The following is a 144179-nucleotide window of genomic DNA, read 5'->3' as shown; positions in this document are numbered from 1 at the left end:
CAAGTTTAATCTGCAAAACTAGACCATGTTGGAACAATGGAATACGGACATACTGCTGTCTGGGACTGTTAAATCTACAAAGTGACACATTAAATAAATCCAATGATTAATAGACACAGAAATTGATTGTGTGTGTTTTGGATTTTTAATGAAGCTTTAAATAGTTTCAGTCATATAGCTACAATGTCTGTAGCGTGACAGATCGTAGTGATGTCTAACAATGGGGCATCATGTCCCACCAGTCATTTAATCCAGACACCAGGCCGACCAGTCCTAACACTAGCCTCTTAATGCTGAGCATCAAGCGAGGCAGCTGCTAGTACCCTTGTTAAAGTCTTTGGTATGACTTGGCAGAGGTTCAAACACACAACATCCCTCATATGAGGTAGATGCTCTAACCACTAAGCCACCAGACTGGTCAGAAATTAACTATATATATATATATATATATATATATATATATATATATATATATATATATATATATATATATATATATATATATATATATATATATATATGAAACTGATAATGGTCCAATTTCAAAGCAGTTTCCCAAACTGGATGCTAAATAAGCTCGACATTAGGGAAAAACAGCTTACATTTACAAAATAAATGCGAAACAAGAAATTTACCCCCATAAATGTTAGAATCATTGGAGGAATTCACAAGAGATACAAAATAAAAGGTTGTGTAACTATTATAAACTATAGGGTTAATGTGTCTATCACAAAGAGAACCAACATGTTTTGACCTAATTCCGAGTTGTCAATAAAGGATGGAAACATGGCATGATCAGAAATCAACACCATCTATATGATCTGCTAAAGAAATTATATCTCATTAACGTTATGCATGGAGATTATAAATTATCAAGAGAATTGTGTAGCAAGACAATGGACACTAACTATAATACTACTACTAAAATTAGTTTTTTAAATCATAAAGTAAACAAAATCTTATTATTTGGTTAAACATAATCACAAAAATTGAATACTGGTGAAAAACGGATGGCTGGCTGTGACAATATCAGATTGTTTATTTAGACCAAACCTCTCAAGACCTTTCATTTTTAATATCCAGTATTGTTCGCTACATGTGCATTCTATGTCAGCACACCCCAGGGTTGATATAGATGGTAGCATCTCAAGGATACTTGACTGAACGTTCAATCGAGTTGTAGTAGTTGCTGACTCGTGTGTTGATTTGTGATAAATACAGCTTTTCTGATTATTCATTGAAAATCAATGATTGTTCCACCATATTGAGTGGCACAGATCTTGTGTATCAGAAGATAGATTGCTTTCATGACCTGACAGATTCCTAACTCCATATGTCATGGTGTAACTAACTCCTGCTGTTGATCCTATGAAAGATTCTTCTAGGGGATATGGATACAGTGGTATATGTCTGAATATGTGGCCTTCTTTAAAATTACCTTTGCACATGAGATGGACCATGTGATTATTTTGTCTGTGTTATGCAAGCAAAGGAACATCTTCAAATGTACCTTTGAACATTTGGATGATTCAATATGGTGCCGATGCTGCTAAATGATCTATTGAAGATTTAGAATGTCAGGGTTGGTTTTCTTGTTTTTATATTTCAGGAGAGCTCCTGGATTGAGCTGTCGAGTTTTGTTATAAGCCAGTTTAATGTAGGCCTTTTATATCCTTTCCTTTTAAACTGCCCCACTGAAACGAATCTCTTTTGAAAAGTACAGTAGCAACACTAAAGCATATGCATTTCATAGGAACACACATACCTAAGAGAGATATTTTATTACATGCTGGGGGGGTCAGCTAGTCAGAAGTAGATATTGGTGAGTTAGTTTAGTTTCTTTGTAATCCCCCAACAGGAGAGTAGAATCCACAACAAAGATACAGAACCTGTTTGATGACCCCAATATCAAATTGACCATAGGATGGAAGTTATTAGTGAATTAAAAACAATATTCTGAAACTGCTGCCTCTTTCAATCGATTCTGAGTTGGTGTTGTCAAAAATCTACATCAGCGTAGAGACCTACTGGTTGCTTTGAGAAGCTTTCGCTCAAGTCTTCCTTTGCTAAAATGCTGCTATTTTAATCTCAATTCAATCCCACTTGTTTGCATGAAATGTTGGTTGTCGAGTATAGAACTGTTAAACTTGAGAAATGTTTGAACGTTTGACCAAATAGAACAATTTAGGGGAAGGATTAGGTTGACTATCACATGCTTCATTGCAGCTCTGTGTTATCTTCCTTGTTGAGATGTTGGTGTGTGAGGACACGCATATATGGTTATAAAAAAAAATATTTGGAAGATTAGTTATTGGTGTCTTGTTGCGATAGTCTGTTGCATTTTGGATATATGAAGGCAACTTTTTCCAAAAAAGCTGAAGGTGAAACTTAATGAATTCAGACATTTTTCAGTGCGATTGGCCTCTCCAATTCTCTTTTATACACATCATACCAGTGAAGGGACTGATCTAGAACTTTTTGAAGAACTATATTACCAAATACTTACACACATCCATAAGCAAAATCAAAGCTGTCAGGTTGCACTGTGTGAAATGGCCCCCAGGGGAGATTGTGATGTGTTAGACATCAATAAGGTCATCCGAAGACTGGCAAATGAATGGAAGTGTGATATTGTTTACAATTACATGAGTTTCCTGGATGAAGATGCAATATTTGTTTGGAAAAAGAGATAATAATCACCTGTCTACCAAAGGGGTGGAAAAACTGGCAAAAAGTAAATGCAGTCATTTGTGTAGTCTGGTCTTACAGTCACATTACAAACTTCATCCGTCCCTATAAATCCACTGTTGGTCAAAATAGCACCAGACAGTATGATCAGCCATATCACACCGTTAATACACTTTGGGATGTGATTACTGTGGTGAGATCAAACATTCACCACAGGAATGCAGGCACAGACAGCCAATACAATGCCATCAGTGTGGTAGCTTTGGACACAAAGCTAAAACTCACAATAGGTTTATATAATAGGAAAAGGGCAATGAGGCCATCTCAACTCCACAGGAAGACTTTTCAGCGGGAGGACCAATCTATCTATGAAGGACTGTCATATACACCAGGCTTCCCTTGTCAAAACAGATTTGATCCTCTTGTTGATGCATGTTCTGAATGTGGAAAATTACCAGCTAAAATTGTACAGATTCAAATATGACTGATAGTTCAGATTTATACAATGATTATAAAAGTAGAAAATGCAGTTGTAGAAAAACTAATTTGTTATACAGTAATGATAGTTGTAATGATGATCACTGTGAACATAATTTTAATACTTTTAATGTCTCCTTGAGTGCCTCTAATAGCATTAATACTAATCTCATGAATTTAGGAGTTTCTAGCAAAGGTTTACACATAGTCATTTAAATATTCAGGGTTTTCGTGGAAAGATTGATCAGGTGAAGTTACTGCTAACATCTCCAAATAATAATATCCATTTATTTGGGCTCTCGGAAACAATGTTAACCGAAAATCAGGGTGTAAATTTCTTGTATATCAATGGCTATGACAAACCTCATCGAAAGGATAGGAAAACAGGTGGCGGTGGGCTTCTTGTGTATGTTAGAACCGATACTATTTGTAAAAGACGGGAGGACCTAGAAACACAGAAAATATAATCCATTTGGCAACAGGTCACTCCAGAAAAAGCTAAGCCCTATTTAGTAGGTTTTGTGTACAGACCCCCATCATTACATACTGATTGGTGTGAATATTTTGAACTTCAAGTAGATAAAATTTCAAAAGAAGATAAATAATTTTACATTCTAGGCGATATAAATAGAGACTTTCTCAGTGATCTAATTTAAAGTGAAGTGAATGAATTGTATTGCTTCATTAGGTATGGAGCAACTAGTAAATGAACCCACCAGAGTAACATCTACCTCTAAAACACTTATAGATGATATTTATGCCAATACAAAGAAATTGTGTTGGAAGTAATGGTTCCAAAGATTGGTATAAGTGACCAATTTGCAATTTTTCTAACACGTAAAGTCAATGGCAAATCAACAAAAAATAATATCCATAAATACATTACTTATAGATATTTTCAAAACTTGGATACTGTTAAATTCCTAGAAGATCTGAATCAGATTCCATGGAATACAGTCCAAATCTTTGAAGATATTGATGATGTTTTAGATACTTGGACAGATCTGTTCATCAGTATAGTGAACAAGCATGCCCCTTTAAAAACACACAAGATAAATAAAGACCACTAGCCAGGCTGGATCTCCACAGAAATTTTAGAAGCAATACAGCAAAGAGACCACCTAAAATAAGTAGGAAATCAAACTGAATATCGAGTGTGGAGGAATAAACTTAATACAATGATACATCTAGCCAAACAAGCGCACTATAAACAAGTGCCTGATGAAAACCAAAATAATCCCAAAACTATTTGGAAAGTGTTTTCAGGGTTTGGTGCAGGCAAATGTAAGAGTAAAACTGAAATTGTATCCCTCAATCATGAGGGCATTTACACTAACAATCCAGCTGACATCTTAAATAGTTTTAACAACCTTTTTGTTCAAATTGCTAAAAAAAAACTTAAAGAACCCAGAACTCCATCTGATCATCTGGAACTCAAAACATGTTTGTGCTAAAAACTACCAAACAATATACAGTTTGAAATTCCTGAAATGAGTCCCGAATTTGTGTTGAAATTTATTTAAAAAATGGATGATTGTAAAGCTACAGGACTTCATATGATTGGACCAAGGCTGCTAAAGGTAGCTGTACCTGCAATTGTAGGAAGTATAGCTTTCATTTACAATGATAAGTATTAGGTCTAATAAATTTCCACTAACATGGAAAACTGCCAAGGTTATACCATTGCATAAAGCAGGAACAAAAGATGATGTAAATAACTACAGACCCATCTCTATCCTTCCTTGTTTCTCAAATTACTAGAAAAACATGTACATGATTCGGTTCTCAACTATTTAAACACTTATGATCTTATTCATGATAATCAGTCTGGCTTTCACCAGAATCACTCCTGTGAAACTGCACTTGTATCTTTGATTGATAAATGGCTGAAAGCATTAGAGCAAGTAGAAATGGTAGGCACTATTATGGTTGATTTTCGTAAAGCTTTTGATCTTGTAGACGATTAAATTTTGCTTGAAAAACTGAAAATCTATTAATGCAGTGAAAACTTCCTAAACTGGTTTACGTCTTACTTAACCAATAGAATGCAAAAAGTATCTTTAAATGGTCAAATTTCCGAAAGTAAAAATATTAATTGTGGAATACCACAAGGCTGTATCCTTGGGTCTCTGTTATTCATACTATTTATCAACGATTTACCTCTTAAGATTGGAACTTCAATTTCTTCCACTGACCTATATGCAGATGATACTACACTGCCTGAGATTGGTAAAACCAAAACAGTACTTGAAAATAAATTACAAGATGCTCTCAACAGACTTCAAGCATGGTGCAAGGAAAACAATATGATCATAAATACAGAAGAAACGAATACCCTACTAGTTACAACACAACAAAAACGAGCAAGGCTATATAGCGACAAACTCCAGGTTCTATTTGACAATGTGAGCCTCAATATGACCTCTCAAGATAGAATTATTGGTGTATTCGTGGATAGCAATCTTACTTGGTCTATTCACATTGAACATATTTCAAAAAAGGTTAACTATCATATTTGGCTACTGAGGAAAATCAAAACATACATTCCTCTTCAGTATAGGGTCATCTTTAATAAAAGTTATATTCAGCCATATCTGGACTACTGTAATGTAATTTGGGGTAATACCTCTAATTCAAACATGACAACACTTTTAAGACTTCAAAAGAGGGTCTGCCATTTAATTCTAGATCAAAGTATAGACAATTTTCAGGATGCATGGAATAATATAAAGGTTTTAACAATGCATGAAATAATATTTCTTAGAAAGGCCAAATTAATGTATAAAGTATCCACAAAAGACATTCCTGTCTATCTAAGCAATATCTTTCACCATAGAGATGCTGATGGCACTCCAAATTTAAGATCCATCAGAAGAACAATTTACATTATACCAAGGCCAAAGAAGGAATTGTTTAAAAAAAGTTTTTACTATACTGGTCCACTGGTATGGAACAACATTCCCAGTGGCATAAGGCAGGTTCCTAGCCTTTCATCTTTTCACAATCAATGTCTTAAATAGATGAAATCTTTAGAAAAGTGAACAGTTCTAGTAAAAGAAAAATACTGCCAGCTTTTCTTTAATTTTACATCATTTTCATAGCTGAATTTTTCAATGCATGATTATATTTTATGTTTTATATATATTTATGTTTTCACTGATGCCTGTGAATGTGTTGCAGGCTTGATACTTTGAATTTTAAAGTTATTTTATTATTTAGTGTCAAGCCAGACTCTTCACATCATGTTGTATATGCTGTATATATTGTACATAAAAGATAGAAGACCTCAAGGTAGATAAGTTCTGTAACTAATTGAGTTACCTTCTCTAAATAAAGTCCATATTATTATTATTATTATTATTAGTAGTAGTAGTAGTAGTAGTAGTAGTAGTAGTAGTAGCAGTATACAATTTAAAAGATACATTCTTCCCAGACTGCCATTCACCCACAAGTAATATTTATGATTATAAGAGTTTACCAATGTCAGAAAACTGCAAGATTAACTACAGGATAAATATTATTAGTACCAAATTCAGTTCAAAAAAAGGAAACACTGAACTGCTTGATTCTAATAAATACATGCCATAGGAGAACTACTGCAGAAGATAAATATGTGCATCAAAGTAAATATATTGTGTACTTAGACCAGGATGCATACTGGATGATCAAAATAGTGCTTCTTTCTGACCAATTAATCCTAATATTCTGTCACGCAAATTGAGACCTGAAATAAAACGGAAAAAAACCTACACAACAAAAGTGTTACTGATGTCCTTCGTCGGTATTCCCGGCTTCTATCACATTCCAGCTAACTGAAATGTAGGCCAATGAAACTTGAAAACATGTTCATTTCCATGATGGGGAATTTGAATTTATTAGGAAAAAAGCTATAAGAGAAAGTGAAGTCTGACTAAAACTCTACAACTTTAATTTGTAGAAAAGCGCCAATATGGGCAGCCAATTATGTGAGATATTCCTGAAAATTTTACTTATCATTCTGATATTAATCAACATCAGAAAGCACTAAACAATGCTATTATATGCGCAGTACAGAGTTAGTGCCCAAAACATAAATATTAGGGTCGAGTTCTTACACTGTAGGATAATGATGGTCTACAAATTCAGTTGGCTGAAATGTACACATTCTTCATTACTAATATATTTTTATTCGTTTCATTAATAAAGTATACTTCTACTCAACCCAATTGCAATATTCCTGGATTCCATCACTTTCCAGCCAACAGAAACGTAGGACAACGAAGCTTGAAAACGTCCATTTTTGCTTGTATTAGAACTTGAATTTATTAGAAAAAAGAGACAAAGTCTGACTAAAACATTATGACTTTAATTTTTTAAAAATGCGTGAGATATTCCTGAAAATTTAAATTTAATTAAGATGTTAGTCGACATCAAATCATGGTTATTCAGGCAGAAAGACCTCGACGCCCAAAACGTTAAGATCAGGGTCGAGTCTTAACATTGTATGATTACGATTCTCCCTCTATGCTATCGACACATACGTGTAGACCAACAAGTAATCATTCTTTTATTTTATTAATCTGACGTTTATGGTAGCGAACTAGAAATGTCAGGAAAATAAAGCAGATATCTCATTGTTGGTCACTCAAACGGGATGATAAGCACGCCATTCATTTCATATCAGTGTCCATATCCTGATTTAATGTTTCCTTAAGATCTTTTAAACGTTTTAAAATCACTTAATGCAACACGGTGTGCTTACAGAAAATGGTACTTTCACAATATGCCTTAAGTTACAGCAGGGGATATAAACAAGGACATCATTGTCATATTTCTGGTTTAATACCTGTTTTTCTTGTTTACTGTATCACAGGAGTCTGAAGTTTTATCAATAATGTTCGGCGAAATCTCTGACAACATGAAATCACTATATCGGTAATATAAATTAACACAAGGAGTGCAGGCGTGACCACAATGAAAAACTACACATCAAATGACAGTGACGTACCAACGCATAACTCTAGGACGACCATCGCATGAATCCAATCCGAATTAATCTTTATTTTCACCATAACGGTAACAAGCCCTTTTTGTTAGAACTCACCAGACGGAAGTAGCCCATTCTACCAGTTTCTACTCTGCAGTAAATATGCGTTAGTTGAATTGATCGGATAACTTGGAACATGTCAAAGTTTCTGGGAAAAGGTACATGACTCACGGTACTAATTCAGTTCCCATAGTAAACCTATGCAAACACCGTCATATTAAAAATTAAATAACTTAAAACTTTTGAGTGTTCATGATCAAACCTATATTTGTCAGTACAGATGAAACCTAGATGTCAGCTTCTTTGTAGAGGAAGGATATGAACTGCGGTATTTTCTTCGACCAGTTTATGTTTGAAACGTGTGTTTTCAATTCCGCACCAAAGAGTCAGGTGCTAATTTTAGTAATGAGTGTTCCAAACTCAAGACTGTTAAAGAACTGAAATTCCATCCGTAAAACAATGTCTCTATTTTTTCACTTACAACTAGGATAAGGTCTCATAAAGATTATTTTTCTTACAACATAACTTACATTATTAACCAATCCTGGTCAGCCAAACTCATAAATCCTCTATTTTAGGTTCACCCATTTGCACGCTGGTTCCCATGTTTACATACCATTAGTACCGTGTGTCCTTAGTCTGACATAAGTTGCCAAGAGACTTAACATTTTTTTTTTTAGGCTTGACAGAAACAACGACTCTTATACACTGCACCAATCACAGCTAGTTTTGGTGTTTATTTCAGAAAATAATGTTACCTACACCTTAAGCTCTGCCCACTTTGAGTTGTACAATTCGAGGTATAAGCAACACCTTCTGCGGTGATTTATAATTATCTTTATTACTGGAAATCACCGTTTATAAATAATGAAATTATCTCAGAAGAACCCGGCAAGGATATTATATGGATAATGGACCTACAGTACAGGTAAATCGGTACCGGCTTAGGAGGAGGAAAAGTCAGTGGATAATTGCCGTGAGTTGATATTTAGAACATAAACATTTTGGAGAAGAGACAGTGTTGGATATTTACTCTCTACATTCTCGATATATATATATATATATATATATATATATATATATATATATATATATATATATATATATATATAGAATATCATCATACGGGTTAGAGTATTGTTAGTCTGTCCCGCACAAAAAAACTTTGCTCTTGGTCGGAAAATCACGTGACCATTCCGGTTAGGGTGTTTATGTAATCTCAGACATAATTGTTTTAATACACATCAGTTTCACGTGTTTGGTGATTCCCTTCAGGCGGAATGCATCACATATGACTGTAAAGGGTGTAGATGTAGAGGATCTCAAGTGGGTAATGATTTAATATTTAATTTATGAAACGAGTTGAATGATGCCCAGCTTTTGTGAGCCTTGGCGAGCAAACATTGGACATAATTCAACTAGTTTCGTCAGATTAATATTAAATCGTTGCTCATTTGAGATTCTTTTCATCACATAGTTTTATTTCAGTGAAAATTAATGGCATAGAAAGAATAACGAATAATTTCCTTCATTTTGACAGACGTTGCACCTTTAATTTGATCGGGGTAAAAAATAGTCCCAACACAAAGTTGATATATAATTAACGCATAAAAGTAAGTTATACTTTGTTTACAAACTAGAAATCAAGGAACACGCGTCCTTCAAAAGAAACATAACATTTTACACGGACAAAACCATTTTTTAAACACAGAATGGCCAACGCGTGTGATGTCACATTGGTGATCCATACCTAGTTAGAGTACAGAAGACGATCTGCTCGATCTGGGTCACGTTCTTCACCTGTAGGTGTCATTTTGGTGAATTTAATTATACACATCTTTAAAACAAGTTAATTCACTTTATTTCACCCGTTTTCACTCAAAATTCCATTGTCGTTTACAAGTGGATGACACGCTTCAGTTAGGTAAATGAATAGAAATAAAAGAATTTCATCAGTGGGTAAGAAAGCAATCATTCCTACTGTATCGGGTCCTGAGACTAATTCTAATGACAAATTTAAACAATGGAGAAGAACATTAACAAAGTTCTTTAATATTTAATATGGACAGGCTTGGTAGAATCATCAATAATTGATATAGCATTTTTCGACACGAATGGTCCACAATAAAATTAGACTAAGGAATTTTAAACCTAAGAAATGTTTTTACATTACCATGCCCTTGACGTTTTTGAACTAATATCATTTGGAATATATCGGATTTATTATTTTGTATATTTTTCAATCTCTATCAATGATAAAAAGGTACACTTTTGTCTGATAATAAGTGCACGTACAAAGAGATAAGAGTTTCTGATCAACCTTATCAGAAGTTTGATTAATAAAAGTGATTTGAATTATTCATATGAGACACAGATGTTTGTTGTGCCAAAGTTTTAATCAGAGGAAGACTTATTGACAAATGAAATTTTCTAAGTCACGGAGTAATCATCATCTGTACGAGCATTATTTTCTAAAGTTTTGACCTTTACCTTATCAAGGTAGTTCGTGATATAAGTATCGACGCACTGTTGAAACACTTCAAGAAATATGAGCTATATGAGCTTATCGTAATCTTGACCAAACTTCTCGGCTGAGCAACAGCAACTGATTTTTCCTTTTCCTTTGCATGTTCGACACGGATCTGTCAAGATTATTTTCAATAGTTACTAAGCCTTTGTCGATAAAAATGTCCAATAATCGACAAGTTAAGATTCAAGTCAGTTTTAAAATGGTGACGCAAAGCGTATTGTTTGTGGTTCACCCAAAATATGGAAAGCAAACTACATTTTCTAGTTTAAAAAAAAAATATGTTGCAATTCCTAAGAAGACGAATTTTGTTATTTCTCCTTTTCTGATTGCCTAGAAATATTCAATTATCTTCTGCATAATTATAGTTCTTGATAAAAAATTTTTTATCATATATTAACAATTTATTTACTGTATCATAGTTCGCTTTTATTTACACCATAATTATATCATTGTCTAACACATTGCTCTGCAATAAGCAAACAAATATCTTATAGTCATCTGAATAAAACATTTTCAAGATTAATATTATCGTCCATTCCACCAAAAATACAAACTTAACGGCCTGAGTTGACAATTTCGCTTAAACGAAACTCGTCACAATTTCTATTATATACACACCGCAAAGATCTGATAACAAGGTATATACGTATTATATAGGATAACGGTTCTTCTGAAAGTGATCTAATACAAAGGAAAGAGTTTTCCATAGAGAAATCGGGCATTTTCCTGGGCAGTAACTGACGCAATACAATATATATATATATATATATATATATATATATATATATATATATATATATATATATATATATATATATATTTATATATGGGTGCGGGTGTGAATGCAGGACTTAACATTTATCCATATTAGTTTGTTGAATGTTCAGCTAATGGACAGTTTTCAGTGGTTAGATAAGTTTTGTTACATTCTTAAGGTATAACGACGGTGTTTGCTGATATTTGAGTTTAAAAGTCTAGATCAATTTACAAAGTCTCACAATGTTCTGCGAGATAACTGTTGACCAGATCATGGTCTTATTATTATTTTAGGTTTCTCTATGGGTCGAGGTAAAGAAAATATTTAAGTATTTACTTTTTAAAGTTCACTCTTTATAATCATTGTTACCTGTTTTCAAGTATCATTTGAGAGGAATCATTTATTTAAATTATGCAATTGAATGCAAAGTGTTCATCGGCTCTTAGATTACAATACTTTTTTGGGATTATTGAGAACTCATCCAAAGACATTGGGGATTGTATCATCGTGATTCATCACGACTCATGGTAAATGAACATATTAAAGACTATGGATACATCGACATATTCCAAAATAAAAATTAATTCGGAAAATTTAATATTTGTTTAGACATGGGATATAACAGCTTGGTTTATCTAGGATTTAATTAACAACACTGAATGTCTTTTAAAGTTTTACTTTGTTTTCCAGGGAAATATATTATTTACTCACATGTACAACACTTGTTGATTTTGCTTGGTTCTATTACTTATAGAACGAAATATAGTGCAATATACAGATTCCAAAAATCATATGATAATTTTATATGTATATGACAATTTTGAATACAAGTATTATATAAGAGGGTACACATATATATTTTTGTGTGGTTGTCTTTATAAAAATCATAACCAGTTATTATACGTAAGGACGCGCTTGTATTCTTGTTCTTGTTCGCTAATCAAAGCTATTGTTTCACGGAGATAAAGGCTTCCGTTAAAGAACTTCTATCTTTTTTAAGTACACCGATTTTAAATGTGACTGCATACAAAACAAATTTAAATGGCATGTTCACACGATACATTGATGTCCATATCATAAAGCCATGCAAAAGTAGTTTATCCCTGTATGTCTGTCTGTCTGTCTCTCTCTCTCTCTGTCTCTGTCTCTGTCTGTCTCTATATGGCTCTGTATGTCTGTCTCTGTCTGTCTGTATGTATGTATGTCTCTTTCTCTCTCTCTCTCTCTCTCTCGTTTAGCTCTAGCATGAGTCATTTGGTAACACATAAGCCTAATTCTCAAAGCAAAAAATTGCATAAGATATACATACATTCAGTCAGTACAATGCAAACAAATATGACGTTAATGTAGTGAATTATGTATGACATATTATATATATATATGTCATATTTTGCACATCTGCTTGCAAGCAATAAATTCAATACAATATTGATAATGGCTTTTATAGACTCAGTGCTGCAATCAAACGATTACACAATTCTAAACAATTATGAGAAAGCAAAATAATATTTTTAGGTATCATACATAAAAGTTTATTTGAAACAGGTCTTGAATGCCCTATCAACGATGCAATATTATCTCCTTCATGTATTCTAATTGAATAGGTTTAATGCAGAACTCTAATTATATAAATATATATATATATATATATACATATATATATATATATATATATATATATATATATATATATATATATATATATATATATATATATATATATATATATATATATATATATATATGTTTGTGTGTGTGTGTATACCAATGATACTTTGTTAATTTTATATATCTATCTATCTACCTACCTATCTATCTGTCTATCTATCTATCTATCTATCTATCTATCTATCTATCTATCTATCTATCTATCTATCTATCTATCTATCTATCCATCCATCCATTGCTTTACCTGCTTCGTTTTTTGTAATAGTAAGTAGGCATACATACAAACATGCATGCATGCATGCATACATACATACATACATACATACATACATACATACATACATGGAGACATACATACATACATACATACATACATACATACATACATACATACATACATGGAGACATACATACATACATGCACACATGCATACATTATTACAATCGAATACTTCAGACAAAAGCCAGACAAGTTTTAGTAATGTCCACCGTATAAATGTCAGTTTGTAGTAGACGATATAATTATTTACGTTGCTTTGATTGGCACAGTGAATTTCGAATTTCGGTGTTTGCTTTGTATTTGCAATTTCATTTGAAAATACGTTCATTGTTTTCTGATAAGTTTTCAATTATTTTTAATAGAAAGAGCAGACTTTGCATTTACTGGATGCAATGCAACGTTTCAGTCGAAATTTGAGAATACTCATTCTACTTCTGATGGAATCTCCGTTCGAATCAAGGACACGAATGGAAATATAATTATTTCAAGCATAAACGACCGGTGTACAAGTAGAGATGCTCTATCAGTGAGATGTGTACTTTTGCAGGAGAATGAACATTTGACTATTATGTTAGCTTTTATCAACATCTCAGCAAAACACAATGGAAATTACACCTTACTTCTCAAACGAAGACTGAACTTTGAAACTGTTAAGAAGAATTTGACTGTGATAGGTGAGTATCAAGAGAACAATATAAATTATGCCAATATATCCACAGACTACTGAAATAAATAGAAGTGAAATATATGCAATGCAGACTAATTTATATATTATGCAAGGCCGCAATACTTTCTGCATCGAATGAAAGTAAATCACTTTGGCCAAATTATTAATCAATATATTAAAAAGACAAGTTGCGATTGATTTGTCAATTAATAATGAATGTTTATTTCATAAAATTCAACTTGTTTCTAAGATAAGGTGCATAAATAAATGCATTGTAATAAAATAACGAATTCAGTAATGATTTTCCGTGTAAATATAATCGGAAAAAAAGATACAAGTAATAAAACAATTATTAAAATGCTATTTATAACTAAACTAAAACCTATGTATAAGTGCAACGCTAACTCCATTACCTTGATGGGTGTATATATATATATATATATATATATATATATATATATATATATATATATATATATATATATATATATATATATGTATGTATATATATGTATGTATATCTATATATCTATCTATCTATCTATCTATCTATCTATATATATATATACATATATATATATATATATATATATATATATATATATATATATATATATATATATATATATATATATATATATATATATATATATATATATATATATATATATATATATATATATATATATATACTATTATTTAAGGTGGGTCGTGGGCAGTTTTGTCGTCCTCAGACGGTTTCGTGGGCAGATAAAAGTTCGTGGGCAGATTTCCATCTGCCCACGAAGCACGTCGTCCTTTTCTGCACTCTTGCCACAAATATCAATAAAATAAATGCATATTTACGCTGCTGAATGTTAAATATTCGATAAATATTCATCTGCAAAATAAATAATTGCCTTTTTACCTATTTATTTCCATTTTTTCATTAATGAATTGAATTGAATAGCACAACTTGAGTTACCTCCCATTATGTACTAGTATATATTGCACCTTAAAAATAGATTGACCCGGAAGTAGTATGTTTCAAATTTACTGCCCATGATGACAGGGGGTCGTTACAAAGAAAATCAAGGGATGGGGTTCTAACCTGTAACAATATAATATGTTAATAGTGTTACAGGTTAGAACCCAAATCTGTTGATTTTCTTTGTAACGAGCCACTATGCCCGTGATTATTATTGTGAGAGATCAAAACTGCCCGGGAACCAGGATGTGGAGTGAATAATCTGCCAATGTCGCCAACAAGCACCATACATATATACTATTTATTTTGATATCTAAGAAGTTTTCAATAATGCTAATTAGTAACATTATAATGAGTGAGCTGTTATGTCTTTCGAAATACCTCTATTCACTATTGCTGGTCTTGAGCCCAAACTAAGAGGATTGTGGCTGTCATTAGAAATACAAGTGATACCATTTATTTAAATCCAGGCTTAGTAAGTTCATAACTTCACTTAAGTTCATATTATATGCTGCTGCATTTTCTTCTCTCAGTCTACCATTAACAACGACAACAAAAGAAAAATGGTGTTTACTCAGAATGTGTTCCTATATTTATCAAAAAATTTGTTTTGGAACAGATATTTTGTTGGAAAAGCTGAAAGAATAAAATTGGGGGAAAATCATGATGGTATAATAATACAATTGTTTACTTATAATAAAAGAATACTAGATTTAGTGTACAACATCCTTGCAATAATTAAATGGCATTGTGAATATGCAGAACCCCAATTCTTTAATGTACATGTACTGTTTAAGGTACAAAACTGTTTTGCATACTTCATAACTTATTTCTCTAATAGTGCAAATAATAGGAGACAGAAGACGTTTAGAAAGAATGAATTTGTCAAAATAAGTTAAATATCAAGATTAGTTTAATGGACGTTTGAAAATTTACTATTAAAGTAAAATTGCCTATTTTTGAGAGAAAAATCCTAATAGTAATACACGTAATTTTATTTAAATTAGCAGTAATGTAGAGGATGCTGATTTATTTATGAATTATACCATAAACGTGTGTTTCATGTTCATTACTCCAAAGTAAAATACCCAAGAACCACCTCAGAAAATCAGTAATGACATATTCACGTAAAACACAAAACACAATTCTAAAAAAGTGATGGAGATGCAGTTATCAGCTGTGAGTCACATAGCTAACACATGTTGAGTAGCAGACTGGATGATTGGTATGGAACGAATTGTATTTGCCTTGTCAGAATAGTTGGTAAAGATTTTAAGAGGACTTCCTGGTTGGAAAAAAGTGAATTGGAGAAATGTATTATTTTTTTCATCGTATGTGTCCTTGTTTCACTTCATTAATAATAATGATATGACTTTTGACAAATCTTTTTGTCCGAGTGACTCAATGCTGATAAGTGTAAAAAAATGTCGAGGCTGCGAAAGATGTGTCCTCTGTAGAAATGGGTGCTTATTAAACTAGGTCAAAATTAGGTAGTGTAAAAATAGGAAGTGGAACAATACACAATATGGAAAACGCTCGCTGTGGAAGACATTGGGCGGACATACAGACACATCAAGATGTATTTAATAAGATTCATACACATATTATATACTGTTGTATAGCTCTCCTTGTATGCTTCAGATTTATACTATAAACATTGAAGTTTGTGATACCGAGACAAACGGCAATGGAAGATGCACGTATCAAGGTTATGAAGATTGTTAAATTCACAAGCGATACAGAGTCAAATATACCAAAACTTTCATATTGCATTTTCTTACATTTCTACTATCACAGATCGATTTAGACTGATGCGAAACCTATCAATTTATATCAAATTTGTCAAAATCGGGCTTTATTTACTATTGTTATGAGTTATTCACCTGTATGGAAAACGATCGTATAGGAAGACATTAGGCGAAATGACAGACAAAGGAAGATATACTTAATAAGATACATACACATACTATTTACAGTTGTACGGCTTTAATTATATGCTTTAGCTATATAGCAATAGCATCGAAATATGTAGTACGATCGCAAAACGGCAATGATAGATTCACGTAGCAAGGATATGCAGATCGGTAAAGTCGCACCCGATATTCAGTAAAAAGAACAAAACCTTCTATTTTGCATTTTCACACATGTCTATTGGCACAGATCGATTTAGTATGATTAGAAACATATCAATTAAAATCAAATTTGTCATCTGATATCAAATGTGTCAAAACCGTTGTTTTTGCGATTGTTATGACTTATTCGCCCATATGAAAAACTTTCGTATAGGTCGGATCTAGGCGCACGGACAGACAAATAAAGACGTGCTTATTAAGATATATACACACATTTTATAATATTGTATAGTTTTAATTCTATACTTCAGATCTCTAATATTAGCATCGAAGTATGTGCTACAATCACAAAACGGGAAGGGTGTATTAAAGTAGCAAGCATATGAAGATCGGTAAAGTCGCACCCGATATTCCGTAAAAAGTGGAACTTTTTTATTTTGTATTTTCACACACGTCTATTGGCACAAATCGATTTAGGCAGATGAGAACCTATATATTAATATGAAATTTGTCAAAAGCTGTGTTTGTTTACTATTGGTATAAATTATTCACCTATATGGAAACCGTTCGGATAGGAAGGCATCGGGTGCACAAACAGACATATGAAACCGTACTTAACAAGATACATACACATATTATTTAATGTTGTACATCTTAAATTATATGCTTCAAATCTATGGTATTAGCATCCAAGTATGTGCTACTATCGCAAAACGGGAAGGGTAGATGCACATATCAAGGATATGAAGATCGGTAAAGTCGCAAGCAATAATGAGTCATAAATACCAACTTTTTTATTATTAATTTTCTCGACTTTTTTTGGCACAGATCGATTTAAACTGATGAGAAACCTATACATTGATATTATATATGTCGAAATATATGGTTGTTTAAGATTGGTACAACTAATTTACCTATATGGAAAATCTTTGTGTTGGAAGGTATTTGGCGCACGGAAAGACAAATGAAGACGTACTTAATAATATATGTAAACATGTTATATGCTGTTGTTTAGCTTTAATTTTATGCTTGAAATCAGTAGTATTAGCATCGAAGTATGTTGTAACCCCCCTCCCCTTAGTACGCTACTGCAAGCAGACTTTGTTAAATGCTAAGAGACACTAATTGCTCGAAAATTATAATTTAAAAAATATTTATGTATTTATGGACTCGTATATTATAACCTTATAATGTGCCTTCATTTTCCATCAGGTAGGTCTCCAGGTCGAGTTGTCATGAAAAACAGGAACCAGTATCGTACATTCTTTACTAAGTGACTTCTCCGATGGTGCAATGTGTCTATAGAGCGTCCGCCTCGGATGCGAGGGGTCGCGTATTCAAACCCCGGCCGAATCATACTAAAGACATAAAAATGGTACTAGCAGCTGCCTCTTTTGGTGCCGATCATTAAGAGGTTAGTGTTCGGATTAGTCGGCCTGGTGTCAGGATAGTGTGACTGGGTGGGACAAGTTTGTCTTATGTCCGCTAAAATGCAAAAGCCTACTGAACCAAGTCGAACAGGTTACGTATTATACAACTTATTTTCGAGGTTTCAGCGCCCCCCCCCCCCTTAAATGCGTACATATATTATCAGTATACCTCCATGCTCAAACCTATGCATTTGGGTTACCCCCCCCCTCTATGCGTACATACTAAATGGACGGCCCCTAACCATTCATGAGATGGTATTGATTCAAATTTACGAGTGCGATTGTGATGTACGCATTTCCCTACACAAACACGGGATGGTATTATTCAACCGTACATGTCCACAAAACTATATATATTTATAGATATATGTATACAACCATGGTACAACAATTAGGTATCTAATTACATAATGACAGTGTAGTGGTTAGCAAATTTGAGAAATATACTTTTTTATTCAGACACCATGCCAAAAGGAAAGAACTAACTTACAGTTTACGCTGAACTAAATTAAATTTACTATTTTTGTTTCCAGCATGGTCGGAATATGTTTACATGTTTCATATTAGGAAACAATTTGCATTATGGCTAAGTATATCTAAGAAGGAAATAAGATGTTCTTACAAACTCTTATTTTGTTGGTGTATTGGTTACCTCTCAACATATGAACCATTCTTTGCCATCTCACGATTATAATCCGTATGTACTTAAGCGTTGTCTCTTTTGTAGTGTTAATTTTTAAATGTATACTTTGCTTGTAAAATGATCCCACTTTATATAAATGTACAAACACCGCAATCGTGATGTGCTTACAGGAATACATTCTTCTGAGTTCTACTGAAGTCAGTTATTCAGTATAATTTGTAAAACGATATGGACTGATTGATAAAAGTGACTGTTTTCTTTACTTTGGTTTGTCGCAATATTTTTCTAACACAGTACTAATATACACTGGTCACACATGACGCCCCAAAGAAGCAGTTGTAGTTAATTCTTTTTTACCTGTAGTAATGGGATTTTTACAATATATGGCTGTGGCAGATGTACGTCGATTATCAGACAATGGTCGGCTTTTGCACTATTCGCTTATTTCCCTACTTCGAGTGCGGACTGATTGACCGTTAAGCAAAATCTCAATTAATCTCTGCGATTTATGTGCAACGTACGATATTGTCCCCAGTGTTTATTTAATTCCATCATCGTTTAACAAAACTTCTTTTCTTATCCTCTCTAAATCAACTTTTGTTGACCAAAGACAATACATTTTATAAGCAAGGCAGAACGCAAAATCACATTACCCATCCACGAGTACAATGAAAATATGTAAACAAAAATAGTTAATAAAATTCCAAGGTATGTATAATATTGTAATATATTTTGGAGTATGCGCATTTGTTTACCGCTCTCCATTTTAAGGATTCCTTATATACTTGCTTGAATATGGGAAGTCGGTGCTGGGATTATAGTCTTTAGACCAAAATAATTAGCCAATTACTAGGGGCAAACGTTACGGAGTGAAGTGTAAGTGAGTTTCAAGATGACATGGTTTACTTTTGGTGAATTCAGGTCAGAGCCGCATGAGTATCCCTGTCACTCAGTAGTCCCTATTCAAATCTAATTGCGTGAATTGATCGTGTGACTCCAGGTGCAGTATTTATGACTGGAGATTGGTAAATTATACAATGGAATCAAAAGAAAAGGACTGTTCCGCCGTCGGCGGGCGCCATTTATTGTTGCTGTGGTGGTAAATATGTTACAAAGTTACAGGCGAAATGAAGCTAAAAATCATGATTTAAAAGGCCTAAGGTGGCGTAGTAAAAACGGTTCCCTGTATTAGGTTGTTGAGTTGTATAGTTTCACGGCGTGAAATACTGGCGGTAAGTTACGGAAAGTTAACGAAGAGAAGCTTTGCAGTTGTGACATTGACATACAATTGGGAAGTTGGGATTTGTGGTCATGTATTAATTAGAGTAACATTACTGATAGATTGGACGCGTTGGACTTTCCAGTTTGCAGAAGTAGTTGTACAGGATTCCTTTGAATCGGGGAAACCTATGACTCGTAGCGGGATTCGCGCAAGGGCTTGACATCGCTCGGTCAAGAAACCCATTTGGTTGATACAATATTTCTTGCGTGAGCATAATGCAAATGTGTATATTGGCTTGCACTGTTTGCAGCTATGATGTACGATGTTAAGATCTCAGTCGGTCAGGATATTCTTTAACAACGGTATCTTTTATCCTAACACGTCTTTCAATACGGTACCATTTACCCCTTGCAATAAAGTATATCAGTTGGAGGCTGAGGATGAACTAATCGATACTGAATTTCTCTAAGTACTGTTTGGTCAATGTTCGGATCTCATTATCTTGTTATTGCAAAAAATATATATTGGTTATAATCAATTACACCTTTAGTTTTATGATTATTTAGACATTCTATATAAATCCAGCATGGTATCAGTTAATATTTCGACGATATTGTTATATGTGACCAGTACATTTGAACATGTATGATTATAAACAGTAAAATTAGGCATTTAAACTGTAGGAAAAAAAATTCTACTGAAAAATGTTTCATCAGCATAAAAAACTAAGGCTTGTCAAATCCGAGACTAGCAATATTTTATAGTACCTATATTTGCTCTTTTCAGGCCAAGTTCTCACGTAATGGCTTGTTTTAGTAGATTGCTTGCTTTTGTGTGGGTTTTTTTTTGGTGCTCCCACACAAAATGCGCATGCGCGGAATTTATTTTCCGTTGCCATGACGTATAAAAGTTACCGGCCATGCACCAACATTTTTCTTTATACATCAGATTTGCATAACATGATTAAAAGTAGTTATACTTGAACAAAAAGAACCAAAAAAAACCTATAAAGTGTACAGAAAAAATAATTTAATTTCTCGAAATAAAAGTATACATCACTGTTACTTAGATACGATTTTCCACCTATAGAGGACGCCAGCAGGAAATGACGTACATTTATCCCCACAAGACGAAGTACTGGGAGGGGGGGCCGGCACCAGACAGACCCCCCACCCCACTTTTCCAAAAAATTATAGTGTTTTATGTGTATTTATCCCCCCCCCCCCATGTGTTGTATGTTTTATATTATGCAAAAGAATTTAGGTCAAAAAAATTTAATTCTCCTTTTTAACGGGATATTTCTTTTAAAACCTAGTTTTATCTATAGGGTTGTTTTTCCGAATAGGTTTCCATCTTTCCATCACCTGACTTGAAATCCCTTCCCTATACTCTTGGTTGACCTTGGCTAGAGGTCGCCTATATCCCGTGTGTGCTATATATATATATGCTATAGTTTGTGTATGCTATATTTTGCTTCCATGTTGGGATAGCCTTTATTTTTTCCCAGATCTCCCCAGTAATCTTAGGACCTTATAATCGGATCAAGAAAAGGTTTATTTTTATTTATTTAATATATTTTTGAATTTTGGCTAAGTAACGGTGTATTATAATTTAATTAAGAAATAAAAAACTTAATGTGTTCTGTGTGCAAATATATTGTGTCATTATTCACATATTGGATTTGTAAATTGAAATCCGCTGTACTCGAGTTGGAGTCCATACACTTTTTTATTTGCTTGTATTTCTCCCACCTAGAGTTAGGCCGTCTCAAATTATTTATTGGATTTCTGCCAAAATCTCTAAAACACACACACACACACACATACACACACACAGTGGGGATTTACCGTGCAGTGCGAGAGCTGCACATTTTGAGCAAATAGAATTAGAAGAGAGACTTATTAGATCCTTTGTTTTCGTGTATGTATGTAAAGTTTCCTATATGAGGTGTTTTTCCCGACTCTTTCATAGCCCCATGACGTCATTATCTCGTTCTTTTCCCATATAGTTTCTCTGTCCCGATAATTAGGATTTGTGATAGTTTACGTAATATAATTAAAGTCTATTTAATTATTTAATTTTAATTGTAATGGATAATAAAAAGAAACTGAAGCTGTTTAGGAAAATTTATAAGAATCTAAAAGGGTGGCGGCTACAGCAGATTCCAATCCGGGGTGGGGGTATGAGGGCAAGGGTTCACTTTGTGATGGTCCCCTTTAAGGGGAGATTATCCATTGCCCCATCTCCCTCCCCTTCTTTTCACCCTTTGCAGCCCCGTCCCTCCCATTCACAAATCTTCCTAGAAGTTCTTTTTTCTAATTAATTTGAAAGGATTACAAAAAAATTTGCCTATTCATTTTTTGTATGTTTATGACTTGGTCACACGCCATCATGGTTTTAGTTATGTTATCTGTTATTTTTCCTATTAAAGTTTTGTTAAAGTTGCCGTCTTGATATAAAACTTGGTTTCTTCTGTATTTTTATTTCTTGGATATCTCCATAATTAATTGTATCCTGTCTTGTTTCCTAAACTCGCACTGTGCCATCGCATGATATTTTGTGAAGTTCGCACATTTGCACATGAGATAATTTACATGTATGCATATGTCGTGTAGATATTTGAATATCAAGCTTTGTATTTTTGGAGAGCCGATGTTGGTCCAGTACCTCTAAGGTCTGTCCCAATTAACCGAGATATTTCCTCCTCTACTTTATTTTTAATTTTAGAGGTTAAATTTTCCCTTATCCAATTATATGTTTCCTTAGTTTCAATTCCCCAAAGTTCCTCATTTTCCCTATATTTACATAAAAGTTCCTTTATACTTCTAAAGGTCCTTGTTGTTTCTAGTCTTTTTACCAGTTTATTATTTTTGTAGATGTCACTTATGTTTTTCATGCTAAAACCAAACCAGTAAATGTATAAAGCTTCCTAAGGGGTTTTGGGTTGGATATTTACTTCTTTTACATTATAAATTAAATACTAGAGAGGAGGCCTAACTCGAATCGGGAGAAACACAAATAAATAAAGAAAGAAAGTGCGGACCCTGACTCGAATACAGCCTACCTCATTTTGAAAATAGACTTTAATGTGAGAAACACCACACCATAGTCAATCACATAAAACAAAAGGTTTTATTTTAATTTCAAATTGTAGTATACCGTTCATCTCGCCGGAATTCTAAATTGCAAATTAATTCAAAAGCAACTAAATTTATACCAGGACAAACAAATAAATTTGAAAAGTCCATAGAAAAATATATATTAAGACAACAGAGACAAATTTGACATAGTATTGCTGTCCCTACACACAGACTATATAGCATACACACACCATAGCATTGATACACATAGCATACACGGAACATAGAAAATTCTTGACAAAGATCACTAAAAATCAAGGATATGAAATCTGAAAATGGGAATAAGACCCATGTTTCAGACTACTACCCTTTAGAAAACACTAGGACTAATTATAAACTAAAAGTTTGATCAAAATTCCTTTTTTAAACTTTAAACAAGCACACACATCTTGGGGTATACAAGAGTACATGAAAACACTTTATTTTTTGTGTGGTGGGGGTCATCTGTCTGGTGCCCCCCCCCCCCCATGATACTTTCGTAACTCATACCTGTGAAAGATTATCATTTGCACTCACATTGTATGTTCTTTAAAATAATGATTTTTTTTTTATTTGCGAGATATCGTCGTATAGTTAACCTGGATACAATATAATCTTGGTCCGTTTGCACCTTGAAACTTATCATGCGTGAATGGCAGGCGCCTTCAAGCAATCTGGTGATATTTTCGTCTCTTTTGCGATATTTTTTTTATCTGACATTAGCGATACACACACAGTAAGGATGCATACGCATGCCGGCATCCGCTACATTTACGGAGTTCGTTGATATATTTTGTTCTGTAAATTTCGCATGATGAAAAAAGAAGGAATACATTATAACAATGCAAGGTTAGTTTCTTTTATTTTATTTTCAATCAAGTGTTTGTTTATTGTACCGTGCCGGGGCGGGGTGGGATGGGGGGGGGGGGGCACAAATTCAACACAAAATTAGTTCCTTTCTTATCTGCAGGGAATAATGGAGCAAATATGATTGACGATATTGACTGGTAATAACAAGCTTTCAATTTACGCGCGCACACACGAAGACAACTTGAAAAATAGAAACAAACAATAAAATTAACTGGTAACTTCGCACTTGCTCAAGGCTTTGTAGTTACAATGGGGGGGGGTCTGTGCTATTATCTGGTTAGGCATGACTATTTCGCAGAAATACAAACAAATCTTTTGAGATGAGCATAAAATACAATTATTTCTTTTCCTCCATACATTTACGATGCTCTCAAAGGACCCACATATTTAGGTAAAAGTATGACCGTTACCAGGCGTTACCGAGTTGAAAATATGCCGAGTAAACTTACGAATTACGCCACGTACAATGTATAAACAACACTTGGCAACTTTTAATGATAAAAGATGGTGTTTTTATTTATTTACTTATTTATTTAGTTATCAGAACTCTTTCAGAATAACAATGTAACTGCCGATTATACAGCTCGCCTCTAAGAAGATTTTCGTAGTTTCCAACTGCCATGCATAAAATAAGTTTATGCCAAAGTGATCGTGACCTACAAAATGTTGGCCATTGTCACAGGGCATAAAATTCATAAAACAATAAAGAACATTCCTTTTTGTTCTACCAAAGCAGCGAAACCATAATGAGTTGATAAAACACAAGGATATTTGTTGTTATTTTGCAAACCATTGCTAATAAAATCAGCTTCAGAAACTATTATTATTGTCCGCCCTAGAGGAAAGATTTTACAAGGTGGAAATCACTGACTGTCAGTATCCCTGGAATGACAACCAGTATGACAACTATAACTAGTTTGTGCATCAGTAAATAATCTTGAGTAGCCACTGCACCTGAAATGCGTGCAGTCCATTCATCGAATACCTCCTATTCATTCATTGTATAATACACATTTTACTTACTAAGAATACCCTATCACAGTATAAATGTTTAGTCATAAATCGGGAAAGTTTACAACTGTATATGCATATTTATTTCTATTTTAACCGTACTGTCATAAAGGTACTTCTGTGGAGGCTAGTGTGTATATGTCATGATGAAAGCTTATGTCATTAATAGTTTTCTTTCTTTGCTCTTTACAAAAAATCAAAATAATAAGACTTTCGTTATCTTTTGTCAGATTTCATATTTTCTTGAGAATTTTTTTAAAAATGTATCTGGAAAGTAAACATAAAAAATACGATAATTTAAAAAATGAAATTTGGGTCTCCATCTAAAGAATTTATATATTCTTAGTTACTACTCAGTAATTTTTAATTATTCATAAATGATTGTAAGATAAATTAGTTTTACAGTGTAAAAGTGCGAGTTTGCTCCATTTACAGAAGGGTTTACTTGCTATTCTCTTTGTATAATTCTCCCAGCTTTAAACTACAGATACAGAACATTACATAAGACAGCGAATTTCAGTCTTAACCTAAAGCTCGAGGCTGGAGAAGAGGTCACTAAATTACCGTTTCCATAGTTACACACTGGTCAGATAGAGCAGTCTCCCGCAGGTATCATTCCCTATAGATGAATTAGAGGCCAAGTAAACTGCCTTCATTTCATGAGCTATACTAGTGTAGTATAGATGAAATAAGTTTTAAATTGCAAAAGTTGTCTCTTTTGTAACCAAAGTGCAAATCAATAAAGAAATATAATGACATGTAAAATTATATGAACAGCAATGAAGGATCTTTTCACGAGAGTCGCAAAAGATTGAAACTATTTAACGAATTTCATAAATTTCATTTTAAATAAACTTAAATGTAAGATTATGTTATGTGTATCACATGACAGAAATGATATTCAATAAAAAGCATAAAAATAGGTTACATAATTGACTTTAAATTACATTCGTCATTACACCTTCAATTCATATGTCGTCATGCCGGCATTTGCTGAGTTACTGGGTGTTATTAAACGTATCATATAGTTACGTATGATACTGGAAAATATCATATGGGTATATTAATCTTAAGAGGAGCAACATTGGCTCAGTGGTTAGCGTCTCAGACCTGCGACCGAAAGGATGCAGGTTCAACCCCTGCCATCGGATCAAATCCTCGACCTTATTGGAAAATAATGAGATAACAAGTACATTCTACAAAGACATGGAACCTATTACCTCCACTGAAACGTACGAAATGATCATCTAAATTTGCAACAAGTGATCAGGAGAAGTGCGACCTGTTGAATTCGGAAGTTTGATATGTTACACGTTTAAAAAATTATGATAAACAGTTACCGCATTTTGAAGTTAGAAATGAAACTTTTATTTCTGCCATCATTATATATAAACAAGAAATTATAGATGTAGTAACTAGTCTTGACCTAAACAAAACCGCTGGAACCAATCCAATAAGTAATAAACTTGTACAAGTATAGTTGAAGAAATGTATGTTCCATTGCAAATACATTTAAATAAATCACTCCCAGCCAGCGTGTTCCTAACACAGTGCAAGCTAGCGTATGACATACCGATGTATAAGAAAGGAGATAAAACACTACCGTCTAAATGCAGACTAATTGTTGACTTCAGCTAAATTATATACACTATTCATAAGTCCAACCTTAGAATATACTTCTGGAGTCTGGGATAATTGTTCTATTGAAGATTCGGAAAGATCAGAATAAAGGGGGGAAAATCAGATGGAAGATGCACGGATCGTTCCAGATCTATACCCATTAATTCTTCTAGATAGTCTCTTTATGCGGAAACTGCTTGGTTTGCACAACGAAGGAAAAGGAAGAGATTATGCATTATGTATTCGATTATAAATACTCAAGTACCTAACTATTTAAACGAACTTCTTCCACAAAGGAGATATGAGGCATCTAATTATCGTCTACGTTACTCTCAAAGTATCACACCAATCTCAACCAAACTTTATATTTTCACACGACCTTTTACCATATACGATTCGTCTTTAGAACTCTCTGCCTGATGATATCCGAAATCCTCCAAATCTTTCTATTTTTAAGAAACGTTTCTCTAATTTAACTAACGGGTCATCACACAAGCAGAAAGACATCTTATTGTAGGTGAGTAGTCACGTCACTTTTTAATGATAAATCTAGACTTAACCAAGAAGTGTATTGAAAGGTAGAGCGAAAGAGCTGGGATCTTTGGCATTAGGTAAGGGGCAATAGACAAAGTGTTCAACTTCTTCATTATCATAAGCACATGCACACGTGAAAGAGTTAACTAAATTCACCATGTAAAGGTCGGATTTCAGGAGACTACCTGCTTGTCTAAGTTTAGTATGTAGGATATTAAGGTGACATTTGTCAGTAGCGTAATTTTAGCGTGATGACCCGTTAGTTGAATTAGAAAAACGTTTCTTAAAAACAGAAAGATTTGGAGGATGAGAAACCTATAAACTAATATCAAATGTGTTAACATCGGTGGTTCTTTACAATTGGCATGACTTATTTGGTTATATACAAACCATCAAAAAACGGCAAGGGTAGAAGCGGGTAGCAAAGATATGAAGATCGGTAAGTCGCAAGCAATACCGAGACAAAAAAGGCAACTTTCAAGGTAGCATTTTCACACATTTATATTGACACGGGTCGTTTTAGACTAATGAGAAACCAATGACTGGATATCAAATAGGTCCAAATCTTTGTAGCTTTTTTTTACGATTAACATGACATATTTAGCCTTATAGAAAACGATCATGTTGCACGGATATAGGCGCACGGACAGAGAAATGAAGATGTACTTAATAAGATACATACACATAATTTTTACTGTTTTATTGCTTAAGTATATGCTTCATATCACTAGTATCAGCATCGAGGTATGTGATACCATCGCAAAACAGCAATACTAGAGGCACGTAACAAGGATATGAAGATTGGTAATGGTAAAGTCGCAAAGGATACTGGGTAAAATATATAAACTTTTCTAGGTTGCATTTTCACACATTTCTGTAGGCATAGATCAATTTAGACTGATGAGAAACCTACCAAATAATACCAGATTTGTCAAAATCTGTGTGTGCTTACGATTGGTATGACTTATTCGACTCTAAGATAAACGTTCGTGTTGTAAAGATCTAGGAGCACTAACATTCAAATGATTATCATCGAATTATATGGTACCATCTCAAAGCGGCAAGGGTAGAGGCACGTAGGTAGAATATAGAATATGATGATCCGTTGATGATCCGTAATATCGCAAGCGACACCAAGTAAAAAATATCAACTTTTTTACTTGCATTTTCACACATTTATATATTTCACAGATCAATTTAGACTGATGAGAAACCTATCAATTGATATCAAATTCGTCTAAATCGCGTTTTTAAAAAATTACTAATGTTATAACTTATTTGCCTATATGGAAAACGCTCATTGAGGAAGACATTGAGCGGACATACAGACACACAAAGATGTACTTTATAAGATGCATACACATATTATATATTGTTGTATAGCTTTCCTTATATGTTTGAGATCTATAATATTAAAATTGAAATATGTGGTACCGTGGCAAACTGCAATGGTAGAGGCACGTATAAGTCGCAACCGATATCGAGTCAAAAATACAAACTATTTTATTTTCATTTTCACACATTTCTGTTGGCACATATCGATTTAGACTGACGAGAAACCTAACAATTGATATCAAATTTTGCTAAATCGGTGTTTATTACTATTGTAATGACTTATTCACCTGTTTGTTAAACGATCGTATAGAAGACATTAGGAGAAAAGACAGACAAATGAAGACGTACTTAATAAGATACACACACATATTATTTACTGTTGTACAGCTTTAATTATATTCTTCAAATTTATAGTATTAGCATCGAAATATGTGGTACAATCGCAAAACGGTAATGGTAGTTTCACGTACCAAGGATATGAAGATCGGTAATGTCGCACCCGATATTCAGTAAAAAGAACAATCTTTTTTATTTTGCATTTTCACACATGTCTATTGGCAGAGATCGACTTAGAATCATGAGAAACGTATCAATTGATATCAAACTTGTCAACATCGTTGGTTGTTTGCGATTGGTATGACTTATTCGCCTATATGGAAAATATTCGGTTAGGAAGGCACTAAACGCAAGGACGTACAAATGAAGACGTACTTCATAAGACGCATACACATTATTTACCGTTGAACAGCTTTTATTATATGTATCAGGTTTATAGAATTAGCATCGAAAAAATGTGATACGATCGCAAAACGGGAATGGCAGATGGACGTAGCAAGGATACGATGACCGGTAACGTTGCAAGCGATACTGAGTGAAAAATACCAACTTTTCTATTTTGCATTTTCACCCATTTATATTGGCACAGATCTATTTAGACTGATACAAATTTATCAACTGATATCAAACGTGTCAAAATCGTTCTTTGCGATTGGTATGACTTATTCGCCCATATGGAAAACTTTCGTATAGGTCAGATGTAGGCACACGGAAAGACAGATAAAGACGTGCTTGATAAGATACATACACATATTTTATAATTATGTACAGCTTTAATTCTATGCTTCAGATCTATAGTATTAGCATGGACGTATGTGCTACCATCGCAGAACGGGAACGGTATATGAACGTAGCAAGGATATGAAGATCAGTAAAGTCGAACCCAATATTCAGTAAAAAGTACACTTTTTTGTATTCTGCATGTTCACACATGTCTGTTGGCACAGATCGAGTTAGACAGATGAGAAACCTATATATTAATATGAAATTTGTCAAAATCGGTGTTTATTTACTATTGGTATGACTTATTCGTGTATATCGAAACCGTTCGTAGAGGAAGGCATTGGGCGCACGAACATACATTATGAAGACGTACTTAATAAGAAGATACATAAACATATTATTTACTGTTGTACAGCTTTAATTATATGCTTCAAATCTATAGTATTAGCATCCAAGTAGGTGCTACCATCCCTAAACGGGAAGGATGGAAGCATCAAGGATACGAAGATCGGTAAAATCGCAAGCGACAATGAGTCGCAAATAGCAACTTTTTTATTATTCATTTTCACACATTTTTTATAATTATTATTTTTTTTTTTTTTGCACAGATCGATTTAAACTGATGAGAAACCTATAAATTGATATCATATATGTCGAAATCGGTGGTTGTTTACGATTGGTACAACTTATTTACCTATATGGAACATGTTCGTGTAGGAAGGCATTTTGGCGCACGGAAAGACAAATGAAGACGTATTTAATAAGATATATAAACATGTTATGCTGTTGTTTAGTTTTAATTTTATGCTTCAAATCAGTAGTAAACTCCCCCTCCCCTTAGTATGCAACTGCAAGCACACTTTGTCAAATGCTAAAAGGCACTAACTTTCTTGAAAATTATAATAATCAAAAAAAATTCCGGATTCGTATATTATAACGTTATAATGCGCTTTCATTTTCCGTCAGGTGGGTCTCCAGGTCGAGTTGTTATGAACAACAGGAAACAGTATCGTACATTCTTTGCTAAGCGATCGCTCAGGTGGTGCAGTGTCTGTACAGAGCGTCCGCCTTGGATGCGAGAGGTCGCGGATTCAAACCCCTGCCGAATCACACTAAAGACATAAAAATGGTACTAGCAGCTGCCTCTTTTGGCGCCCATCATTAAGATATTGGTGTGAGGATAATGTGATTGGGTGGGACAAAATGCTGTATGTTTGTGGCATGATGCCACATTGCTAGACATCATTATAAACTGTCACAATGCAGACATGGTAGCGATATGATTGCATTTTTTTTTTAAAGCTACGTTAAAAATTACACACACACACACACACACACACACACACACACTTTGCTTAGTTATTTGCTATTTGAAGAGATGGAATATTGTTCATATTTCAACCGCTCTTTATTAATGATCATCGATGTGACCAACATATACGATAATAATACTCCCGATGATGATGATGATGGTTGTTGTTCTGATTTCTGTATTACTACTGCTCCATGGGTATATATCGAACTTGAAAACAGAAGCACTACCAGCAATAAAGCAGCTTTGAAAACAAATCGCACTTAATCGATATCAATATATATTGACATCAAAATGAACGTCAAATGCTCTGTGCAACTGTATCGAAATGAACTATTACATGCTGGGGTTTTTTTTTTCTTTTCTTTTTGGGACAGTTTTAGACCGAAAAAAGTAGTACTTTAAGGCTCTGTCTATGGTATAAATATGTTCATGTACACTTTTCCATTGTAACTTTAAGTGTATAGACTGCAAATACGATGAAGCACAAATCGAGGACGTCGAGTGTTAGCATTGGAACAATGTTACTACTTCGGTCGAGAAGGATAACGACCTATATATGTATTCCTGCCCACTACCATGTAGGATGTATCAAACTGTATATTACTCAAGCGCTCTTTGTCGAGCGTGCTGGTGTGTGTGTACAAAAACAAATGGAATATAATAACTTTAACTGAAATATATACAATTAAATTCTATATAAAAGTGATGCGGCACCTGGGAGTAAAGCAAAAATGGAAGAAACAAATTTCCGGATCGCTACTATCAACAGCAATGGGATAGACAAAGCGAAAGCAGACAAAGTAGCCAAAGAAACAAACTTTGGTGTAATAATGATACAAGAAACACACTATAGAATTAAGCCAGAGTTCGAAATTTTAGTAGAAGACAAACTTAACGCAATAAAGATATGCAACAATTTTGCAAATAATGATATTAGAGTTGGTTGCAACAATAATATTTTTAAAAAGCTGGGAAAGGTTTGAGGAGGGGGGAATTTTTTAAGGGACGGTTGCTACGTGTTAAAATGTTTAATTGGCATATTATAAATGTGTACATGCCAGCTAATAGAAATAAGAAACTAATTTTAAAGAAAACTTATACACCTACCTACAACAATATTCGATGGAAAATCTAATCATAGGGGGAGATTTCAACTGGGTAACTATAAATTAAACCAGTCTAGCAGGATTGATAAATTTTACGGAAATTTTTATGATCCATTAATATATATTAATACTGCAATAACCAACCAAAAGCTATCAGACCATTTCATGCTCACTATTGACCTAAAAATGAAAAAAATAGAAAAATGTGGGTCAGGACTATGGAAACTAAATAATAAGATTTTAAATGACAAAGAATATGTCGAAATAATAATTAAAAAAAGAAATTGAAACCGTCAAAAATGAAGAAAATATTAATATAATAATTGATTGGGATGTTTTAAAAAACAAAATAAAAGGAATAAATATTCAGTACTCAAATAGAGGGCGGAAAAACCCCAGAAAAAAAAGACAAACACGAACTCAAATTAGAACTAAGCAAAACAACAAACGACGATGGAGAAAAAAAAAAAAACGATTGACAGACAAAATTAAAATCGTTGAAGAAGACGAAAATCAGGGGAGAATAATAAGGGCGGGAAAATTTACAAAGATCTACAACGAGGCAAAAAACGTATATAAGCGAGAAGAATTTAGAAAAGGGGGTGATACAATTTTAAACAATATCAAAATAAACAATGTAACCCATACTGTAAAAGAAGATATCCTAAATAATATTTCCAAATATTATAAAGAACTATACACCACACACCACACAGAACATATACTTCAGCACAATCGACAGCTACTTAAAAAATGTCGACTGTGAGATGACATCAGCAGTACATAGAGACCAATGTGATGATGTCATCTCAGATGAAGAAATCACAAAAAGTATATCAACACTCACAAAAGTCACCAGGGAAAGATGGACTCATCGTGGAATTCTACCAAAAGTTCCACGGTGAACTGACGCCGATCTTAAACGCTTTGTATAATAATATAGTTTTAAGTAAAAATAAAATGACTAAATCTATGAAGGAGGGAGTTATCACAATTATATACAAAGGGAAAGGGAATAGAGACGAGATTAAAAACTGGAGGCCTATATCACTTTTAAACACGGACTATAAGATTTTAAGTAGGATTTTAACAAATACAGTAAAGGGTAGGATAAACAAGATAATTAATGTAAATCAAACTTGTGGGGGAGGGATATACAAAACAATATTTTAAACATTAAAACTATAATTAACTACATAAATGAAACAGGTATGATGAGTGCTATGGTACTCTTCGACCAGGAGAAAGCTTTCGACTGATTTGAACAAAACTGTATAAAGAATGTTTTTAAAAAATTTGGTTTCGGACCCAATTTCCAAAATGGACCAAAATCCTACACACTGGGATAATTAAACGGGAAATGCACGAAAGAATTTGAAATACAACGATCAGTGATACAAGGATGTCCACTATCAATGCTAGAATACGTAATGGCAATATAAATCCTACGTCACACGATAAGAAACAACCCAGATATACAAGCAGGGGCGTATTAACCATTAAGCAGACTAAGCACGTGCATAGGACACCAGGGCCAAAGGGGGCACCACAAAGTTGAGAAAAGGGTGAAAAGAAAGAAAGAAAAAAGAATGAAGATTTGTAAAAAAAACTGATACAACTAGTGCAAATTGATCATGATGTTCTGTTTCTTGATCATGGTACACCCTAGGGTTATCTTCTCAGGTGTACGTGGAAAAGAGGGGCGCGCCAAGATTTGTCAGTGCTTAGGGCACCAGTGAGCCTTAATCCGCCCCTGATTATACAAGGCATACAAATACCAAACCTAAAAAAGAATTAAAAAATGCTCTAACATGCATATGATTGCAACATCTTTATAAGAGAGGGGAATTGCTATAAGCGTCGGGTTCCAAAATAAACCACAACAAGCACGAAATCTTAAAAATAGTTAACTGGAGGGGCAACCACCCTGGATTATCGCCCCCCCCCCACACACACACACTTACTGAGAGACACTGTAAAGGCTCTAGGGGTTTACTTTGGTAATAAAAAAAAAGAAGCTGTAGAAAATTATGAACATATTATCAATAAAATAAGAGAAAATGTGAAAATCTGGCCATGGCGCCATTACCTATCATGGAGCGGGCCCAAGTGGCCAAGACTTATTTATACTCAAATATTAACTACATAATTAAATCCATAGATATGGATAATACAATTTTAAACAAAACAGACAACGAAATAATAGATTATATATGGAATCATAAAATGCATCATGTAAAAAAAGAGACATTATATAGGGCCAAAAGTAGAGGGGGCTTGGGGTTGCCGAGCCCTCTACTACTATAATTAACTAACATAATCAATAGATTAAAAAAAAAAATGCACTCAGACCCGGCTACAGCGTGAGAAGCACCGTACATCTACTGGTTCGGCTTCACCTTGAGAAACCGACCAGAGATATACAAAAATAACAAATTAATATAAAAAAATCGAAGTGCCACGCAAACATATGAGAACTAATTTTAAAATATAGAGACAAAACAGATTTATGCAAAATTTAATAAGTAAAAGTCACGCTTGGATTAGGGAGGAGGTAACCAAAAATATAAAATGTAGAGTAGAGCAGGACAACTGAGGGGGTAAATTGGACAAAAAATTGGAAAAATTGGGGAAAATAAGATCTGTCAAAACACAAAGTATAATTTTTAAATACCTGCACAACACCTGGCTAACAGGCGAAGAAACAATCAAACATCGTATGCTGAGGATAATGCCGAAATGCCCTTTATGTAAAACAGCGAACTTCACCAAACTACATACGATTGTCCAATGTGATAACACTAAACATAATAGGATAAAGTTAATAATGAAAATTTGCAAAAAATATAAGCATAACAAAAATAACATTTTATTCATAGATTTAGACTACGAAAACAAAATCGTTCTAAAATGTATAGACTATATAGTAACTACGATGATATCCTGTGGACAGGTGATAAAGATTTTTAAATAAGATACGTGGTAAAAATAAGAATATTAACCACAACAAGAACTCAGTACGTCTTACGACGAATAGATACTTACCGTCAGGTTGATATAACGCAATTGATGTTGGAATTGGGGGAGAGAGGGGGAGGGAGGAATAGGTATTACAGACCGAAGGGTCGCGTAGCGCAATTGCGAGCTGATGCCATACCCATACCCCCTCCTCGCACCCCACAACAGCCATATTTCAAAGAAAATTTCAAATTCTATTTCAAATATTTCAAAGACCCCCATATAACTTTTTTTTTTTAAAAGAGAAAAGGGAAGAAAGGAAGAAAGAAAAAAATAAAAGAATTTTGTAATTTAATTTTTTTTCTTCTTTCTCTGAAAGAAAATTCTAAAGACATATATAGGAAGGGATACAGGGAAAATATAAGGGGGAAGTAAATGGCGATGACATCATGGGGCTAAGTCACAGGGCTCAGTGAAGTGCATAGGCCCATCATGAGTCTTTGAAAACACCCAATGTAGAACATAAACAGACAAAATAAAGACACAAATACATACTGTATAACACTTAGTTTAAAACCCTACTAACTTCTCCCGCACTGCATGGTTGACCACTATAGAATAATGTGGTCTCATAAATACGTTTGGATCTTTCAATAAAGCATAATCAGATAAACTAAATAAAGGAGGCCTAACGCGACCCAGGAAAAACACATAGAGAATAAAGAAGCGTGAACCTTGGATCGAGCGTAACCTACCTATCAACATCTTTAAAGACTATTATGAGGAACGACACATATTATCACTCGAATAATAAAATAGGAAATTATTTTTTTTAAACAAAATCTAAATAGTACACCATTCCATCGTCAAAATTAGAAAACCATAAAACAAATTAAAAGATACAATATAACATCATAAAGGAAGAAATACAACTGGGAAAGATATTTGATCTATACTTGCTGTCTCAAACATAAAGAAAATATAGCATACACACAATATAACACCATTACATATAGCAAACACTGAGACCTAGGCGACATATAGCAAAGGTTACAAAACATTTCAAGGGAATGAACTTCGAGCAAGGTGAGGGAAACCAGACTCGGACGAACAACCCTTTAGATAACACTATGGAAACATAAATACCCCATCAAAAATTCTAAAAACTAAATTTTTTATATAAAATTTTGTTTTAATAAAACGTAGAACACATCTGAGGGGGAAATACACAAATATAAAATACTTTTTATTTTTTTTGGGCAATGGGGGCATCTGTCCGTTGCCCCCCCCCCACTCCCAAAAAAGTGTGTGTGTGTGTGTGTGTGTGTGTGTGTTATTATACCCATTACATTACTTGCAAAATATATATGGTGCTGACATTTTCGGCAAGAGGGAGACCTACCGATATTCTGCATATAATTATTTTAATGTTTTTCAGAGCGAGAGTATTGGGGCCTGATCTGTTCAATATATTTCTCAACTGATACAGCAGGTATAATCAGAGGCGTAGCTGGGGGGGGGGAAGGGGAGTACATATGTCCCCGGGCGCCAAGGTACAGGGGCGCCAAAATGAGGCTTACAACGTTACATTATAATAAGTAAACAAGGGTAATATTCAAAAATATGATTAAACGGGGAGGGGGCTGGGACGCCAATTTTATAGTTCGTCCCCGGGCGCAAAATATCATAGCTACGCCTCTGGGTATAATAGAGACCCCCCCCCCCCCCCCCCGAGTTTGCCACAGAGCGCTCGTGTAATATACGGTTTAATACAAAATACATGATTGTGGGCAGGAATATACAAAATTTGGTCGATATACATGATCGTTGGTATCTATTCAAACGAGGGCCATGAAATACATTAGCAAATTCCTACAGTATTTTAAGGCAGGCGATTACGAATTATTTAAACCACGTTTTTCATCTGTCACAGATTTTATAATCATTTTGAAGTGGCTGCTTTATCTCGAGGAAAACGAGCGGTAAGTGTTATACAAAACAAAATCTTAATAGCAATTTGATCACTTTTGCGTCATTTGACAGTAAGAATAGTAATAAATAGAGGATAATTTCTTTTCCTACGTTAGGCCTAATACCTGGTATGTTTTTTAGTGTGGTACACACACAAAAAACAACCCCAAAACAACACTAACAACATTTTAAAAAAACCACAAAAACGAGTGCCGTGCCGAAGCCACGGGCTAAAATGCTTTATTATCATTTTTTTTATTTATAGCATCAATCACAAATTGAAATATATACAGTATTAGCGTTGGAAAAGAAAGTTTTCTTTTTGTTATATTTTTTTTTCTCACCCTAGCGAAACACTTTCTGCAAATGACCTTAATAAAGAAAAATAATAAATTAACCTAAACCACTTTGAATGTCGACCGTATCTTTTATTTACACGGCATCATGCGCGGAAGAAAATACCAACTGAACCGGGATTTCAGACAGCAGATGAATTGAAGTTGATTCATTGAACATCATTAGCAATTGTACAATCAAACAGATGCAACAATGAAAAGTGGAACTATGAAAAATCGAGAATGTTAGATTTGCGAAGGATTTATTCCGAATCATTGTCTGCTAATAGAGAATTCATGTCAGTTGCTGTGTCGGCGATGCCCACACAGCGCGCCGTCCAAATGTGAAGTTGCGTTTTGCTGACAGACATAACACTGTGCCATAATTTATCTGATGGCATGTAAAGAAGCTGCTTAAATTATAGTATTTAAAAGTTTCTTCATTTTGTAAGAGCTCAAGAAATTAATTCTGGTTTGAAAGACAAGATGACGGTAAAACTCAGAAGACGTAGCTGTACAGTACCGTTGGTGTTGGAGACATCATAATAAAGGTAACTGCGTTAACTTCGCTTTTTGTTTGGTAATTTGTTGGATATTATCTTTTGCTGATCTTCTTTGAGCTTGGAGTAAATTTTACATTCTGAACATTTTTATTTGCACTTATCTGCTTAATATGTATTGCTGGGATATCATATAGAATATGAAGTCAGTATAATGGTACTATATTACATATTTGAATGATAAAAGACTGGTAAATGATATAATGATAAACTACAAAATAAATAATTTGCCCAATATCCCAAATATGTTAATTAAAACAAACATTGAATGTAAATTCAGATATAATGAGCAGTTGTAAGAAGTAAGAAATAACATTTTATCCATTGAACCTGTTATGTGTTATCATCATCAGTTTTAAAATAAACACATGGAGACAAGTTTGCTTAAATTCTAAAATTAACACACACACACACACACACATATGGTATTTTAATCTAATACAGAAATGGTGACATTGATATATGCAGACCAATAGTTTTTTTCTTCTACAGATATAAATTAAAAAGCCTAATTCTGAGAGTTTCACCTACAACATTCATGATGGGAAAGGGCCACTAATTAAGAGCTGACATATGTGGAAGAAAAATACCATCCATGTTGAAAAGGGCTAGAGGTAATGTGAGAAAACATAATTTATCAATCTTATTTAACATTATTGTTGATATTTTATCTCAACTGGTCAAAAGGCTAAGTGGGTTTATGTAATGGTCCAGAGTGTGTTATTTATTTCACATCCCCTTCTGTCTTTCAACAGTAAGAAATTAGCTACTTTGGAGTCCATAGTTCTGATCAATTTGTTTATATAAAACTTGGTTTTGGGCTTAAATCAACATCTTGGATAAATCTAATAATGAGCAAAATCCAAGTATATACATGTGATCATGTATAAGATTAGTTGAGTTTTTTAACCAGCCTAAAAGCCATACTTCCACAATATAGGCTAAAATCATTAAGTTGTCCTTGAAGTTTGATGAGTGTTAACCATTAATAATAATAAGGTGATCTTTCATCTGAGTATGTTACCACCGCATGCAATATTTATACATGTAGTGCAGTTTTTACTAAACGTAGAATACATGCTTATATAAATGAGATCTAGATTGAAGAAGTGAAGATGCATACAAATACATGAGGTTATAACCACTACTGCTGATTCAAGTTTGATCATGCTTGGCCATTGGGCTTATAGAGTCAAGTTTCACAATGATGCTTATTATGAGTGTGATAAAGGTATGGTAGTGAAGTGACCTTGCATCTGATTGGCAGAGTTTCTTATGATTTGCACAACAGTGTTTATGATCCAATTTAGATCTGACTTGTTTAATTATTTGCTTGTATGTCTGAGGCTATAAGCAAAATCTATGCATATAATGTGGTGGTTCTACATCTCACTAGCCATTCTTGCTACTGCTCTTAAAACTATTTCTCATTAATTTCATCAGACTTGGTGAATAGATTTATCTCATCAAGATATAGCAAAAGAGCAATTTTGTAAAAAAAATATTCATTCATATTAAACTCAAATTCTGCATCTGATTGGTTGACCTTGCAAATACTATAAGGGCTCTATTTCTGACAAAAAGATTATTTTGATCTAATGTAGCAGAAATGCTTATATGATCAAAACATTGAACATATTTGATGACAAATAAGAAATAGTTTTTCATGCAAATTTGATAAACATTGATAAATCGGTTCATATCATTAAAAGCTTGGAAGAGTTTGATTACATGCGAGACCATCACATATTAATCATTCTTTATTTAGAGAATTATTTTTGTCAGGATTTAGTAAAATATGTAAAATCAATATGGACTGGTTTTGTTATGTACAGCAACACTAGTTGTTTACTGAGTACTGAGGGAATTGGAGTAAGGCAAGGGTACATTGCAGTAGGTAACCTGGTTGACTTGATAACAGGATTTTAACACAAACATTTTTATCAGGAGTCTAGCATACTAACCATTGATTCACTGCAGATCCTGCCCCCATTAGTTACCTTTTAATACATAAAGCATTTGGGTTTTTTATGTCACAAATCCCATAGGGATTAAAATTAACATCATAGGTCTCACTGGATAGTTTCGTATTTTGACATCCCTCTAATTTTTAAGGTAGAAGGCATGAACCTAATTATCACAAGCCTAGCATTTATAAATTTACACATAAGCTAAATCTATAATGTGGTTCAGATTTACTTTGAGTTAGGCATGGAAATAGGTTGGCTTGTTGGTGACTGCCTGTCACAGTTAGATGAGCATTGGAGATCATATGTGTAACTTAGTCTGCAAATGAGCTGCCGACTTTTATTTGTGTCTGCTACAGAGGTAAATATAAAAAAATCTTGATGGTAGAGGGGTGATGAAAAGTATGCTAATTTGTTATAGTACTAGTGAACTTTATTCATGCATAAGGCACATACTGATTCTTTTAGTTGCCTTGTCACAGAAAAATATTGAAAATAGCTATTTCTAGTAAAAAATGAATGTAAAATGTACCTGCATCCTTTGACCCTACCAGAACCAAACTAAAAGCTCAAATTTGTGCAGCTGCTTTTGCTCATCACAAACATAATTGGGAGTATAACTGCTAACCCTACCCTCTAGCACACATTTCATTCATTCATTGGATTAAAGTCACGTGCACCTTTCGGTATGTGCGACTGTTTAGTTTGTACACGTTTGTGTACTTTTTGAATTTAGCGATTAACTTATACAATGCCCCCAAGCAAGCAAGCCGAAGCCCAGGTGCCCCAAAAGGTCCCGCCCAGGCTCTCGTCGCTGCAACCTTCACCATCGTTGTACTCCGTTGGTGGTCTGTTTCTGCATCCTGCATCTCCTTCCTCTCTCATTTCAGGCAGTAACCGAAGCACACCAGCAGCAGTATTATGAAATTTTCGTTGCAATCAATGCCCAGTTCCCTATATTTATTGGGCTATTCCTGTACTATCTTGCCAAACATGTGATTGTCACATACGCTTCAGATATTCCTGAGTTGTGAATTTTCCTATCTTTTGTAAGGTCTATTAAATTTTGTGTACTTTGCGTACTTGAATTTTCCGAAAATTTTTTCACATCTAGTAGGCTTTTAGTAGCCCTTTATTTTGTTTTGGAGATCTCAGTTTGGTTAAGTATTTCGTACGTGTGGCTTTAAACCAATCAGTGTGTTTCAGGGTCAGTAAGTTGTTGGTCAAAAGAGGGCTTTCATGGGTCAGAATGAAAGCCCTATGTGGTAAAATTTGTTTGTAAAAAAGAAAAAAAAAAAGAAAAGAAAAAAAAAAAAAGGTGGGTAGGGAGTGTGTATGCTATATTTGTGTGATGGCTATAGACATTTTTGTTCGTTTTTCTGCTTTTCCCACATATCCCGACAACAGACATTCACGCTCACTTTCTCATTCACACTTATAAGTAGATGTGGGGGGGTGGTGGCCTTATTTCTTTTGTTTGATTTCGGGAAGGCAATTCTTTTCATACTGGGGGGTGGGGGTGGTTTGATTATTTGAGGCATACTCTTTTCATTGTTTCTGCCTTCATTCCCCAAGGTCTGCAAGTGTCCTGTTCTTTCTTCTTTTACTGCCTTAGGACGTTTAACTTCATTCTGTGCCTTTTCCTGCTCTTCTTTATTTCAGCTCTTTCTGCCTTATCCCGTGTCCGTTTCTGTTTTGGTCTTCTAGTCCTTTTGATACTGCCATGTTCGCCGTGAGATGTTTTCTTCGAGGGAGGTGGTTTGATTGCCTTTGTTTCCCTTCGCTTTGACCACTTGGCTATTTACCTGTTATTTTTGTTTAGCTTAGCTATTTGTGATTTATTTTAATGTATATTTTTTTTATTTTTATTTTTTTATATTTTTTTTTTTTTTTTTTGAACCTACGGGGCCTAGCATGCCATTATAATTCCAAAACAGTGATTTTGTAATATTCGTCCTTATCTGGTTTTTATTGTTCGGGTTATGAGCGGCGGTGTCAGTCTGTGAACCCACTAGCCCGAGCCGGCCGTCACAATTCCCAAACAGTGATTTGTAATATTTTGATTGTTTTTTTTCTTTTTTGGTTCGATCTTTTAGGTTTATTGGTTTTAATTTCTTTACATGGTCTCTCTTTATACCCAACCCTTCATTCGGTTTAGATTTGTCCCCTTTTGCCTATTTTGTTAATGAATGTCATGATGTTATTATAGGTCATTCCTATGTTATTGTTTTTTGCCACAAGTAACTCCGGGTATGTCCACCGTTCTCCTATTTGTTCCTGTTGAGATTTTAGTTCGGCCCTTTCCTGGTTGTATTTGGGGCATATATTTATTAAGTGTGCAATTGTTTCTGGAGTTGGGCAGTAGGGGCAGTTTTCGGTTGGTCCCCTTTTTATGTGTTTCCCTGCGCATCCTGCCAATAGTGTTTTACCTGTTCTTATTCTATTTATTATTGTTATATCGTATGGATTTTTGAAGGTCGGACTTTCGACTTTTCTACTTACTTTTTTCATCATCGTGTGTATTAGACTGTTTGCATCCGATTTTTCCCATAGCTCTTGCCACATGTCATTGATCTTGTCCCATGTTATTGATTTCAGTGACGCTGTATGCTATATTTTGGGCTTTTGGTTCGTTTGTGGCGTTTTTTGCTTCTGCATCTGCTTTGTCATTGCCTGGGATTATGGATGTGAGAGGGTATCCATACGAATTCAACGTGTTTGTTGTTTTTTTCAATCTCTTTAAGTAGCGATCTTGCATGATTAATCATATTAGGTCTGCTCTTGGATTGGTCCGTTGCTAACGATTGTAGTACACTGTAAGAGTCGCTTAGAATGACTGCCTTAGTTGTGGGGTATGTTTTGACGTATGTTAATGCCATTAGTATTGCCATGAATTCTACCGTGTATATAGCGCATTGGTCTGGGAGTCTTTTTCCAACGGCGACATCTAATTTTGGGATCACTATCCCTGCTGCAGTTTTATTTGGATTTTTGGTTTTTGATCCATCTGCGAAGATTTGCGTGTATGTCTCGTATTTGTTGTCAATGTACGTTAGTATTGATGCTCTTAGTCCTATCGGGTCATTTTGTTTTTGTCCTAGTTTACGTAAGCTAAGATCTATTTGTGGTGTGGGACAGGTCCACGCGGGGTCTGGGTAGTACCTTATTTTTTCTGGGTTGATATTTGCGATTTGAAATTTCCTTTTTAATTCTATAATTATTTTCCCACTAGGTATTTTTTTTATTTTTTCCTTTTGTATCGAATGGTTTGTCGCATGCTAAGAGGGCTTGTAGCGTGAGGTGGTTGGGTTGGTGTATTGATATTCGAGTCGAGTATCGCAGCATCAATTCCTTCCGCCTTAGGTCTAGCGGGGGTTCTCCTACTATTATTAAGATATCTTGTGTGGGGGTACCATTTAGGATGCCGGTGCATACCCTTAGCGCTTTTGATTGGACTGTGTCTAGTTTCTTTAGTAACGTGGCGTTCGCCGCTCCATATACCTGGCAACCGTAGTCCAATTTTGCTCTTATAAGTGCTCTATATAGGGTAACGAGTGTTTTTTGATCAACCCCCCAATTCACCCCTCTGAAGTTTCTGTGGAGGTTGATGTCTCGTTTGCACTTCGTTACGAGTTCTTGGATATGAGCTGCCCACGTGAGTTCGTGGTCGAATACCATACCTAGGAGTGTCGCTTGTTTTTCGAATTTGATGGGTACCCCCTTTAGGGTTAAGTTTGGAGTGGGTGGGGGGTGGCCACCTCCCGGATTGAAAACTATGCCTACTGTTTTTAGAGGTGACAATTTAAATCCCCATTTATCTGTCCAATTTCCTATATCGTTTAGTCCTTTTTGTAAGTGCTTGGTCGTTTCTCTGCTGGCCGGGTTGCCAGTTTTCCATACGGCGCTGTCATCGACGAATTGGGATAAGTCAAGGTGGTTGGGTTTTACCGCTGTTTCCAGGTCGTTTATCATTATATTAAATAAAGTTGGGCTGATTACGCTTCATTGTGGCATGCCATTTTCCAGTTTGTATCGTTCGGAGTAGTCTTGTCCTAGTCTGACTTGTATCTTTCTATCGGTTAGGAAGTTAGCAATAAATTTGTATATATTGCCAGTTATTCCGTATGGTTTAAGTTTACTTATCAGTCCCTTAGTCCACATTAGATCATATGCTTTTTCCATGTCTAAGAAGATGGCTGTAACATATCTGGATTTTTAAAATTTTTCTCTAGATGCTAATTTGACAGCGGTTTCTAGTCTCATGAGTTGGTCTATTGTGCTTCGGTAGTTGCTAAACCCGCTCTGTGTATTAGCTAGTAGTCCTTTGCTTTCTAAATGGTATTTCAGCCTGTTGTTTACCATAGTTTCCATTATTTTACATATATTGTCTGTTAGTGATATGGGCCTGTATGATTTTATATCGCTTGAGGGTTTTCCAGGCTTAAGAATCGGGACCACTACTGCCTTTTTCCATCTTATAGGTATGGTACCGGTTTCCCATATTTTATTAATGAGGTTAAGTGCAATTGTGACAAGTTTTTTGGGTAGGTTCTTGTACATTTCATACCCCAAAGTATCCTCCCCGGGGGATGTGGTCTTTTTGCCGGCGAGGGCCTTTCTCCATTCGGCTTCTGTAAACGGAAGGTTTAGTGGGCCGTCATTATTTCCTGCTTCCTTTATGTTGTCAGAGTTGCTTTCCTCAAATTGCCTTTTATGATTTTTAAACTTATCCTCTAAGTTGGTATTGCTACACATGATGGCGAAATAGTTTGCGAATAATTCTGCCTTATGTTTGTTGTTTTGTCCAGGTATGTTGGGGGTTATTGATTTAGTTTTGCCTCTCATTTTTTTAATTCTTTGCCACACCTCCTTCGATTTTGTGTTAATATCTAGTTTTGAGCAGAATTCTCTCCATGAGTTTTGTTTAGCTATCATAATAGTTTGTTTGGCAGTTTTTTCCTTTTCCTTGTAGTAGTTAAAGTCCCTATTATTTTTAGTTCTTTTGAATTTGTTTAGAGCTCTTTTTTTCTCTTTAATTGCTATTTTGCATTCATTATTCCACCAGGGCACCGTGGGTTTGGGTGCTACTCCTTTAGTTTTAGGAATTGTTTCTTGGGCCATTGTGTTAATGGTTTCTATTAATTTGTCATTAAAGGTGTCAATGTCCCGGTGATATATGGTTTCTGGGTCGATTGAGTCACCTATCTGTTTGAACCTAATCCAGTTGGCCTGTTCGTATTTCCATCTTGGTGTGAAGGACGCTTTATTTTGAGGTATTCTAATTTGTATTTCTATATTTATAAGGTAATGGTCACTTCCCATAGGGTCGCTTTCATCAACTTGCCAATCAGAAATGCCTGCTAATCTTGGTGTGCATAGAGATAGGTCTATTGCTGATGTGTGGCCTGTTCTGTCATCTATCCGGGTGTGCATTCCGTTGTTTAGAAAAACTAAGTTGCATTTTTGTGCCCATTTTTCTACAATTTTTCCTTTAATGTCCGTCTTTTGACTCCCCCATAGTTCATTGTGCGCATTGAAGTCCCCGCATATTACCACCCATTCTCCACAGTCTTTAATCATTTTGATTGTTTCGTCTGCACTTAAATTGCGCTGCTCATTTGTTTCATAGAGGTTAACGATTAGTACCTGCTTAGTTTGAGCGGTTATTTTGACTATCTGTATTTCGAAGTCATTGGGCGGTCTACTATCTGTTAATTTATGCATTTCTGATGTAATTCCATCTCTAACAAAGGTTGCTAACCCCCCTCCTCTTGCTGTGGGGGATCGATGCTTTAGGTATTTGGTGTTGTAGCCTATGATGTTTGGGATACGTGAGGTATCATTTAGATGGGTGTCCTGTATGCATATAACATCTGGTTTTCTTTCCTGTTCAAGTATTTTGTTATTTAGTTGGTCAGCGTGGGCCCTAAGGCCGCGTGCATTCCATTGCCATATTTTGATTTCTGCTCTGGAATCCATCTCTAGTGCAAAAAGTCTTAATAGTTTGTTTAATTTACTGTTGTTTTCGTTTTATGCGTGTTTCCTACCAGTGAGGGTGCTACCTATTTATTTTGTTTTTGGTATCCTGATTTTTGTTTTGGCCTGCTTATAGTTTACCCCATGGGAGATCATATATTCGACTATTAGGGCTTCTCTAAGAGCCCTGGGGCATTCTGCGTGGTTTGGTTTGTGGTTACCACTACAGTTAGCGCAGTGCTGATTGGTGGCGCTACATGTTTTCCGGTCTGGGTGGTGAAGACCACATTGATTGCACCGGAATAGGTTTCCGCAACTCTTAGAGTAATGCCCCCAATTTTTGCAGTTGCCACAGAACCGTGGTTTGTTTTTGAAAGCAAAAATTTTTTTAGCCTCGAGTTTTTCGGCTATTTTGATAGTTTCTGGGGTGGCGCCCTTAAAAAAGAGTACCACTGCAGTGCTATCCTTTCCCCTTCTTGTTTTTAGGCGGATTGCTTTCTCTACTTCCTGTCCTTTACTCATTATGTAGTCTACTATTTCATTGGTTTTATTTTGAGTTGATACGTATATGACTCCTTTGTTGTGTGTTTTTGGGGGGTTTGGGTCTATGTGTTGTTTTGTTCTGTTGTGTCTAGTGACCTGAACATTTATTTGGCCTATTCTTTCAATTTCCATATATTTGGCAATCTGTTGTTCAGTGGTGCATTTGATTATCAGCAAGTCGTCTCTAGTGCTTTTAAGCGTGAATTCTCCTTGGTGATGTTTGTTCAATTGCCATGCTATGGTTTTAAAGGCTAACTTCGTTATTTTGGAATTTACTCCCTTGACGAAGAGAGTCAGTTCAGCGGGGTGTTTCTTGTTTTGGATATTTTGCAGACTGGTCTTTTTTCCCCTGGTGTTTGTCTCTTTAGCTGACTTTGTTTCGTTGTCCATAACCGGCTTGCTGGGTCTTGTATTCTGACAGTTAGTGTGTTCCTTATTCTTTCTAACTGGTATTTGGGATTTGGTTTTCCTATTATTCTTACCTTTTGTTGAGTCGTGTGTGACTGCTTTATTTGTGGTAGGGTGAGGGCGTTCTGTTTCATCTAGTAGGTTCTCAGTTTGAGTCCCCTGGCTACTAGTGTTTTTAACCAGCGTGGTCTGGGTTGTTTTTGTGCTTGTTGAGTATTGTTCCTCAGTTTGGGTACTCATGTCGGATGTAGTTTTGCGGTTACTCGGTAGATTGTCCACATTCTCGTTTACGCTTGGTGACAGGTAGAGTCTACTCATCGAGTCAGTTGGGGTCGAGTTGAAAATTGGCGTTAAGAACTGTATCTGTCGTTTTTCTCTTAGGGGGGATGAGACTGCTTCGGAGTAAGTTTGCCTTAGTTTATCTGCCTTTAGGTTGACCAGGCAGCTGAGATAACTATTTGATGATGTGACATTAATTTTGTTGTTATCCATCTTGAGTTTCTTTATTTGATGTAAGGTATATATGACGGGATATTTCTTTAGTTTTAATCCTGGGTTTGTTTTGATTTCTTGCAATTTATTTGAGTTTAATTCTAGCTTAAAGCTATCTGTCTTAACTATACTTTATTCTACTTAGTACTATGAAAAAGCAACAGCTGTAAGGGGATATGCAAATAGCTTTTATTCTGATTTGTGTAATTAATTATTATATTACTATTATCCAATTTAAACTTATTGAAAATTATTTTCTAGCCAAATGGTCAAAGTAAAAGGTTTTACTTACCCCGATCCAATTTTCTTTTTAAGATCTTTAGAGTTTTTAAATACAGCCTTCTAATTATACAAGTTTCATTACATTGGTCAATAATTAGTCACATGTGATGACACTTGTAACTAATCAAACCACAGCAACTGAGAGCAGACTAAGCACTGATATTTATATGGTACAGTGGCAATATACAGTCTGTCTGCCGCAACACATGAAACAAACTGGACAAATCTGAAAGCCTTGAATTTGACTTTATTTATCTGTATGGTAGAACAGAACCTGAGTTGAAAAGCTTTTAAAGAAAGACCTTGATATCAAACCTAATAATAACTGCAGGAGTTATATTATGGATAATTAACCATTCTCTCAGTTTCAAACTGGGCATTCCATCCCATGGGGTTCTAAATGTAAACCAAGTGTAACTGATATCCTAATGAACTGTAAAGACCATAGCAGCACAACAGCAGGGGACCAGGTATGTCCAGATCCAGAAATCACAGACCAGTTTCAAACTGATGATGAACCACATAAAAATTACACATCTGCTAGAACTTATGTTATGAAGATAACTTAAATTGCATTATTATTAATCCTCCTCCTCACATTCATCATAATTGAGATGCATCATATATGTTTTATTGTAAAATAGTTTATGCAACATAATTCAGTGAAGACCTTTGCTGCCAATTTACCAGTGAACCATTTGTTTCAATGAACATATTTTATGTTGTAACAAGGAGCATCATTTAAACATTATGATACACTTATCATACCTGTATATGAAATCTTAATACTAACACTTATACTTGCAATACTACTACTAATAAAAACACCTGCATTGATAATTTGATTATGTTCAATTGGACTTGTATCTAAATGATCACCAGCTGTATGAAAAGACATATTTTAATATATAGATATTGGATGGAATACTAGTTACCACAATTGAATAGTCATATGATAAATGATATATTATTTTAAACAATTTATATTTGCAGTGAAACATACTTTTACATTATTTTCCCTTAAATTTCATTTATAGAGCAGTATACTCTGCATTCATTAAATTACTGAAATGGTTATAATACAACAACAAATACTGCAACTTCCAGAATCACAAAAATCAAAAGATATAAACAAAAACTTCCCTACATGTATCAACAGTTGTCACTTAATAGACAGAACTCTGAAGATTTAGAATAGGATGTTAACAAATTAGGCATTCAAGTTAAAAAGAAAAAAATACCAAGTAAGCTTACTACCAAAAAATCAAACAATAACAGTGAATTTTAGTACATTCCCAGGAAACAGAATATATGATTTTTCTTAACTTGATCTGATACATCTTAAATCTATAGAAAATGATTCATATTGTATGACTAAAATATTATGTAAACAAAAATTCCATCACTTTTTTCAGATGCAACATGCATACCCCAACCCATCCTTCTTGATCATAAAGTATACCAGCATTCCACTATAAGATGGGGAGCTGTAGTGGCTCAGTGGTTAGCTTTCTGGACCTGTGAAATAAGGTAGGTTCAAATTCTACCATCAGACCAACCTGGGTTAGCTACCATGGTGTGTCCTTGGGCAAGGCAGTATACTTAAAGTGCCTTGGCACTAAATAACTTACTTGTGTTGGTTTACCATAAAAGGCCAAACCAAACACAAAAAAACAACAACTTTAAAATATGAGTTTTGTCAATACTACGTAATTGAAAATCATACTGAAGAAATGTTTTTGTTAATACAGATTAATGGATCTAAAAAATCTCTTTCTTCTGCAGGAGTTTAAAATGTTAAATTAAAAAGGTCATGGTACACATTGCTTTGTTCGTACACATCAGGCTCCGTAACCCATATCCAACTAAAAATTTTAGTAGAGTCTGAATAAAACATATTTTAATCTGGATGATAATATTCTTTCTCCATTCATATATTACACCACCAAGATTGATCCAAATAAGATTACATTTTACTATAACACTGAGGATGAGTATGCCTCTTAACAACTTACAAATGTGGAGAGAATGGAGTTAAACTGAACTTTGATTTCTTTTCAACCATAGCACAAGATGATCATTTATTATGAAAAAACCTGAATAAAGTTGGAGTTCATAACCATGACAGTCTTGATACAATATAAATTCAATATATTATTGTTGTCTTGAGGTATAGTTCTGTATATTACAATCTCACACAAGATCAGGGTATATTTTAGTACCATACAGTTAATTCGGGATTGTATTAATACCTATTCTGGTGAATGAACATTAAATAAGATTTACTATTTTGGAACCAGTTGCAATAAAGTTTACTAAACAAGAGAAAATATGACTTTACTATAATATCTAAAATGTAAAATCTGCAAATAGAATACTTGCTTGACTTTACACTTCAGCTATATCATAATATTTATTTGAAATGAATTTATACAAATGGCATTAAATTGGGTTTCAGGCTGGTAATGACAATGGTAGTAGTGAATAGGGACGGTCTAGGGACTAGGGAACTTCCATGTTAAAAAGGGTATATCCACTCTGGGGACTATGTAATTTAACATGGGAGGAAAAAAAAAAATATCCATTCTAGGGACAAGGGGAATTTAACATGGGAGAAAGAAAAAAAACTATTCACTCTAGGGACAAGGGAAATTGAACATGGGGAATAAATCGTGGGACTGTCTTGGGACTAGGGGAAATGGAACAGGGTCGGGACCCTATTTTAATAAGGTCCCGACCTGATGGGTCTATGAAAATGGAACAGGCGAAAATTGAAACAGGGAGGGGTCTCTATTTTTTTATTATTTTTTTAAACAAAAAAATAAAAAAAGGGGTAGGCAATTGAAAGTCAAGATCTTTTCGAGAGATAGGAATGGCCCTGAAAAGGGCCTTTGGTTTTATGTTAATATACCCTTAACATAAAGGGCATCTGTGACATCTTCTTCTTGACCTTAGGCTGTGCCTGACTGCAGGACCATAGATTAAGACTCTTTTGAGGCATCCTTGATGCTCCACATAAGATTCTTCGCATCCACAGGCTGGTGTCTGTCCTGTGGATAACTGTCCAGTTGGATCGGACATACATTGATATGTCCGTCCGGAACATCATCGAAGACACAAGCGTTGAAGATTGTACATCGGTCCACATGTTGGGGTGCTGAGTAACAGGTGAAGGAATGCAGTGAACTGTACTTATTTATAGGGGGAGGAAGGATTGAAACGGATTGAGTTTGTTGACCAATCCAAACATGCGTTACAAAATTCAGTCAGCCCACGTCCAATCCGAAGAGAGCAGTCTGTGACGTCACATAGTCTATATAGATTCGCTAGCGCCTGTGCGTAGTCAATCTAAGCGACAGTTTTTCAACATGACGGAAACTCAGAAAACGATCAGTTTGGGTGCACTGATGGTGGAGACTACCCAAGGGAACCCAGGCTTACTTTCAGAAGAGGTGAATTGGGATTTTGTGGATTTTTTTACCTTGCAAGAATTTGTTCCTGAACCTTCGTCACCTTCTCCTTCATTACCGCACATGGAAAATTTTAGACAGAGACAGAAAGAAGAATTGGAGAAATTTATACAACAGCAAAAGGAAGCGGAACAAGCTTTTCTCCTACAGCAACAGCAGCAAGAAGAAGAGGTAAGAAAAAAACAAGAAGAAGAAGACGCAGCAGCAAAGAAACAAGGGTGTCAAAATCAAACGGTCACGGTACTGTTAGACATTTTAGTTAAGAAGTCTGAAACAGATGTATCAGACTTCTTTATTACGGCCGAAGAGAATACGACCTTCCCAAGCTAAACACTCCAACCCTGTGACTACGCCTACTGCACCATCCTTAGTGATTTCAACGAAATCATCATCAACAGTACGCAGTCCAGAAGTAGGCCTTGGCCATGGCAAAGGCTTAAGACAGTTAAAGTTGATTGTTTAAACTCACCCCTTGCACCAAAAAAGGCCCTTTTCAGGGCCATCCACATCTCTCGAAAAGAGATAGGCTTTCAATTGCCAATAACTAATAAAAACCATTTTACCCAATAGTACCTGTCTGTGTATGAGTGTGTGTGAGTGTAGGTTCTTATTTTACAATCAAAACCCAAAGACACTTACCTTTTATAATTAATTTATTCTTTTATAAATATCTACAATTCACAATTCACAACAGAGCACTTTAAAAAGTTCATAGACTTATTCTGTCTCATTGTTCACTCTCTGTTTTTTTAATTTCTTCACCGTCATAGTCTTTTCCTCCTCTTCCTCCTCACTTTCTTCCCTTCTTTTCTTCTCCTGTTTCTTTTTCTTCACCTGTCTGTTTTCTTCCTCTTCTTCTTCCTCTTCCTCTGAAGAATCCCTCTCTTCTTCTGACTCCTCTTGTTTCTTTTTTGGGCAGTCTGGTGACCAATGTCCTTTTTCTTGACAATAATAACAGGTATCTTGACTTTTGTCTCTTCTAACCCCTTTTTTTTCTTTTTTGACGGTCTGGACACTCTGAAGACCAATGCCCTTTCTTCTGACAGATATAGCAAGTATCTTGACTTTTATCTTGAAAGGAAGGAGAGTAGTCCCTCGGCTGGTCTGAAGAGAATTTTCTAATGACCCCTCGCAAAGCTCTGATGAAACGTTCGATCTTGGTAGTCTCTTCCATTGTTGTGCTCAGTTTGAGAGTGAAATGAATAGTGAAAGGACAAGACACATACCCTTTATATACACTGGTCTGCTATGACTATAAATTAATCCATGGTGTTTAAACTTTAGTCATTTGACTTTTTGCTATCGAGATGAAATGATCCAATTCATTTGAGAAGAAAGAAGAAGAAAGTAAGAGGCAGAAACGTGATCTATCGCCTCGTACTAGGGCTGAAGTCTTGGCACAAATTCATGCCAGTGATTTTGAAGAGGACATGAGTGAACCAGAATCCAAACCCTCTAAACAAAGTTTACCACCCTTAGTCAACCCTGAAAAGTACTATGACATTCGAGAGACGGAAAAGCGTCCCTCTAGAAAATTTAGAACTACGGCTTACAAATACACAGTGAAGTTTAAAGATTTCAAGTCTGAAGTACTGTTAGAGAAAGCAAAAGGGTTCATCACCGACATGTGGGATTCTTTGCTCACCACACTCAAGCGACAATGTCAACCCAAAGAAGATGATCGCTTGAGACTTTCCATACAACATGACGGCTTGAAATCCCCTGTTTGGATCGAGTTTAGCAGCCCTGCAGAATTGACCACTTCCAAAGTCATGGACAAGATTCAACACGTGCAACAATCTAATGACCAGTTTGACATCACCGATGGAAAAGCCACACTGGACATGACCCACGTCTCTCCTCCTCAAGGGACCGGACAATGCAGAAAGACCTTATTGGTCAACAACCTTCGCATTACCAAAACAAGTCTTGTCCAAATTAACAATTTTCAAGACCACATGTGTTTAGCCCGAGCCATCGTGGTGGGATGAACCTATGCCGACAAGAACGACACGGTAGAATGGAAAAGAGCCTGGGAGAACATTCGAAAATCGAACCGAGCCAAACAACGAAATGAAGCAGAACTTCTGTTACAACAAGCATGCCTGTCCAAAGACACATCCTGTGGCATTCCTGAGATGCAAAAATTGCAAGATGCCCTAGCTCCACGATACACCTTGAAAGTGCACCCTCAAGAAGTGCGCGGGTCTCTGTTGTTTCGAGGGAAAGACTTTAAGGATGGAAAATACATTCACCTCTATCATCACGATGACCATTTCGATACCATTACCACTATCACTGGATTCCTGGGATACAAATATTACTGTGAGAAATGTGACTTATGATGGTTATAATAATCGAGAGCAACACAAACATTGTGGATCGAAATGCTCAGGATGTTTGGCCTCTCAACCCTGTCTGAGCGAAGGGCAAGAACCAGTGCATTGTCCTGCTTGTCTGCGCACATTTGTCAGCCCTGCCTGTTACCAACAACATCTGAAGATGCAAGGTTCACAGAAGAAATGTGCTTGTCAACTCCTGAGATTGTGCCCAATGTGTGGACAAGGTCTATGTATCAACAGTACCAAGGCACACGTATGTTCAGGAAAGAAAAAATGTCACATTTGTCACTGCATTGTGGACTTGGAACACCAATGCTACATACAAAAATACCAATCCCAACCAGAGAAAGAGGATGGTCACAAGAAGAAGAAAGGCAATTTCATCTTTTTCGATTTCGAATGCATGCAAGAGACCAGTATTCACATTCCTAATTTCTGCGTGGCTCATCGAGCGTGCGAGAAGTGATTCAAGAACCTATCTTGAGTTATTGCCCTCACTGCAGTAAGATTCCTGGAGGGCGTGAAAAAATCTTTCAAGGACTGAACACACTAGCCGATTTCACACAATGGGTCTTAGACCCCATCGACAAGACGTGGAGCCAAGAGGACATCGAACATTATTATGGAGATTGTCATCACCATGCCACGGTGATGGCTCACAATTTCTCCGGATACGATGGACAGTTTCTTTTGAGATGTTATACGGAACGTGGCATCGAGCGTCCTAAAATCACTTTGAACGGAGCCAAAATCATTTTCATGCAAGTGGGACAAGTGCAGTTTAAAGATTCGATGAGCTACTTAGCCATGCCTTTGAGTCGAATGCCTAAAATGTTTGGAATGACAGAAATGGCTAAAGGGTACTTTCCACACTTTTTCAATACAAGCCAATCAACACGCCGTTCTACCCCATTTGCCTCAGGCTCACTATTACGACCCTGACAACATGCGTACCGAACGAGAAACTTTCTACGCTTGGTACCAGGCTCACGCCTCCGACCCTTTCGACTTTCAGGAAGAAATGCTAAAGTATCGTTGTTCCAACATGGACATTTTACGGCGATCCTGTGGAAAATTTCGAGAACTGTTCATGGAACACGGAGGGGTTGATCATTTAAAAGAGGCTTGCACCATTGCCAAAGCGTGTTCCTTAGTCTACCGACAACGATTCATGCTTGAAAACACTGTGGCTGTCATCAGTCCTCAAACGACCAACTATGTCAAACGTCAATACTCGGTCAAAGCCCCATGCTGGTTGCATTACTTGTGCGACAAGGAAGACAAATGGATTCAGCATGCCCGCAACGGACAGGGCGAAAGATCATCGGAATGCATTCGGTCAATGGCTGGGACTTAGAAAACCCCAAGATCATGTACGAGTTTAACGGTTGCTTATTTCACGGATGTCCCATCTGTTACCCTGACCGCGGCACTAAAAATCAGTTCTTACAACGAACCATGGAAGACTTGTACCAGGCCATTTGTCAGCCACGCCTAAAGTTAGAACAGGAAGGATACCAAGTGGTGGAAATGTGGGAACACAAATACAATCACCGTTTGAACACCGATCCCGAGTTTAAACGCCTCATGGAAAGTTACCAGTTCATGGTCCCCCTGAACCCAAGTAATAGTTTGTACGGAGGAAGGACCAATGCCACCTGTTTGCTGTACCAAGCTGACGAAGAGAAAGGAGAAGAAATCAAATACTTGGACGTGTGTTCACTGTATCCCTACGTGTGCAAATGTTGTTGCTTTCCTGCAGGGCACCCACAATTGTTCACCGAACACATCGACCTAAAAAACATTCGACAATACGAAGGCTTGATCAAGTGCAAAGTTTTGCCTCCCACGAACCTATACCATCCCGTCTTACCTCGCCATTGCCAAGGCAAACTTATGTTTCCTTTGTGCCGTACTTGTGCTGAAACGTGCAACCAAGATCAACCTTGTCATCACACCCAGGAAGAACGGGCCTTGACGGGGACATGGGTCAGCGTAGAATTGTTCAAAGCTCTGAACATGGGATACCAACTGTTAGAAGTGTACGAAATTTGCCACTTTCCCAAGACACAATAATTCCACAAGGGTGACCCCACGCAGAAAGGCATTTTTGCAGACTACGTGGATGCCTTTTTGAAACTGAGCAAGAAGCCAGTGGCTATCTGTCCTGGTGTCACACTCCCGAAGACCAAAAGACATTCAGAGAGAAATTCTGGGCACAAGAAGGCATTACTTTAGATCACATTGAGAAAAACGAAGGCAGGCGATCGTTTGCCAAAGTGATGTTAAATTGCTTGTGGGGTAAAATGGCACAATGACCGTGTTTACCCAAGACGGAGTATTTGACCGAACCTTCCCGCTACTTTCAGATGATTCACGACAAAGCCAAATTCATGAAACACGTGGACGTCGTTCGTGAGGATTTGATCTTGGTGAATTACGAAGAAGATCTGAACTTTGTAGAAGATGACCCCTTTGGAAATGTCATCATTGCAGCTTACATGACAGCTCATGCTCGCTTAAAATTGTACGAAGCTTTAGAACTGTTAGGGGAACGTGTCTTGTACTTTGACATGGACAGTTGCATTTATATCGATCACCCGAGTCAACAGCACCCTGACATCGAAGGAGACCGTTTAGGAGCCTGGACAGACAAGCACCCCGATGACAAGATTCTAAGTTTCGTTAGTGGTGGTCCCAAAAATTACGGCTACGAATACTGGGACAAACAAGAAGTGCACACGAAGTGTAAAGTGAAAGGACTTACTCTTAATTATCGTACCAGTCGAGTGGTCAACTTTGGCATATTGAAAGAAGCCTTGCAGTCTAGAGAAAGTGACCACCTATCAACCCAACAAGATTGTACGTTTACCCACACACCACATCGTCAGTCGACCCTTGGAAAAAGTCTATCAAATCGTGTAGCAGAAGCGAGTGCGGCTTCCCACCCACTTTACTTTGCCGTATGGACATGTCGGTATAAAACATTGGTTGTAAGAGGATAGCCACCCACCAGAAGGATGACTTCGCCGCAGCAAGAATCGAGTGAGAAATCCAGTGAGAACTCCAAGTTCAAACCCTACCATTTTCCAGTCTTCTTACCTGACTATTGTGATTGTGCCCGTCGATTGGACACGTTTCAAAAATGGCCTACGGATAGGGAAGGATTACCTTCTTCGTATGTTTTAGCTAGAACAGGATTTGTCTACTTCGGACCTGAGTCAGGATTGGGATACGAAGTACAGTGTTTCGCTTGCGGACTGAAGTTACGAATGGATCTATGTATCTACAAAGATTCAGCTATTCTGGAACATACTCGATGGTCTCCGCACTGCCCTTACCTTTCAATGGCCTTTCCACCCATTAAACTACGGTACAATTATGACGGTACCTTAGAGACGGTACCTTCCAAAACTAGACGTAAACACATTGCATCCTATTTCATTGTTGTTTCTTTTCCACATAATAGCTTATTTTTTATAAAATGTTAAACTTTACTAATCTTTTTTCAAGATCACTTTAGTTTGCAAAAATATATCTTGTCATTTATTGGCATTCTACATTGAATTTTGTAAACTAGCTATAAACCTGACCTAATTACTCAACTTAACTGCTGACAGAAACAGTCTACAGTAAATGTATTTCATTTCTATAGCTCGATGGATAAACATTACATCTTTTAAAGCTGTGCACAGAATAGGCCGACATATCACGAGTCAGGAAAACATGGGGGTGGTATCCCCTGTGTCCAAAATTAATATCATTTTGAATAGAATATTCTAGTGACAATTGCCTCTTTTCAAATGGTAAGCATTGCTTTTTTTTATTTTCATCAATCTGTCAAATTCGGTATGCATTTTGCTTTAATATTTGAGATGGAAACCTTAGGTGCATAGAAATGTCAGACAGCATTGTACATCATGGATGGTGTCCAACATACTTTTATGATCATAAAACAAAATCCTATTTTTTAGTTATGGCCACTGATTTAAAAAATATTCATCCAAGCTAAATATAATAATAATAATAATGAGGACTTTGTATAGCGCCTAATCTTTAGAAGCTCTAAGCGCTTTGCAACATTAGACAACATAAAAACATACACAATGATATGATTACAAAAACAAACACCGTGAAATTAGAAAACATAAAAAACATGCTGAGAATATTTAAGGTAGTTAACATTATTAAGTCATTAAGTTTGTTTTTGTAGTCAGAATAAGTAGTTTTGAGAGCACTCTTGAATGGGATCACTGCGTCTTTGTGTCTAAGTTCAGTGGGCAATTCATTCCATGTTGCTGGGCCCTGGTATGCAAAAGAATGCTGTCCATGTGACTTTGTTTTCATAGTGAGAATAATGAGTATATGATTGTCGGAAGAGGAGTGTAAGTATCTTGCTTGTGTGTACACATAGGTGAGGTCGGATAGGTATGTTGGACTAGAGTCTGTCAGTGAAACGTAGCACAGAGAACTAATGTTGTGTTTGATTCTGGATCGAATGGATAGCCAGTGTTGGGTACAGAGCAGCGGGGAGGTGTGCTCTGATTGTGGTACTCTAAGTATGATCCAAGCAGCTATGTTTTGAACTTTTTGAAGTCTCTGCAGTAGATATTAAGATGAACCAGACAGAATTGAGTTACCATAGTCCAGTCTTGAAAGCAGTAATGAACACACAAGTGTTTTAGTGGCATCAACTGAAAGATATCTGAGAATGGAGCTGATGCGTCTCAGCTCAAGATACGCAGCCTTGCATATGTTCATGACATGTTGGTGCAATGTGAGAGTACTGTCCAGAGTAACACCTAGGTTTTGTACTGATTGTGTGAATTTAATGTTGGTGTTGCTGATATTTATTGTGTGAGGTAAAGGATGTGAATGAGAAAGTCTTTGATAAGTAAGTATGGCTTGATTTAAATTGTGTTTTTCATGTGACTTGCCAGAGATTTTTAAATGAATTGATAAAGTAACTTGAGACACATTTCAAAGTACATGTTTTAAAAATATTCCATTGATTATTGCTGGCATTTAGAAAAATGCAATGCATCCTTTGTTGTGAAACTTATTTTAAAACATTGTATTGCTCATGCAGAAGCCTGCTTGAAAACTAATGGCAAAGCAAAGGCAAATGGAATGGAAGAGACCATATCAGAGACCCTCAAATATGCACCCAACCAACGCAGAATGATAAAAAACAAGGTAATCCAAATGACTCTTATTTCATCAATATTGGATTCAGTTTCGTCTTTTAAAGCATAGTATTTGCAAAGCAGATGCATTTCTAAACTGATAACAAAATCAGCTTATCCTATTGCCCAGGACTATCAGAGCTAGAGTCCAGCTAACTACAATATGCATATATCTTGTCTGATCGGACAAGTGCCTCCATTTGGAATTTTTATTCACATGAAATATTTGGATGAAATAAATTCATCTTTGTGCAAATTGATTGCACCATCCACTTGCCAGAAATGACAAGTAAGTGCAAAGTTATCTTGTATCATGGCTTAACGATAGTAAGGGAAGCACAAGTGCAGTGAAGAAAATTTCATACATTTTTATAATGCTGATTAACATGACTTCTGCATATGTAACTAGTGCTGAGATGATATGACTTTATTTAAGCATTACAATTTTGTTTTAATTTGCAGGTGCCTGAGCAGAAGAAGTAATAGATAAACTTTACAGTGGAGTTGGAGACTGATTCTGATTCATAATCTTAATTAAATCTAGAAAATAAACATTAAAGTCATATTAAAATATCTGTTGTATTGTTTCCTTCTTTCATTTTTCTCTTAAAAACAAATGTCTGAACCTTTAGTCTGTAAATTCAGTGGATTCCTTATCAGCCCATCTACTTTTACTTTACACCATGCTACTTTAAAAAAAAAATGAATTATCCCCATTGGGGTAGGTCCCCCCAACCCCCCACCCTACTTTGTCAACTTACCTGCCACATTTAAATCTAATGGAAGGCCCTGCTGTAAAGCCTGTTAGTAAAACTACCCAACAAGAGGATTTCATACATTTGCAACTCCTAGATGGATGGTAATGTTTTCATTTTTGTAATGTAGATTTGGACATTCTTGCCACCAGTATGGAATATGTGTTTCAGAAACACAAGCAGCTTTCATCAGATTTGCATATAGGTTTTATATGTTGTGAGTATGTTGTAGGAAGTTTTTTTTAAATAACATCATATGAGATGATGCCAGTGGAAATGGCAGAAAAGTGTCTGTATTGTTCACCAACTACACCTTGTTCTTACAAAATGTGGCTGTTACACATTCCCATGATGATGTCACTGACAGCCATCAGTGAGGAATGCCCCAACAAGCATAATACAAATTGCTTCCATTGTAATTGTTACAATTCCATTCTGACCACTCCGGTGTCCTAGTGGTTAGAGCGTCCGCCTCAGAAGCGGGAGGTCATGGGTTCAAACCCCAGCCAAGTCATACCAAAGACTTACAAAAATGGTATTAACAGCTACCTCGCTAGACGCTCAGCATTAAGAGGTTAGTGTTAGGACTGATCGGCCTGGTGTCAGGATAATGTGACTGGGTGCAACATCATACTACATGTTTGCAGCATGATGCCCCAGTGCTATACATCACTATAAACTGCCACACTGCAGACATCGTAGCAATATGACTGAAAAATTATTCAAGCTACGTTAAAAATCCAATCACACACACACACAATTCCATTCTACGATCCAGAACCAACACTAATTCCGTACTACAGTTCTTGCATTTCAATCCAATTTTGCTTTTGAAATGTAGTGCCACTCAATTCATAATGAACCCATTCATTTCAAACAGTCGCAAATACATATTATTCCTGTCTACAACTGAAAAATATCTATATAAAACAACGTGTAACTGTGTTTTATGCAAGGGCATGGAGATGCACAAAAACTTGCACCTGAAGCTTGAATAAATCCCCGACTGTGGATAAGACTTTACCCATCGATTACCCCAGCTTGGGGATAAATTCCGACCGTGGCGATTTATTATATATCCTATGACTGCTCCAGCTTGAGGGCAAAATCCAAGCACATCCCTAAAAAGATAACAAGTATAGCTGCTCTTTACCTTCTGTAAATGCCACTTGAGCTTCCTGATGCTGTTGTATCTGCCATTTGACAGAATCACGAATGTGGATATATTTCTCAATTGCCTCTAGTTGTTGAGTTAGTTTAGCTGTATGAAATTCCTTTGTGCAGACTCGCTCATTATTAATATTACAACAGTGATTTAATTACACATTACCTGTCAGCACACCGATGATAAGTCAGTTATTTTATAACACACCAACAAGCTTGCCCCTTGCACCCCCCCCTTTTTTTTTATTTGGGCACCTGTGGACATGAATCTGCAAGGCTCAAATTGTCATTTTTAATATAAGATCTCAACATTTTTAAGGCCTTAATTTTAAAGACATCCTTAAAACCCCCAAAATGATATCAACTGGATCACCAGCCTTCGTTTAGAGTAACAGCAAGTATATATATATATATTTAGGTCTAAGGAAACACAATAAAAATGTTTGATTTAACAATGACATATTTGCCTCAGGTCTGTGATCCTGAAGTGAATATTAACTGTCCATTTATTTTCTTGGCTTTTCTTTACTAGGAAATTGATTATAGAGATTTCTGCGATGGTGAAGGCAATGTAAAAATTGGTTACTATAACATACTTTTTACGCCATGTTTGAAAAAATAAATCCAATGGAAAGGTTATAGTCTGAAAATCTTCATTAAATTAAGTTAATATAGGGGAAAAAACTTTAAGAGTTCATAAATATTTTTCAGTGCTGAATAAAGATATAACATAACACTTTCTGCTGTGATTTTAATAGTTTCTGAGAGCATGAAAAATTTCTAGAACTATAATGTATAAATGTTTTCAAAAGATTATATTAATATGAGGGAAAAATCTGTTATGAAATAAACCGACAAGATCTTGTATGAATTCATGTTATCTTTAAATATGATATTTGTGTGAAAATATCTGGAAGAAAAAACAAGATGGTGCCTCTCACACATACAATGTGGTTGCCACAGTAGCCATATTAAGAAACTTTTTATCGCTACTTCTGAATGGATAATTGTGTCAGCGTGTCAACATGTGTACAAAATACTTATGTTGATGTCTAGCAGGTCCTGAATGAGAATTATGGTGCTGTACAGACATCCTATAAGGCCACCAATGTGGCCATCCTGAAAATCTTGGTATAACTACTTCTCCTGAATGAATCGTCATATCAGTGAAAGACTTCTTATGTCTAGTTGGACGTAAATGAAAATAGTGCCAATCTAACCTCCAATATGGCTGTTTTAATGGGCATCTGGAAAACCCCTTCCTTGCTACTTCTCCTAGATGGCTGGTCATTTTGACATTGTGCTTTCTCTAGATGACCTATTTGATGTCTGGTTGGCCGTAAATGGAACTATGCATATGGTTTTGATGTCTAGTTGGTCCTAAATGTGGTTTTTGCTGCTCATAAACTTCTAATGGTATTATAGTTGGTTCCTTAATGAAACTGCTGTACAAAATTAAAAGGCCTTCTGACTTTCTATCAAGTTGGATACAGTTATCTTTACTAGCTAGGATTTCTTGATCCTCTTTTTTATACATCAACCCTTCGCATATGTAGTTAGCAAAAACAGTATTTTGAACAATTAATTGCCCTCTTGCAAATAAAATCCCAACTGCATGCTTTTACCAGTGTGAGAGCTCCTTATATAAGTAGCTAAGTATTCAGTAACTGAATTTCCACATCCACATGCATCAACTCAGAATTAAAAGTTGCAAAACATATACAAATTTGAAAATCTTGAGACGTGTAACTTTGCATGGTGGGTGTTATGATTTAAATGCAACAAGGAAATTGAATTAGGGTTAATTTCTTCAAGCTGTATTCAATCATGGGGCCCTGGATTATAGAATGGTCTAGGCATACACATCACTAATCAACTCTCTCTAGTCCAACCAATGTGTGTATATGGGAAAGCTTGCCAGTAGCGTTATGTGTGTTGATTTCTTCCAATAAATATGTTGGCTGCCATGTAAAGTCTATGATGTCCTGAAAAATGGTGTTAAGCTCCATACAAGCAAGCTAAACAATCAATGATATAATGGAACAGTAGACACCATTTTAGCTAAATATGCCAAGAATTGATTTAGAGACTCGGTTAGTGATGATGACTTAAAATTGGCAAGGGATTAAACAGATAAAAGAAATGACCTTTCATGGCACTGTAATATAACAAATGAGGAAAAACAAAAGTTTATTGCATTTGAACCTTTTGTTTTTTCACAGTTTCAATTTAAGTCATAAGGCCCCTTATTTTGCCTTACCAAACATATAGCAAGTTATTACCTCAAACCCTAGCACTAATAATGCCTCACAAGTAAGCAGTCTTTTATGAAGTCTCAGGTCTGAGTATATGTCTAGCAATACTTATGTCCAGTTTCTTTATAAAATTCTTTCTCACATGGTACAGTTTTCAGAGAGACACGATAAATTCAACAAGTGTGGTAATGAAGGGACAGGCATTCTTTATTTATGCACACATCCCAAAGGGACATTGCTATGTTTGAATCAACACTGAACTGAAGAATGGAGCATCAGTTGCATCAATTAAAATAGTGTGGCCCACACAAAATACTGCAAGGACTACAATCAATTTATGAGTGCAATGGGCATGAATTACTGTAGCAGACTGGAGGAAGTAATCCGAATTTATTAATATCTTGAAGCTAAATATAGTAAAGTTTTCATCTATAATCTGTGGAATCGTTTTTGCACACAGTTTGCAGGATTTGTCTTTGGGTCATCGTTTTTCTTTTTCTTCATCTTTCTAGCTTATGGTATCTTGATAAGTCTTATGGTGCCGTGCAACTGCACTTGATGATTACCACAACCAGTGACATTGTATCAAATCTTCTGGGATCAGATGATTCAATGCAAATTCCACATAACCTATCACCATCCTCATGTTTGCCATCTGACTTACTAAGTTATTTTGCCTAAATAATAATAAAAACAATCTGGTCTGATGTATTGATAGCGTTCTGAATGACCATAATATATTCTCTGTATCTACCCTAGAAAATCCTGAGTGGATCGCTGTTTGGTTTTAATAAACCAAAGTAATCCAATGAAAGACATTTTACAGACACAAGTGTCTGTTTCCTGTATGCAGTGATTAAATGATAGTATTATGTCTTTATTTTTTTAAAACTGATGATACATATGATCACCTTCAATGTGCAATATTAGTTATGTTAATTAACGAGTGGGCAATATTTGAATTTCAAAGATAAAAGTGTATGCCATGATCACTTTAGTAGGATGATTTGTCAAGTGAGGTTATCTTTTCTGTTTGAATAAATATTGTTAACTAAACTATTTTCGCAAGTTATGACAGAAGAATGATTCAAAGAAAGAAAATTCATTAAATTGAACATATAAAATGTAATACTGCAACAGAGTCTAGATGAACTATTTCTTCAGAGACACAATCCAGACTCTGTGGCAGCAAAATTATCAAATAGGACACAACTAAGAGACAATCACATTTTCAGTCACAATGGTTTGACAATTATCAATGGCTTGAATTCATTGACTGTGAAGGCAAAGTGATTTGCAGTTACTGCAAAAAAAGTTCCCAAACTGTCACAGATTTTAAATTCTACCAGTGGACTTGTAAGTGTAACTGACAAATTCAGGATTTAATCAAGTAAGTCTCATGATAGTATTATACCTAATAAAGCAAAATGTAGCACAGTATATTCATGACACTTAGGCCAGCATGTACAAAATATTCCTCAAGTTACAGTTGCTAGCACTCCACTAAGAAATGTCATTTTATAATAAATAAAAATGTAATGGAAAAAAAAATCGATAAAGTGATTGCACTCTTTAACATAGCCTACTACCTAACTCAATAATGAAAATGATTTGGTTCATTATATCTTTGTGTTTTATGGAATAAATGCATACATCTGATTGAATTTTAGGCAAGAGACTGAAATTTTGGGTTAAGTTAAAATGTATGTGGAACAAATGCATTTTCTAAAACTACTTGTATCAGTGTGCATTGTGACTTTTCTTTAAGATAACTCTAAATGGTACTGGGTATATATCATTTTCTTCAACTGCACACTGTTGTCTTCCATTTGATTTGATGACTTACAGCTATACTGTCTACACAGTAGGCCTCAGTATCAGGAAAAATTCTGTATACTTCAGTTACAGCTGAAATAAGTTTTGCATTAGTACCAGAATCAGACAAAAAAGGTTGTGTTCTGGTGTGTGAATAGAAATGGCTAAAAGTAATATAGACAAAAGCCATAAGAGTACACAAGTTACATATGAAAACCACCAATTCACTTGCATGTGTGGCATACAAGTTCAAAGATTTGCTTTGTGTTTATTTGTGTACACACATTGTTCAACTCCTAAGATATTTTAAGAGCTATTTCTCTATTGTATGCATAATTCATTTACAAATGTGATTAGTGGGCCACACCGAAGGCCATACTATTAGTTCACTTGGCAATATGGTAACGTCAGCTGAAAAGCATAATCATCCATTAAAAGAGCATTATGATATGAACATTAGGTATTTAGAACATATAGATTTTTCTTTTCCAAATGGAGTCCAAGTAATTATTGCCCAATCCAGGTATAATTTTGTACACAAGTAAAGAACAAAATAAGATAAATCTTCATTTATTTGCAATTGACAATACACTTCTTAATGAATATACACTTTTACATTTATTTTGTATCACTTGAATAAACAATATTTCTTTCAGTTCATTTTAAACTTTTATTTTATATCACTTGAGTAAACAATATCTCTTTCGTTTCATTTAACACTTAGAAACAGGTTCTTCAAGTTACAATAATCAACTCTGGAAACAATAAACAAACTGGAACTTTTGACCTAATTATATTACATTTACTAGGGTTAAAACAATAAATTCCTTAACATAATAAATTAACAGTTCCAGTTAATCAAACACAAAATCATCTTTTATACAGGGTGTGAACTGTTAATATTTACAGGATAAAGCTTATAGTTTCCAAATTGATTGAAGCTTACATGTTGCAGTTGCTGGCACATATCTATTTCCAGCATGGTTTGCATACATTCCACCTTTAATAATTTTGTTACTTCCCTACCCCACCCCATTCAGTAACAAGTATCAAAAATCAGGCTCATTCTAAGGCAAAGTCTGTAACTTGTGTACCACAGTCATCAGAGTGACAAAGATGCAAAACTTTATGATGCCTGTCAAAGGAAGAAAACAGTTTGTTGTTTACTCAAGTTTTGAACCAGTTAACTTGAATTCTCAGACCATCAATTGCTACAGCCCCACTAATTACAATTGTTAGGGAATAATGAGAACTCACCTTCAGTTATCTGTGTACATATATAATTTTAATAACCAAGAATACCGGATGTCTGGGAACATTATAGCATTCAATGGTAACGTCAGAACTGAGATGAGAGAATTAAACAAGCATAGTACATGACATAATATATCCATAAACTATTGACTGGGAAAAATACTACAGAACACCATTTCTGCTGGCAGTAAGATGTTGAACCTATATGTCATAAATATCAGGTTGGACATCTAGGACCAGTAATATTCATAATGGGCAGTACCCACCCCCCACCCCCCAAGTGAGAAGGGCCTGATTTGTAATCTAAGCCACCCAACCTATCACAGCCTTTATAGTACTTGAAACAAATATTGAGTAATAGTAAAACAAACTCTGAAAGTTATTAAAACCAATTTGTTATATTTCCATAACTCTGCATAGTTAACTGTGCAAGCAGACTTAAACATATCAGTGTATGACAGTTAAATTGAGCTATAACATCGATTAACAGAAGCTACGAATTCATCAACAAGCAGTGAACAATCATCTTCACAATAAATGTCAAACATTAGCATCCATAAGCTGTCAAGACAAGTTGTTACACTGGATATATAATCATCCATTTATTTCAAACAAGCTGTGAAAAACGAACCTCACGTCCGCTATATGTACGCTGGCCATTGCAAAGGATGCTTTAATAGATTAATGTTTATCGTCGTGTCTTGACAACCATTTTGCGCGCGCACACCGGAAAGTCATGCTATATATTTGTTACTTGTGAACGTATTCGTGGGCAGTACGCTATATATTGTTCCCGGGGCCGTATTCGCGGGCAGAATGCTATATGTTTGTTCTTCGTGAACGTATTTTTGGGCAGTTACTTTGTCATCTTCAACCTAAAGGTCAAAACTGCGTTGTGGGCAGTCATCCCGAAAGTGGGTTTACGGGAAGGACATGATATAGTTTACATTTCAAATCAAAATACATATACATAGGTTGTATTTCTTACATAGTAATTATGTATATGTTGAAAATAAGTATATACACTTATGTTATAGTCCTATTCATGTTTTCGGTTCGTGGGCAGATATATATATTTCATGGGCAGTTTTGACCTTTAGGTTGAAGATGACAAAGTAACTGCCCAAAAATACGTTCACGAAGAACAAACATATAGCATTCTGCCCGTGAATACGGCTACGGGAACAATATATAGCGTACTGCCCACGAATACGTTCACAAGTAACAAATATATAGCATGACTTTCCGGTGTGCGCGCGCAAAATGGTTGTCAAGACACGAGGATAAACATTAATCTATTAAAGCATCCTTTGCAATGGCCAGCGTACATATAGCGGACGTGAGGTTCGTTTTTCACAGCTTGCTTGAAATAAATGGATGATTATATATCCAGTGTAACAACTTGTCTTGACAGCTTATGGATGCTAATGTTTGACATTTATTGTGAAGATGAGTGTTCACTGCTTGTTGATGAATTCGTAGCTTCTGTTAATCGATGCTATAGCTCAATTTAACTGTCATACACTGATATGTTTAAGTCTGCTTGCACAGTTAACTATGCAGAGTTATGGAAATATAACAAATTGGTTTTAATAACTTTCAGAGTTTGTTTTACTATTACTCAATATTTGTTTCAAGTACTATAAAGGCTGTGATAGGTTGGGTGGCTTAGATTACAAATCAGGCCCTTCTCACTTGGGGGGGTGGGGGGTGGGTACTGCCCATTATGAATATTACTGGTCCTAGATGTCCAACCTGATATTTATGACATATAGGTTCAACATCTTACTGCCAGCAGAAATGGTGTTCTGTAGTATTTTTCCCAGTCAATAGTTTATGGATATATTATGTCATGTACTATGCTTGTTTAATTCTCTCATCTCAGTTCTGACGTTACCATTGAATGCTATAATGTTCCCAGACATCCGGTATTCTTGGTTATTAAAATTATATATATATACACAGATAACTGAAGGTGAGTTCTCATTATTCCCTAACAATTGTAATTAGTGGGGCTGTAGCAATTGATGGTCTGAGAATTCAAGTTAACTGGTTCAAAACTTGGGTAAACAACAAACTGTTTTCTTCCTTTGACAGGCATCATAAAGTTTTGCATCTTTGTCTCTCTGATGACTGTGGTACACAAGTTACAGACTTTGCCTTAGAATGAGCCTGATTTTTGATACTTGTTACTGAATGGGGTGGGGTAGGGAAGTAACAAAATTATTAAAGGTGGAATGTATGCAAACCATGCTGGAAATAGATATGTGCCAGCAACTGCAACATGTAAGCTTCAATCAATTTGGAAACTATAAGCTTTATCCTGTAAATATTAACAGTTCACACCCTGTATAAAAGGTGATTTTGTGTTTGATTAACTGGAACTGTTAATTTATTATGTTAAGGAATTTATTGTTTTAACCCTAGTAAATGTAATATAATTAGATCAAAAGTTTCAGTTTGTTTATTGTTTCCAGAGTTGATTATTGTAACTGGAAGAACCTGTTTCTAAGTGTTAAATGAAACGAAAGAGATATTGTTTACTCAAGTGATATAAAATAAAAGTTTAAAATGAACTGAAAGAAATATTGTTTATTCAAGTGATACAAAATAAATGCAAAAGTGTATATTCATTAAGAAGTGTATTGTCAATTGCAAATAAATGAAGATTTATCTTATTTTGTTCTTTACTTGTGTACAAAATTATACCTGGATTGGGCAATAATTACTTGGACTCCATTTGGAAAAGAAAAATCTATATGTCCTAAATACCTAATGTTCATATCATAATGCTCTTTTAATGGATGATTATGCTTTTCAGCTGACGTTACCATATTGCCAAGTGAACTAATAGTATGGCCTTCGGTGTGGCCCACTAATCACATTTGTAAATGAATTATGCATACAATAGAGAAATAGCTCTTAAAATATCTTATGAGTTGAACAATCTGTGTACACAAATAAACATGAAGCAAATCTTTGAACTTGTATGCCACACATGCAAGTGAATTGGTGGTTTTCATATGTAACTTGTGTACTCTTATGGCTTTTGTCTATATTACTTTTAGCCATTTCTATTCACACACCAGAACACAACCTTTTTTGTCTGATTCAGGTACTAATGCAAAACTTGTTTCAGCTGTAACTGAAGTATACAGAATTTTTCCTGACGTTGAGGCCTACTGTGTAGACAGTATAGCTGTAAGTCATCAAATCAAATGGAAGACAACAGTGTGCAGTTGAAGAAAATGATATATACCCAGTACCATTTAGAGTTATCTTAAAGAAAAGTCACAATGCACACTGATACAAGTAGTTTTAGAAAATGCATTTGTTCCACATACATTTTAACTTAACCCAAAAGTTCAGTCTCTTGCCTAAAATTCAATCAGATGTATGCATTTATTCCATAAAACACAAAGATATAATGAACCAAATCATTTTCATTATTGAGTTAGGTAGTAGGCTATGTTAAAGAGTGCAATCACTTTATCGATTTTTTTTTCCATTACATTTTTATTTATTATAAAATGATATTTCTTAGTGGAGTGCTAGCAACTGTAACTTGAGGAATATTTTGTACATGCTGGCCTAAGTGTCATGAATATACTGTGCTACATTTTGCTTTATTAGGTATAATACTATCATGAGACTTGCTTGATTAAATCCTGAATTTGTCAGTTACACTTACAAGTCCACTGGTAGAATTTAAAATCTGTGACAGTTTGGGAACTTTTTTTGCAGTAACTGCAAATCACTTTGCCTTCACAGTCAATGAATTCAAGCCATTGATAATTGTCAAACCATTGTGACTGAAAATGTGATTGTCTCTTAGTTGTGTCCTATTTGATAATTTTGCTGCCACAGAGTCTGGATTGTGTCTCTGAAGAAATAGTTCATCTAGACTCTGTTGCAGTATTACATTTTATATGTTCAATTTAATGAATTTTCTTTCTTTGAATCATTCTTATGTCATAACTTGCGAAAATAGTTTAGTTAACAATATTTATTCAAACAGAAAAGATAACCTCACTTGACAAATCATCCTACTAAAGTGATCATGGCATACACTTTTATCTTTGAAATTCAAATATTGCCCACTCGTTAATTAACATAACTAATATTGCACATTGAAGGTGATCATATGTATCATCAGTTTTAAAAAAATAAAGACATAATACTATCATTAATCACTGCATACAGGAAACAGACACTTGTGTCTGTAAAATGCCTTTCATTGGATTACTTTGGTTTATTAAAACCAAACAGCAATCCACTCAGGATTTTCTAGGATAGATACAGAGAATATATTATGGTCATTCAGAACGCTATCAATACATCAGACCAGATTGTTTTTATTATTATTTAGGCAAAATAACTTAGTAAGTCAGATGGCAAACATGAGGATGGTGATAGGTTATGTGGAATTTGCATTGAATCATCTGATCCCAGAAGATTTGATACAATGTCACTGGCTGTGGTAATCATCAAGTGCAGTTGCACGGCACCATAAGACTTATCAAGATACCATAAGCTAGAAAGATGAAGAAAAAGAAAAACGATGACCCAAAGACAAATCCTGCAAACTGGGTGCAAAAATGATTCCACAGATTATAGATGAAAACTTTACTATATTTAGCTTCAAGATATTAATAAATTCGGATTACTTCCTCCAGTCTGCTACAGTAATTCATGCCCATTGCACTCATAAATTGATTATAGTCCTTGCAGTATTTTGTGTGGGCCACAATATTTTAATTGATGCAGCTGATGCTCCATTCTTCAGTTCAGTGTTGATTCAAACATAGCAATGTCCCTTTGGGATGTGTGCATAAATAAAGAATGCCTGTCCCTTCATTACCACACTTGTTGAATTTATCGTGTCTCTCTGAAAACTGTACCATGTGAGAAAGAATTTTATAAACAAACTGGACATAAGTATTGCTAGACATATACTCAGACCTGAGACTTCATAAAAGACTGCTTACTTGTGAGGCATTATTAGTGCTAGGGCTTGAGGTAATAACTTGCTATATGTTTGGTAAGGCAAAATAAGGGGCCTTATGACTTAAATTGAAACTGTGAAAAAACAAAAGGTTCAAATGCAATAAACTTTTGTTTTTCCTCATTTGTTATATTACAGTGCCATGAAAGGTCATTTCTTTTATCTTTTTAATCCCTTGCCAATTTTAAGTCATCATCACTAACCAAGTCTCTAAATCAATTCTTGGCATATTTAGCTAAAATGGTGTCTACTGTTCCATTATATCATTGATTGTTTAGCTTGCTTGTATGGAGCTTAACACCATTTTTCAGGACATCATAGACTTTACATGGCAGCCAACATATTTATTGGAAGAAATCAACACACATAACGCTACTGGCAAGCTTTCTCATATACACACATTGGTTGGACTAGAGAGAGTTGATTAGTGATGTGTATGCCTAGACCATTCTATAATCCAGGGCCCCATGATTGAATACAGCTTAAAGAAATTAACCCTAATTCAATTTCCTTGTTGCATTTAAATCATAACACCCACCATGCAAAGTTACACATGTCTCAAGATTTTCAAATTTGTATATGTTTTGCAACTTTTAATTCTGAGTTGATGCATGTGGATGTGGAAATTCAGTTACTGAATACTTAGCTACTTATATAAGGAGCTCTCACACTGGTAAAAGCATGCAATTGGGATTGTATTTGCAAGAGGGCAATTAATTGTTCAAAATACTGTTTTAGCTAACTACATATGCGAAGGGTTGATGTATAAAAAAGAGGATCAAGAAATCCTAGCTGGTAAAGATAATTGTATCCAACTTGACAGAAAGTGAGAAGGCCTTTTAATTTTGTACAGCAGTTTCATTAAGGAACCAACTATAATACCATTAGAAGTTTATGAGCAGCAAAAACCACATTTAGGACCAACTAGACATCAAAACCATATGCATAGTTCCATTTACGGCCAACCAGACATCAAATAGGTCATCTAGTGAAAGCACAATGTCAAAATGACCAGCCATCTAGGAGAAGTAGCAAGGAAGGGGTTTTCCAGATGCCCATTAAAACAGCCATATTGGAGGTTAGATTGGCACTATTTTCATTTACGTCCAACTAGACATAAGAAGTCTTTCACTGATATGACGATTCATTCAGGAGAAGTAGTTATACCAAGATTTTCAGGATGGCCACATTGGTGGCCTTATAGGATGTCTGTACAGCACCATAATTCTCATTCAGGACCTGCTAGACATCAACATAAGTATTTTGTACACATGTTGACACGCTGACACAATTATCCATTCAGAAGTAGCGATAAAAAGTTTCTTAATATGGCTACTGTGGCAACCACATTGTATGTGTGAGTGACACCATCTTGTTTTTTCTTCCAGATATTTTCACACAAATATCATATTTAAAGATAACATGAATTCATACAAGATCTTGTCAGTTTATTTCATAACAGATTTTTCCCTCATATTAATATAATCTTTTGAAAACATTTATACATTATAGTTCTAGAAATTTTTCATGCTCTCAGAAACTATTAAAATCACAGCAGAAAGTGTTATGTTATATCTTTATTCAGCACTGAAAAATATTTATGAACTCTTAAAGTTTTTTCCCCTATATTAACTTAATTTAATGAAGATTTTCAGACTATAACCTTTCCATTGGATTTATTTTTTCAAACATGGCGTAAAAAGTATGTTATAGTAACCAATTTTTACATTGCCTTCACCATTGCAGAAATCTCTATAATCAATTTCCTAGTAAAGAAAAGCCACGAAAATAAATGGACAGTTAATATTCACTTCAGGATCACAGACCTGAGGCAAATATGTCATTGTTAAATCAAACATTTTTATCGTGTTTCCTTAGACCTAAATATATATATATACTTGCTGTTACTCTAAACGAAGGCTGGTGATCCAGTTGATAACCTTTTGGGGGTTTTAAGGATGTCTTTAAAATTAAGGCCTTAAAAATGTTGAGATCTTATATTAAAAATGACAATTTGAGCCTTGCAGATTCATGTCCACAGTTGCCCAAATAAAATAAAAAGGGGGGGGGGTGCAAGGGGCAAGCTTGTTGGTGTGTTATAAAATAACTGACTTATCATCGGTGTGCTGACAGGTGATGTGTAATTAAATCACTGTTGTAATATTAATAATGAGTGAGTCTGCACAAAGGAATTTCATACAGCTAAACTAGCTCAACAACTAGAGGCAATTAAGAAATATATCCACATTTCGTGATTCTGTCAAATGGCAGATACAACAGCATCAGGAAGCTCAAGTGGCATTTACAGAAGGTAAAGAGCCGCTATACTTGTTATCTTTTTAGGGATGTGCTTGGATTTTGCCCTCAAGCTGGAGCAGTCATAGGATATATAATAAATCGCCACGGTCGGAATTTATCCCCAAGCTGGGGTAATCGATGGGTAAAGTCTTATCCACAGTCGGGGTTTTATTCAAGCTTCAGGTGCAAGTTTTTGTGCATCTCCATGCCCTTGCATAAAACACAGTTACACGTTTTTTTATATAGATATTTTTCAGTTGTAGACAGGAATAATAAGTATTTGCGAGTGTTTGAAATGAATGGGTTCATTATGAATTGAGTGGCACTACATTTCAAAAGCAAAATTGGATTGAAATGCAAGAACTGTAGTACGGAATTAGTGTTGGTTCTGGATCGTAGAATGGAATTGTGTGTGTGTGATTGGATTTTTAACGTAGCTTGAATAATTTTTCAGTCATATTGCTACGATGTCTGCAGTGTGGCAGTTTATAGTGATGTATAGCACTGGGGCATCATGCTGCAAACATGTAGTATGATGTTGCACCCAGTCACATTATCCTGACACCAGGCCGATCAGTCCTAACACTAACCTCTTAATGCTGAGCGTCTAGCGAGGTAGCTGTTAATACCATTTTTGTAAGTCTTTGGTATGACTTGGCTGGGGTTTGAACCCATGACCTCCCGCTTCTGAGGCGGACGCTCTAACCACTAGGACACCGGAGTGGTCAGAATGGAATTGTAACAATTACAATGGAAGCAATTTGTATTATGCTTGTTGGGGCATTCCTCACTGATGGCTGTCAGTGACATCATCATGGGAATGTGTAACAGCCACATTTTGTAAGAACAAGGTGTAGTTGGTGAACAATACAGACACTTTTCTGCCATTTCCACTGGCATCATCTCATATGATGTTATTTAAAAAAACTTCCTACAACATACTCACAACATATAAAACCTATATGCAAATCTGATGAAAGCTGCTTGTGTTTCTGAAACACATATTCCATACTGGTGGCAAGAATGTCCAAATCTACATTACAAAAATGAAAACATTACCATCCATCTAGGAGTTGCAAATGTATGAAATCCTCTTGTTGGGTAGTTTTACTAACAGGCTTTACAGCAGGGCCTTCCATTAGATTTAAATGTGGCAGGTAAGTTGACAAAGTAGGGTGGGGGGTTGGGGGGACCTACCCCAATGGGGATAATTCCTTTTTTTTTTAAAGTAGCATGGTGTAAAGTAAAAGTAGATGGGCTGATAAGGAATCCACTGAATTTACAGACTAAAGGTTCAGACATTTGTTTTTAAGAGAAAAATGAAAGAAGGAAACAATACAACAGATATTTTAATATGACTTTAATGTTTATTTTCTAGATTTAATTAAGATTATGAATCAGAATCAGTCTCCAACTCCACTGTAAAGTTTATCTATTACTTCTTCTGCTCAGGCACCTGCAAATTAAAACAAAATTGTAATGCTTAAATAAAGTCATATCATCTCAGCACTAGTTACATATGCAGAAGTCATGTTAATCAGCATTATAAAAATGTATGAAATTTTCTTCACTGCACTTGTGCTTCCCTTACTATCGTTAAGCCATGATACAAGATAACTTTGCACTTACTTATCATTTCTGGCAAGTGGATGGTGCAATCAATTTGCACAAAGATGAATTTATTTCATCCAAATATTTCATGTGAATAAAAATTCCAAATGGAGGCACTTGTCCGATCAGACAAGATATATGCATATTGTAGTTAGCTGGACTCTAGCTTTGATAGTCCTGGGCAATAGGATAAGCTGATTTTGTTATCAGTTTAGAAATGCATCCGCTTTGCAAATACTATGCTTTAAAAGACGAAACTGAATCCAATATTGATGAAATAAGAGTCATTTGGATTACCTTGTTTTTTATCATTCTGCGTTGGTTGGGTGCATATTTGAGGGTCTCTGATATGGTCTCTTCCATTCCATTTGCCTTTGCTTTGCCATTAGTTTTCAAGCAGGCTTCTGCAAGAGTAATACAATGTTTTAAAAAAGTTTCACAACAAAGGATGCATTGCATTTTTCTAAATGCCAGCAATAATCAATGGAATATTTTTAAAACATGTACTTTGAAATGTGGTCTCAAGTTACTTTATCAATTCATTTAAAAATCTCTGGCAAGTCACATGAAAAACACAATTTAAATCAAGCCATACTTACTTATCAAAACCTGACATATCACAAGCTCTTGAAATGCTTTTTTCCCTTTACGTCCCTTTGGACTATACTCTGGCCAGTCTTTTTGTTTTAAGCTTTTTCATCATCCTGCAGACACTATCCCCAATTCTAAACCTGCCAAGGGAGCTCAAGTAGCATATCTGAAAATAATAATAATAATAATATTACTATTTTTTGATTTTGATATTATTATTAGTAGTAGTATTTCATGATCGATGTGACAAAATATGCTTGTATATAGTTATTTTTTGCCATGGTTTTGCAAGCAAATTTAATTTCTCTAACTTGACAAAAATTTGATAACATTAACTATGCAACACAATGTACTAATAGCAATTATAAACCAAATTAACCACCGTGAATCTATTAGCTTCATAAATGACATTCACTCAAGGATTGAATTAAAGTAGCCACATAATATGTAATAGTGTATATGTAGTAAAATACCTGTTACATGTTCATCTCTAAACATGTTTTGGCCTACATCCGTAAGACAAAACAGCCGACCACTACATGTTCACCCCACCCCCAAAAATAATTATACAGGCACTGCAGAACTTGCATAATGCATATTGAGGTTCACAACAGCAAATAAAGGTTATAACAGTTTTTTTAAATAGAAAATAAAGCCCCAATTTACCATCTTCTTGGAGAGTTTGGGATTCTCCTCCAACCTCTGGCAAAGGCCCTCTAGTTCCTCCACTGAATCACATGGCATTGCAAGAATTTCTTCTCTATATTCTGTGTCTGGGCCTTGTGTATGAACTTGGAGGGCCAGCTGCTCCAACAAATTCTCAATATTTGTGTCCAGTTTCATAAGTACATTGAACTGGAAATCTGTAACAGATTTGTGATGAAATTAGTTTTGAAAGATCAAGATCATTATTATAAACTCCTTAAAAAGATCTGTACAGTGAACATGGGTTTAACAATGAAATATATTTATGGAATGAAATACATGGTTTTTGTACAGTTTATATGAAAACTTTTCCCATAATCCTTTATTTTTTTATTCCCTGGATATGTTGTTTCACTGCTGGTGTCTGTAAAGTCTGCATTCAATGTAGATGGTTTAGGCGTCTGACTTACACAAGACAATGGTATACATCAGAAAGAAAAATAAAAAAAACCAATGGAATGATGAACAGTCGACACATCAATGAAAAACAATTCATTGTTTATTTGCACAAATAAGTCTTGAACAGTATGTTTTATGACCTATAATTTAATTAATTAACATCTCACAATGTTCTGAAATAACAGTATCTAAGCTACAAGAGCTTGTGCTTTCATGTCATAATCTTCCATTTTGCAAACAAATTTTGATGTTGAATCAATGTATATGACCTTAGCATTGAACACTAACATTCAAAATGTCTACAAGATGACAAGACTATTATCAAGTGAAGTGACAACAAACCAATGAGTTTTACGTGCATTGAACATAAGCATTTTTAAATGCTACAAAATGTGTTTTTAGTGTATGGCCACAAATTACCCAACATTTTGTCAAACATAAAACAGTTCTACTACCTTAGATGAGAATTAAATTCATAAATACAGTGTATAATTGACCTACTCGTATTTAGAGAGCTGTAAATGAAATAAGAGATTATATAAAAGTCAACACCTGTAGTATTTGTTTCATTATTCTATAATGTACATTTTTTTTTCCATCCTCAATACTTACTACTTGCAGAGGAACTGGCAGAGAGAAATCTTTATATTCTCCACTCCAGAGTGGATGGGGATGGTGATGGTGTTGTCCTTCTGGATGCAGCTAAGAGTATAAAGATTATCACTACTCCTTAATTGCAGTAAAAAAGAAACAAAGAAATCAGACTGGATTTTTTGGCATGTAAACAAAATGCATACTGGTTGCAATGACCACTGTATATAAAGCAGTGATACAATATATCACAAAATGCATTCTTTTTTAACAAAACATCTAATCTCATATATACAGCATCATGAGTAAGTAAGTACTCTTAAACACATCTTATTAAACAGACAGAAAAATGATGAAATTTATACATACTTTTGATAAAGAATTTCCAATTGTGGCATGGTATAAAAGCAATTGATAAAAAATAAAAAGAGACCAGATAAACTAAATAGAACATACCAGCAGGATAAGAGGAAATCTTGGAGTCTGCAAAATACTCTCCATTTCAGGAGGTTTTGGATGAGATGGCTGACCAGAAAGGTTTCCACTTGAGATTTTCATCTTTTTTCAGTTCTTCATTTTCATCTGAAATGTCAATGAGAACTTGTAAATACTGTATGAGTCCTTGAATACACTGACTCCTTGTGACATACAGGGTTTGCAGAACAATCGCTAGCAATATTCACCACTTTTAAATAAAGCTGGTGAATTTTCACCATGAAATGCATCCGAATGCAGTGAATAATCCTGGATTAAAGACAAAATAGTGTACAGAAATGTGCAATAAATTAGTCAAGCTCCAGACAAAACAAAGATATGATTTATCTCTGATTCATAATGACTTTTCTTGTGCTACACATTTTACCAATGCAAATTACATTGAATTTTGTAAATTAAATGGTACAATTAAGATATGTATGTCAAAAGATTACTAATCTTCAGCTTTCCAATTAATGCTAAACACAAGTATCAAGTCATGTATTTAGTCTCTCACCACCAATAAATGCATTTTTAAGTAATCATCCTAGAGTGCACCAAAGTCATGTGAACTTGATCCAATTCCAACATTACTGCTGCTTGAGTGCTTAGATCCAGTATTGCCTTCACTAACTGATTTTATTAATACCTCTCTCTCATCAGCATAATTTCCATCATTTTTCAAAACTCCCATTGTAAAACCTCTGCTGAAGAAACTAACACTACACCATAAGGATTTAAAGAACTACTGCCCGGTTTCTAATCTCCAATTCATATAAAAAATCTTACAAAAGGTTGTTCAATCCCAGCTTGCATCTTGTCTGAATTCAAACAGTCTTTTTTGCAATGTACAATCTGCATATCGCCCTTGCCACAGGACACAAATTGTGTCTGCAAATAGATTACACTCCAGCCCAGTTGATCTATGTTGTGGTGTTGCACAGGGGTCTGTTCTTGGACCTGTTCTCTACACTCTATACACTCAGCTGCTCTCAAGTGTCATAGATCATCATCCAGTGTCTCACCAGTTGTACACTGATGACACCCAAATATACAAATCTAGCCACCCAACTGAAGTTGATGCTACCATCCAAGGTGTAGAGATGTGCATTTCTGATGTGAAATCATGGATGACTTGTAACAACTGCAGATGAATGATGATAAAACTGAGGCCATTCTGATTACAACACAAAGACTTTCTCATTCACGTCCTTTACCTCACACAATAAATATCAGCAACACCAACATTAAATTCACACAATCAGTACAAAACCTAGGTGTTACTCTGGACAGTACTCTCACATTGCACCAACATGTCATGAACATATGCAAGGCTGCATATCTTGAGCTGAGACGCATCAGCTCCATTCTCAGATATCTTTCAGTTGATGCCACTAAAACACTTGTGTGTTCATTACTACTTTCAAGACTGGACTATGGTAACTCAATTCTGTCTGGTTCATCTTAATATCTACTGCAGAGACTTCAAAAAGTTCAAAACATAGCTGCTTGGATCATACTTAAAGTACCACAATCAGAGCACACCTCCCCGCTGCTCTGTACCCAACACTGGCTATCCATTCGATCCAGAATCAAACACAACATTAATTCTCTGTGCTACGTTTCACTGACAGACTCTAGTCCAACATACCTATCCGACCTCACCTATGTGTACACACAAGCAAGATACTTACACTCCTCTTCCGACAATCATATACTCATTATTCTCACTATGAAAACAGAGTCACATGGACAGCATTCTTTTGCATACCAGGGCCCAGCAACATGGAATGAATTGCCCACTGAACTTAGACACAAAGACGCAGTGATCCCATTCAAGAGTGCTCTCAAAACTACTTATTCTGACTGCAAAAACAAACTTAATGACTTAATAATGTTAACTACCTTAAATATTCTCAGCATGTTTTTTATGTTTTCTAATTTCATGGTGTTTGTTTTTGTAATCATATCATTGTGTATGTTTTTATGTTGTCTAATGTTGCAAAGCGCTTAGAGCTTCTAAAGATTAGGCGCTATACAAAGTCTTCATTATTATTATTATTATATTTAGCTTGGATGAATATTTTTTAAATCAGTGGCCATAACTAAAACAATGGGATTTTGTTTTATGATCATAAAAGTATGTTGGACACCATCCATGATGTACAATGCTGTCTGACATTTCTATGCACCTAAGGTTTCCATCTCAAATATTAAAGCAAAATGCATACCAAATTTGACAGATTGACGAAAATAAAAAAAAGCAATGCTTACCATTTGAAAAGAGGCAATTGTCACTAGAATATTCTATTCAAAATGATATTAATTTTGGACACAGGGGATACCACCCCCATGTTTTCCTGACTCGTGATATGTCGGCCTATTCTGTGCACAGCTTTAAAAGATGTAATGTTTATCCATCGAGCTATAGAAATGAAATACATTTACTGTAGACTGTTTCTGTCAGCAGTTAAGTTGAGTAATTAGGTCAGGTTTATAGCTAGTTTACAAAATTCAATGTAGAATGCCAATAAATGACAAGATATATTTTTGCAAACTAAAGTGATCTTGAAAAAAGATTAGTAAAGTTTAACATTTTATAAAAAATAAGCTATTATGTGGAAGAGAAACAACAATGAAATAGGATGCAATGTGTTTGCGTCTTGTTGATGGGGGAAAATTACTAAAGAATTTAGAAACAGACTATACGCTGGGGAATTTTTTGAGAATTTATGTTCTGGTGACAAGTTTACATATTGGGTAGCAGATGATTTTGCATGTGCGGGACAACTTCTTGCAAAATTGGAAACTTGGATTAAAATTGAGTATTGTTTTAAGGTATACATTACCATATTTTATATAATGTATTGTATGATTCTAAAAGATGCATAGTTAATCGGAATTTCTGGGTTACAGATTCAAGAAGGTCATGGAGTGGGTCTACATGTTGACTAATAAATTACTATTTGATCCCCTAGGTGATATTTCAATTCTAAATTAAAACTAATAATACTTAATGTATAACCAAAAATGCGACAACCTGGTGGAGAGGCAAAAATGGATATAAAAAACTTCCATATAGCCTCAGCAAATTTAAACTGAATAAATAGGGAAAAAATAATTAAACTAAACAACAAGACAAATTATGATATGATTTTCATACAAGAAACACATAATAAGTTCACTAAAGAACTAATAACTTCATATGAGGAAAAATTAAATGGGGTTATAATTGTGAATGATTATAAGGAGATGTAAGGGGAGGGGTAGCTACTTTTATCAAGAATAAAATGGGAGTAACTTGGGAGCAAAAAAACAAGGGAAACTTTTTTGCAGGAAGATTGATACTTATTGTGATACAGGACACTCATTTTATAAATGTATAAATACCTGCTAATAAAAACAAAAAGCAACAATTCATTGAAAACCTGTTTAAATATGTAGAAACAATTTCAAAGGCCCCCCTCCAATCTGTGTTGATATTGATGGAAATATTGTGGATCTGATGTGCAATCTTACTGCATGCAAATCTTTCCAGAAAGCACCTATGTACTGTTTAGACACCGGTATTTGGTAACAGCCATATCTAGCGCAAAATTCAAAATGGTCATAGGACAGAAGGTTGAGTAGCTACAATGTCATAGCCTCAATGTCTCCACGAAGTAGGGATAGTAATATTTGTGCTAGGGTTGTGCTATTCCATGTCGATTTACAAGTAACCAAACAGGATTTGATTTGGAAATATTTTTCGCAAAAAGATCTCTTCTGCCAATGGTAGCTCAATGGCTGGGAGAAATACTGGCAAGTCAGATGTGTATAAAATGTACAGCAATGTGTGCAGATAAAATTGTCAAAAATGTTTGCAGGTTTTAATGAAAGGGCTATATCAGCCTTGAAAGTGCCAGACATTATCATTATAGATGTGACTTGAGTCTACATGTTTTCAGTTAACAAAAACAGAGTATCAAAGCTAGTAACTGGCATCCTTGTTAATTTGACTAATAACTATTTTTAATTAACCATTTCAGATTTATAAATATATACTCAATAGTAGTGAAGTGGAATGATATAGCGTCAATGGGACTTACCATTAAAAACCACCCTGGGACGATATAGCGTCAATGGGAAATTTAACATTATGGAAACCCTTGGGACGATATAGCGTCAAGGGGAATTTAACATGGGAATATGGGACTGTTTAGCGTCAAGGGGAATTGAACAGGGTGGGACTGTACAGCGTCAAGGGGAATTTAACATGGGCAAAAAAAAAAAAAAAAAAATCTTGGGCCTGTTGAGCATCAAGGGGAAATGGAACAGGGTCAGGACCCTATTTTAATAAGGTCCCGACCTGATGGGTCTATGGAAATGGAACAGGCGAATATTGAAACAGGGAGGGGTCTCTATTTTTTATTTTTTTTAAAACAAAAAAAAAAAAAAGAAAAAAAAAAGGGTAGGCAATGAAAGTCAAGATCTTTTCGAGACCTATGAGTGGCCCTGAAAAGGGCCTTTGGGTTTCTTCTTCTTCTAACTCTTCCACTTCTTCAACCATCTTCTAACTTTTACCAATATTCCTGTCATCTTCTTCTTTATTTCTGACTCAGGCATCCAGTCAGGATGACCTATCACTCGGAATTTCTCCTGTATTCTTATCCAGTTATTGTTGAGTTTCTCAAAGCTTTTTTTTCTCTTTCTATTTTCTTCTTCTTTTCTTTCCTTAGACCACTTTTCTTTGATGTTCTTTACCTCTTCCGTCAGCACTTTCCTCATTACTTCTTCCGTTTTTGTCAACTGGTCGAACCCCCATTTTACGTATCACCACTCCATCCAATACAATACTTTTTTCCAGGAAGCACCCGACTTGGATGACATGGTCCAGTGCTTCCTTCAAACTTCCCACTCTGACATAAGTTGGGTCAGTAAATCCGCTTGACTTGTTGACTTCTTCTTCTATCATCCCTGCGATGAGATCTCTGGCCACCTTTAGTCCTTTGACTTGAATAGTTAACAAGTCTTGCCTATTTCCATCACTCCATTCCTTTTCTATTCTTCCTACAACATATTCAACATCCATTATCCAAAAATAGATATCTCTTAATAGATTGAATAATTTTGTCACCTCCATCTTCTTTGTTTATTCCGTGGAATGGTCTGAACGATTGTTGTTGTTGTTGAGTTGAATTATAGTGGCGTGCGCTTCGCATTGAGCATGTACCACTGGTTTATGATGCCACAGGCACCTAACTGATTACTCCTTGGAGGAAGGAATGGAGCCACTTCCTCCAGGCATATCTGTGTTCACAGAACACTAATTGATTGGGCCGTCAGGTCAAGGTACTTTTGTGTACACATCGATCTGATTGTAAGGCCTATGTTTTGTTTGAGTGGGATTGGACCCAGCACACACTCTGTCATTCATTTGCATTGATTAGCGACTAGTGGGATTGGACCCGATCTAGTCCGTATTTTTAATTGATGATGCGTGCACTGCACGTATGTGTTTTGATGTCTGTCCGTCGCAAAGGGCGAAAGTGGTCAGGCTCGGGCGGAGTTGTCTTGCCACAGGTTAGCAGGGTTTTTCCGATCCAGGGTATTTTTGTTCTAAATTTCCGTCTTTGGAATTTTGAATCATAAAAACTCTGTGCTGTTTTTAAGAGAGATAGAGTCTATTGAGGTCGATGTTAGCTTTTAGGTGACAGTATTTGTCGATTGGTTTTGCAGCCTTGTGCTGCTGGCCCTGGATGGAGTTGGTGTTTTTTCCATCTTACTGAGTAATTGTTTTTGGGTCCTAATTATCTAGTTGTAAATTTTGGTTGCAGCCTTGTGCTGCTGGCCCTATAGTCACTGTTTTTTTTTTTGACTACCTTATACAAGTAATTTTTGGGGTGGTATTCTATATATTTGTTATATTTGCAGCATTGTGCTGCCGGGCCCGATAGTCGTTGGGTTTTTTTGACTACCTTATATGTGTAAGTTTAGGGTCTTAATACGGGGGATCCCTGATGGTCTATTCTTGCGACCACCTTATACGTTCTATTTTGGGACTATATGGTTATACCTAGTTTTTGTCTTAGCTGTCACCTATGTAGAAGATAGACTTTTGGAGCTGTTAGTTAGGGTGTTAGGTGAGTATTAAGTTAGGAGAAGTGGAGAAGATTTGTTTTGTTTTTCCCACCACCCACCCCCTGTATATTTCTTCCTGGTATTTGAACTAGGTGTTTTTTAATTTAATGATATTTGTTTGTAGAGTTTTATCAGTCAGTGGGCTAGTTTTGATAAAATGAGTTTTTCTATTGTTCAGAATTTGGTACTTGTTTTGTGAGTGTATTTATTTTGTAATACTTTTGGCTAGATTCGGATTAGATTCCCTCGTCGATCACACTCGCCTCTCATAAATGGAGAGTTCTGGGAGACCGAATCCTTGTCTTCGCCATTGGTCCAAATTTGATATATATATATATTTTATGTAAGTATTTATTAGTGTAATTTAGATAATTTCATTGCTTAGCCGGTTTCGGATTAGATTCTCTCGTCGATCACACGGTCTGAATGACGAATACTGTAGGTTCTTATAGTTAAAGCGCAGACGTGAAGGAAAACATCCCCCTAAGACTAAAATCTTATATTACCAAGATCATCCCTTAAAATGTACAATTCACAATCTTCTCCTAGAGCAAAAGTAATCCACATAGTGAGTAATTTCAGACCACTGCCATTCAGGGTAACGTTCAAGAATCTCATTGAACTCTTTTGATGTAAACGGTCTAAAGCGATATAATAGTATGAATGCACCCTTGACCCAGAGAAATCTAACACACTGGTTGACTTTTTTCACTTATCTCTTGTGAATTTCTCGGAATAAAAGTTCTACAGTTATCCATTGAGATTTCACTCTGGCAAGCCCCTGCCAAACTTCCTTGTAAATCTTCTCTTGCAGTTCTTTAGGTAATGATTCAATATCGTTTTTGAAATGAAGTTTAAATACTGGTCTCGATGATGTCCAACATTTGACTCCTAACCAATCTGGTTTCTTCTTTAACGACATGGTAAGTTACTTCAATGTCTCGGTCCCACTAAGGGTAAGTAATGACAATTCGGTGACCAACGAGCATGTTCTAGATAGGCCGAATCTTGTGGTTCCCAGTGGTGAAGTGACACACCGCAACTGAAGCACTTGACTTTATCCCCTTCTTGCAAGTAGAAAAATCTGGCTCTGGCTAATTCTTTGGGGATCGGTCCTCCCAGATACTTAGGCCATTTTCCTTTGAATGATTGAAGACGATTTTCAAAGTCGCAGTATTCCGACAAACACACAGGGAACGAATATTCGTCTTTCACAGGTTCGTTTCGATGAGGGCTGGGTGACATGGACAGGAGTTTGCTCAAGTCTGGATGACATCCGTAGGGGGGTAGACGTGAAGGTGAACATCCACATTTAAAATGAAACCCAGTAAAGTGTCCAAGAGGACGAGCAGCATCGCTTTCGCATCCCTCAGGTTTGACACGCACAGCATCACTTTCCATGAGAGGGGTAGTGAGAACAAAGTTCTCATGATGCTTTACGGCATCGCTAAGGTCACAGCGTACAGCATCGTTCCCATCGCAAGGCTCACAATCACATTCCACTTCAGAAGCCCCAAACTTGAATTGTGCCTTTCTGAACTTGTTTTGTGTTTCTCTTAAAGGATTCATCTTGTTCGCTTGGTCTTGGTAGTCACAATGAACTATCGATCTTGACCATAGCCCCTTTTTATACTAGTCACAATGCAGTCTCAAGCTTGTACATCGTTCCTTTTTTATATCTAGTTTTTGAAGGTACTGTCTCTAAGGTACCGTCATAATTGTACCGTAGTGTAATGGGTGGAAAGGCCATAGAAAGGTAAGGGCAGTGCAAAGACCATCGAGTGTGTTCCAGAATAGCTGAACCTTTATAGATACATAGATCCATTCGTAACTTCAGTCCACAAGCGAAACACTGTACTTCGTATCCCAATCCTGACTCAGGTCCCAAGTAGACAAATCCTGTTCTAGCTAAAACATGCGAAGAAGGTAATCCTTCCCTATCCGTAAACTATTTCTGAAATGTGTCCAATCGACGGGCACAATCACAATAGTCAGGTAAGAAGACTGGAAAATGGTAGGGTTTGAACTTGGAGTTCTCATCAGGTTTCTCACTTGATTCTTGCTGTGGCGTAGTCATGCTTCTGGTGAGTGGCTATCCACTTACAACCAATGTTTTATACCGACATGTCCATATGGCAATATAAAGTGATTGGGAAGCCGCACTCGCTTCTGATACACGATTTGACAGACTTTTTCCAAGGGTCGACTGACGATGTGGTGAGTGGGTAAACGTACAATCTTGTTCGGTTGATAGGTGGTCACTTTAAAGTGTTCATCTTCTCTAGACTGCAAAGCTTCTTTCAATACGCCAAAGTTCACCACTCGACTGGTACGATAATTCAGAGTCAATCCTTTCACTTTACACTTCGTGTGCACTTCTCCTTGTTTGTCCCGGTATTCGTAGCCGTAATTTTTAAGACCGCCACTGGCGAAACTTAGAATCTTGTCGTCAGAATGCTCGTATGTCCAGGCTCCTAAACGGTCTCCTTCGATGTTAGGGTGCTGTTGACTCGGGTGATCGATGTAGATGCAACTATCCGTGTCAAAGTACAGGACGCGTTCCCCTAACAGTTCTAAAGCTTCGTACAGCTTTAAGCGAGCATGAGCTGTCACGTAAGCTGCAATGATGACATTTCCAAAAGGATCGGCTTCTACAAAGTCCAGATCTTCTTCGTAATTGACTAAGATCAAATCTTCGCGAACGACGTCCACGTGTTTGATGAATTTAGTTTTGTTGTGAATCATCTGGAAGTAGCAGGAAGGTTCTGTCAAATATTCTGTCTTGGGTAAACACGGTCGTTGTGCCATTTTACCCCACAAGCAATTTAACATCACTTTGGCAAACGATCGCCTGCCTTTGTTTTTCTCGATGTGATCTAAAGTAATGCCTTCTTGTGCCCAGTATTTCTCTTTGAATGTCTTTTGGTCTTCGGGAGTGTGATACCAGGACGGATAACCACTGGCTTCTTGCTTTAGTTTCAAAAAGGCATCCACGTAGTCTGCCAAAATGCCTTTCTGAGTGGGGTCACCCTTGTTGTATTGTTCTGTCTTGGGAAAGTGACAAATTTCATACACTTCTAACAGTTGGTATCCCATGTCCAGAGCTTTGAACAATTCTACGCTGACCCACGTCCCCGTCAAGGCCCGTTCTTCCTGGGTGTGCTGACAAGGCTGGTCTTGGTTGCACGTTTCAGCACAAGTACGGCACAAAGGAAACATCAGTTTGTCTTGACAATGGTGAGGTAGAACGGGATGGTACAAGTCAGTGGGAGCCAAAACTTTACATTTGATCAAGCCTTCATATTGTCGAATGTTTTTCAAATCGATGTGTTCCGTCAACAATTGTGGGTGCCCTGCAGGAAAGCGACAATATTTGCACACGTAGGGATACAGTGAACACACGTCCAAGTATTTGATTTCTTCTCCTTTCTCTTCGTCGGCTTGGTACAGCAAACTGGTGGCATTGGTCATTCCTCCGTACAAACTATCCCTCGTGTTCAGGGGGTCCATGAACTGGCAACTTTCCACGAGGTGTTTAAACTCGGGATCGGTTTTCAAACGGTGATGGTACTCGTGTTCCCACATTTCCACCACTTAGTATCCTTCCTGTTCTAACTTTAGGCGTTGCTGACATGTGGCCTGGTACTAGTCTTCCATGGTTCATTGTAAAAACTGATTTTTAGTGCCACGGTCAGGGTAACAGACGGGGCATCCGTGAAATAAGCAACCTTTAAACTCGTACACAATCTTGGGGTTTTCTAAGTCCCAACCATCGACCGAATGCATTCTGATGGTCTTTTCACCCCCTCCGTTGCGGGCATGCTGAATCCATTCGTCTTCCTTGTCGCACAAGTAATGTAACCAGCGTAGGGCTTTGACCGAGTATTGACGTTTGACATAGTTGGTCATTTGAGGACTGATGACAGCCACGGTGTTTTCAGGCATGAATCATTGCCGGTACACTAAGGAACATGCTTTGGCAATGGTGCAAGCTTCTTTGAAAGGATCGACCCCTCCGTGTTCCATGAACAGTTCTCGAAATTTTCCACAGCAACGCCGTAAAATGTCCACGTCGGAACGACAATACTTTAGCATTTCTTCCTGAAAGTCGAAAGGGTCAGAGGCGTGAGCCTGGTACCAAGCGTAGAAAGCTTCTCGTTGTTCGGTACGCATGTTGTCAGGGTCGTAATAGTGAGCCTCAGGCAAATGGGGTAGAACGGTGTGTTGATTGGCTTCCGTATTGAAAAAGTGTGGAAAGCACCCTTTAGCCATTTCTGTCATTCCAAACGTTTTAGGCATTCGACTCAAAGGCATGGCTAAGTAACTCATCGAATCTTTAAACTGTACTTGTCCCACTTGCATGAAAATGATTTTGGCTCCATTCAAAGTGACTTTAGGACGTTCGGTGCCATGTTCTGTATAGTATCTGTGAAGAAACTGTCCATCGTATCCGGAGAAATTGTGAGCCATCACTGTGGCATGACGATGACAATCTCCGTAACGTTCGATGTCCTCTTGGATCCACGTCTTGTCGATGGGGTGTAAGACCCATCGAGCGAAATCAGCTAGCGTGTTCGGTCCTCGAAAGATTTTTTCACGTCCTCCAGAAATCTTGCTGCAGTGAAGGCAATGACTGAAAATAGGTTCTTGAATGCACTTCTCGCACGCTCGATGAGCCACGCAGAAATTAGGAATGTGAATACCAGTCTCTTGCATGCATTCAAAATCGAAAAAGATGAAATTGCCTTTCTTCTTGTGACCGATCTCTTTCTCTGGTTGGGGTTGGTATTTTTGCACATAGCATTCGTGTTCCAAGTCCACGATGTGGCAGCAAATGTGACATTTTTTCTTTCCTCGACACAGGTGTGCCTTGGCATTATTGGTAAGTATGCCTTGTCCACAGGTAGGGCACAATCTCAGCAGCTGACAGGCACATTTCTTCTGTGAACCTTGCATCTTCAAATGTTGTTGGTAACAGGCAGGGCTGACAAATGTGCGCAGACCAGTTGAACAATGCACTCGTTCTTGTCCTTCGCTCAGACAGGGTGGAGAGGCCAAACATGCTGAGCATTTCAATCCACATCTCGGTGATGAACCCTTCTGCTTTCTCTAACAGTACTTCGGACTTGAAATCTTTAAACTTCACCGTGTATTTGTAAGCTGTAGTTCTAAATTTTCTAGAGGGATGCTCTTCCGTCTCTTGAATGGAATAGTACTTTTCACGGTTGACTAAGGGTGGTGAACTTTGTTTAGAGGGTTTGGATTCTGGTTCACTCATGTCCTCTTCAAAATCACTGGCATGAATTTGTGCCAAGACTTCAGCCCTGGTACGAGGCGATAAAGCACGTTTCTGCCTCTTACTTTCTTCTTCCTTCTTCTCAAATGAATTGGATCGTTTCATCTTGATAGCAAAAAGTCAAATGACTAAAGTTTAAACACCATGGACTAATTTATAGTCATAGCAGACCAGCGTATATAAAAGGGTATGTGTCTTGTCCTTTCACTATTCATTTCACTCTCAAACCGAGCACAACGATGGAAGAGACTACCCAGATCGAACGTTTCATCAGAGCTTTGCGAGGGGTCATCCAAAAATTCTCTTCAGACCAGCCGAGGGACTACTCTCCTTCCTTTCAAGATAAAAGTCAAGATACTTGCTATATCTGTCAGAAGAAAGGGCATTGGTCTTCAGAGTGTCCAGACCGTCAAAAAAGAAAAAAAGGGGCTAGAAAAGACAAAAGTCAAGATACCTGTTATTATTGTCAAGAAAAAGGACACTGGTCTCCAGATTGCCCAAAAAAGAAACAAGGAGTCAGAAGAAGAGAGGGATTCTTCAGAGGAAGAAGAGGAAGAAAACAGGTGAAGAAAAAGAAACAGGAGAAGAAAAGAAGAAGAGAAGAAAGTGAGGAGGAATAGGAGGAAAAGACTGTGGTGGTGAAGAAATTCAAAAAACTCAGAGAGTGAACAATGAGACAGAAGAAGTTTATGAACTTTTTAAAGTGCTCTGTTGTGAATTGTGAATTGGATTGTAAATATTTATAAAAGAATAAATTAGGTATTAAAAGGTAAGTGTCTTTGGGTTTTGATTTTAAAATAAGAACCTACACTCACACACTCATACACACGTACTACAGAGGTAAAATGTTTTTTTTTTATAGTTTGAATGGATGTTGGCAATTGAAAGTCTATCTCTTTTCGACAGACGTGGGTGGCCCTGAAAAGGGCCTTTTTTGGTGTAGGGGTGAGTTTAAGCAATCAACTTTAACTGTCTTAAGCCTTTGCCACGGCCAAGGCCTACTTCTGGACTGCGTAGTGTTGATGATGATGATTTGGTTGAAATCACTAAGGGTGGCACGGGAGGCTTAGTCACAGGGTTGGAGTGTTTAGCTCGGGAAGGTCGTATTCTCTTTGGTCGTAATAAAGAGGTCTGATAACATTTGTTTCAGACTTCTTAACTCCGCTAAAATGTCTAACAGTACCGTGACCATTTGATTTTCACACCCTTGTTTCTTTGCTGCTGCTTCTTCTTCTTCTTGTTTTTTTCTTACCTCTTCTTTTTGCTGCTGTTGCTGTAGGAGAAAAGCTTGTTCCGCTTCCTTTTGCTGTTGTATAAATTTCTCCAATTCTTCTTTCTGTCTCTGTCTAAATTTCTCCACGTGTGGTAATGAAGGAGAAGGTGACGAAGGTTCTGGAACAAATTCTTGCGAGGTAAGAAAATCCACAAAATCCCAATTCACCTCTTCTGAAAGTAAGTCCGGTTTCCCTTGGGTAGTCTCCACAGCTGGTGCACCCCAATTTATCGTTTTCTGAGTTTCCGTCATGTTGAAAAACTGTCGCATGAATTGACTGCACATAGGTGCTAGCAAATCTATATAGACCACATGACGTCACAGACTGCTCTCTTCGGATTGGATGTGGGCTGACTGAATTTTGTAACGCGTGTTTGGATTGGTCAGTGAACTCCGTTTCAATCCTTCCTCTCCCTATAAATAAGTGTAGTTCACTGCATTCCTTCACCTGTTCTCGGCGCCTCAACATGTGGACCAACGTTCAATCTTCTACGCTTGTGTCTTCGATGATGTTCAGGACAGACATACCGATGTACGTCCGATCCAAGTGGACAGTTGTCCATAGGACAGATACCAGCCTATGGATACGTAGGATCTATGTGGAGAGGCAAGGATGTCTCAAAAGAGTTTTAGTCTATGGTCCTGCAGTCAGGCGAAGCCTAAGGACAAGAAGAAGTCACAGATGCCCTTTATGTTAAGGGCATATTAACATAAACCCAAAGGCCCTTTTCAGGGCCACTCATAGGTCTCGAAAAGATCTTGACTTTCACTGTCTACCCTTTTTTTATTTTTTTTTTTTTGTTTTAAAAAAAATAAAAAATAGAGACACCTCCCTGTTTCAATTTTCGCCTGTTCCATTTCCATAGACCCATCAGGTCGGGACCTTATTAAAATAGGGTCCCGACCCTGCTCCATTTCCCCTTGACGCTCAACAGGCCCAAGATTTTTTTTTTTTTTTTTGCCCATGTTAAATTCCCTTTGACGCTATACAGTCCCACCCTGTTCAATTCCCCTTGACGCTAAACAGTCCCATATTCCCATGTTAAATTCCCCTTGATGCTATATCATCCCAGGGGTTTCCACAATGTTAAATTTCCCATTGACGCTATATCGTCCCAGGGTGGTTTTTAATGGTAAGTCCCATTGACGCTATATCGTCCCACCTCACTACTCTCAATGTGTTTATACCAATATTAAGTTTCTGTATGTCACTGTGTTTAAGTTTTGATTTTCTCTGTTTTAGTTCACTTGATACAAACACATGCTGACTAATCTTGTCATGTGGTGTATCTCGATCATACTGTAAAAGTGCATAGCTTAACACAGGTTTCGAACTCTTGCTATGAGCAGCAGCAGTAAACATGGCATGTACCACTAGAAATCAACTTTTTTTCTTCTTGGCTATAAAATCATTAGGTACTAATGTGTAAACTATTAAGTTGGTAATTTTTTAAATATAATTATTGTGCAGATTTACTAAATGTACTTTTGCGATACTAAGTCCTATGTTTGTTTAAAGGTTCTAACAAGCTGGGGTTTTTATGCAATATGTCATAAGTATATAAGGTGTTGTGGGCTGCATGTATGAAGACAGCTCAGCAGCTTTCTAACTAATATTGCAATTACTATGAGCTTTCTTAAAAGTTATTTATTTTCTTTAAGTTGTTTCTTACTGTTCTGTATATAGTTTAGAAACTTTAAGCAATATTTTGGACTAGTCCGATAACATAAGACACATCACCCAATATATTTGTTGGGGGGCTGATGGGTCTTACTGCCTAACGAAGGGTGCTGTGTGGAGCGTTTTGATGTCGACTAACAGTGTAATGAAAGTCAAATTTTCTGAAATATCACACACAACTGGTAACCAATAACAATGCATTTCTACAAAGTAAAGTTATAATGTTTTTGTCAGACTTCACTTATCCTGATGTCTTTTCTCTAATAAATTCAAATTCTCACAAAAGAACCGGACCTGTTTTCAAGTTTTGTTGGCCCACATTTCAGTTGGCTGGAAAGCGATGAAAGTCAGGAATGCCAAAATCGGGTTAAGCTGAAACATTATTCTTTAAGGAAACAAATAAAAATATGTTTTGCCTATTGGAACTGTAAGCAATGTTTTGTTTCATTCAAGAAACATGTTCCCCACATGAACCTACTTAAACAAACTTTGGCGTACCTCGACTACCATTGCATTGCAACAAATTCAAATGTATGTCAATGGAACATGAAAATGTGTCCATTTGCTAGTGTCATATTTTCACTCCACCAGGATAAAGACAGCACTGTAAGTATATTAATTACACATAAATTAGTGGAAGAGTGTCGATATAGGCTGCCAAGTGTGTGAGCTATTCCTGAAACTTGGACTACTCATTCCGATGACAATTGACATTGGAACACATATACATGGCCGTTATTTGGGTAGTAAGACATAGCACTAAAACAAAATATTTTGGACTTGTACATTTTTGTTTAAGATTTTATTTAAGCACAAAATATTTATTGATGGAATTTAATGTGCTTTTCTCTATTCTAAATTATATAATTAATATTCATTCCTAACTTATTTTACAAGCAAACTACATATAGTTATATCATTTGTTATAAGAACTTGGCTATATTGTCAAGTGAGTGTTATCTTCACATACCAACACGTGTATGTACTGATTTTCTGTATTTAAGACTCTAATTCCATGCCTGAGAAATTTTTCTTATGCTGCAATACATGATTCAATTTCTTATACAGTATAGGTCCAAAAATGTTCTTAGGGATATAGAATACCCAAGTCATTGTGAGTGTTATCCTTGCTGATTTGATCTTTGCAATACAATTTAATCATTACTTAATCCATGATATGATTGAGGTTTTTTTAAACTAGTAATTTTTTAAATTACATTAAATTTTTTCGTAATGTAACAAATCCAAATCACACACACACTTAATCTAGCACTTCACACACATAATTCCAATGTCTTCACAAAAAGCTCAAAATGTCAAAGTCACTGTGAGTGTTATCTTCACTGACATAATATTCTAACTTCAAGTCAACAATAACTTATTAATCTAGCAATCCAGAAAAGCATAATTTAATGACATTTTTCTTTCATAATTTACTAGTTGTCTAAGTCTGAGGTGGGCAAACTATTTTTCAATGTAGCCACAGGTGTGGCGAATGAGAAGTGAAAAACATCATACGATGCCACAACTGAGCCAAACTTACATGGCCAATTTGCCACTTGTGGCAATTGGTGACAAGGTTGCCCACCCTGGGTCTAAGTCAGTGTGACCATTGTCATTACCAGCCTGAAACCCAATTTAATGCCATTTGTATAAATTCATTTCAAATAAATATTATGATATAGTTGAAGTGTAAAGTCAAGCGAGTATTCTGTTTGCAGATTTTACATTTTAGATATTACAGTAAAGTCATATTTTCTCTTGTGTAGTGAACTTTATTGCAACTGGTTCCAAAATAGTAAAACTTATTCAGTTTTCATTCACCAGAATAGGTATTAATACAATCCTGAATTAACTGTATGGTACTAAAATATACCCTGATCTTGTGTGAGATTGTAATATACAGAACTATACCTAAGACAACAATAATATATTGAATTTATATTATATCAAGACTGTCATGGTTATGAACTCCAACTTTATTCAGGTTTTTTCATAATAAATGATCATCTTGTGTTATGGCTGAAAAGAAATCAGAGTTCATTTTAACTCCATTCTCTCCACATTTGTCAGTTGTTATGAGGCATACTCATCATCAGTGTTATAGTAAAATGTAATCTTATCTGGATCAATCTTGCTGGTGTAATATATGAATGGAGAAAGAATATTATCATCCAGATTAAAATATTTTTTATTCAGACTCTACTGAAAAAAATTTTAGCTGGATATGGGATACGGAGCCTGATGTGTACGAACAAAGCAATGTGTACCATGACCTTTTTAATTTAACATTTTAAACTCCTGCAGAAGAAAGAGATTTTTAGATCCATTAAATTGTATTAACAAAAACATTTCTTCAGTATGATTTTCCTTTACTTAGTAGTGACACAACTCATATTTTAAAGTTGTTGTTTTGTGTTTGGTTTGGCTTTTTATGGTAAAGCAACACAAGTAAGTTATTTAGTGCCAAGGCACTTTAAGTATAGTGCCCTGCCCAAGGACGCACCATGGTAGCTAACCCAGGTTGGTCCGATGGTAGAATTTGAACCTACCTTATTTCACAGGTCCAGAAAGCTAACCACTGAGCAACTACAGCTCCCCATCTTATAGTGGAATGCTGGTATACTTTATGATCAAGAAGGATGGGTTGGGGTATGCATGTTGCATCTGAAAAAAGTGATGGAATTTTTGTTTACATAATATTTTAGTCATACAATATGAATCATTTTCTATAGATTTAAGATGTATCAGATCAAGTTAAGAAAAATTATATATTCTGTTTCCTGGGAATGTACTAAAATTCACTGTTAATGTTTGATTTTTTTGGTAGTAAGCTTACTTGGTATTTTTTTCTTTTTAACTTGAATACCTAATTTGTTAACATCCTGTCCTAAATCTTCATGGTTCTGTCTATAAAGTGACAACTGTTGATACATGTAGGGAAGTTTTTGTTTATATCTTTTGATTTTTGTGGTTCTGGAAGTTGCAGTATTTGTTGTTGTATTATTAACCATTTCAGTAATTTAATGAATGCAGAGTATACTGCTCTATAAATGAAATTTATGGGAAGATAATATAAAAGTATGTTTCACTGCAAATATAAATTGTTTAAAATAATAATATATCATTTATCATATGACTATTCAATTGTGGTAACTAGTATTCCATCCAATATCTATATATTAAAATATGTCTTTTCATACAGCTGGTGATCATTTAGATACAAGTCCAATTGAACATAATCAAATTATCAATGCAGGTGTTTTTATTAGTAGTAGTATTGCAAGTATAAGTGTTAGTATTAAGATTTCATATACAGGTATGATAAGTGTATCATAATGTTTAAATGATGCTCCTTGTTACAACATAAAATATGTTCATTGAAACAAATGGTTCACTGGTAAATTGGCAGTAAAGGTCTTCACTGAATTATGTTGCATAAACTATTTTACAATAAAACATATATGATGCATCTCAATTATGATGATGTGGAGGAGGAGGATTAATAATAATGCAGTTTAAGTTATCTTCATCACATAAGTTCTAGCAGATGTGTCATTTTTATGTGGCTCATTATCAGTTTGAAACTGGTCTATGATTTCCTGGATCTGGACATATCTGGCCCCCTGCTGTTGTGCTGCTATGGTCTTTACAGTTCATTAGGATATCAGTTACACTTGGTTTACATTTAGAACCCCATGGGATGGAATGCCCAGTTTGAAACTGAGAGAATGGTTAATTATCCATAATATAACTCCTGCAGTTATTATTAGGTTTGATATCAAGGTCTTTCATTAAAAGCTTTTCAACTCATGTTCTGTTCTACCATACAGATAAATAAAGTCAAATTCAAGGCTTTCAGAATTGTCCAGTTTGTTTCATGTGTTGTCAGTTTAATGGGCAGGTAACTAAATGTGCAGCAGACGGACTGTATATTGCCACTGTACCACATAAATATCAGTGCTTAGTCTGCTCTCAGTGGCTGTGGTTTGATTAGTTACAAGTGTCATCACATGTGACTAATTATTAACCAATGTAATGAAACTTATATAATTAGAAGGCTGTATTTAAAAACTCTAAAGATCTTAAATGTGTGCTAGAGGGTAGGGTTAGCAGTTATAATCCCAATTATGTTGTGACGAGCAAAAAGCACTGCACACATTTGAGCTTTTAGTTTGGTTCTGGTAGGGTCAAAACATGCAGGTACATTTTGATCTTTAAAAATTAACATAATTCCCATGTAATACTTTCCAAACCTAAGTATGCAATTGATCTGATAAAAGTTTTGAGATTACTGTTTGGGCTCTGTTCTTACAATACTAGATATACCTGACTACTCCACAGTGAAATGGCCAACTGTTAAGTTATATAAGCCAGATGAGTAATGTTAGCCATTTGTTTAAGTGTTTTCTCATTAATTTCATTTGTGTCACAGAGTTGCATGCAATATTTCTTTCTAGAATAAATTTATTTTATTTTCTAATTGTGTATTTTATGGTCTCACTGGACAGTTTATCTGGTGAATTTTCATCCGACAATGACCAATTACAGAAAAATGAGAATAATTTTACACTGAAGATACTAACAAAAACAAACTAATGATTTTTGTAGAAAGCATACATGTGAGATTTTGACTGCAGTAATCAGGTTAATTCCTGATGCAGCTATTGATTTCTATACTGAACCATCACTGCCACCATCTCCTAAATTTTACATTCATTTTTGACAAGAAATAGCTATTTTCAATATTTTTCTGTGACAAGGCAGCTAAAAGAATCAGTATGTGGCTTATGCATGAATAAAGTTCACTAGTACTATAACAAATTAGCATACTTTTTTCATCAACCCTCAACCATCTAGATTTTTTATATTTGCCTCTGTAGCAGACACACATCAAGGTCAGCAGCTCATTTGCAGATCAAGCATTTGATCTCCAATGCTCATCTAACTGTGACAGGCAGTCACCAACAAGCCAACCTATTTCCATGCCTAACTCAAAGTAAATCTAAACCACATTATAGATTTAGCTTATGTGTGAATTTAGAAATGCTAGGCTTGTGATAATTAGGTTCATGCCTTCTACCTTAAAAATTAGGTGTATGTCAAAATACAAAATTATCCAGTGAGACCTATGATGTTAATTTTAATCCCTATGGGATTTGTGACATAAAAAACCCAAATGCTTTATGTATTAAAAGGTAACTAATGGGGGCAGGATCTGCAGTGAATCAATGGTATGTATGATAGACTCCTGATAAAAATGTTTGTGTTACAATCCTGTTATCAAGTCAACCAGGTTACCTACTGCAATGTACCCTTGCCTTACTCCAATTCCCTCAGTACTCAGTAAACAACTAGTGTTGCTGTACATAACAAAACCAGTCCATATTGATTTTACCTATTTTACTAAATCCTGACAAAAATAATTCTCTAAATAAAGCATGATTAATATGTGAAGGTCTCGCATGTAATCAAACTCTTCCAAGCTTTTAATGATATGAACCGATTTATCAATGTTTATCAAATTTACATGAAAAACTATTTCTTATTTGTTTTCAAATATGTTAGATGTTTTGATCATATAAGCATTTCTGCTACATTAGATCAAAATAATCTTTTTGTCAGAAATAGAGCCCTTATAGTATTTGCAAGGTCAACCAATCAGATGCAGAATTTGAGTTTAATATGAATGAATATTTTTTTTACAAAATTGCTCCTTTGCTATATCTTGATGAGATAAATCTATTTACCAAGTCTGATAAAATTAATGAGAAATAGTTTTATGAGCAGTAGCAAGAATGGCGAGTGAGATGTAGAACCACCACATTATTTGCATAGAATTTGCTTACAGCCTCAGACATACAAGCAAATAATTAAACAAGTCAGATCTAAATTTGACCATAAACACTGTTGTGCAAGTCGTAAGAAACTCTGCCAATCAGATGCAAGGTCACTTCATTAACATACCTTTATCACACTCATAATAAGCATCATTGTGAAGCTTGACTATAGAAGCCCAATGGCCAAGTATGATCAAACTTGAATCAGCAGTAGTGGTTATAACCTCGTGTATTTGTATGCATCTTCACTTCTTCAATCTAGATCTCATTTATATAAGCATGTATTCTAAATTTAGTAAAAACTGCACTATATGCATAAATACTGCATGCGGTGGTAACATGCTCAGTCAGGTGAAAGATCACTTTATTATTATTAATGGTTAACACTCATCAAACTTCGAGGACAACTTAATGATTTTAGTCTATATTGTGGAAGTATGGCTTTTAGGTTGGTTAAAAGAACTCAACTAATCTTATACATGATCACCTCGTGTATATACTTGGATTTTGCTGAATTCCTAAAGCATGGAAAGATGCCATAAAAAACCACCTAGTACATAATAATTTTGATAAGCAGGATGATAAAATAACGAACTTGCGAAAACAAGATTCACTCAAGTTTATTTACAAAGATCTTTGACAGGAAGCTAAAAGGCAACACACTGCGAAGCAAGAAACTTGGATGCAAGTATTAAATAAAAATATAAGTAGTGAGGAGTGGTCTGATATATATAGCCGGGCAAAATGCCGTACCAAGGATACCAAGTTGATCTCTTTTAACTTTAAATTAATCCATAGAATAATCGCTACTAATGATTTTCTTAAAAGAATTAACATATTTGATGACAACAAATGTACTTTCTGTAAGAGTGAAACTGAAAGTATTGAGCATCTCTTTTATGACTGCAGTATTACTTCACAGTTTTGGTACCGTTTTAATGAAGTTTTTGCACCTTTTTGCCCAAATATTGTACATCTGTCCAAAAAAGAAACATTTTTAGGAAGTGAACAACTGGACAGTTTGGGTAATTTTCTGCTTATTTTGGCAAAATATTATATTTATACTTGCAGATTCAATATGAAAAATCCTTCTATTTTTGCTTTTAAGCAAATAGTTGCAATGCATAAGAACATTGAAAATTACACTGCCAAGGTAAATAAAAAAGAGGACCAATTTCTTCAAAAATGGACCTCAACAATGAACATTTAACTTGTCTCTGACTTGAGGGTAAACAGGAACAAAATACTGTAATATCACAAAAGCCATGTCACCTAGATTTTGGCCATATGCATGTGTATATGCGTGTGTGTGTGTGTGTGTTTTTCTTTTTTACTTTCTCTGTAGATTATATTTATTATCCCTAGATTATCTGATAACCAGAAATGTTTGATTGTAAGGTGATCCTGGGATGGTTCCCCGACCCAGTGGTCAACCTATTACGGGGTTAATAAAAAAAAAAAAAAAAAAAAAAAAAAAAAAAATTGGATTTTGCTCATTATTAGATTTATCCAAGATGTTGATTTAAGCCCAAAACCAATTTTTATATAAACAAATTGATCAGAACTATGGACTCCAAAGTAGCTAATTTCTTACTGTTGAAAGACAGAAGGGATGTGAAATAAATAACACACTCTGGACCATTACATAAACCCACTTAGCCTTTTGACCAGTTGAGATAAAATAGCAACAATAATGTTAATTCAGATTGATAAATTATGTTTTCTCACATTACCTCTAGCCCTTTTCAACATGGATGGTATTTTTCTTCCACATATGTCAGCTCTTAATTAGTGGCCCTTTTCCATCATGAATGTTGTAGGTGAAACTCTCAGAATTAGGCTTTTTAATTTGTATCTGAAAAAGAAAAAAATTATTGGTCTGCATATATCAATGTCACCTTTTCTGTATTAAATTAAAATACCATATGTGTGTGTGTGTGTGTGTGTGTGTGTTCATTTTAGAATTTAAGCATACTTGTCTCCATGTGTTTATTTTACAATTGATGATGATAACACATAACTGGTTCAATTGATAAAATGTTATTTCTGACTTCTTACAACTGCTCATTATATCTGAATTTACATTCAATGTTTGTTTTAATTAACATATATTGGATAATGGGCAAATTATTTATTTTGTAGTTTATCATTATATCATTTATCAGTAATTTATCATTCAAATATTTAAAATATAGTACCATTATACTGACTTCATATTCTATATGATATCCCAGCAATACATGTTAAGCAGATAAGTGCAAATAAAAATGTTTAGAATGTAAAAGCTACTCCAAGCTCAAAGAAGATCTGCAAAAGATGATCTCCAACATATTACCAAACAAAAAGCGAAGTTAACGCAGTTACCTTTTTTATGATGTCTCAAACACCAACGGTACTGTACAGCTACGTCTTCTGAGTTTTACCGTCATCTTGTCTTTCAAACCAGAATTAATTTCTTGAGCTCTTACAAAATGAAGAAACTTTTAAATACTATAATTTAAGCAGCTTCTTTACATGCCATCAGATAAATTATGGCACAGTGTTATGTCTTTCAGCACGACGCAACTTCATATTTGGACGGCGTGCTGTGTGGGCATCCCTGACACAGCAACTGACATGAATCCTTTATTAGCAGACAATAATTCGGAATAAATCCTCCGCAAATCTAACATTCTCGATTTTTCATGGTTCCACTTTTTCACTGTTGCATTTGTTTGATTGTGCTCATGAAGTTCAATGAATCAAGTTCATCTGCTGTCTGAAATCCGGGTTCAGCTGGTATTTTCTTCCGCGCATGATGCCGTGTAAATACAAGTTACGGTCGACATTCAAAGTGGTTTAGGTTAATTTATTATTTTCCTTTATTAAGGTCATTTGCAGAAAGTGTTTCGCTAGGATGAGATAATTTTTAAAAAAATATATCAAAAATAAAACTTTCTTTTCCAACGCTAATACTGGATATATTTCAATTTGTGATTGATACTATAAATAAATATTTAAAAAAAACATTTTAGCCCGTGGCTTCGGCGCGCCACTCGTTTTTGTGGGTTTTTTAAAATGTTGTTGGTGTTGTTTTGGTTTTTGTGTGTGTGTATCACACTAAGAAACATACCAGGTATTAGGCCTAACGTAGGAAAAGAAATTATCCTCTATTTGTTACTATTCTTACTGTAAAATGACGCAAAAGTGATCAAATTGCTATTAAGATTTTGTTTTATATAACACTTACCGCTCGTTTTCCTCGAGATAAAGCAGCCACTTCAAAATGATTATAAAATCTGTGACAGATGAAGAATGTGGTTTAAATAATTCGTAATCGCCTGCCTTAAATACTGTAGGGATCTGCTAATGTATTTCATGGCCCTCGTTTGAATAGATAACAACGATCATGTATATCGACCAAAATTTGTATATTCCTGCCCACGATCATGTATTTTGTATTAAACCGTATATTACACGAGCGCTCTGTGGCGAACTCGGGGGGGGGGGGGGGCTCTATTATACCCGCTATATCAGTTGAGAAATATATTGAACAGATCAGGCCCCAATACTCTCGCTCTGACAAACATTAAAATAATTATGTGCAGAATATCGGTATGTCTCCCTCTTGCCGAAAATGTCAGCACCATATATATTTTGCAAGTAATGTAATGGGTATAGTAACACACACACGCACACACAAACACACTTTTTTTTTGGGGGGGGGGCGCCGGAAATATGCCCCCCCATTTCCAAAAAATTAAAAAGTATTTTATGTTTGTGTCTTTCCCACTCAGATGTGTTGTATGTTTTATTTAAAACAAAATTTTATATAAAAAAAATTAGTTTGTAGATATTTTGATGGGGTATTTATGTTTCCATAGTGTTATCTAAAGGGTTGTTCGTCCGAGTCTGGTTTCCCTCACCTTGCTCGAAGTTCCTTCCCTTGAAATATTTTGTGACCTTTGCTATATGTCGCCTAGGTCTCAGTGTTTGCTATATGTAATGGTGCTATATTGTATGTATGCTATATTTTCTTTATGTTTGAGACAGCAAGTATAGATCAACTATCTTTCCCAGTTGTATTTCTTCCTTTATGATGTTATATTGTATCTTTTAATTTGTTTTATGGTTTTCTAATTTTGACGATGGAATGGTGTACTATTTAGATTTTGTTTAAAAAAAAATAATTTCTCATTTTATTATTCGAGTGATAATATGATCGTTCCTCATAATAGGTTTTAAAGATGTTGATAGGTAGGTTACGCTCGATCCAAGGTTCACGCTTCTTTATTCTTTATGTGTTTCTCCTGGGTCGCGTTAGGCTTCCTTCATTTAGTTTATCTGATTATGCTTTATTGAAAGATCCAAACGTATGTATGAGACCACATTATTGTGCAGTGGTCAACCATGCAGTGCGGGAGCTGTATGGATTTTAAGATATAGAAGAAGTTAGTAGGGTTTTAAACTAAGTGTTATACAGTATGTATTTGTGTCTCTGTTTTGTCTGTTTATGTTCTACATGGCGTGTTTTCAAAGACTTTTGATGGGCCTGTCCACTTCGCTTAGCGCCATGTGACTTAGCCCCATGATGTCATCGCTATTTACTTCCCCCTTATATTTTCCCTGTATCCCTTACTATATATGTCTTTAGAATTTTTTTTTCATGGAAAGAAAAAAAAAATAAATTACAAAATTCTTTTATTGTTTTCTTTCTTCCTTTCTTCCCTTTTCTCTTTTAAAAAAAAAGTTATATGGGTTTCTTTGAAATATTTGAAATATAATTTGAAATTTTCTTTAAAATATGGCTGTTGTGGGGTGCGAGGAGGGGGTATGGGTATGGCATCAGCTCGCAATTGCGCTACGCGACCCTTCGGTCTGTCATACCTATTCCTCTCTCCCCCAATTCCAACATAAATTGCGTTATATCAGCCTGACGGTAAGTATCTGTTCGTCGTAAGACGTACTGAGTTCGTATTGTGGTTAATATTCTTATTTTTACGGCGTATCCTATTTAAAAATCTTTATCACCTGTTCACAGGATATCATCGTAGTTACTATATAGTCTATACATTTTTAGAACGATTTTGTTTTCGTAGTCTACATCTATGAATAAAATGTTATTTTTGTTATACTTATATTTTTTTTGCAAATTTCCATTATTAACTTTATCCTATTATGTTTAGTTTTTTCACATTGGGCAATCGTATGTAGTTTGGTGAAGTTCGCTGTTTTACATAAAGGGCATTTCGGCATTATCCTGAGCATACGACGTTTGATTGCTTCTTCGTCTGTTAGCCAGGTGTTGTGCAGGTATTTAAAAAATTATACTTTGTGTTTGACAGATCTTATTTTCACCAATTTTTCCAAGTGTTTGTCCAATTTACCCCCCAGTTGTCCTGCTCTAATCTACATTTTATATTTTTGGTTACCTCCTCTCTAATCCAAGCGTCACTTTTACTTATTTCTATTTTCCATAAATCAGTTTTGTCTCTATATTTTAAAATTAGTTCTCTTATATATTTAAATTTGCGTGGCACTTCAATTTTTTATATTAATTTGTTATTTTTGTATATCTCTGGTCGGTTTCTCAAGGTGAAGCCGAACCAGTAGATGTACAGTGCTTCCCACGCTGTAGCCGGGTCTGATTGCAATTTTTTAATCTATTGATTATGTTAGTTAATTATAGTAGTAGGGGGCTCGGCAACCCCAAGCCCCCTTTACTTTTGGCCCTATATAATGTCTCTTTTTTTACATAATGCATTTTATGATTCCATATATAATCTATTATTTCCTTGTCTGTTTTGTTTAAAATAGTATTATCCGTATATATGGATTTAATTATGTAGTTAATATTTGAGTATAAATAAGTCTTGGCCACTTGGGCCCGCTCCATGATACGTAATGGCGCCATGGCCAGATTTTCATATTTTCTCTTATTTTGTTGATAATATGTTCATAGTTTTCTACAGCTTCTTTTCTTTTTTACCAAAGTAAACCCTTAGAGCCTTTACCGTGTCTCTCAGTAGGTGTGTGTGTGTGTGTTGGGGGGGGGGGGCAATCCAGGGTGGTTGCCCCTCCAGTTAACTATTTTTCAGATTTCGTGCTTGTTGTGGTTTATTTTGGAACCCGACGCTTTACCAAATTTTTCAAATTCTTCTACTAGATGCATATAGCATTTCCCCTCTCTTATAAAGTTGGTGCAATCATATGCATGTTAGAGCATTTTTTATTCTTTTTTAGGTTTGGTATTTGTATGCCTTGCATTCAGGGGCGGATTAAGGCTCACTGGTGCCCTAAGCACTGACAAATCTTGGTGACCCCCTCCTTTCAACGTACACCTGGGAAGATAACCCTAGGGTGTACCATGATCAAGAAACAGAACATTATGATCAATTGGCACTAGTTTTATCAATTTGTTTTTACAAATCTTCATTCGCTTTTTTTTTTCTTTTCACCCTTTTCTCAACTTTGTGGTGCCTCCTTTGGCCCTGGTGCCCTAAGCAAGTGCTTAGTCTGCCTAATGGTTAATACGCCCCTGCTTGTATTTCTGGGTTGTTTCTTATCGTGTGACTTAGGATTTATATTGCCATTACGTATTGTAGCATTGATAGTGGACATCCTTGTCTCACTGATCGTTTTATTTCAAATTATTTCGTGCATTTCCCGTTTAATTGTACACATGAAATTATCCCAGTTTGTAGGATTTTGGTCCATTTCAGAAACTGGGTCTGAAACCAAATTTTTTAAAAACATTCTTTATATAGTTTTGTTCAAATCGGTCGAAAGCTTTCTCCTGGTCGAAGAGTACCATAACACTCATCATAGATGTTTCATTTATGTAGTTAATTATAGTTTTAATGTTTAAAATTTTGTTTTGTATATCCCTCCCCCACAAGTTTGATTTACAATAATTATTTTGTTTATCCTACCCGTTACTCTATTTGTTAAAATACTACTTAAAATCTTATAGTCCGTGTTTAAAAGTGATATGGGCCTCCAGTTTTTAATCTCGTCTCTATCCCCTTTCCCTTTGTATATAAGTGTGATAACTCCCTCCCTCATAGATTTAGTCATTTTATTTTTACTTAAAAATATATTGTTATACAAAGCGTTTAAGATCGGGGTCAGTTCACCGTGGAACTTTTGATAGAATTCCACGGTGAGTCCATCGTTCCCTGGCGATTGTTGTGAGTGTAGATATACTTTTTGTGATTTCTTCATCTGAGATGACGTCATCACATTGGTCTCTATGTTCTGTTGATGTCATCTCACAGTCGACATTTTTTAAGTAGCTGTCGATTGTGCTGAAGTATATGTTCTGTGTGGTGTATAGTTCTTTATAATATTGGGAAATATTATTTAGGATATCTTCTTTTACAGTATGGGTTACATTGTTTATTTTGATTTTGTTTAAAATTGTATCACCCCCTTTTCTAAATTCTTCTCGTTTATATAAGATTTTTGCCTTGTTGTAGATCTCTATAAATTTTCCCGCCCTTATTATTCCCCCCTGATTTTCGTCTTCTTCAACGATTATAATTTTATCTGTCAATCGTTTTTTTTCTCCATCGTCGTTTGTTGTTTTGCTTAGTTCAAATTTGAGTTCGTGTTTGTCTTTTTTCTGTTTTTCCGCCCTCTATTTGAGTACTGAATATATATTCTTTTCATTATGTTTTTCAAAAACATCCCAATCAATTATTATATTAATATTTTCTTCATTTTTGAAGGTTTCAATTTCTTTTTTTTTATTTTATTATTTGGCCCATATTTTTCTATTATTTTTTTTTTCATTTTTAGGTCAATAGTGAACATGAAATGGTCTGATAGTTTTTTGGTTGGTTATTGCAGCATTAATATATATTAATGGATCATAAAAATTCCCTTAAAATTTATAAAACCTGCTAGACTGGTTTTATTTATAGTTAAAGGTAAATTCTCTTCTTAAAATGTTCAGTTTTCTATGAATGTCATGTAAATTGTGTTTATTTAATAAATTTACCATTTCAGTTCGGTATATTTTGTCACTTGTTAGGTCAGCCGTTCTGTCAATTTCGTCCCCTACCCAGTTGAAATCTTCCCCTATGATTAGATTTTCCATCGAATATTGTTGTAGGTAGGTATGTAAGTTTTCTTTAAAATTAGTTTCTTATTTTTATTAGCTGGCATGTACACATTTATAATATGGCAATTCAACATTTTAACATGTAGCAACCGTCCCTTAAAAAAATTCCCCCACCTCAAACCTTTACTAGCTTACTGCCTGTTTTATTAAAACATATTATTGTTGCAACCCACTCTAATATCATTGTTTGTAAAATTGTTGCATATCTTTATTGCGTTAAGTTTGTCTTCTACTAAAATTTTGAATTCTGGCTTAATTCCATAGTGTGTTTCTTGTATCATTATTATCTCAAAGTTTGTTTCTTTGGCTATTTTGTCTGCTTTCGCTTTGTATATCCCCTTGCTGTTGATAGTAGCGATCCGGAAGTTTGTTTCTTCCATTTTTGCTTTACTCCCAGGTGCCGCATCACTTTTAAATATAATTTAATTGTATATATTTCAGTTAAAGTTATTATATTTACACACACACCAGCACGCTCGACAAAGAGCGCTTGAGTAATATACAGTTTGATACATCCTACATGGTAGTGGGCAGGAATATATATATAGGTCGCTATCCTTCTGGACCGAAGTAGTAATATTGTTCCAATGTTACCACTCGACGTCCTCGATTTGTGCTTCATCGTATTTGCAGTCTATACACTTAAAGTTACAATGGAAAAGTGTACATGAACATATTTATACCATAGACAGAGCCTTGAAGTACTACTTATTTCGGTTTAGAAATGTAAATTAAAAAAAAAAAAAAAGAAAAAAAAAAAATTATAAAAATAAAATAAAAACCCGGCTTGTGATAGTTCATTTCGATACATTTGCACAAGAGCATTTGACGTTCATTTTGATGTCAATATTATTTATATCGACTAAGTGCGATTTGTTTTCAAAGTTACTTTATTGCTGGTAGTGCTTCTGTTTTCAAGTTCGATATATAATAAAACCATGGAGCAGTAGTAATAAAACAAATCATGAACAGCAACCATCATCATCATCATCGGGATTATTATTATCGTATATGTTGGTCACAGTTATGATCATTAATAAAAAGCGGTTGAAATATGAACAAGATTCCATCTCTTTAAATAGCAAATACCCTAGTAAAGTGTGTGTGTGTGTAATTTTGTACGTAGCTTTAAAAAAATGCAATCATATCGCTACCATGTCTGCATTGTGACAGTTTATAATGATGTGTAGCAATGTGGCATCATGCCACAAACATATAGCATTTTGTCCCACCCAATCCCATTATCCTGACACCTGTCCGACCAATCCGAACACTAACCTCTTAATGATGGGCGCCAAAAGAGGCAGCTGCTAGTGCCATTTTTACAAGTCTTTAGTATGATTCGGCCGGGGTTTAAATCCGCGACCTCTCGCATCCAAGGCGGACGCTCTGTAGAGACACTGCACCACCGGAGCGATCGCTTAACAAAGAATGTACGATATTGGTTCCTGTTGTTCTTGACAACTCGACCTGGAGACCTACCTGAGGGAAAATGAAGGCGCATTATAAGGTTATAATATACGAATCCAGAATTTTTTTGATAATTATAATTTTCAAGAAAGTTAGTGCCTGTTAGAATTTGACAAAGTGTGCTTGCAGTAGCGTACTAAGGGGAGGGGGAGTTTACAACATACTTCGATGCTGACACTACTGATTTCAAGCATAAAATTAAAGCTAAACAACAGCATAACATGTTAATATATTTTATTAAGTACGTCTTCATTTGTCTTACCGTGCGCCAAATGACTTCCTACACGAACATGTTCCACATAGGTAAATAAGTTGTACCAATCGTAAACGACCACCGATTTCGACATATTTGATATCAATTTATAGGTTTCTCATCAGTTTAAATCGATCTATGCCACACACACACACACACACACACAATAAAAAAATATGGCGAAAATGAATAATAAAAAGTTGCTATTTGTGACTCATTGTCGCTTGCGACTTTACCGATCTTCGTATCCTTGATGCTTCCATCCTTGCCGTTTAGGATGGTAGCACATAATTGGATGCTAATACTATAGATTTGAAGCATATAATTAAAGCTGTATAACAGTAAATAATATGTGCATGTATCTTATTAAGTAAGTCTTCATATATATGTTCGTGCGCCCAATGCCTTCCTATACGAACGGTTTCGATATAAACGAATAAGTTATACCAATAGTAAACAAACACCAATTTTGACAAATTTCATATTATTATATAGGTTTCTCATCAGTCTAACTCTATCTGTGCCAATAGACATGTGTTAACATGCAAAATACAAAAAAGTGTACTTTTTACTGAATATTGGGTTCGACTTTACTGATCTTCATATCCTTGCTACGTTCATACAGCGTTCCCGTTCTGCGATGGTCGCACATACTTCCATGCTAATACTATAGATCTGAAGCATAGAATTAAAGCTGTACATAATTATAAAATATGTGTATGTATCTTATTAAGCACGTCTTTATCTGCCTTTCCGTATGCCTACATCTGACCTATACGAACGTTTTCCATATGGGCGAATAAGTCATACCAATCGCAAACAAAGAACGATTTTAATACGTTTGATATCAGTTGACAAGTTTTTCATGAGTCTAAATAGATCTGTGCCAATATAAATGGGTGAAAATGCAAAATAGAAAAGTTAATATTTTTCACTCAGTATCGCTTGCAACGTTACCGATCATCGATTCCTTGCTACGTCCATCTGCCATTCCCGTTTTGCGATCGTATCACATTTTTACGACGCTAATTCTATAAATCTGAAACATATAATAAAAGCTGCACAACGGTAAATACTATGTGTGTATGCATCTTATGAAGTACGTCTTGATTTGTACGTCCTTGCGTTTAGTGCCTTCCTAACCAAATATTTTCCATATAGGTGAATAAGTCATACCAATCGCAAACAACCAGCGATGTTGACAAGTTTGATATCAATTGATACGTTTCTCATGAGACTAAGTCGATCTCTGCCAACAGACATGTGTGAAAAAGCAAAATAAAAAAGACTGTTCTTTTTACTGAATATCGCGTGCAAAATTACCGATCTTCATATCCTTTGCTACGTGAAACTACCATTGCCGTTTTGCGATTGTACCACATATTTCGATGCTAATACTATAAATTTGAAGAATATAAATAAAGCTGTACATCAGTAAATATTATGTGCGTGAATCTTATTAAGTACGTCTTCATTTGTCTGACTTTTCTCCTAATGTCTTCTATACGATCGTTTAACAAACAGGTGAATAAGTCATTACAATAGTAAATAAACCCCGATTTAGAGAAATTTGATATCAATTGATAGGTTTCTCATCAGTCTAAATCGATCTGTGCCAACAGAAATGTGTGAAAATGTAAAATAAAATAGTTTGTATGTTTGACTCGATATCGGTTGCGACTTTAACGATCTTCATATCCTTGATACGTGCCTCCGCCATTGCAGTTTGCCACGGTACCACATATTTCAATTTTAATATTATAGATCTCAAACATATAAGGAAAGCTATACAACAATATATAATATGTGTATGCATCTTATAAAGTGCATCTTTATGTGTCTGTATGTCCGCCCAATGTCTTTCTCAAAGAACTTTTTCATACAGGCAAATAAGTCATAATAATAGTTTTAAAACTCCGATGTTGCAAATCTGATATCAATTGATAGGTTTCGCATCAGTCTAAATCGATTTGTGCCATAGAAATGTGTGAAAATGCAAAATAAAAAAGTTGGTATTTTTTTTACTCTGTTTCGATTTAGACCTTGCCGATCTATATCCTTGATACTTGCTCTACTATTGCCGTTTGCCACGGTACCACATACTTCAACGCTAATACTATAAATTTGAAGCATATAAGGAAAGTTATACAACAGTATATAATACGTGTATCCATCTTATTAAGTAAGTCTTCATGTGTCTGTCCGTGAGCCCAATGCCTTCCTCAAAGGGTATTTTTCATATAGGCAAAAAAGTCATACCAATCATAAACAACCACCGATGTTGACAAATTTGATATCAATTGATAGGTTTCTCTTTAGTCCAAATGGATCTGTGCCAATATAAATGTGTGAAAATGCAAAGTAAAAAGGTTGATATTTTTCACTCGGTGTCACTTGCGACATTACCGATCATCATATCCTACCTACGTGCCCTCTACCCTTGCCGCATTGCGATGGTACCATATAATTCGATGATAAGCATTTGTCTGTTTTGTGCGCCTAGCATTTTACAACACGAACGTTTACCTTAGAGGCGAATAAGTCATACCAATCGTAAGCAAACAAAGATTTTGACAAATTTGATATTAATTGATAGGTTTCTCATCAGTCTAAATCGATCTTATGCCTATAGAAATGTGTGAAAATGCAACCTAGAAAAGTAGGTATATTTTACCCCGTATCCTTTGCGACGTTACCAATCTTCATAAACTGGATACGTACCTCTATCCTTGATCTTTTGCGAAGGCATCGCATACTTCGATGTTTATACCAATGATTTGAAGCATATAATTAAAGCAATACAACAGTAAATATTATGTGTATCTTATTAAGTACGTCTTCATGTGTCTGTCCGTGCGCCAAGATCCGAACGATACATTGTCCATATGGGCGAATAAGTCCTGCCGATCATAAACAACCACGGATGGTGAAAAATTTAATATCAATTAATATTTTGTCCATCAGTCTAAATCGATATTTGCCAATTGAAATGTGTAAAATTGCAAACTAAAAAATTAGTATATGTTTATTCGATATCGATTTCGACTTTGCCTGTCTTCGTGTCCTTGCTACGTGCTTCCACCCTTCCCGTTTTGCGATGATAGCGCATGCTTGGATGATAATACTATAGATTTGAAGCATATAATGAAAGCTGTACAACAGTAAATAATATGTGTGTATGTTTCTTGTTAAGTAAGTCTTCATTTGTCTCTCCGTGCGCACAGTGCCTTCCTATCCGAATGTTTTCCATATAGGCGAATAAGTCATAGCAATCGCAAACAACCAGCGATGTTGACAAGTTTGATATCAATTGATAGGTTTCTCATGAGACTAAGTCGATCTGCCAAAAGACATGTGTGAAAATGCAAAATCAATCGTTTTGTTCTTTTTACTGAATATTGGATGCGACATTACCGATCTTCATATCCTTGGTACGTGAATCTACCATTGCCGTTTTGCGATCGTACCACATATTTCGTTGCTAATACTATATATTTGAAGCATGTAATTACAGCTGTACAACAGTAAATAATATGTGCATGTATCTTATTAAGTACGTCTTCATTTGTCTGTCCTTTCGCCCTCTCTTCCTATACGATCGTTTTCCATATAGGTGAATAAGTCATAACAATAGTAAATAAACCCGGATTTAGACAAATCTGATATCAGTTGATATTTTCTCATCAGTCTAAATCGATTTGTGCCAACATAAATGTGCGAAAATGCAAAATAAAAAAGTTTATATTTTTGGCTCGGTATCGGTTGCGACTTTAACCATCTTCATATCCTTGATACGTCCATCAACCATTGCCGTTTGCCACGGTACCACCTACTTCAATGTTAATAGTATAGATTTGAAGCATATAGGGAAAGCTATACAACAGTATATAATATGTGTATGCATCTTATAAAGTACATCTTTATGTGTCTGTATGTCAGCTCAATGTCTTTCTCAATGTGCGTTGTCCATATAAGCAAATAAGTTACAACATTAGTAATTTTTTTAAAAACGCGATTTAGACGAATTTGATATCAATTGATAAGTTTCTCATCAATCTAAATTGATCTGTGAAATATATAAATGTGTGAAAATGCAAGTAAAAAAGTTGACATTTTGTACTCGGTGTCGCTTGCGATATTACGGATCATCAACGGATCATCATATTCTACCTACGTGCCTCTACCCTTGCCGCTTTGAGATGGTACCATATAGTTCGATGATAATCATTTGAATGTTAGTGCTCCTAGATCTTTACAACACGAACGTTTATCTTAGAGTCGAATAAGTCATACCAATCGTAAGCACACAAAGATTTTGACAAATCTGGTATTATTTGATAGGTTTCTCATCAGTCTAAATTGATCTATGCCTACAGAAATGTGTGAAAATGCAACCTAGAAAAGTTAATATATTTTACCCATTATCCTTTGCGACTTTGCTATTACCAATCTTATATTCTTGTTACGTGCCTCTACCATTGATGTTTTGCGATGGTATCACATATCTCGATGCTGATACTAATGATATGAAGCATATACTTAAGCAATAAAACAGTAAAAGTTATGTGTATGTATCTTAAGTACATCTTCATTTCTCTGTCCGTGCGCCTATATCCTTGCAACATGATCGTTTTCTATAAGGCTAAATATGTCATGTTAATCGTAAAAAAAACCCAAAGATTTGGACATATTTGATATCCATTTATTGGTTTCTCATTAGTCTAAAACGACCCGTGTCAATATAAATGTGTGAAAATGCTACCTTGAAAGTTGCCTTTTTTGTCTCGGTATTGCTTGAGACTTACCGATCTTCATATCTTTGCCACCCGCTTCTACCCTTGCCGTTTTTTGATGGTCTGTATATAATCAAATAAGTCATGCCAATTGTAAAGAACCACCGATGTTAACACATTTGATATCAATTTATAGGTTTCTCATCCTCCAAATCTTTCTGTTTTTAAGAAACGTTTTTCTAATTCAACTAACGGGTCATCACGCTAAAATTATGCTACTGACAAATGTCATCTTAATATCCTACATACTAAACTTAGATAAGCAGGTAGTCTCATGAATTCCGACCTTTACATGGTGAATTTAGTTAACTCTTTCACGTGTGCATGTGCTTATGATAATGATGAAGTTGAGCACTTTGTCTATTGCCCCTTACCTAATGCCAAAGATCCCAGCTCTTTCGCTCTACCTTTCAATACACTTCTTGGTTAAGTCTAGATTTATCATTGAAAAGTGACGTGACTACCCAGCTACAATAAGATGTCTTTCTGCTTGTGTGATGACCCGTTAGTTAAATTAGAGAAACGTTTCTTAAAAATAGAAAGATTTGGAGGATTTCGGATAGCATCAGGGAGAGAGTTCTAAAGACGAATCGTATATGGTAAAAGGTCGTGTGAAAATATAAAGTTTGGTAGAGATTGGTGTGATACTTTGAGAGTAACGTAGACGATAATTAGATGCCTCATATCTCCTTTGTGGAAGAAGTTCGCTTAAATAGTTAGGTACTTGAGTATTTATAATCGAATACATAATGCATAATCTCTTCCTTTTCCTTCGTTGTGCAAACCAAAGAGTTTCCGCATAAAGAGACTATCTAGAAGAATTAATGGGTATAGATCTGGAACGATCCGTGTATCTTCCATCTGATTTTCCCCCCTTTATTCTGATCTTTCCGAATCTTCAATAGAGCAATTATCCCAGACTCCAGAAGTATATTCTAAGGTTGGACTTATGAATAGTGTATATAATTTAGCCGAAGTCAACAATTAGTCTGTATTTAGACGGTAGTGTTTTATCTCCTTTCTTATACATCGGTATGTCATACGCTAGCTTGCACTATGTTAGGAACACGCTGGCTGGGAGTGATTTATTTAAAAGTATTTGCAATGGAACATACATTTCTTCAACTATACTTGTACAAGTTTATTACTTATTGGATTGGTTCCAGCGGTTTTGTTTAGGTCAAGACTAGTTATTACATCAATAATTTCTTGTTTATATATAATGATGGCAGAAATAAAAGTTTGATTTCTAACTTCAAAATGCGGTAACTGTTTATCATAATTTTTTAAACGTGTAACATATCAAACTTGCGAGTTCAACAGATCGCACTTCTCCTGATCACTTTTTGCAAATTTAGATGATCATTTCGTACGTTTCAGTGGAAGTAATAGGTTCCATGTCTTTGTAGAATGTACTTGTTATCTCATTATTTTCCAATAAGGTCGAGGATTTGATCCGATGGCAGGGGTTGAACCTGCATCCTTTCGGTCGCAGGTCTGAGACGCTAACCACTGAGCCAATGTGGCTCCTCTTAAGATTAATATACCCATATGATATTTTCCAGTATCATACGTAACTATATGATACGTTTAATAACACCCAATAACTCAGCAAATGCCGGCATGACGACATATGAATTGAAGGTGTAATGACGAATGTAATTTAAAGTCAATTATGTAACCTATTTTTATGCTTTTTATTGAATATCATTTCTGTCATGTGATACACATAACATAATCTTACATTTAAGATTATTTAAAATGAAATTTATGAAATTCATTAAATAGTTTCAATCTTTTGCGACTCTCGTAAAAGATCCTTCATTGTTGTTCATGTAATTTTACATGTCATTATATTCCTTTATTGATTTGCACTTTGGTTATACAAAAGAGACAACTTTGTTACAAAAGAGACAACTTTGTTACAAAAGAGACAACTTTTGCAATTTAAAACTTATTTCATCTATACTACACTAGTATAGCTCATGAAATGAAGGCAGTTTACTTGGCCTCTAATTCATCTATAGGGAATGATACCTGCGGGAGACTGCTCTATCTGATCAGTGTGTAACTATGGAAACGGTAATTTAGTGACCTCTTCTCCAGCATCGAGCTTTAGGTTAAGACTGAAATTCGTTGTCTTATGTAATGTTCTGTCTCTGCAGTTTAAAGCTGGGAGAATTATACAAAGAGAAAAGCAAGTAAACCCTTCTGTAAACGGAGCAAACTCGCACTTTTACATTGTAAAACTAATTTCTCTTACAATCATTTATGAATAATTAAAAATTACCGAGTAGTAACTAAGAATATATAAATTCTTTAGATGGAGACCCAAATTTCATTTTTTAAATTATCGTATTTTTTTATGTTTACTTTCCAGATACATTTTAAAAAAATTTCTCAAGAAAATATGAAATCTAACAAAAGATGAACGAAAGTCTTATTATTTTGATTTTTTGTAAAGAGCAAAGAAAGAAAACTATTGATGACATAACCTTTCATCATGACATATACACACTAGCCTCCACAGAAGTACTTTTATGACAGTACGGTTAAAATAGAAATAAATATGCATATCCAGTTGTAAACTTTCCCGATTTATGACTAAACATTTATACTGTGATAGGGTATTCTTAGTAAGTAAAATGTGTATTATACAATAAATGAATAGGAGGTATTCGATGAATGGACTGCATGCATTTCAGGTGCAGTGGCTACTCAAGATTATTTACTGATGCACAAACTAGTTAGAGTTGTCATACTGGTTGTCATTCCAGGGATACTGACAGTCAGTGATTTCCACCTTGTAAAATCTTTCCTCTAGGGCGGACAATAATAATAGTTTCTGAAGCTGATTTTATTAGCAATGGTTTGCAAAACAACAACAAATATCCTTGTGTTTTATCAACTCATTATGGTTCCGCTGCTTTGATAGAACAAAAAGGAATGCTCTTTATTGTTTTATGAATGTTATGCCCTGTGACAATGGCCAACATTATGCAGGTCACGATCACTTTGGCATAAACTTATTTTATGCATGGCAGTTGGAAACTACGAAAATCTTCTTAGAGGCGAGCTGTATAATCGGCAATTACATTGTTATTCTGAAAGAGTTCTGATAACTAAATAAAAAAGTAAATAAATAAAAACACCAACTTTTATCATTAAAAGTTGCCAAGTGTTGTTTATACATTGTACGTGGCGTAATTCGTAAGTTTACTCGGCATCTTTTCAACTCAGTAACGCCTGGTAACGGTCATAATTTTACCTAAATATGTGGGTCCTTTGAGAGCATCGTAAATGTATGGAGGAAAAGAAATTGTCTTTTATGCTCATCTCAAAAGATTTGTTTGTATTTCTGCGAAATAGTCATGCCTAACCAAAGAATAGCAAAGAAAATCCCCCCCCCCATTGTAACTACAAAACCTTGAACAAGTGCGAAGTTACCAGTTAATTTTATTGTTTGTTTCTATTTTTCAAGTTGTCTTCGTGTGTGTAAATTGAAAGCTTGTTATTACTAGTCAATATCGTCAATCATATTTGCTCCACTATTCCATGCAGATAAGAAAGGAACTAATTTTGTGTTGAATTTGTGCCCCCACCCCCCCACCCCACCCCGGCACGGTACAATAAACAAACACTTGATTGAAAATAAAATAAAAGAAACTAACCTTGCATTGTTATAATGTATTCCTTCTTTTTTCATCATGCGAAATTTAGAGAACAAAATATATCAACGAACTCCGTAAATGTAGCGGATGCCGGCATGCGTATGCATCCTTACTGTGTGTGTATCGCTAATGTCAAATAAAAAAAAAATATCGCAAAAGAAACGAAAATATCACCAGATTGCTTGAAGGCGCCTGCCATTCACGCATGATAAGTTACAAGGTGCAAACGGACCAAGATTGTATTGTATCCAGGTTAACTATACGACGATATCTCGCAAACAAAATAAAAATCATTATTTTAAAGAACATACAATGTGACTGCAAATGATAATCTTTCGCTAGTATGGGTTACGAAAGTATTATTATTTATTTTTTTTTTTTTTTTGGGGGGGGACGCACCAGACAGATGCACCCCCCACCACAAAAAATAAAGTGTTTTCATGTACTCTTGTATACCCCAAGATGTGTGTGCTTGTTTAAAGTTTTAAGAAAGGAATTTTGATCAAACGTTTAGTTTATAATTAGTCCCAGTGTTTTCTAAAGGGTAGTAGTCTGAAACATGGGTCTTATTCCCATTTTCAGATTTCATATCCTTGATTTTTAGTGATCTTTGCCAAGGATTTCCTATGTTCCGTGTATGCTATGTGTATCAATGCTATGGTGTGTGTATGCTACATAGTCTGTGTATAGGGACAGCAATACTATGTCAAATTTGTCGCTGTTGTCTTAATATATATTTTTCTATGGACTTTTCAAATTTATTTGTTTGTCCTGGTATACATTTAGTTGCTTTTGAATTAATTTCAATTTAGAATTCCGGCGAGATGAACGGTATACTACCAGTTGAAATTAAAATAAAACCTATTGTTTTATGTGAGTGACTATGGTGTGGCGTTTCTCACATTAAAGTCTATTTTCAAAATGAGGCAGGTTGTATTCGAGTCAGGGTCCGCACTTTCTTTAATTATTTGTGTTTCTCCCAATTCGAGTTAGGCCTCCTCTCTAGTATTTCATTTATAATGTAAAAGAAGTAAATATCCAACCCAAAACCCCTTAGGAAGCTTTATACATTTACGGGTTTGGTTTTAGCATGAAAAACATAAGTGACATCTACAAAAATAATAAACTGGTAAAAAGACTAGAAAAACCAAGGACCTTTAGAAGTATAAAGGAACTTTTATGTAAATATAGGGAAAATGAGGAACTTTGGGGAATTGAAACTAAGGAAACATATAATTGGATAAGGGAAAACTTAACCTCTAAAATTAAAAATAAAGTAGAGGAGGAAATATCTCGGTTAATTGGGACAGACCTTGGAGGTACTGGACCAACATCGGCTCTCCAAAAATACAAAGCTTGATATTCAAATATCTACACGACATATGGCTGACTGGTAAAGTGGCACTCCGAAGGAGAATGATACGCATACATGAAAAATATCTCATGTGCAAATGTGCGAACTCCACAAAATCTCATGCGATAGCACAGTGCGAGTTTAGGAAACAAGACAGGATACAATTATTATGGAGATATCCAAGAAATAAGAATACAGAAGAAACCAAATTTTATATCAAGACGGCAACTTTAACAAAAATTTAATAGGAAAAATAACAGATTACATAACTAAAACCATGATGGCATGTGACCAAGTCATAAACATAAAAAAATGAATAGGCCAATTTTTTTGTAATCCTTTCAAATTAATTAGAAAAAAAGACCTTCTAGGAAGACTTGTGAATGGGAGGGACGGGGCTGCAAAGGTTGAAAAGAAGGGGAGGGAGATGGGGTAATGGATAGTCTCCCCTTAAAGGGGACCACCACAAAGTGAACCCTTGCCCCCATACCCCCACCCCGGATTGGAATCTGCTGTAGCCGCCACCCTTTTAATTTCTTATAAATTTTCCTAAAAAGCTTCAGTTTCTTTTCATTATCCATTAAAATTAAAATTAAATAATTAAATAGACTTTAATTATATTACGCAACCTATCACAAATCTTAATTATCGGGACAGAGAAACTATATGGGAAAAGTACGAGATAATGACGTCATGGGCTATGAAAGAGTCGGGGAAAACACCCCATATAGGAAACTTTACATACAAACACGAAAACAAAGGATCTAATAAGTCTCTCTTCTAATTCTATTCGCTCTAAATGTGCAGCTCTCGCACTGCACGGTAAATCCCCACTGTGTGTGTGTGTGGGGGGGGGAAGAACAACCATTTTTAGAGATTTTGGCAGAAATCCAATGAATAATTTGAGACGGCCTAACTCTAGGTGGGAGAAATACAAGCAAATAAAAAAGTGTATGGACTCCAACTCGAGTACAGCGGATTTCAATTTACAAATTCAATATGTGAATAATGACACAATATATTTGCACACAGAACACATTAAAGTTTTTTTTTTCTTAATTAAATTATAATACACCGTTACTTCGCCAAAATTCCAAAATATATTAAATAAATAAAAATAAACCTTTTCTTGATCCGATTATAAGGTCCTAAGATTACTGGGGAGATTTGGGGAAAAAAAAATATAGGATATCCCAACATGGAAGCAAAATATAGCATACACAAACTATAGCATATATACATATAGCACACACGGGATATAGGCGACCTCTAGCCAAGGTCAACCAAGAGTATAGAGAAGGGATTTCAAGTCAGGTGATGGAAAGATGGAAACCTACTCGGAAAAACAACCCTATAGATAAAACTAAGTTTAAAAAAAAATACCCCGTTAAAAATTAGAATTAAATGTTTTTTTACCTAAATTCTTTTGCATAATATAAAACAAACAACACATGGGGGGGGGGGGAATAAATACACATAAAACACCATCATTTTTTGGAAAAGTGGGGGGGATCTGTCTGGTGCCCCTCACCCCCCACCCACCCCAGTACTTCGTCTTGTGGGGATAAATGTACGTCATTTCCTGCTGGCGTCCTCTATAGGTGGAAAATCGTAGCTAAGTAATAGTGATGTATACTTTTATTTCGAGAAATTAAATTATTTTTTCTGTACACTTGATAGTTTTTTTTTTGGTTCTTTTTGTTCAAGTATAACTACTTTTAATCATGTTATGCAAATCTGATGCAAAAAGAAAAATGTTGGTGCATGGCCGGTAACTTTTATTCGTCATGGCAACGGAAATTAAATTCCGCGCATGCGCATTTTGTGTGGGAGCACAAAAAACCCCACACAAAAACAAGCAAGTGAATGCAAACATCTACTAAAACAAGCCATTATGTGAGAACTTGGCCTGAAAAGAGCAAATATAGGTACTATAAAATGTTGTCTAGTCTCGGATTTGACAATCCTTATTTTTTTATGCTGATGAAACATTTTTCAGTAGAATTTTTTATCCTACAGTTTAAATGCCTATATTTACTGTTTATAATCATACCTGTTCAAATGTACTGGTCACATATAATAATATCGTCGAAATATTAACTAATACCATGCTGGATTTAAATAGAATGTCTAAATAATCATAAAACTAAAGGTGTAATTGATTATAACCAATATATATTTTTTGCAATAACAAGATAATGAGATCCGAACATTGACCAAACAGTACTTAGAGAAATTCAATATCGATTAGTTCATCCTCAACCTCCAACTGATATACTTTATTGCAAGGGGTAAATGGTACCCTATTGAAATGGAACCGTATTGAAAGACGTGTTAGGATAAAAGATACCATTGTTAAAGAATATTCTGACCGACTGAGATCTCAACATCGTACATCATAGCTGAAAACAGTGCAAGCCAGTATACATATTTGCATTATGCTCACGCAAGAAATATTGCATCAACCAAAGGGGTTTCTTGACCGAGCGATGTCAAGCCCTTGCGCGAATCCCGCTACGAGTCATAAGTTTCCCCTGATTCAAAGGAATCCTGTACAACTACTTCTGCAAACTGGAAAGTCCAACGCGTCCATTCTATCAATATGTTACTCTAATTAATACATGACCACAAATCCCAATTTCCCAATTGAATGTCAAGGTCACAACTGCAAAGCTTCTCTTCGTTAACTTTCCGTAACTTACCACCAGTATTTCACGCCGTGAAACTATACAACTCAACAACCTAATACAGGGAACCGTTTTTACTACGCCACCTTAGGCCATTTAAATCATGATTTTTTTGCTTAATTACGCCTGTAACTTTGTAATATATTTACCACCATAGCAACAATAAATGGCGCCTGCCGACGGCGGAACAGTCCTTTCCTGTTGATTCCATTGTATAATTTACCAATCTCCAGTCATAAATACTGCACCTGGAGTCACACGATCAATTCACGCAACTAGATTTGAATAGGGACTACTGAGTGACAGGGACACCCATGCGGCTCTGACCTGAATTCACCAAAAGTAAACCATGTCATCTTGAAACTCACTTACACTTCACTCCGTAACGTTTGCCCCTAGTAACTGGCTAATTATTTCGGTCTAAAGACTATAATCCCAGCACCGACTTCCCATATTCAAGCAAGTATATAATGAATCCTTAAAATGGAGAGCTGTAAACAAATGCGCATACTCCAAAATATATTACAATATTATACATACTTTGGAATTTTATTAACTATTTTTGTTTATATATTTTCATTGTACTCGTGAATGGGCAATGTGATCTTGCGTTCTGCCTTGCTTATAAAATGTATTGTCTTTGGTCAACAAAAGTTGATTTAGAGTGGATAAGAAAAGAAGTCTTGTTAAACGATGATGGAATTAAATAAACACTGGGGACAATATCGTACGTTGCATCAAAATGATAACACATAAATCGCAGAGATTAACTGAGATTTTGCTTAACGGTCAATCAGTCCGCACTCGCAGTAGGGAAATAAGTGAATAATGCAAAAGCCGACCATTGTCTGATAATCGACGTACATCTGCCACTGCCATATATTGTAAAAATCCCATTACTACAGGGAAAAAAGAATTAACTACAACTGCTTCTTTGGGGCGTCATGTGTGACCAGTGTATATTAGTATTGTCTTAGAAAAATATTGCGACAAACCAAAGTAAAGAAAACAGTCACTTTTATCAATCAGTCCATATCGTTTTACAAATTATACTGAATAATTGACTTCAGTAGAACTCAGAAGAATGTATTCCTGTAAGCACATCACGATTGCGGTGTTTGTACATTTATATAAAGTGGGATCATTTTACAAGCAAAGTATACATTTAAAAATTAATACTACAAATGAGACAACACATAAGTACATACGGATTATAATCGTGAGATGGCAAAGAATGGTTCATATGTTGAGAGGTAACCAATACACCAACAAAATAAGAGTTCGTAAGAACATCTTATTTCCTTCTAAGATATACTTAGCCATAATGCAAATTGTTTCATAATATGAAACATTTAAACATATTCCGACCATGCTGGAAACAAAAATAGTAAATTTAATTTAGTTTAGAGTAAACTGTAAGTTAGTTCTTTCCTTTTGGCATGGTGTCTGAATAAAAAAGTATATTTCTCAAATTTGCTAACCACTACACTGTCATTATGTAATTAGATACCTAATTGTTGTACCATGGTTGTATACATATATCTATAAATATATATAGTTTTGTGGACATGTACGGTTGAATAATACCATCCCGTGTTTGTGTAGGACAATGCGTACATCACAATCGCACTCATAAATTTGAATCGATACCATCTCATGAATGGTTAGGGGCCGTCCATTTAGTATGTACGCATAGAGGGGGAGGGGGGTAACCCAAATGCATAGGCTTGCGTATGGAGGTATGCTGATAATAAATGTACGCATTTAAGGGGGGGGGGGCGCTGAAACGTCGAAAATAAGTTGTATAATACGTATCCTGTTCGACTTGGTTCAGTAGGCTTTTGCATTTTAGCGGACACAAGACAAACTTGTCCCACCCAGTCACACTATCCTGACAACAGGCCGGCTAATCCGAACACTAACCTCTTAATGATCGGCACCAAAAGTGGCAGCTGCTAGTACCATTTTTTATGTCTTTAGTATGATTCGGCCGGGGTTTGAATACGCGACCACTCGCATCCGAGGCGGACGCTCTATAGACACATTGCACCATCGGAGAAGTCGCTTAGAAAAGAATGTACGATACTGGTTCCTGTTTTTCATGACAACTCGACCTGGAGACCTACCTGATGGAAAATGAAGGCGCATTATAAGGTTATAATATACGAGTCCACAAAATTATTAAAATTATAATTTTCCAGCAAGTTAGTGTCTCTTAGCATTTGACAAAGTCTGCTTGCAGTTGCGTACTAAGGGGAGGCGGGTTACAACATACTTCGATGCTAATACTACTGATTTCAAGCATAAAATTTAAGCTAAACAACAGCATATAACATGTTTACATATATTATTAAGTACGTCTTCATTTGGCTTTCCGTGCGCCAAATGCCTTCCAACACAAACATTTTCCATATAGGTAAATTAGTTGTACCAATCTTAAACAACCATATATTTCGACATATATAATATCAATGTATAGGTTTCTCATCAGTTTAAATCGATCTGTCCCCCCAAAAAGTCGAGAAAATTAATAATAAAAAAGTTGGTATTTATGACTCATTATGGCTTGCGACTTTACCGATCTTCATATCCTTGATATGTGCATCTACCCTTCCCGTTTAGCCATAGTATCACATACTTGGATACTAATACTATAGATTTGACTGATATAACTAAAGATGTACAACATTAAATAATATGTGTATGCATATTATTAAGTACGGTTTCATATGTCTGTTTGTGCACCCGATGCCTTCCTATCCGAACGGTTTCCATATAGGTGAATAATTTATACCAAAAGTAAACAAACACAGCTTTTGACAAATTTCATATTAATATATAGGTTCTCATCTACCTACATCGATTTGTGCCAATAGACGTGTGTGAAAATACAAAATAAAAAAGTTCCACTTTTTACGGAATATCGGGTGCGACTTTACCGGTCTTCATATCCTTGCTACTTTAATACACCCTTCCCGTTTTGTGATTGTAGCACATACTTCGATGCTAATATTAGAGATCTGAAGTATAGAATTAAAACTATACAATATTATAAAATGTGTGTATATATTTTAATAAGCACGTCTTTATTTGTCTGTCCGTGCGCCTAGATCCGATCTATACGAGAGTTTTTCATATGGGCGAATAAGTCATAACAATCGCAAAAACAAGGTTTTGACACATTTGATATCAGATTAAAAATTTGATTTTAATTGATATGTTTCTAATCATACTAAATCGATCGGTGCCAATAGACATGTGTGAAAATGCAAAATAGAAGGTTTTGTTCTTTTTACTGAATATCGGGTGCGACTTTACCGATCTTCATATCCTTGCTACGTGAATCTACCATTGCCGTTTTGCGATCGTACTACATATTTCGATGCTATTGCTATATAGCTAAAGCATATAGTTAAAGCCGTACAACTGTAAATAGTATGTGTATGTATCTTATTAAGTATGTCTTCCTTTGTCTGTCATTTCGCCTAATGTCTTCCTATACGATCGTTTTCCATACAGGTGAATAACTCATAACAATAGTAAATAAACCCCGATTTTGACAAATTTGATATAAATTGATAGGTTTCGCATCAGTCTAAATCGATCTGTGATAGTAGAAATGTAAGAAAATGCAATATGAAATTTTTGGTATTTTTGACTCTGTATCGGTTGTGAATTTAACGATCTTTATATCCTTGATACGTGCATCTACCATTGCCGTTTGCCTCGGTACCACAAACTTCAATGTTAATAGTATAAATCTGAAGCATACAAGGACAGCTTTACAACAGTATATAATATGTGTATGAATCTTATTAAGTACATCTTGATGTGTCTGTATGTCCGCCCAATGTCTTCCAAAGCGAGCGTTTTCCATATTGTGTATTGTTCCACTTCCTATTTTTACACTACCTAATTTTGACCTAGTTTAATAAACACCCATTTCTACAGAGGACACATCTGTCGCAGCCTCGACATTTGTTTTACACATATCAGCATTGAGTCACGCAGACAAAAAGATTTGTCAAAAGTCATATCATTATTATTAATGAAGTGAAACAAGGACACATACGATGAAAAAAATAATACATTTCTCAAATTCACTTTTTTCCAACCAGGAAGTCCTCTTACAATCTTTACCAACTATTCTGACAAGGCAAATACAATTCCTACCATACCAAGCATCCAGTCTGCTACTCAACATGTGTTAGCTATGTGACTCACAGCTGATAACTGCATCTCCAACACTTTTTTAGAATTGTGTTTTGTGTTTTACATGAATATGTCATTACTGATTTTCTGAGGTGGTTCTTGGATATTTTACTTTGGAGTAATGAACATGAAACACACGTTTATGGTATATTTCATAAATAAATCAGCATCCTCTACATTACTGTTAATTTAAATAAAGTACATGTATTACTATTAGGATTTTTCTCTCAAAAATAGGCAATTTTACTTTAATACTAAATTTTCAAACGTCCAATAAACTAATCTTGATATTTAACTTATTTTGACAAATTAATTCTTTCTAACTGTCTTCTGTCTCCTATTATTTGCACTATTAGATAAATAAGTTATGAAGTATGCAAAACAGTTTTGTACCTTAAACAGTACATGTACATTACTAATTAGCATTATTGAAAACTTCTTAGATATCATAATAAATAGTATATATGTAATTATGTATGGTGCTTTTTGGCGACATTGGCATATTATTCACTCCACATCCTGGTTCCCGGGCAGTTGTGATCTCTCACAATAATAATCACGGGCACAGCGGCTCGTTACAAAGAAAATCAACAGATGTGGGTTCTAACCTGTAACAATATTAACATATTATATTGTTACAGGTTAGAACCCCATCCCTTGATTTTCTTTGTAACGACCCCTGTCATCATGGGCAGTAAATTTGAAACATACTACTTCCGGGTCAATCTATTTTTACCATGTAAGAAATGCTTGTACATAATGGGAGGTAACTCAAGTTGTGCTATTCAATTCAATTCATTAATGAAAAAATGGAAATAAATAGGTAAAAAGGCAATTATTTATTTTGCAGATGAATATTTATCGAATATTTAACATTCAGCAGCGTAAATATACATTTATTTTATTTATATTTGTGCCAAGAGTGCAGAAAAGGACGACGTGCTTCATGGGCAGATTTCCATCTGCCCACGAAGCTTTCATCTGCCCACGATACCAGTCCGAGGACGACAAAACTGCCCACGACCCACCTTAAATAATAGTATATATATATATATATATATATATATATATATATATATATATATATATATATATATATATATATATATATATATATATATATATATATATATATATATATATATATATATATATATATATATATATATATATATATATATATATATATTGCAGAATGAAATACAGATCACTTAGTGTTTAAAAACCTAATAATTACATAATCTTCTAACAAATTGTTCATTTCATTATCAGCAAAATTTTGATTCCTTATATATTTACAACAGTAAGTTCACTTGAAAATGGAACAACTTGTTGACGTACTGGAAATATTAGGGTATTTCGAGTCTTTAAATCATATTGTCTATCGATATATTATCTTCCATGAGTAATAAAAGAGAGGGATTCTTTTGAAGCTGTAAATATAATTGTAGCATTATTAATTACCGAATATTTTATACGATGTTGTAAAATGCTAGTTTTTTTTTATATAAATGATTGAATGTTCAGAATATTTCCAAATTGGTTCACATTATAGTGATATATTGTTTATGCACATTCCAGACGCGCCTCAAATAAGGGAAATGGTAAAGCCAGTTCTTTATCAGTCCTTTGCAGTAATGTGTACCAACTCTTGTGCATCTGAGTCTCTAATATATTCTTGGAAAATAAACGGCATATATCCGAATCATACAAGTCTCATACATGCAGATTCTCCAACAGTGATATACATAGATTTAGCAATGATGGATACATTTAGTAAGTTACAATGTCAAGCACCTATAGAAAACTGTGGGTGAAGCAGCTATAGAAAATTGTGGCAACGTATATAATTGCTGTGCTGTGGGCAGTAAGCCATACACAATTTTACCATTATGTAAGTACTTTCAAAAATTTAACTGAAAGTTTCTGTAATATTTCTCTGTCTATACTTAGGATTAACTATCTTCATTATGACCTAATTAAAACGATAAGGCCACAAGAAAAACAGAAGCACAGGTTTACATACGGGCAGAAGGCAACTGAAGAAAGGGAGAAAGGAAAAGACGGTGGATATATCGATATATGAATAGATAGGTAGATGGCAATACGTATAATCACTTTTTTGTATTTATGAAACTAAAACTCATATCGTTATTAAACTATATATATATATATATATATATATATATATATATATATATATATATATATATATATATACATAATGAGTAAAATGCTTTTTTGGAAAGCTTTATTTAATTATCACATTATAGTAATTTTAATTTTGCATTATCTATTTCATGTTATTTTCATTGTCTAGATATAATAAAATCGAGAATGTCCTGGACATAATGATTTGTTCGTCCGTCAATCCATTGTCCATTGTGATAATTTTTATTATTTCTTTTTATAGTCTTAACACAGACCTTCAATGAACCTTTGTTTCTTAAATGTGCAAGTAAAAAACGCAGAAATGATATTAATGCAAAAGGCAGTCAAGTAAGAAAAGGTTTAATAAAGTCTGAAAATGTTTAGTCTGTTTCAATCCAATGTAATTTCGCTATGAGACAGAATTACATCGAGCGTCATATTTTGTACATTTTCGTGGTACTTTCAATTTTGAAAATGGTCCACTAAAGGGCACTACGCTCATTACTTAAGTAAGCTTATTAAAATACCTGACTGACGATTGATTACAATCTTTCTTTTACATGACCTGTCGGGTATTATTCAACCCATAAGCAACAAAAGTCATTTGCTGGTCATTGTTGTTTCTTGCATAGTTTAAAATGATTCATGTTTGACATGCATTTGTACATTTTGTTTTCTTCAACTTCCCTGTCGGTATATAATTATGCGAGGGACAATATAATAGATGAAAATTCTGATAAAATTGGAAATGCTACTGGACTAGGAGACTACAATAATGCTAATTCTTTAGAAATGGATAATAGTGTCACATCCGATGCTATATAATCCCAATAAACGATTTTCCATGTTCTATTGAACAGAGAGACAACGAGGAAATCGACGTTACAGGAACTCATCAAGCTTATATAACCCCTACCAGTGTTTTTTCCAGTCCTATGGAAACATATCGGATTGAGGAAACCGACGTGCATGAAGCTAATGAAACCCACATAACAATTAACGCATGATCAGCAATACTATGAAAAGAAAGGTTCATATGATCTTATATAAAATATTGGCTAGCTACATGTAACAAAAGATTGAAAAAGCAAATTTCTTACTGTATCCGACACGAGAGTGTTTACAGTTGTATTTTAATTATCTTTCCAAATTCAAGGACAAAAGATTGTATACATTTTTATATGAGTGATCATTTTAATACCTAGCTGTTTTGAATTGACCACGAAAATGACCCATTGTCAGAAACTATCTAAAGAATATTCCTTACGTCGTTCGTAAAGCACTTCTTTATATTGATCTCTGAATTTTACAATACGTATAAGAGCTATATAAGGAATGACGTTACAAAGATATATCTTATGAATACATTTTAGAGCCAGTTGCACAGATTGTTATAATCTGCTTACACATTCTCTAGTCAGACCGATTTTATAGTTAACTTATTGATGCTATACATGTATCCGAAACTGAGTTTTAATTGTTTTTTCTTCATAAAAATTACTCTATGCACTTCTTATGGAGTGCAAAAATAGGCTCGGTTCAGTTACAGTTTTTTAGAATCTGCTACATGTCTGCACTTTGTTTGATCCTTCTCACCCCCCCCCCCAAAAAAAAAGTAATCGCGTAACAAGTTGTATTGAGTAAGGCGGGATTATTTCGATAATATACTGAATTTTTTTCTTTGTAAAAAGAACAATAAAATTGAACATTTTTCACACACACACAGACAGATATATATATATATATATATATATATATATATATATATATATATATATATATATATATATATATATATATATATATATATATATATATATATATATATATATATATATATATATATAATATATTCTTTACTAAGATTATTTAAACAGATCACTAGATAAGTTTAGCTGTCACTGTAGGAGTGTGTTCTAACATTTGAAATTATGTTTTGTTTGAAGGCAATATATAACTTAAGCTGTTACTCTTCCAAGGGCGACAAAGCAAGGGACAAATACATCAAGAGTTAGCTATTTCATTGCATCCGTATTGAGCATTTCTTCAATCCTGTTTTTATGTTCATTTTTATTTTTGGTTTCATAATTGTTTGTTTAGGTCTTTAGACAAAGTAGACAAGACCCCCACCCAAAAATGAGTATATAATGAACTTTGTAGCAGTAAACGTTTCTTTATTTTCTATACGATTCACACCACACCTGTGTTTCTTTACCTACGATTAGTCATACATGCTTGAGAATTTTATTTTATTTTATTTTTATCTTTATGTGTCTTTACCCCACATCTATAAGTTGATATGTCAGATGTAACTTTGAAATAAAACAAAATGTATAGCACATATTAAAGCTTTTATTTGTGGCGCATTCCCAGCTGAATACGAAATTATGGGTGAATATTATCAAGCTTGTGTCAAAATTTGTCACACTTCCTGTAGATGGATAAATCTCTCTGCGTATTTATCTAATCGCGTTATTCCTTTATGGGTAAATATTATCAAGCTTGTGTCAAAATTTGTCACGAATTCTATATATGGATAGATATCTCTTTACACTTATCGATATTTCATATCATATCAGTTATCCTCTCTCTAAAATTATTTTGCTACAACACATACACAAACTCATTTGACCAGCAACATGGTGAGTGCAAGAGCCACGCGGTTGTATATATAGATGGAATGCGTTCGCGATGAAATCCTTCAGATCTTGTTGATTTACCACAATTGGTTAAGTGAGATATCAGGTGTGATCGACAACTCCGTCAGCCATGTTATTTCCATGTTTATAGCTAAGAAAACTTTAACAGCTTTTTAGGAGTTGTTTCCCTCGTACGTCTCATCCAGTGCTGCCTAATCAGATCCTCGTCGCAAAAGAACTTCACGATGCTGTTCCTGCTTGCGTGCTGTTCCCTGTATTTTCGTCAGTGCTAGATCAAAAGTCACAGGGACGCTCTTTCGTAATACCGTTACGATGGCGTAATGGAACGCTTCTGGATTATTCAGGATCAGGTCGGTGATAAAGACATCGTACTCAACTGCAGAGATGCCACACATTTTGCTTAGATACATATGAGCAGATGACATTTTGTTGTCATAGTACATTTCGAATCGGATCAGCGACGTCAATTGGTTGCCCACCATATCCACGATGCGATTGTGGAGGGTTCTCATGTCACAGATGAGCAGTTGCACTTCAAAGGAAGCCTAGCGCAGATAAGATAGGATCTTGTTAAACATAATCTGGTACGACGGCATAGCTTGCTTGGCGCTATTTCGTTTTTGGACTCCAGGTTAGGTTTGACGTGTTTCATCATCGCTTGGAATGCCATCCCTCTCCAGACAATATCAGCATCATTGGATTGGCTAGCTCTGCCGTTGAGATCACACCAGAGTTAGTCAGGACGAGCGGTACCCCCGAAATCACTCTTATAATACTCTTGTATCGTCGGTAAGGGTGCTAGTACACATATACAATTCGGTGGTAATAGCGGTAATACGATTCGAGCTCGATACGTTGCTAAGTCGACACATTTTCGTTGATGTGGTTAAAGTATATGATAGGCTTCATCGTCTTATGCTCCCGTGTCGGGTAGTCTCTTGATGACCGTTTCAAAGTGTGGTGGGTAATCTTTGAAGATTTTCATATTCATTGGATCCACCTTGATGGTTTTATGGTCGAACTTGTTGATGAGGCCACGATTATTCGGCATCCTAAACGCCAGATTCCCTTTTATTCAAGTCATCTGGTTTACTGTAGCAAGATCCGCTATCAAGTCAAGAGCTGCATGCAGGTTAATATACTGTAACTATTCATAAGAATTTGCCACCACTGCTACTTGAAACGTTATAGTATATTTGCCTCCGCGGTCATATATGTAAAGATGATAAAAAAGTTAGTTTCAGTTTACTATTTCGTAAGCTATTAGTTCTCGAGAAACACTCTGGTGAACCGTATCCATGAGTGATTCATATTTGGAAAGGTTCATTTTCTCAAGCACATCCTGAGAGGCCACATGAGTATAAGCAAAATGTCCCTTGACGATGGAGTAACCGCCCTTAAGAACATTGGTCAGCATACTCAAAAGTTCTTCCCGCTTAATACTCTTCAGGTATTGGTTATTGTTAAGCGGTCGCGGTCACATTGGGATCCACCTTTATATGGTCTCCGTACAAGAAAATGTACCATAAGACTTCTATGGGTCTTAGGAAGTTCCAACATGAGAGCACGTACTGGAGGTTTCTTTTTTCTCAGCTGGTACCTCGTCGTCAAAAGCACCTTCGCCAGATAATTGGCTGAGCGCTATTACTTCCATCAGAATCGTGTTTACGTCCCGCTACTCCAAACTGACGTGCTGAGAAATGCTCGTTTGTCAATAACATTGCGCAGTGCTCTATTGCCACGAAATTGTTTTCCAGCCACGACTTTGTCCATGCTGGCGTGGTCTTTTTTGTGCGCGTCATCGTCTTCCTTTGGACCAAACAGTCGTTGTTTCACGATCACGTACACAATCATTTTGTTCAGCTTCACCGATTCATTGCCATCGATCATTTTGATCAGCTTTGCCGATTCTCGCTCATTGTAAAATTTGAACACGGCAAAATACATATCGATGACCACTCTGAGCTGCTGATCACGCATGCTCCCCATGGAAATGTGAAAATGTTTCACCTCATCGTGATTGCATCGTTCATGATCAGTTTCCGGCGTTGATTTACTGGCGTTTCTCATCTGGTTGATATCGACATCAACTCCCATGGTATGTTTTAGCCAGTGATTAACAAGTCAGCATACGACGCATCCTAATTATACGTATCATGAAACAGCAACTGGCAAAGTTCAATCGCTACTAAGACCATTTCCGCCATATTGACTATATCATGTCTTTGATAAGAATGATATTAATTCATCCATCGTAAAAACCTGAAAATATATGATGCCTGGATCAGGTGGATATGCAGTGAGCGCTGTACAATTAATCGTGGAATACTTGATGTAAGTGAGGTAGGAGTTTTCAAAGAACTTTAGCAGCGCATTCTAAAATCTTCTGTTGATGCAGATTAGCGCGCACACACTGCTATGAAACTCGGAGTAGCTCTTGATGGTCATTTTGTGAAGAAATATAAGAGAATCAACATGTGAATCACAGCAAAATTGCTGATCGTGTACCGTAGTGACCATTTCATTCATATCATCGAAATCGCCTGGTTATTTATCCAGCATCATATCGAAGCTTATCAAGAATCGGGATCGGCATGGATCTTCGCCAGAGTCAATTCTGTCTCGTTTCAAACTTCAACATTCACACATTTGCGCGGAAGAAAGTACGCACCTCTTCCCAAGCAATTCATAGTCACCAAAGTATGCATGAATGTCAAGCCAACGATGACTACTGTCCTCTGTGGGTTATCCTTTCCACGATACATCTTGCAAAGTACAATGTCAATCGCGTCTCAAAGTATAAGTCGTATTTTGATACCATCCAATTCACAGGCATCACCTTTCCTTCAGTAGACAAAGACGTACACAAACTAGAAACGCTTAACGATGGACTATATAACAAGAAAGGTAGTGGCAAACAGTTCGTCCTCTATCCACTGCCGCTCTCCAAACCAGCCTCACAACGCAGCATCAGTATACTGTATTGCCAAATCTGTTTCATGTACATCAATACTTCAGACGGTTATGTCGATCACAGTACACGCAACATAAAAAAATCAATGATATTTCTGGCATCGATGCATACAATGCTTTCCTCAGCCGCAGCGACTACATGAGCACGTCACGTATGGAAATTATCAAGAACTACAAACCATTGAGATGCCAGACACGGAAACACTACAGTTCGAAAACCACTACAAGCAATATATGCATGTGTTTTATATCGTCTTTGTCTCAGTAGTGATCCACGAAAAAGTATAAGGACTCTCTCCTGATCCAGTCCATTCTTTCATTCTAGTGGATAAAATGCATGTAAAGTGCTCGATATGCTAAAATATTTACTGCTCCGTAGATGAACATTTGTTTTCGCCGTATCGACTACAACTCGGTGAGGATTGCATCATCTGGTTCTTTGAGCAACTCGTAGCTGAATGGAAACCCATCAACGCTATAGGGAAAAACCCAACGTCGGTCATTCCACTCACACCGTCACAAATGCGTCAACACAAATCACCTCAGCAACGCCATATATGAGAAGAGTACTTTGAGCGACATGATTAAACGATAAAGACCATTGCCATATCACCAGTCACTATCTATGAGCTGCTCATGTTGATTGTAATCTACGTTTCAAAGATCCACTTTCAACCGGTAATAGCGTATCATCTGCGAGTATACGATGGACATTTCATCATCTCAGCGCTCAGTCAACCACGTATAAAGACGCTTCTGGCATAGGTAGGTTACTGCCCCATCAAATGCATGCCCTACACTTTTGAGAAGTACATGTTGTTCTCGATGGGACCTTTTCGATTCATCGATTCGTGCCAGTTTATGGCGTCGTAACTGTAATAGCTCTCTTACATTCTCACATCTAGAAAATGAATTTGGACCCCATGTAAATCTACTCAAGCGAAAATATGTTTATCATTACATATACATCGAAGCTTGGTTGTGATTCGATGAAACCTCGTTACCATCCAATGACGCCTTATATTGTCACTTACATCTCTCCGACATCACCGATGAGGAATACAGATACACGAGCAAGATATGGGCGACATCGGTTGTCAAACTGTTGAAGATTATCACGACCTTTTCTTGCTTACTGATGTACTCATGCTCAAGGATGTTCTCGAAAATTTCAGTCGTACGTACTGGAATCATTACCAAGTCATTGTGCTCTGACTTTTCTTCTCTTCTCGCTTCTCTTGTGATGCCCTCATCAAGATGAGTCAAGTTCAGATTCAACTCTTGACCGATCCGGACATGTTCATGTTCACCGAATAAATGATTCGCGGTGGAACATCCGGCATCAGCCACAAACGCGCTGTTGACATCAACACATACAGGAAAAACTACGATCCCACAAAACCATCCACGTACATCTACGCCAACAATTTCTATATTTGGGCCATGTCACAAACCCTTCACGTGGGAGATCTTCATTAGATCACTGGAGAACAGTCACTCGAGGAAAGACAAGCGGGATATAATATTGGAAATGGCTATTCCATCGAAATCGATCTCCTTTATCCTTCCCATCTCCACGTCGCTCATAACAATTATCTCTTCGGCGCTGAACAACTCCTCGTCACCGGCTCCATGCTTTCTTCATAACAACGTGAGCAAAAAAGCCAATTCAAACTGGGAGACACCAAAGTGAAAAACTAGTACCCAATCTCAACCACAAAATACGCTAATAGATACATTATCGACTGTTCGAACAAGCTCTCCAACATGGACTCGTTCTTGACAATTCATCCTGCACTCAAGTCTACACAATATCCATGGATGAAAATCTACGTCAACTTCAACGCGAGGAAAAGAGCCAAAGCAACCACTAACTACTGTAAAAGTTTCTTCAAATTCATGAACAATAGCGTCTTCAGAAAGAAAAAGGAAAGCATCAGACACAGAAAGAAAATCGAAATCGTCCATAACCAACGACGAAGATATATGCTCTTGGCCATCGATGCCTTCATGGGCATCATAACTTTGACGACGAATTAGTTGCGATCGAATCCAGAAAAACACATCTCAAGCTTAATAAACCCATCTACGTCGGCGCAGTCGTCCTCAAACTGTCGAAAATGCTCATGCTTGAGTTTCCTTACGGCTTCATTAAGCGACAATACGGAGACAAAGCCACGCTGCTCATGACCGATACACATTCGATCAGCAATGAAATTCACGCGGATCCTTATCAACATCGAGACCTCTTTGATCTTAGCTATGATCCTGAAACAAGTCCATTCTATTGAGAAAATACATTAAAAAGGAACTTGGAAAGTTCACAGATGAAACGTATGGGATACCAATCACCTCATTCATATAACTTCAGTCCAAAATGTACTGCCATATACTCGAGGATGATATTATCAAAAAAAAAAAAGACAAAGGCGTAAAAACTCTGTCTTTGGTCACATCGCCACTGTAGATCACTACAGACAGTCAATACAAGGACATTTAAGCCACTAATCCATGCGATCTTTACGATCACAACATCACATATCCACCATGCTCATCAACAAACAAGGATTCTATCCCTTTGATGATAAGCGTTACTCGACCAATTACACACTCGCACACGGGCGTGATCGCTTGAAAACAAAACTCAGACAAGGAAACATACTTACCATGTAGTGAGCCAGAAACTCCATAACCTAGTAGTATATAGATCTTTGGGAGAAATCTCGAACACTCTTTATCACGCAGGGATAAAAGTGAGGTATAACCCCCATTTATATATACTACTAATGTTTCACTCAAATAGTGATAACTAGTTTCACATAAACAATGCTATGTTTTCACTCAGATTGTGATAACTGATTTAATATAAACTGAGACATATATCATGTGGTGTCCAATTCATAACCACAAGGTAATTTTAGACCCTCCGCTCTGCCGAATGGTCAAGCAGGCAACACAAATTGTCCGCCCCACACTGTCTAATTAAGGAGCTGTATAACCTCTTGTCCCCTGCAGAACAGCTGGACCTGAAGCTTTGATCCGTTACCACGGGATAACCTTCCTCAAGGCCATTGTCACCACTGACGGCAACACACAAGGTATATAACAACCAAACGTAGTAGCACGGCTAAAACAACACTTACAGCACGACGCATACACAAAGATATGGCACAGGTCTGTCACTATCGCTATATGGCTCTGTCGCTCCTTCAGCATTCGCTCCTTTTTAGCTATTCACCCATTTCAGATGAAAATATAATATCTAAATCTGTGTAATATCAGCAATAAACAGTTCGGAAATGTTAAACATGCACACTAAGTATTAGAATAATAATACAAAACAATTGTATCCCATAATACAGAGAGGGAAATACAATCCACATACCTCTATAGTTGGATATATTGCGCCGTAAAGTGGATCACTTACTGACAAGACTTTCCGTAATCAGAAATTTGAATGTACCGTGAGCCTATGTGTACACTAGCTATTTTGTTATTTTGTTATGTGCGGCCTGTTAGCTAAAGGTAAATCAGTTTTCCCATCGTAAGCACTTCGCTCGTGCAACATGTAGTGAACCGAACTCACTACATCGAAATAGTATATTATTTAGATAAACCAGTATCAGGCATAGCTGTACACAGAAACGAAACCCGAGTACGTTCTACTCCAAGTATTCATAAACAATAAATATACACAATTCTGTGACAAGTAGAAGGCACCATAAACATACAAAATATCAACACCGAAGAAGACGGTAAAGTAATAGATAGTTAGACATGTTTTTAACGTTAAATAAATAGCAAGATTAAAGAAATATATTTTAACAAATAATAGTGATATGCTACAGTATGAGAAATTCGTGAACTATTTAAAAGTTTTAGATAACACGGATAACAGCTTTTACCTACAGACAAATCCAAAGAACCAAACAATATTTCCAACTTTGTTCATCACGTAGCACTTGAATTTGTCTTACAATTGTATACAGCATGCTGTTAAAAATGACTTACGATATCACTTGAATACATTATCAGACATAAATATAGGGAAATGTATGAAATTATTTATTTCATTTTCGCTTACTCATTACGACGGATACACAGATTTACAGGTAGTGCCGGTTTTTAACTGTTCCGTTTTGTAGACTTACATTTGGTCCGGTTTCTCCACTCTCATCTTGCACACACATTTTTGCCAACATAATACGCCGTCTTTTGGATTTGTCTTTTTTGTTTTATCAGAGACCCAGAAAAAAAAACGGTGGTTAGGAAACCTGACCAGTCGAGTTCAAATTGTTATCTTAAAATCCATAGGGTCCGCGTATTGCCCGGTTGTGCTAAACCAAGGCGGTCCTGGTAACCGGGCCAGTCTTCCTTGGTCAGTAAACAAGTGTCTTCTCAATAACATACGTTGATTAACACGAGATATAACTGAGAACACTTTAGAAGGATAATATAAAAAATAATCTAAGGCAATTGTGACAATGCAAATTCACCTTAAATTGCTATAATGTTTTATCTTCGGCATAAAAACGTCAGTTGAAACGAAAAACATCATCACACTTTTCCATGATACACAAAAGTCTTCACTTACTGTAACCTACAACATATCTCTGAAAACGCTGTTTTGGTTTATAGTTTGTCCACCACCAAACACGATATTGAACGAGTTGTAAAGCTCACAATAGTTTATATTAGCCAATGAAAGGTCGACTGCAATAGGCTATGAAGGTGAATGTTCCCACCAGCTTTTCCAAATGTTCAAGCCTATCAGCACTATAACTAAATCAATGCATCATGATTTCAATAAATACTATTGTGGTATTGCAAATTATCCATACCAAACAATATTCAATATGATTCTAACACAGAGCCACTAGATGTAGGACGTATAAACTTAAGATGGGCTAATTTTGTTTGGTCTTATAAACAAACTTTTAACATATCAATTCACTTGATTTAAATCTAATCAAAACGACGAAGACTTTGAATATTTTTTCCAGTTATTATAAAATGTTTCAACTTAATAAATCGATTGTAGAATGAAACAAATCCACACAGAGTGATTTAAATCACAAATAATATCGTACTGCAAAATTTATTCATTAAATAGTATCCAAAACAATACTGACATAGCGGCAGGGAACCACAACAATTCAAGATTTAAGTAAACCATCACAACCAAATATGATTCGTTCATATTTTAAACACCGAAGTATCAATAGCGCTATATAGTAATCTATATTTACGCGCAACTGCCACTGAGGAAGATAAAACATTTCACAAATGTGATGAAACAATGTGTTCATTTGATATTGTCAAACAAGCAATTTTTATTTCATAATACGCAATTGTTTCAGCGATTATTTATAACAGATATGTTATATCGGTATCATCCATATTTGTTTTAGGGTTTCATTATTCTTTTCGTGTCTTACACTCAAAAGATATGTTAAATATTTTTTTTTTTAAATTACACTGAAAGCACGTTATATTGTGAGATACCTGACCAAATTCAAACTTCCATGTACATTTACTCAGTACCAATGAGAATGCTGTTTTTATAACACAATCATTTTTAAGACAGGGAATAGACTTGGAATGTATCAATGTGTATCTCGAAACTACGTAGATGTAATATATTAACGTTATAAAGTTTGTGGATTTTACCTTGATGTTTAAACTGTAATGGTATTTTGATTTTCTTCAACCCTAATTCTGAATATGAAATATACTCATTCCCGAAAGGTTTGCACGAAGTTCAGATCCGGGTAGTATTAAGCAAAATAACCAATAATTCCACTTATGAAACGAAGTTGATTCCTCACATGAGGTTTGCAATTAAATTGATATATAGTCTCAGACAGACATTATGGTTCCCTTCCCACAACAGCCGTGCAAGACATCTCTTGCAGGATAATAGGAACGTCATTGTATACCTAACATAAACATGAAACTCGAACGTTTGCAAATATGTTTGATCATGACCAATAAAGTAATATACATGAGGTAAAAATGCGACAACCCGAACTCTCAATGTTGTGTCAGCTTGCAAAATATATTCGTAAATTAAATATCAAGCGAAGTATGTTTCAGATTGGATTTCTATTTTAAAGATACTGAATTCACCGAAAGCAAGCAATTTTAGTTATAAATCAGGGTCTCCGCTATAGACGAATGATCTTGTTGATGTCTTTCTCAAAATTATTATTTCAATTTAATTTTAAAGCTCCAATCACAGAGAAAAGTTATTTCAAAGGAGGCGGGGTAACCCTGAATGAAGTGAAAGAACCTTTAATGCTTTTAGTAAATCACCTGTCTCTGATAATCAACACCGGTATAAATAACGGAACTAAGAGATTCCTGAATACAAAGTGAGAACATTTAGCAATGTTCTACATATTAAGCATATCATAACCGCATTTTGAAATACCCCTTATTGTAATATCGATCATACGGATACTTATGGTGATGTATTCCTTTAATAGTTTTACGTAATATACTTTTCGTGCAATAAGCACATTGCACTTCATTGTTTAAATGCGCGCAGCCTTTGTGAAATTCTTTTCAGGATTACAGTCACTCTGTGTTTATACACGCGAGCTAAAATTTACAAAGGTTTACAAAGGTTTTTCATTTCGTTCCAGGTCACACTCATACGTTATAATTTTCTTCCTCGGATGATCATTATGTATGATATATATGTTAGTGATCTATAGATTTGTATACCAAATACAGTAAAAATAACACGGATTTTTAAGTGTTTATATAAAGCAATTTCATATACCAAAAGTATTGCAATATGAAAAATTGATCCTACAATGGTGCATTACTACGCATACATAAACAATACTTGTTAACTCTATGTTATCGATTCGATCAAAAACGAATTTTCATGGACTAGTCATTTGTAATGCAAGAAATTTAACATGATGCACAATTTCATAGCTAAGAAATCTGAGGTCTGAGAGAGAAACATATTTCGGGCTGGATAAAAGCACTGCAACTGAAACTGAACTTACACCAACTAACCTACACGTGACCTGGTTCGTCGTAAGCGTATGTGTACATTTTCTTAGGGATTAATTTACAGTGTTCACCTAACCAACTATACAAATTGTAAATAGCCTGTTGGACTAGAAGGTAAATATCTTTTATCTTATTTTTCTGATAATGAATTAGCATTTTTTGTTTATTTTGAACACACAATTGTCATTTCTCAGTTTGTCAAGTTTTGTCATCTGTCTCTTCACTTTAATAAAAGCCTCATTCGATTTGAAGTCATTGCAGTTGGTAGAAATTATTTAACTCCATTATGACAGATCTACAATATGGAAGAAAACACCAGCAAAACATAATATATCAGTGTAGATATGAGTCCTTGTTTTCAACATGACAATGATTGGATGTTACTTTTTTATTTCGTGCATTGTTTATTGTTCTTGAGGAAGTATTTTTGAGATCTTATTGTTTGGTTTTATATTTCAGATCCAAGTAGATTCCGTAAATATTTTTGCAGCGTTTATCATAAGTGTGTCAAATTTTTGTCAACATAGGAATGCACCACATTCATATCCGTTGCGACTAATGATTCTCTCGGATGCTCACAAAAGGAAATAAATTATTGCATTAAACACAATACAACATGCATATATCTTTCAATTCAGTAAATAGTATACGTTCCTGCATTTGTATCGGAAAATATAAACTAGTTTTTCTGAGTAATACTGCAATACCGTTGGGCATTAGTCCGAAGAAAAGAAGAGCTCGTATTATCCAATACTAATGCAGTTATCTTTTTATTGCATACTCATCCCGATTTCATATCTAAGAATTAATAATAAGTGAATACACTACAAGAAACAAAGTAATTAAATTGATGCTGTATTTCAAAATAAATACAGAACCGTAGATTCATCAGTGCACATTAACAGTATCAATGCACACATATTACCTCTCAGCAACCACTGAACATTGTCGCGAGCTCGACATTAGTTTAAAAAAGGCCATGTTTAGGTCTATTTTAACTTGTTATTTATAGTCATATGTCGAATTAATACGCAATGCAAAAACTTTTCACGTTGCTCTTTATTGGATGGATTTTGCTTTTATTTTGATCCAACTCAATTATGCTTTTCTGCTTATGATGGACTTTATTTATTGGGTTAATTCAGTGCAACTAGGATAATGTAATTTCAGCTGGAAATGTACTCGAGATTATAATACAATTGTGTTGTGTGTCAGGTTTACAAGTTTTATTAAGAAGGTATATTTTGAGGAATGTTAAGATGCATAAAAGTAAGTATATTTATTACCATTACTTTTACCATCTAAAGAAGGCACATGTTAATGCCTTGTCAATTGCATATCTGCAGTTGCAAGGACCTCAGCAATGACCTGTATCTTACAATGTGTGTCTCCGTTCGATAAACAAATATCGTATCAAATCAATGAAATGAGGAAATTGCAAAACAACTGTTGTGTGACAGTTCATTTGGCCAGCGGAAATAATACCTTTTTCGTCGTCTTGGCCTATCGGATCTGAGGCTCTTAGTTGTCTACTAAACCTTCCGTTGCATATTTTTTCGAATTCTTTCTTTTGACTGACTCGTAAAGTGGTGAGCATCTGATATGAGATAGCCTTTGGAACAAAGGTACACCGCTTCCAACTAACTTCCCTGCATTCGACCTTCCCGACCTGTTTGATTTCTTCCGTGATAAATTACAAACCATTAGAGATAAGCTTGAAAAGACAATTTCATTTGACTCGTCGTCACCATAAAGTTGGGATACAGAATTGGAGCAACAACCATTAGCAGCATTTGAACCTGTCTCTATAGATTTCGTACGTACAATCCTGATGAAGAGTGCACCAACGTCATGTGAACATGATCCAATTAAAATATCAATGCAGCTTGAGTGCTTAGGTCCAGTATTGCTTTCACTAACTGGTATTATTAATACCTCTCTCTCATCCGGGGAATTCCCATCATTTTTCAAAATTGCCATTGTAAAGCCTCTGTTGAAAAACCAACGCTATACCATAACGATTTAAAGAACTACCGCCCAATTTATACTCTCCCATTCAGATAACAAATCTTTGAAAAGGTTGTTCTATCCCAGCTAGTATCTCATCTGAATTCAAATAGTCATTTTAGCAATGTGCAATCTACATATCGCCCTTGCCACAGTGCTGAACCTACTCTTCTAAAAGTAGCTAAAGACATTCTATCTGCTTTGGATAGCAGAAAGGTTACAGTCCTCGCCCTCCTTGATTTGTCTGCTTCATATACATTGATCTATTAATTCACCGTCTCCAGGATGTATTTGACATTTATTATACAGCTTTAGTGTGGTGCAAGTCATACTTGGTCAACAGGACACACATTGTGTTTGTAAATGGAATATATTCCAGCAACGTTCATCTATGTTTTTGTGTTCCACACGGGTCTGTTCTTGGACCTGTTCGCTTCATTCTGTACACTCAGCCGCTCTGAAGTGTCATAGATCATCATCCAGTGTCACACCAATTGTACGCTGATGACATCAAAATATCAAATTCTAGCCACCCAACTGAAGTTGATGCTACCCTTTCATGGTGTAGACAGTCTATTCATGATGTGAAATCATGAATGACATGTAACAAGCTGCATATAAATGAAAAGACAACTGAGGCCATTCTGATCACAACACAAATGCTTTCTCATTCACATCCTATCCATCAAACAATAAATATCAGAAACACCGCTATTAAATTCACACAGTTAGTATAAAAGCTAAGTGTTTCTCTTGACAGTACCCTCACATTGCACCAACATGTCATGAACATATGCAGTGATGCATATCTTGAGTGGAGACGCATCAACTCCATTCGCAAATATCTTTCGGTTAATGCCACTAAAACACTTGTGTGTTCATCAGTACTTTCAAGACTGGATTATTATAAATCAATTATATATGGTTCATCTCAATATATACTCCAGAACTTTCAAAAATGTCAATACACAGCTGCTCTGATCATACTTAGAGTACCACGATCAGAGCACACATCCCCTCTGATCTGTACACTACACTGGCTATCCATTCGATTCAGAATCAAACACATTTTCCTCTGTGCTACGTTTGACTGACGGACTCAGTCGAACATACCTATCCGACCTCACCATGTGTATACAACAGGAAGATACTTAGGCTCCTTTTCTTACAATCGTATACTCATTATTCCCACTATGAAAACGAAGTCATATGGACATCGTTCTTTTGCATACCAGGGCCCAGAAACGTGGAATGAATTGACCACGGAACTCAGACACAAATACACAGTGATCCCATTCAAGAGTGCTCTTAAAACTCGCTTTTATCGACTGCAAGAACAAACGTAAAGGCCTAATACTGTTCCCTACCATACATATTTTCAGCATGTTTTGTATGTTTTCGGCAGAATGGAAAGAGCCTGGGCGAACATTTGAAAATCGATCCGAGCCAGACAACAAAGTGACACAAAACTCCTGTTACAGCATGCGGAGTTATCAAAAGACATACCCTGTGACATGCTTGAAATGTGAAAATTGCAAGACATCTTGGCTCTAGGCAACACAATAAAAGTGCATCCTCAAGAAGTGCGCGGACCTCAGTTGTGTCGAGGCAAATATATTAAGAATGGAAAATATATTCCCGTCTATCATCACGATGAACATTTTGATGCCATTACCAGTATCGCTTCATTCCTGGTATAAGGTTATTACTGTGAGAAATGACTATGGTTATAACAATCAAGATCAGCACAAACATTGCGGATTGAAATGTGAGGGATCTTTGGCCTCTCAAGCCTGTCTGGACAAAGGACGAGAAGTAGTACATTGCTCTGCTTGTCAGCGCGCTTTGGCAGCCCTGCCTGCTACCAAGAAACGATATCACATTTTGTCACCAAATTGTCGATTAGGAACACTAATTTATAACTGTTAGGAGATTGCGTCCCGTACGTTGACACAGACAATTGCATCTACATCATTCGCCTGAGTCAATGTCACTCTGACATCGAAGGACACCATTTAGAAGCCCAGAAAGACGAACACCTCAACAACAAGATTCTAAGTTTAGCTAGTGGCGGTCCTAACAATTACGGCTACGAATACCGGGAAAAAACAAGAAGTGCACACGGAGAGTAAAGTGAAAGGATTGACTCTTAGTTATTGCAACATTCGATTGGTGAACTTTGGCGTATTGAAAGAAGCCTTGCAGTCCGGACAGAATGGAAACTTTAAAGTTACCATCTTCGAACAATACAAGATTGTACGTTTACCCACACACCCAATTGTATGTCGACCCTTCGATAAACTGTATTAAATCGTGTATCATAAGTGAGTGCGTCTTCCCAATCGCTCAATTTGCCATACGGGCTGTCGATATTGGTCAGCATATAAAAAGGGAAAGCGTCTAAGACCGATAGTTCATTGTAGCTACCAATACCATGCGAGAAAGATGGATCCTTTTAAAAAGACATCATTCAAGTTTTGGGATGCTCAAGTGGAGTGCGATGATGTGCCTTGCGATGAGAGCGATGCCGTATGTTGTTGCCTCGGTGATACATTTTCACATCATGCGAACTTTGCTATAACTACTACTATCACTTATAGCATACCTTCAATGGAAAGTTATGTTGTGCGTATCAAACCTGACGGTTACGAAACCAATGCCACTCGTTATCGTTGACTCTATACTGGTTTTCATTGTCAATGTCATCATCCATGGGAAACCGTGCAGCTACCACTGTAAAAATGTCATCTGAAAATGAGTAAACTCCTGAGGATTTTACCCTACTCTGATCGAAATTAGCCT

At 35.5% G+C, this 144179-nt stretch overlaps 2 long non-coding RNA genes across 8 annotated transcripts; one reads left to right on the top strand and one right to left on the bottom strand.

Moving 5' to 3' along the window:
- Positions 1–37153: 37153 nt before the first annotated feature.
- LOC149793526 (uncharacterized) lies at positions 37154–59509 on the top strand. 2 transcript variants are annotated; one of them, XR_016422566.1, is made up of 5 exons: positions 37154–38211; positions 38713–38834; positions 49304–49418; positions 58790–58896; positions 59349–59508. It is a non-coding gene; the product is annotated as an uncharacterized LOC149793526 (long non-coding RNA). The 2 variants fall into 2 exon arrangements; XR_016422565.1 differs by lacking the exon at positions 37154–38211 and having other exon boundaries at positions 38299–38834; positions 59349–59509.
- A 15268-nt stretch (positions 59510–74777) lies between these two features.
- LOC149793525 (uncharacterized) lies at positions 74778–108533 on the bottom strand. 6 transcript variants are annotated; one of them, XR_016422833.1, is made up of 10 exons: positions 108413–108533; positions 107396–107599; positions 100378–100476; positions 99747–99868; positions 94726–94840; positions 77786–77911; positions 76301–77440; positions 75643–75800; positions 75341–75447; positions 74778–74888 (listed from the first exon to the last, which is right to left on the bottom strand). It is a non-coding gene; the product is annotated as an uncharacterized LOC149793525 (long non-coding RNA). The 6 variants fall into 6 exon arrangements; XR_016422831.1 differs by lacking the exon at positions 108413–108533 and having other exon boundaries at positions 107396–107848; XR_016422832.1 differs by lacking the exons at positions 107396–107599; positions 108413–108533 and having other exon boundaries at positions 76301–76497; positions 77351–77467; positions 100378–100529.
- Between the last annotated feature and the right edge of the window lie 35646 nt (positions 108534–144179).

This window comes from Sinohyriopsis cumingii, chromosome 8, assembly GCF_028554795.1.
Source record: "Sinohyriopsis cumingii isolate HCF-2022 chromosome 8, ASM2855479v2, whole genome shotgun sequence".
Taxonomy (NCBI): domain Eukaryota; kingdom Metazoa; phylum Mollusca; class Bivalvia; order Unionida; family Unionidae; genus Sinohyriopsis; species Sinohyriopsis cumingii.
This window is presented reverse-complemented; position numbering and strand designations above follow the sequence as displayed.